Source organism: Carya illinoinensis, chromosome 15 (assembly GCF_018687715.1).
Source record: "Carya illinoinensis cultivar Pawnee chromosome 15, C.illinoinensisPawnee_v1, whole genome shotgun sequence".
Classification (NCBI taxonomy): domain Eukaryota; kingdom Viridiplantae; phylum Streptophyta; class Magnoliopsida; order Fagales; family Juglandaceae; genus Carya; species Carya illinoinensis.
The window spans coordinates 20,844,755-20,960,000 of record NC_056766.1 but is presented as its reverse complement, the minus strand read 5'-3'; the positions used below and the strand labels follow the sequence as shown (position 1 = coordinate 20,960,000).

Here is a 115,246-nt window from a genome sequence, read left to right as displayed (position 1 = left end):
ACAGGCCATACGCTGACACTGCCGCTGACATGCACGGGGCGAACACTTTTCTCGTGCTTTTGGACAATCAAAACCATCCAAATTGGTTTCCTAAATTCATTCCAATATATTTTGGATGTGTTCCAGGCATCACCTACCATTAATGGAACATTTTCAATTTTTTTTTTTATTTTTCGGTATTTTTCAACCTAAAAACTTTTTACAAAAAATCCCGACGTAAAAAAATTGTAAGGCTTGCACCTACTTCAAGATATGATTTATCAAAGAATGCCTGCAAAAAATCTCATCCAAATTCAAAGTATTTCTTTAAAAAAAGCCTTTATGTTTGCTCGAAAAATTAATGTTTCCTCCTGCCAGTTGGGATATGGCTAATGCAAGGCCCCAACATGGGCAGCCAGGAGGGCTTTCCATGATGCCCCCCTCACATGGGTATACCCCTCGTGCGCAGAGGGGGCTCATCTCCACCGCCAGCGGTGACGGTGGTTGGTGGTAGCCGCCGGAGGCCAAAAATGTCCCGACGAAATTTTTTGGGCTCGTTAACGTGGGGGTGATTCTTACATTCTCGTTTGCTTTCTAGCAATAAGCTTGTGCTCTAGCAATGGATATGGAGGCACTACCTGCCACGCATGGGCTTGTTGATGGGAGCAATCGTTGATGTTGGGGGCTTTCTCACGTTGTCGAGCCCCACCGAAAACATCAGGACAAAATTTTTTGGGCTCGTTAACGTGGGGGTGATTCTTACATTCTTATTTGTTCTCTAGCAACAAGTTTGTGCTCTAGGAAAGGATATGGTGGCAGTACGTGCCGCGCATGAGCTTGTTGATGGGGGCAATCGTTGATGTTGGGGGCTTTCTCACGTTGTCGAGCCCCACCAAACGAAAGTTTTTGCGCTCGTTCACGTGGGGGTGATTCTTACGTTCTCATTTGCTCTCTAGAAACAAGCTTGTGCTCTAGGGAAGGATATGGTGGCCCTACGTGCCACACATGGGCTTGTTGATGGGGGGCAATCGTTGATGTTGGGGGCTTTCTCACCTTGTCGAGCCCCCCAAAAGAAATTTTTTTGGCTCGTTCACATGGGGGTGATTCTTACGTTCTCGTTTGCTCTCTAGCAACAAGCTTGTGCTCTAGGGATGGATATGGTGGCACTATGTGCCACGCATGGGCTTGTTGATGGGGCAATTGTTGATGTTGGGGGCTTTCTCGCAATGTCGAGCCCCCCAAACGAAATTTTTTTGGCTCGTTAACGTGGGGGTGATTCTTACGTTCTCTTTTACTCTCTAGCAACAAGCTTGTGCTCTACGGAAGGATATGGTGGCACTATGTGCCACGCATAGGCTTGTTGATGGGGGGCAATCGTTGATGTTGGGGGCTTTCTCGCATTATCGAGCCCCCCAAACGAAATTTTTTTCGCTCGTTAAAGTGGTGGTGATTCTTACATTCTCGTTTGCTCTGTAGCAACAAGCTTCTGCTCTAGGGAATGATATGGTGGCACTATGTGCCACGCATGGACTTGTTGATGGGGGCAATCGTTGATGTTGGGGGCTTTCTCATGATGTCGAGCCCCCCAAACGAAATTTTTTTCGCTCTTTAACGTGGGGGTGATTCTTAAGTTCTCGTTTGCTCTCTAGCAATAAGCTTGTGCTCTAGGGATGGATATGGTTGCACTATGTGCCACGCATGTGCTTGCTGATGGGGGGCAATTGTTGATGTTGGGGGCTTTCTCGCAATGTCGAGCCCCTCAAGCGAAATTGTTTTGGCTCGTTAACATGAGGGTGATTCTTACGTTCTCGTTCGCTCTCTAGTGCTCTAGCGATGGATATGGTGGCACTATGTGCCATGCATAGGCTTGTTGATGGGGGGCAATCGTTGATGTTGGAGGCTTTGTCGCGTTGTCGAGCCCCCCAAATGAAATTGTTTTTGCTCGTTAACATGGGGGTGATTCTTACATTCTCGTTTGCTCTCTAGCAACAAGCTTGTGCTTTAGGGGAGGATATGGTGGCACTATGTGCCACGCATGGGCTTGTTGATGGGGGGCAATTGTTGATGTTGGGGGCTTTCTCGCAATGTCGAGCCCCTCAAACGAAATTGTTTTGGCTCGTTAACGTGAGGGTGATTCTTACGTTCTAGTTCGCTCTCTAGCAACAAGCTTGTGCTCTAGCGATGGATATGGTGGCACTATGTGCCACGCATGGGCTTGTTGATGGGGGGCAATTGTTGATGTTGGAGGCTTTCTCGCGTTGTATAGCCCTCCAAACGAAAATATTTTCGCTCGTTAACATGGGGGTGATTCTTACATTCTCGTTTGCTCTCTAGCAACAAGCTTGTGCTCTAGGGAAGGATATGGTGGCACTATGTGCCACGCATGGGCTTGTTGATGAGGGGCAATCGTTGATGTTAGAGGCTTTCTCGCATTGTCGAGCCCCCCAAATGAAATTGTTTTGGCTCGTTAACGTGAGGGTGATTCTTACGTTCTCGTTCGCTCTCTAGCAACAAGCTTGTGCTCTAGCGATGGATATGGTGGCACTATGTGCCACGCATAGGCTTGTTGATGGGGGGCAATCGTTGATGTTGGAGGCTTTCTCGCGTTGTATAGCCCTCCAAACGAAATTGTTTTGGCTCGTTAATGTGGGGGTTATTCTTACGTTCTCGTTTGCTCTCTAGCAACAAGCTTGTGCTCTAGGGATGGATATGGTGGCACTACGTGCCACGCATGGGCTTGTTGATGGTGGCAATCGTTGATGTTGGGGGCATTCTCACGTTGTAGAGCCCCACCAAATGAAATTTTTTGGGCTCGTTAACGTGGGAGTGATTCTTACGTTCTCGTTTGCTCTCTAGCAACAAGCTTGTACTCTAGGGATGGATATGGTGGCACTACGTGCCACGCATGGGCTTGTTGTTGGGGGCAATCGTTGATGTTGGGGGCTTTCTCAAGTTGTCGAGCCCCACGAAACGAAATTTTTTGGACTCGTTAACGTGGGGGTGATTCTTACATTCTCGTTTGCTCTCTAGCAACAAGCTTGTACTCTAAGGAAGGATATGGTGGCACTACGTGCCACGCATGGGCTTGTTGATGGGGTCAATCGTTGATGTTAGGGGCTTTCTGACGTTGTCGAGCCCCTCAGTGCTCTAGTTGATCCCATGGCGATTGGGTCTATTCGTTAGGGTGCTTCCTTGGCAACATGACTATGCACGGCGGATGGTGTTATGGCACCCAGTGCTATGCACTCGCTTCGTTGAGGGGGCTTCCGGACCTTGATGGCCTTGTTTCCAAGGGATTGAACCTTGCTGGTTTGGCTTCCCCCCCCCCCTAACCCCGGTTTGCTTTCTCTTCTCTTATTTTCCATGCCTAGCGGGGCAGGCTCGGCACCACGCAATTCTTCCACGTGCTCAACTGGCCTTGTGCTTGGTTGGGTTGTGGTTCAAATTGTTTGATGTTGTGGTCTGGCGTACGTACCGGCATGTGAGTGGTGACAAGGTTGTGTATGTCTTGACAGGCTCTGTGCTCGAGCATTGAACTGTTAGGCATTCACCTCCTCAGATAAATGGCCTATTGAAGGGTTCCTGTGTTGCATACCTACATGGATGGAATTAGTTCCTCTCGTTGCCCCTTTTCCAAGTCGGTGCTCGTCTTTGGGTGCCGGTTGGACTTTGAAGTTGTCCACGTGTTACCATGCATGCCTTCGAGTTTACGTTGGTTGTCATGGACCATGTGGGCATTCTCGTTCTCTTGGATGCGGAACATTGTGTTGGTGTTGGGGGTCTTCGGCCTCTTTATCCCAAACCAAGCGTTCTCGTTTGACCCGAACGATTGTCGTGCTCGCGTCTTGATCCTATCCTCCTTCGGGAGTGGTAGGTTTATGTGCGATGCCGGCATCGATAATGAATGCTACCTGGTTGATCCTGCCATTAGTCATATGCTTGTCTCAAAGATTAAGCCATGCATGTGTAAGTATGAACTAATTCAAACTGTGAAACTGCGAATGGCTCATTAAATCAGTTATAGTTTGTTTGATGGTATCTGCTTCTAGGATAACCGTAGTAATTCTAGAGCTAATACGTTCAACAAACCCCATCTTCTGGAAGGGATGCATTTATTAGATAAAAGGTCGACGCATGGTCTGACTTGTTTGTTAAAGTATTGTTCCACCTTTCACTTGCTACTCGTTGTTTGTATGGACATCATTTCCCTCATTTCTTCAAGATGGTCTAGCTCTTCTGCCAATCTCTCTTTGTTGGAGGTAGGGTCAAAGTGTTGGACACGATACATAGGCATCCCGACTTCTACTGGGATTACTACCTCGCTCCCATAAGTGAGGGCCAAAGGCATCTCTCTGGTGGGGGCCTGGACAGTCGTTCAGAACTCCCACAGTACTTATGGTAGCTTCTCAGCCCATGCCCCCTTGTGCGTTCTGAGCTTCTTCTTGAGAGCGGAGATGAGGGTTTTGTTAGTGGCCTAGGCCTGGCCATTGGCTTGGGGGTGTCCCGGCGATGAGTACTTTACCTTGATCTTGAGTTTTATGTACCATTCTTGGTAATGCGACCAGTGAAACTGTTTCCCGTTATTTGACACAAAAGCTTGAGGTATGCAAAACCTGCACACCATTCACCTTTATAGGAATTTCGTGATAGTCGGAGAGCTGAAACTAATAAGGACCTCTGCTTTGACCCATTTCATGAAGTAGTCGACCGCCACCATTACAAACTTGGCTTCTCCTCTGGCGGTCAAGATTGAACCAATTGGGTCTAGGCCCGATTGGGCGAAGAGCCATGTGGAGGTGATCGACATTAATTCTCCGGGACGGGGGGCAATATGGCACCAGCCCGTGCTCCCAACACCCCGGGCACTTCCTTGCGAAACTTTCAGCATCTATAAGGGAATAAGGCCAATAGTACCCTGCTCGAGTGACCTTCACAGCCAACACCCTCCCTCCTGTGTGGCTCTCACATATCCCTTCATGAATCTTTGCTAGCCCACACTACGCCTTATCGAGTGACAAGCACCTCAGGAGGGGTTAAGAGAAGCTTCTCTTGTATAGGATCCCATCCAGTAAGGTGTACTGGCTGCTCTATTCTTGACCTTCTGAGCTTCTTCCGCGTCGCTAGGCAGCTTGCCTTTCTTTAGGAAGTCTTGATGTTCGTTGCCCATTCGGGGGATGCCAATGAACGGGATGTCAATTGTTCTAACAACAGTCTATTTTGGGAGGGGAAGCTCCTCCTATCCTGAGGCAACTTTCACTAGCCGAACTGCCTTTTGGTTCTCCCCCGTCGGAAGCAGCTAGATGTTGAAATAACGGAATCAGTCGCATTCACTATAGACAAGTTGAATGTATTTCTTCAACCTTTCCCCCTTCGTGGCAAACTGTCCTAGAACCTGGCTAACGACCACTTGGGAGTCAGCCCTTACTTCCACTTCTTCTACTCCCAACAGTCGAGCTACTGCCATATGTAACTCTCGTCCTTGTGATGGGATCTTTAGAAAATGATTTTAAGAAAGATGACAGGAATTACCATTTGTTTAAAACTTTTTTCTTCCATGTCAAGATACAAAAGACTCCATGTTTATAAAATAAAATGTGATTCTTAATTTAAAGAGAGTTACAATGGTAAACATTAAATTTTATAATTAAAAGTCTTTTGCACAAAATATTGTGCCTAGGCTTCCATGCTCCTTCCCTTGGGCCGTGTCTATCTTGACGCGTACCGTTCTTCTTGTTCTTGGGTCTTCAATCGTGTAAGTATAAAATGAGTTGAAGACTTTTAAGCATTATTTTATACAGTTAAAATATCATAACGTAGGTTTTCAATCATGCATTCATCACTCCATACATACGTATACTTAAGACATTCGTTCAATTAAAACATTTCGAGGTGGGGTTTTTCTTTCGTAAAAATTTTTTTCATGCCTCGTGCCTTCATTTTTTAAAGAGTTTGAGCATACATGCATTCTTTCTTAACATGCATACATTCTTTCTTATCACTTTTATTGACCGTTGCACACTGTTAAGCCCCGTGGCCACAGGTTAGGAATCATTTCCATCAGGGTGGAGCACTGGGTGCACTACTAGTACTACTTACCCGGCATTGCAATATGCCCATTCATTCATTCGGTACCCATTCATTTATTCATGTGGCCGTTACGTATTTTCATACATTAAAGCATTCAGTCATTCCATTCATTTATCCTTTCTTTCAGCCATTTCAGTCCTTTTTATTTATTCTTTTTGGTCCATTTAGTTCATGAGCATCATTTAAAAGCATAGGCTTAAATCTCGACATTTAAAAGCAGTATTTGAAATCATAACATAGGCATCGTTTAAAACATCAGTCTATGGCATCTGTAAAGATCATCAGTTCATTGCATCATTTAAAACATCATCTTTCATAGGGACATTTTAAAACACTTTCTTTGTGTCCTTTAAAGCATCGCTTAAAGCATGAGGTGTCAGCCTCACATTTCATTTCATGAAAATACATCCAATACTTACTACGTATAACATCCATTTACATGCATACACTTAATACTTTGGGGTGCATAAAAAGGGACTGCCAAGGAGGGACGTTACCCACATATACTTGAAAACTTATATTTAGCATTCTTTCGTAAAACATAGTTTCTGTCATTTTGTAAAGCATCGTAAACGAAAAGCATTTCATTTTCATTTTCATATCTTTAGAAAAACTCTAGAAAAGTATGAACATAATACTTGCCTGGACTCCATGCCATACTCATTTCATGCAATCCATTCATATGCATGTCAGATGGTAACTTACATGCATACACATAATCTTAACATCATTCTCTATCTAGTACATAAGCAAATAAAGTAGAAATAGAACTACACTTCATTTGGAACACTCATTTCATCCCATGTTCTTACGTGTCATTTACTATGCTAAAACTTTTGGGATCCAATTATAGTCACTACCTCCGTCTTCTATGTCTTCCTTATCACGTTTCCTCTTTCTGGGACTCATTTGGGTCATCTTTTCCAAATTCAGCATTCTGCTTCGAGGTCTTATCCTTTATAGTAAACCTTCATGATTTACCTTAGGGTTAAGACACTAAGACCTTCGTCTTACTCTCCTATTAACTACATTTTGATGCATGACTCGGACCGACTAAGTTACGCATCCTAATCCTAGACAACATACTCATTACTACATTCATGCATCCTAACCCATACTAAATCCTTATTCCTATCCATACATGACATATGACTTTAAGCCATCTCTGAGACTTAACATCGTGTAACCATGCTTAGGACAGATTACCCAATATATATGGTAAATTCATCAGGCACATGTGTCTCACCAAATGCACATGTACCTTACCCTTTATAACCTAAGATCAACTTATAATCCATTGAACACCCGCTTGTAAAAATAAGTTCTATACTCTGATACCAACTTCTACTCAAACCTGATCAGTAGGACCTTCCTACTTCCTGACATTTTACAAGTTCATCCCAACACTTAACACGACAAGACCCAATTCACATTACACCTCAGTCTCGTCGTGTAGCTCAAGGCTGATCCCAAGCTACATCATGACATCCATCACTATGATAGGGTCACGTCACAACTATTTCAGGACACTATTCCACAGTTTCCGACACTACACAATACGCTCTATACTTCTCAACTATGCCATCCAACCTTCGTGACATACCATCTGGTGTATCACGACACTACACAGAGTGCACTCCACTTAAACTCTCTTCCATCCACACTACGCCATACACCATTACGATACATGCCACATGGTGCATTGCTACACTACATAGAGTACGCACCACGTGTATTCTATTCGCACTACGCCACATCACATCACTACTACAGCACACATTTCACAGTTGGTCCACGACACTTCACAACACACTACACAACTAAGCCCAACACTTCACCAAACAACGAACTCCACTATTAACCAACTAATATCTAATATAAACAATGAGGGATATAGGGTTATACCATCATCGGGATTAACTAGGGGTGTAAGAATAAATTGAAAAACCAGAAAACCAGCATGGACCGGTTGGTTTGGTCCGATTTTTGATCGGTTCAGTTTGGAATCCGTTAGTTTATTTTAAAAACCGGTCAAATCCGGTTTGGAATCGGTTTTATGTTTTTCAACACCGGACCAAATCGGACCGGACCGGTTTACATATTATATATATTTTATTAATTTTTAATATTATATATAATATATTTTGTGACGCCCCCAAATCCCCACGCCCAAACACGGGAAAATCGAGAGAACCGGATGGTGACAACCCGGACCACCATCCTAACGACGTGTGCCAAGTGTGTGCAAGAGCGACAAAGTGCACAAGACAAACGCAGCGGAAAGCAAGTCAATAATTAAGTACCAGAATTTTTTTTTTCTTAATGTAATACAAACTGTTTAAAACATACTTAAATAAAATATTACAAAAACACCAATACAGATAAAGTACAGCATCAGCAACCCGGCGGAGCCGCATCCTCGGGCTCAGCCTCCTCCTCCTCTTCCTCGAACTCTGCACCAAAAGCTACGGAACCAAGAAAGGTTCCGCAGGTAAGTATGACCCAAACACTACCAGATGAAAATACATATAACCCAAACAACAAGAAAGCAAGATCAAACAAACACACACCCCGCAACACATATATTTTACCACGCACGCCAAAACCCATAAGGCCCACCAACCTCCATAAAGCCAAACCTCGCCATTATCCCCGATAATGGCCCAAACCACCATTTTCCCAGAAAATGGATCATAACCGAAAAACCATACCACAACCCTCTCCGTATGCACCATGATCTCCCCTAGGGATCATCCGCACACCCTGGCTCAGTGCCACACCGTAGAGAACGGCTACGCGTGCGACACCTAAACGAGCGATGCCCAGACTCGTGCCATGCACGTACCGGGCCGGGCCATCCTCTAGCCCTCGCCAGCGAAGGGCCACGGGATCGGTGAATAGAGCGATGCCTAGACTCGTACTCCGCACGTACCGGGCTAGACCCATCCTCTAATTTCCGCTCCCGGAGTCAGTGAGTAGAGCGATGCCTAGACTCATGCTCAGCACGTACCGGGCTAGACCCATCCTCTAATACTACTCCGTCATCGCGCAGGGCCTCAGAATCGGTGAATAGAGCGATGCCTAGACTCGTGCTCCGCACGTACCGGGCTAGACCCATCCTCTAGTACCGAACATCGTCAGCGCCCAGACGACTACTCAGGGGATGTCACTCAGTATTGACCGCTCCCGAGTGACCAGAGGAGCTCCACCGTGATAATAACCCATCACGGCTTGGGCTCGTGAGACACACGCACCCAAACGCCAAAACGCCGATAAACATGATGCACATGCACGCGATATGCAACGCACACAAATAAAATGCAACGCACACCACACGGCCCAATCGAAACAACCAATAACAACCAACCAAACAAACACTCCGTCCTCAATCCATCCGACCCCCGAAACTCCTCGGACTCAGTCCGGAATCAACAACCAACAACAAACAATTAAATAAATAATTAAATAAATAAATCAATTGAATGAGCAATATATATTAAAATCTGAAAATAGGGTTTGGAAAATACTTACAGCGCTATACGGTATTTTTAGAAAGCTCACGGCGTTGCAAACGGCGGAAAAACAGCAACGTCACAGTGAAAATTCACTGTGGCGTGGGTCCGAAAAACCCACTTTTGAACGGGGACAAACTAGGACACGAGATTGATAGGGTATGGTCTAGAGGTGGTTGTGAAGCTATAGGAAGTGACAGACGGCCGTGGGTGGCAGCGGAATGGCCGGAAATGGCCGAAAATGGCAAATCGGAAAACAAGCTCGTGGGAGCTGCTCCGGTGGTCGATGGAGGCCGGAAATGGGTGGGTTAGGACGGCAAGAGGTCGGTGATGAAGTGGTGAAGAAATGGTGGCCGGAGGTGGAGCGACGGCGGCGGATCGGAGTGAAATCCGTGCGCCCTTTGGAAGCTTTTTCCGGCCAAATGGCCGGCCGGTTGGGGGTGGTTTTCGGTGGGGAGGTGCACCGGAGGGAGGGGGAGAAAATGGGACCGGTGGGAGGTCGGGAGGTGGCCGGACGGCGCTGGGCCGGAGGAGAGAGAGAGACGACGTGGGAGAGGGAGGGAAGAGAGAGAGAGCACGGGGGGGGGAGGGGGAGCCGGTCGGGGAGAGAGAAAGGGAGGGAAAAAAAAAGAAAAAAAAAAGAAAAAAAAGAAAGAAGAAGAAAAAAGAAAGAAGAAAAAAGAAAAAAAAAAGGAAAAAGAAAAAGAAAAAAGAGAGGAAAAAGGAAAAAGATGTAGGGAAAAGATGAGGTCCAAACCTCATTCCGGAAAGCAAAACTAACCCGCCAAAAAGATTAAAAAACCGCAAAACAACTAAATAAAACACAACATCAAATAAAATAAATTAAATTAAAAACCAACTTTAAAAACGCAAATAAATTAAAATAAATAGCTAATATATTAATTAAAATAAAAACAATTATTTCAGCGAAAATACACTCAAAAACGGGTCATCACATATTTTATATGATATATAATATATTTTATATATAATTATATATGAAATAATATATTATAATTTATAATATAACATTTTAATTTTAAACATGAATATTTATTTGATCATATGTTTTAAATATAAAATATATATATTAAATACATTTTTTTGTCTGATAAATTCTCAATATATTTCTTTTGATAAATACATTAGTAATACTAATATACTTAATATATTAAAACTGAAAAATCAGACCGAACCGGACCAGAACCGATAAAACTGGACTTACCGGTTTAGGGGGTAACTGGTGCATAATCGGTTTTTGAAAATACAAAACCGGTATATACCAGTTCGGTCCTAAATTTTGTCCAAAACTGGACCGGTTACACCCCTAGGATCTGAGTGGAGAAGGGTTTGATTGTGGTTTTGTGGTGGTGGCTTTTTGGTGGCGCCGAGGTGACACACTTTGGAGGCACGGTGGCGTTGGTGGTGGTAAAGGTTGTGCATGGCCTAGCTGAGAAACGGAGAGGGAGAGCTAAGGGAGCTTGACTAGGCATGGAAAAGCTTGAGGGAGGTGCGGTGGAGGTGGTCATGGTGGTTAGCAATGGCGTGGGTAGCCGCGTACGGCGGCATAAGGGAGGAAGAAATGGGTGAAACCCATTTCTGTTGGGCTACCGCAGGAGGAGAGAGAGGACTGAGTGGGACTCACTGGTGGAAGGAGGGGCTCGCCGGCGTGAGAGAAAGGTGCCGGTGGTGGCAGTGAGGTAGGGCGGCGCGTGGTGGCATCAGGTTGGAGAAGAAAAGGCCACGATGGGGGGAAAGAGCTGCTGCTCGTCGGGCTCAAGGGGAGAGGGAGAAGAGAGGGGAAATGGAAAAGTGAGGGGAAAGAGGCTAGGGGCATGTTTATTTAATCCAGACCATTTGTCTTGGAATCTTCAAAACGATTTAACGATGAGTTTTAAACATTGATTTAAAAATGCATAAATATTGATTTAACTTAAAGCGTTGAGAGGAATTAAATTAGAATATTTTAAACTAAATTTTAGTTTATAAAATATAATCTTCATCATTTATTAAATGATGAAGTGTTGCTAATTATTTTTAAGAGAATAAAAATATTTAATTAATTTAGAGTTTTCAACATAAATTTAAATCTCATAATATTTTTAAATGACTGAAATCATTTAAATTAAATAATTTTTCACAATTATAATATTTTTGGAGCTCTTCAAAAATATTATAATTGTTCTGTTTAAAATCAGGCTTGGTTCGATAACATTGAAAATATCCTATATAAATATTTCCATGACATTTAAAATATTTGAAAGTTTTAAAACACTAGCTTACTTTAAAATCAGATGATATCTTTAAAAACACGTCATCAAGGCTCAGCACACAGAACGAGGCTCCTAACCATAAAAGAAAGAAGGAGCAGGATGTTACACCATACCCGCCAAGAGCAGTCGTACTAGACCTCATTGTTGATCGCTTTGAAGGCCAGCTTGATAGCATAGTTGTGCTCCTCCTCTTGCTCCATTACTATGTGCACCCCCACGAGTCCACTAGCCCAGTAGGATGAGTCGTCTATGTAGACCTGCTAGGGCTTCCCTAGGGGTGCGGTTGGCATTTCTTCTGGGAAACTAGTGAACTCTGCGATGAAGTCTGCCAACACTTGTCCTTTGACTACAACTCGGGGCCGGTACTGGATGTCGAACTTGCTAAGCTCAATTGCCCATTTAGCAAGCCGACTTGATGTAGATTTTTATAGTAACAGAATATAACTAAAATGATAAAATAAATCAATATAGAGAACTACTAAGATTTCAAGGATCCGTCTAATAATTTAGAATGTCTTCAATCAATTTATTTCAATTAAACTAGAATAATGATTCCATTTAATTGAAAAATTTATCATTTAATGCCAAGAAAACCAATCACTAATGATTAAGTATGAACAATTGATGGTTACAATATTCACAATCCCGTTTGAATATCATAGATATTTTTTTTAAGCATCCAATGTATTCAAAAATTACAATGAATCAAGATAAATATATAGATAATCAAAATATCCAATAATAAAACCATTTAATTTATCAAACTCACAATATAAACTCAAATGTTGATCCGAAAATAGTATCTAAATCATTAGACTTCACCCCTAACCTTAGTACTAAAGTTTAGCCAACCATGTTCATCACAAGAGCCATGGAAATCAAAGAAATATTCTCTATAAAAAGAAACTAAAATAAAACACACAAATCAATACTAGAAAAACAATCTAGACCATAAACCAAAAGTGGAGAGAAGATAGAGCTCCAAAAGAACTCCCTGAAGTTCGTACGAAAACCAATAACCCAATCCAATGTCCTTCCTTTCCTGTTGAAGCCCCTACTGCGTGCCCTGCTTTTTCCAGCATCCAATGGCCTCATCTCGTTGCATCTCAATCGGTCTCTTTTCTCTCTATTCAAAGCTTTTGCCCCAAAGTCCCATACGTCTTAAGCTTTCTTCCGAGTCTCTCGTGCCTCTCCAAAAGTTGAAGCCCCTTCCATGCTTCAGAGTCCTTAGCATTTTTTTTTCTCTCAAAAAGCTCCCCAAGCTTGAGTCTGTTTTCCCTTTCATCAAAATGTAGCTACGCTGCTTTCCCACAGAAAAACTACTATTGTCTTAGACAAAAAGAGTTGTGTTATGTTTTGAGAGAGAACCAAAGAGCCACTGCTACGTTTCTTCCTGTTGTCTATGTTTTTCTCCATAAAGCCTTCGTGTTGTGTGTGACTTTGAAAGGAAGATGTAAATCCATGTGTTGTTCATTAAAATAGAAAACTAAAAAAAATTAAAAGGAAGAATCAAATATCAAAAATATGTTGTGCATATGAGGAGATATTGTCCAATTAAATCATAGGTTATAAAATTAAGTACAAATCATGATATTAATCAATTTAAATCACAACTCAGATTTATGCCTATTAACCATTTTTTCATCTAAAACCAATAAGAATGTCATGAAATAACTAAAATATATTGGTTCTAAATGTATGAAATATGCAATATTTTAGCTCAATCAGTGTCCGACTTTTGTAGGATCTTTTTTAGGGGCACGTCAATCAGTACCTTCAGCAGGTGGGCCTAGAAGTAAGGTCTTAGTCTCTTCGCTGCAACCACCAGCGCGAATACCAACATCTCTGTTTGAGGGTACTTGGCTTTCGCTTCCCAGAAAGCTCGACTTGTGTAGTAGACCAGCCTCTGTCCACCCTCTGTGTCTCGGGTTAGTATCGCTGAGGTCACATGTGGGAACATCGCCAAATACATAGTTAGGTCCTCTCTTGATTTCGTTTAGCTAAGGAGGGGAGGATGAGCCAGGTATCTCTTTAGGTTGGAGAAGGCTTCTTTGTAGGTCGCATCCCATTCCTAGGCCTTCCTTAAAACTTTGAAGAATGGGAGGCACAGTCTTTGGACCTCGTGGAGGTTGATAGGAGAGAGAATTCCTATTATCGCTTCGACCTTTTCAGGATTAGCTTCGATCCCTCTCTTGGAGACCACGAAGCCCAAGAATTTTTCCGACTTGACTCCAAATGCACACTTCGCAGGGTTGAGCTTCATCTGGTATCACTGGAGGATAGTGAAGACCTTTTAGAGTTTTGCCAAGTGTAGTTTGGCCTTCTTTCTCTTCACCAGTAGGTCATCTACATACACTTCCATGTTTCGGCCAATCTGTTGTTTGAACTTTCAATTGACCAGCCGCTGGTAGGTGGCCTCGACATTCTTAAGGCCGAACGGCATGGCCTTGTAATAGTACCGCCCTCGACCTGTAACAAAGGTTGTCCTCTCTTCATCGCCCAGGCTCATTCTGATTTGATTGTATCTAGAGTACGCATCCATAAAGCAGAGGAGGGGGTGCCCTGTCGTCGAGTCTACAATTAGGTCACTTCAAGGCAAGGGAAAGCTGTCCTTCGGGCAAGTTTTGTTTGGGTCGATGAAGTTGACACACATCCACCAGTTCCTATTTGCTTTCTTTACCAGAATTACATTGGAGAGCCATTCTGGGTAATGTACCTCCCAGATTAATCCCACTGCTAAGAGGTGATCCACTTCCTCGGCTATGGCCACATACTTTTCAGCGCTAAAGCTTTGCCCATAAAGCTTGACTTTCTAGGCCTCTGGGTCGATGTAGAGCTAGTGCTCGATGATTGAGTTATCTATCCTGGGCATCTCCTCGCGGTTCCAGGCAAAGATGACTTGGTGTTCGATGAGGAGGCATTTCAAGGCTTGCCTTAAGCCTCGTTGGGCTCTGCCTGCCATAGAGCCCCTTCATCACAGACTTTTTCATCCCACTCGGTTAGGTAAAGTGGCGAAGACTGCTCGATCTCCTTTATTGTTACTACGGCATTTGTCACTACCTTGACTTCATGCCTCAACTCACGAACATACTCCTGAGCTAGGACCTGTTGCCTCAGACTTCCTCCACTCCCATGTTAGTGGGAAACTTCATCTTGAGGTGGTAAGTGAAGGTCATGGCCCTCAGACTGTTTAGGGTGGGTCGTCCTAGGATCGCATTGTACAAGGACAAAGCCTTGACGACTAGGAAATCTGCCATGGTGGTCATGGTTCTTGGAGCCTTTCTAGCCAAGATGCACAGTGTGATGACTCCCATGGATTGTACTACATTGCCTGTGAAGCCTTTGAGCAGTATAGGGGCCGGGCTCAATCGGTTGCGGCTGATTCACATCCTAACAAACGCTTCCTAGAAAAGGATGTTCACCGAGCTCCCATTGTCGACCAAAATCTTTTGGGTGGTGAAGTTTGCTATTTGCATCATCACCACCAGCGCATCATCGTGCGAGTGGAGGATTCCTTCTTTGTCTTTCTCACTAAAGCTTATCGTAATTCCCCTAGCTGACCGCTGGGTCCTGGACGGGACTCAGCCTGCCTTGAAGACTTCCTTGTAGCACGCTCTTTGGGCATCTGCCCTCCAAGCCGACGAGGTGGTCCATCCCCCGGATTATCCTCCCGCAATCATGAGAATTTCCCCAATTGGCCCTTCTGACTTTGGAGGGCTCCTGTGGCACGGGCTTCCTTCGGACCTCTTTCCTCACCATGCATCTCCTCAAGCTAGTCCCCTGCTGGGTGCTCTGATACTGTTCTTGTTAGTCCTTGGAGCGACGACCCTGACTCTAAAAGTCTTCTTCTCCCCTTCTCCTCAAGGGATAGCAATCCTCAGTGTTGTGCCGATTAGTCATGTGGTAGTTGTAGTACTAGCATCCAATGCCTCTTAGCCTGGGTTCCTTCATGGGCTTGACTCCCTCTCCCCTTCTACCGTCAGGCTGGAGTGCGCCCCAAGCCTGCTTCGCGGTCGCTTGAAGGTTTCACACTTCTTTCTTGACTTAGTGGTCCCTTTGTTTCCTCCCTCGCGGTTACGGTTCCCCTTTTGTTCGGCTGCCCTGAGGTATGCTTGTTCCATCTTGGATTGTCATGAGATGGTCAGGGCCTCCAAAGTGTCCTCCGTGTTAATGAATCCATTTGCCCGATCCATAAACTCTCTCAAAGTGGTCAGAGTCCGTTGTGCTAGATTTAGCCCAAGAGGGCTGCATAGTGATCTTCTCGTCCTGATAGTCTGTGGACATTCGCTTCAGATTGAAGCAGGCAAGATACGACTACATGCTCTTTGTTGTCTCACTGTTTCACTGTTAGGAGGTATGCGGCTGGCAGTCTTCTCTTCCAGCTCGCCACGAACTGTGTCATGAAAAGTAGGGTAAGCTCTTCGAAGCTCCCTACGGTCCAGGGTAGTAGGGATCCGAACCAGGTTCGGGCAGCTCTCATCAGCGTTAGGGGAAAGGCTACTAGGCAGGCAATCTCCTTGGGGAAGCCTTGCAAGGTCACGTGGGCCTTGAACGTATCCAAGTGCTCCAGGAGATCTTTGGTCCCATTGTACAACTCCATTTAAGGGACTTTAAACTTTGGCGGGAGGGGTACAATCATGATTCAAGTGTTGTACAGCAGGTCTGTGCGACCAAGGAGTTGGTTGATAGTGGATGGTGCACCTACCTGTTTGGCTATTTCCGCGTACTTATCACCCTGTTCCTATAGCTTAAGGTGCATCTTGCACCTCTCTTTGTCCACCGCAGTGCTCGCCTAGTCACATCGCAAATCAACATGTTCGTTGCTGTTGGGTTCACCTCCCCCCACCAGCTCCTTATTGGCCCACCGAAAGCAGCATTCTCCTGGTGCAGCGTTCCCGTTTTCTTGGTGAGCTTCCTTATTGTCCCTTCCATCTCTGCTAGCCTTGCCTCTATCATGTTGCTCTTGCTCTCCTCTTGCGCAACTTGGGACCGTGTCATTGCCGGCATGCAAAGTACACATTTCTATGGAAAAAACAATCATACAGACAGCACTACTGTTGATGTCATGTTTCTTAGCCCGAGCAACTCCACAGAGGCCTTGATGATCGGCACTTGGAAGAAAAGCAACAAGTGGACTCTGGTTGAGTTTGTGAATTCTTTGATCCTAAAGTTAGTTGAGAGCTCTTAGGTTAACGAGAGTATAGAAGTGAAGAGAATCAGACATTTCCTCGTGGGTGAGATTGGAGTATTTATACTTGGCTTAAACTTTGCTGTCGAGGAAAATCGTGAGGTATTAGGTTGTGCCCGGGTCAAACTAATATCCGTAGATCATGGTTGCTACGGCGCAATACCATGCCGAGGTCATGTCGTCCCACTAGTACCCCATCACATGTCTGACATGCATGAAATGTGACATGTTTCTAGCTAGGTGCACCTATAATCGAGCATGTCTTACCGTCGACACTCTACCTTATCACCTGTCTGTGTACCTTTTGTCATGCCTTGGTTCCCCATTGACTCCTTAGATGATCATGGCCCATAATGAAATTCTCGGCCACCCTAGGCCCCTTTTGATGGGTAGGAATGTTACGGGTGTGCGCCGAGTCCCTCCTACCTTGGTCCTTTGTGCTTCCTGAAGGGTGGGACTCGACTTTAGGCTGGCCATGGGTCCCCCAATGTATTTTAGTTTGAGGTTATTGGATGTTTCGGCTTGGGCCCCCTTTTCCCTTTTACAGACACCTTCCTACCTTTCCGTTGCTTATTAATTTGATAATTTTTTTGGGCTTATTAATTAATCAATTGCCATCATATTCAATAGCAGATAGTTTTAGGACACTCATCGAACTACATTTTTCCTTTAATTCGCTGTGTCCGAATCGCCTAGGGAAAATAATAATACTTTCTATTTAATTCGGGCTTGGCATGTATTTAAATATTTCGGGTCTGCGTCTGAAAATATTATTTAGTGTTTATGGTAAATTGACTTTATGATGGTGTGCAAATAACAGGGGCCTAGGCATGGATTCCTAAAGGAGATATGTGCTAACAGTGTGTTTTTGTTCCAAGTTCTTCCATAATCACCCCCTCGGTTCATGTATAGAGTTTTTGTTGCAATATTTTATTGGATAACTGGGCGACTACGTAATTATACAGTTAAGTGGCACATCACTCCTACTTCTTAACGCTTATATATCTGATGTCACACTTATCGAAAATAATCTCTTTTGATGCATTTCAAAACGTTAAACTGACACCAAACTCTATACAAACACAGCGAATGAAATAACCCTCAGATTTCAGAAGCAAATATATGAAAAAAAAAAAAAAAAAAGGCAACAGCTCTACAATATTGTGGTATTTAAGACTCGCTGGTGGCCGTGCACTCTGGAGGAAAACCTTGAGGAAATCGCTTTGCGTCCGTGCAGTAGTTGTAAATCATGTAATTCTTCTGCACCCACTTGAGCTTCTCTTGGCTTGCCGAGTCCAGCTGTTTGGAGAGCCAAGCATTGGCAGCTGAGGTGGAAGGTGAACTTGAGCCGCAGGAAGATGCCCCAGACGACCAAACACAAGCATCCGCATTGAAGTTCCTATAGGAAGCAGTAAAAGGAGCTTGTGTCCAATCTGTCTTGACTAGTCCACCCCTTGTCGCCCAGTCATCAGCATTCCAGAGGCTAGAGTGTATTCTCATCGGCTGGTTTTTTGGGAATGGAACGCCAATCGACTCTTGGTTCTTGAACTCTCTAATGGGAGTGCCATCCAGAGAGAAGCTGGAAAGCAACGAATGAAAAGCGTCAGTATCATAGCTGAAAGAAAGGACTGAGAACATGATGTAAGAGCCGATTATGGGTTATGGGATTGGAGTTTTGTGCTTACATGATGCGTTGGGGGTTCCAAAGAACGGAGTAGGTGTGGAAGTCAGCCGTGGGGTCGAACCAGAGGTAGAATTGCTGCTCTTTGTTGCCTTTGCCTTGTCCAAAAACATTTGTGTGAACAATATAAGGTTCGCCACTTACGTTGCCCAAGAATTCGTAGTCTATCTCATCCCACAACGACCCTTCTGAGCGTAACTGCAATATCCTAGCCATTTGTTAGCAAATACAATCGGGAAATTATCATGTACGTAGTATTAAGATAAAGCAACAAACATATGAACAAGAACATACGTAGTAGGCCGTCACGGTGCCAGCGGAATTTCCAGGGACAAGCTTGATATGCATATCTATTTTTCCAAATAAATACTCGTTCTGGGAGTTGAAACCAGAGCCAGAGGCTTTGTCAAGGGAGAGAGTAAGAAGGTCGCCGTTGTTGAGTATCTTGGCACGGCCATCTCCCCAAGTAATGTAAAAGTCTTGATTGAAATTACCCGCAGAAGAAATCCCCACAGAGCTGACCAATGCCAGGATTAGCAAAGCAGTTGAACAAAGTGAAGAGAAAGAAAACATCAGTAATTGGTATTTGATTCTATGGCGAAAGAAATTTGACAGAGTAGGGAAGCTTTGGTTTGTTTCTTGAACAGATGAGACTGATGCACCGAAGGTCAAGTGCCACGCCATTTATAGGGGTGAAAAAGTGGACACAAAGAGACAAAAAAAGAGAAAAAAGAAGGGTTGAGAAGGTTCCTAGTGATATTGTAGGGTCTGTGTTAGGGATATAGTAGTAGTGATTAGCGAGAACAGCTGGACATCGACTCTGCTTTTTACCGCCATAGCCAGATGGGTTCTGTCATCTGTGTCGTCCTCATTGGTGATAAATATCCAGCCGGCACACGCGTTTTCACCTGCTTTTTTAGAGCCCAGTTGGTGATAAATATCCAGCCGACTCCTCAATTATGAGTACGTGAAAGTGTGAACAACTTTTCCTTCTTTGGTTCAAGTATTTAAATTTTTCTTCTTCTGAAGTGGTATGGGATCCCCTGTTATCAAAACACATGTAATGGTCGCATGAGAAATTTTCCACACATTGTTTCGTGGTTGTAATACCACGTGACTTCATAACGTTGGAGATCATTTGTTTACAGTCGAATCCTTAAAATAATATAATTTTTGAAATAAGGGTTTTGTTCTTTTCAGGTTAGGTGGTGATATTTTAGGTCTTATGTAATCTGAGAGGTCATTTTAATAAACATTATCAAATTTTAAATATTAATTAATATTTGATCCTCATCCACTTGCTCTCATCTTTTAGCGTCTGATTTAGATTACATTAATGGCCATCGCGCAGGTATCAACTAGTTATGGTGTCAAATGGAGTCACTTCAACATTTCTTCGAGACGAAGCGTTGTAAGATTAAGTCAAAATCAATTCAGTTTAATTTAATTTTAAATTAAGTCTCATATTTAAATATTAAATTTTTAAATTATTAAATTTATTTAAATTCAAAATATCTTTACATGTAAAATTTATAATATTTTTCAATTCAATATTTCTTTATACATAAACCCATAATCATTTTCAACTTTTTATAAATATCTTTAAATTTATTTTAATATTTAAATATATTTAAATTCATCTTAAGTAGATATTATAAAAGTCACTCTATCCTCTTAATTAATTACTATTTATAAAGAATTCAACTCATATCAACTTAATTCAATACCCAAAGCCTGACGTATGCTTTTTCCTTGCATTTTATTTGCTGACCAAGAGAGCGTATACTCTCCCCTAACCTATTGAAACGTGTCTGGACATTGTAAAATACTAAAATTATTCCATGGCATGAGATGGTATTAAATGTGATCGAAGGAGATTGCTTTTCTTTCTTTAATTTGTCTCCCCTTTGTTTTAAACAAAAAAGAGCTCATTTATTGGCCAAGATTCAAGATAGAAGATAGATCTATCGAAAAATATGAGCTGTATTTTGCTTCCAATCACAAACAATGGCTGTTGCATATCGAAGTTCAAACTCATTGACCGTATTCTTGTAATTATTGCCATTTCAAACAACAAAAATTGTGACTTATTGCTTATGTGGAGATAAAATTACAAGCAAATAAAGAATTTCATATTTCAAAAGAGAAAAATCAAGTCAAATAATTTACTTTTATCTAGGACCAATTGATGGCAGTGCATTCTGGAGGGAGTCCCTAGGGAAATCGGTTTGTGTCTGTTCAATAATTGTAAATCATGTAGTTTTTTTGGACCCAATTAAGCCTTTCTTGACTCCTAGAATCCAACTCCTTTGAGAGCCAAGCATTGTTACTTGATGAGCTTGAACTGCAAGATGACGCCCAAGACCATATACAAGCATTCGCTATGAAGTTTCTATAGGAGGTAGTAAAGGGAGCATGCGTTCAGTCAATCTTGACAAGCCCACGGACTAGATTGTAACCTCATCAGTTGGTTCTTTGGGTAAGGAATACCAATCGACTTCATGTTCTTGAACTCTCTAATGGGAGTGCCATCCACAAAGAATCTAAAAAATAAAAAATCTAGTTAATGAAGTTGAAGAAAGTAGAAAAATATCAAATACTTGGAAAATTAGAAGGATTAGAAGTTACATGATGCGTTGGGAATTCCAAAGGACGGTGTAGGTGTGGAAATCAGCAATGGGATTGAACCCGAGGTAAAATTGTTGCTCTCTGTTGCCTTTGCCTTGGCTGAATATGTTAGTGTGGACAATGTAAGGATCACCACTAAGGTTGCCCAAGAACTCGAAGTCTATTTCACCCCACAATGACCCTTCTGACCGCAACTGCATGTATGTGCAGATATTAGCATATGATCAACATGCATGAATTCGTGAGGCAATTCTTAGCCACAAGTGTGCATTTGTGTGTGTGTGTGTAAAGGGACTTACATAGTATGCAGTGACAATGCCAACAGAGTTTTCAGGAACGAGCTTGATTTGCATATCAATCTTCCTGAATATATATTCATTCTTGGATTGGAAACCTGAGCCAGAGGCTTTATCCAGGGAGAGAGTTAGAAGTTCACCATCGTTGGGTATCTTGGCACGGCCATCGCCCCAAGTGATGTCAAACTCTTGGTTGAAATTAGCAGCGCGCAGAAGCAACCATTAAAGAGCGTATCCAAATGGAAAACAGAACAAATGAACTGCTTGAAGTAGAAATAGAAAGCGAAGGAGAAGCCATGAGTGCAAGCCGATGGAAGAGGACTAGGTGGTGAGTAAGTGTCTTTTATGATACTACGAAGCTTGATGTTTTTGTGATTCTCCAATTAATGTGCCTTTGGTAGAGCAATATAAATAGGATGAGAGAATATAGGGAAGTAGACAGAGGAATGAAGCGGGGGTTTGGGAAAGTTCCTTGATATTTGAAATGATTGGTAAGAGTTATAATGGGTGAAAATGTGGGTTGTAAATGTTGATAGAAAAACCAGAAACACATGCTAGAGAAAAGAATCTTAATAAACAAAAGCATTAAAGATATAGAAGTCATACCTGCGGAAGCCATATGCAGAGACCAAATTGAAATCCCACTTGTTAATATTAGTGGCCAACTCTTCCCCTCCTTCTCCTCACAAAAATTAGCTATCAATGGGACAAGCTAATAAATTCAATACGTATATGGAGAGGAGAGGGGAATTAGCCATATATATAGAAGTCTTATGTGGAGTCCTCCCATTAAAAACTCCAAAACCCAATGAGTCTAGAAAAACAGAATAAGACTCTTTTAACTTCTAGGCCTACATACAATTAACCACAATTTAAATAGGATATAATCCTATTTTACTAAGGTGCAATGAACCCCAAAATGATCACTTAACTTATTGGGTTCAACCAAAGTACCATTATGAGCTATTTATATCTAACACGTTTTTATAAAGCAGCAATCAATAGCAGCCCACATTTAAAATGTTAAAGCAGCAGCCCACATTTAAAATATTAAAGCAGCAGCCCACATTTAAAATATTCTAACATTCTCCCACTTGGGCAATTTTGATTGCTGTAAAATAAAACTTGTTTTGAAAAAGACTCACGGGTTAGACAACATAAGTGGCCACATAAAATAGCTCAAATGATAGCACCTTAGAAAACACGATCCGGTCCAACAAAAATATCAACATCGAACATGGAAGTCGTTACACCACTTAAAAGATGTAAGACCACTCCACAGTTACAAATGCTAATATCCTCATCGACATGGATCCCCATCCTCTGACCAAATGTGGTAGTATGTAGTATGATCTTAGCACCAATGTGATCAAAAGTTGTGCTAATTCATATCAGTCCTCATAATGCTTCAAAATGAAGCCACATGTCTCTAAAAGAGACTCATCTTATATCTTTATCCATAGTATCTCGAGATTTCAATAATATCATAATAAAAGACATAAGCCATATGCATGCTCAAAACATAGTTTATGGATATGGGAGATATATATTATTATTGAAAGAAGCTGTACCCAAATGACGGGTTGCCTACGTACCCTGTAAAGGGATCAAGCCAAAACGTAGTTCTTTTTACATAAGTAACTCCCACTAACCAAAAACATCAAATGTTTCCACAATACTCATATTAGTAACATGTGTTTTAAAAACTTTAGGAGCAAGTCCCTTAGTCAAAGGATCTGCAAACATCGCCTCTTTATTTATATGCTCTATCTTTGTCTGTCCTTCCTTAATTCTGTCTCTGACCACCAAATACTTGATGTCAATGTGCTTGGACCCACTAGAACTCTTATTATTCTTTGAGAAGAATACTGCTGCACTGTTATCACAATAAATAGTAATAGGCTTCGAGATGGAATCAACAACATTCAGTCCAGAAATAAAATTTCTTAACCAAACAGCTTGGATAGTAGCTTCATAATATGCTACAAATTCAGCTTGCATAGTAGAAGACGCCACCAAAGTTTGCTTAACACTTTTCCAAGAAATAGCACCTCCAGCTAACATAAAAACATAACCAGATTTCAAATCATCTTGACATCCAGCAAAATCAGAATCTGAGTAGCCTACCACCTCAAGGTAATTTGAACGTTGGAAAGTGAGCATATAACATTCAGTCTTCTTCAAGTATCTCATAACTTTCTTAGCTGCTTTCCAATGCTCTTGCCCTGGATTTGATTGAAACCTACTAAGAACACTGACTGCATAGGCAATATCTGGTCTAGTGCAAACTTGAGCATACATCAAACTCCCTACAGCACTAGCATACGGAATATTCTTCATAGATTCCCTCTCGAGCTCATTTCTAGGACATTGAGTTTTGTTGAACTTATCTCCTTTTATAATGGGTACATCACCAGGTGCACAGTTTTGCATTTCAAATCTCTGTAGTACACGCCGTATATAAGCTTTTTGAGAAAGTCCCAATAAACCACGAGCTCTATCACGACAAATTTCAATTCCAAGCACAAAAGAAGCTTCTCCAAGATCTTTCATTTCAAAATTAGCAGATAACATTTTCTTTGTTTCATGAAGTAATCCTAAGTTACTGCTAGCAAGCAAAATATCATCAACATATAGAATGAGAAAAATAAAATTTCTCCCACTAGTCTTCCGATATATGCACTGGTCAACTTTATTTTCAACAAAACCGAGAGAAGTTACAATCTCATCAAATTTCAAATACCACTGTCGAGATGCTTGTTTCAGGCCATATAAGGACTTATTTAACTTACATACCAAATTTTCTTTTCCCTTCTCAATAAAACCTTCAGGATGTCTCATATAAACCTCTTCACAAAGATCTCCATTTAAAAACGCTGTCTTCACATCCATTTGATGAAGCTCCAAATCATAATGTGCTACAAGTGCCATGATAATTCTAAAAGAATCTTTTGATGAAACTGGTGAAAATGTTTCAGTATAGTCAATGCCCTCTCGCTGAGTAAATCCTTTTGCAACTAATCTTGCCTTCTTTCGTTCAACATTTCCTTTTGAGTCCAGTTTACTTTTGAAAATTCATTTGTTGTCTATAGCCTTAGCATTTGGAGGAAGTTCAACAAGTTCCCAGACTCTATTCTTCTCCATAGAATTTATTTCATCTTCCATAGCATTTAACCATTTATCTGACTCAGGACATCTTAAGGCTTGCTTAAAAGTAACAGGATCAACTATATGCCCAACATTAAAATCACTTTCTGACAAATATGCAATGTAATCAATAGGCAATACAGACCTTCTTTCCCTTTGTGATCTTCTCACTTGTGGCTCAGAAACTGATTCAATCACTGTTGGAAGTTCTTCTTGTTGCCCAGATTCTTCACTAATAATTTCAATTGGCTGAGAAACAACTCTTTCTTGTATAACAGGGATTGGAACAATAATTGGATCTGGTTCAACAAAAAATTCTTTCAATACAGAACTTCCACTATCACCAACATCATTCTCCAAAAATTTAGCAGTAATGGACTCAACTATTCTGGTACCACGATTAGGACAATAGAATTTATATCCTTTTGATCTATCAGGATACCCAACAAAATAACCAGGGGTAGATTTTGGGTCTAATTTCTTTTCAAGAGGATTATAAATTCTAACCTCAGCTGGACATCCCCAAACCTTGAGATGAGCTAAACTTGGCTTACGGCCTGTCCACAATTCAAAAGGAGTTTTTGAAACAGCTTTACTGGGAACCCTGTTTAAAATGTACATGGCAGTTTTCAAGGCTTCACCCCATAGATATTCTGGTAAATTTGTTCTACTTATCATACTCCTAACCATATCCTTCAGAGTCCGATTACGTCTTTCAGAAACACCATTTTGCTCGGGTGTTCCAGGCATAGTGTATTGAGGCACTATTCCACATCCGTGTAAAAATTTTGCAAAATCACCTATATTTTGACCAGATTCATCATACTTCCCATAATACTCACCACCACAGTCAGATCTTACAACTTTAATGCTTTTCCCACATTGTTTCTCTACTTCTATTTTGAAAATCTTAAATTTCTCAAGAGCAAGAGATTTATCATTAATCAGATAAACATATCCATATCGAGAGAAATCATCAATAAAAGTTATGAAATACTTATTTCCACATATGGTAGAAGGTAAAGGTCCACTAATATCAGTATGTATTAAGTCCAAAATACTGTTACTTCTAGTAGAACCCTTCCTTGTGGATTTAGTCAACTTTCCTCTTATACAGTCCACACAAGTGTTAAAGTCTGAAAAATCTAGAGAGGGAAGTATCTCAACTTTTATCAATCTCTCCATTCTGTCCTTTGAAATATGCCCTAATCTCTTGTGCCACAACATAGAAGATGATTCACGGATTAAAGGCCTTTTCTTCACTACATTGGTAACACAAGAGACTTCACCAAAAGAATTCAAAGACATATAAACCATCACATAAGAGACCATTTCCAACCAGACGATAATCATAAAACAATTCAACTTTTCCATTACCAAACTTAAATGAAAAACCAGAATTATCAAGTTTTGATATAGAAATCAAATTCCGTCTCATTGTGGGTACAAAAACTGTGTTCTCCAAAACAAGAGAAAAACCAGAATCTAAATATAACTTTACTACTCCTATAAACTCGACCTTCACATGAACTCCATTCCCAACACACAAGTTCACTTCATTCTCACTTGGCCTCCTTTTGCTTACGAATCCCTGCAACGAATTTGCAATATGAATACTTGCACCTGAGTCTATCCACCAAGAATTTAAAGGTACATCAACCAAAGAAGACTCAAAACAAACTAAGGCCAAGGAGATACCTGTCAAGTTCTTCTTCTTCTTTTTCTCTAGCCATGTCTTAAACTTAAAACAATCCTTTTGCCAATGACCTTTCTTTTTACAAAACTTACACTGATCACTATTCATTATAATTTCTTTAGAACCACCAGAAGTCTGACCTCCAAATCTTTTATTGTGCTCATTTCGGTGTGACTTATAACCTTTTTGAAATTTAGGCTTATGATTATGAGAAGACCCCTTGTTTTGTTGTGGCTGAAAAGCTAATTGCACAGTTTCAACAGTCTCACGACGCATCCTACACTCCTCTTGGGCACATACCACAATTAAATCATTTAAATCCCATTTATCCCGCTGAGCATTATAAGCAACCTTTAACTGATTGAACTGGCTGGGAAGGCTATTGAGAACATGATACACTAGAAAAGGTTCTGCAATGGGAATTTTAAGGGCTTCTAGTTTGGAGGATATATGTATCATCTTCATAATGTATTCCCTAACTCCACTTGAACCATCATATTTCATACTCATCAGTCTATCCATCAGGTCTCCAGTTTCAGCTTTATCAGATTCAATAAACCTTTGTCCTATGGCACCCAAAAAGTTCTTAGCATTGTCATTGTCCGGAATAGCTCCCATGATGGAATCAGATATAGAACGTTTGATGATTTTTAAACAAAGCCTGTTAGCTCTTTCCCACTTTTGATACTCAACCACATATTCAGCAGTGCTCTTATCAGTAGGTTTTGAAGGCTGCTCTTCCAAGGCAAAATCCAATCCCAAAAGACCAAGTGCAATTTCTACATCTCTTTTCCATCTCACATAATTATTTCCAGTCAAAGTTTCAATAGCAGACAATTGACTTGAAATAGAGGAGGCACTCAAAACTGTGGAAACATTAAATAATACATATTATTTAAATATCATCCAAAACTAAAGCATGCAATTAATGGATGATAACAAATCTGTCTAATTAATATAGGCTATTAATTAGACAGCTCTAAATAAGCTCGGAACCATATGAGCTTCATTACGATAAGAGCCTTGGTGTATCATTGTAAAATCACCTTTGGGCTGACTAAACAACATACTGTAAGGTACTCTTAAAACATATTAGTAAGAGCCTTGATGCATCATTGTAAAGTCACCTTTGGGCTAACTGAACAACATGCTATAAGGTACTCTTAAAACATATCATGAAACAAATTAATAAAATCACATCAGTTTTCAAAATACCATCACCTTTAGGCAGAAGGAAATTTCTAAACTAATGCAATCTCATTAACTACTTCTCACAACTTTCTAAAATATTACACACAATAACACCTTTGGGCAAGATATTATGTGCAATATTTTTTCTTTTTTTTTTAATATCAATGAGTGTACCACCTTGGCGGCTACCACCCTCAAAAAGATCAAAAGATTTCTCTTTAAAGAGAAAACAAGGATAATCATAATGCCCATGAAAATTCAATCACAAAATGATAATCATAATCATCAAAGTCAGAATACAAATGTGATTGATAGACAAAAAATAATATAAACAGATCAAGCATATAAGAAAATAGATATGTCTAAAATGAAATATGAGCTTGAAAAGTATATATTTTTAAAAGAATTTTTATAATAAGTTACAAAAATAACATGCATCCACATTCATGCTTAGAGAGAGTACACATATGCATAGATCTTATAAGGCATTGAATATTCACCAGAAAATGTATCACAATTTTCAGTATATTGTAGCTCCTCAAAAAATGCATAAATAATGCTCTAAATTATAAAACAGTGTCTTATGGTTGTACAAAAATTTTTCAAATAATATAGGAAAAATTAATAGGGCGAGTGAATGAATACTGGAAAAAGAAACGAGCAAAAATCACTCTCTATACATCCTCACGCGCCCCACGCGCCACTTGGTGCGAGTGGGCGTTGTCAAGGCTGGAGGAGAATTCATCTTCTACCTCCAGCCGGGTCATAATCGGGTCGCGGGTCTGAAATTCGGGTCAACGGGTTTTTAAATGGATTTTTCTCAATTTCTTGCAATTCTTGGATCAAAAATTAAAATTAATTGAGGGGAAACAATATTAAATACCCAAAAAACACATATACAGTGTTTTAAAATAATGGGTATCAACTTAAAAGAAAATTACAAATTAAATGTAATTGCTATAACCTTAATAAGGAAAAAACAACAATAACGACATGGGTAATAAGAAAAAGAAGAATAGTTGAGATATTAATTGATTTTTCAACCGAATATGTAAATTGAAAACCCACGGAGAAGTAAAGAAATTTACAAACAATATTGCTTTTGGAACAAACGAAACGGAAGAAAGGTAATATCTTATACCAATTTATACGAAGGATTTTAATTCTAGCATGATCGGCTCTGATACCACATGTTGATAGAAAAACCAGAAACACATGCTAGAGAAAAGAATCTTAATAAACAAAAGGATTAAAAATATTGAAGTCATACCTGCGGAAGCCATATGCAGAGACCAAATTGAAATCCCACTTGTTAATATTAGTGGCCAACTCTTCCCCTCCTTCTCCTCACAAAAATTAGCTATCAATGGGACAAGCTAATAAATTCAATACGTATATGGAGAGGAGAGGGGACTTAGCCATATATATAGAAGTCTTATGTGGAGTCCTCCCATTAAAAACTCCAAAACCCAATGAGTCTAGAAAAACAGAATAAGACTCTTTTAACTTCTAGGCCTACATACAATTAACCACAATTTAAATAGGATATAATCCTATTTTACTAAGGTGCAATGAACCCCAAAATGATCACTTAACTTATTGGGTTCAACCAAAATATCATTATGAGCTATTTATATCTAACACATTTTTATAAAGCAGCAATCAATAGCAGCCCACATTTAAAATGTTAAAGCAGCAGCCCACATTTAAAATATTCTAACAGTAAATGGACAGGGTGTGATATAAAATAAGTAGCCAGCCTTGACACCTATCGATGACTGGCCAAACTAGGTTCGGTGCCGCCCCGCTTCTCATGATTATCCAACAACGCGGTTCAATGCAGATCGATTGAACAATCATGAATCTCTGAAGTTGCTTCTTACTTGTCTATCATTGCCTTTGTGCATGGTCCATCTTTATCAAGTGGGGTTAGCCTTTTATCATACAAACCGAAATGCTTTCTCTCAAGAACTGCGCCCAATACCAACTCTGCTAAAAATGTAAAGGTGTTAAAAATAGTAAATCATAATTGAATAGACTGAGTTATAATATTGCCTAAGTTGCCAATGCAATATAATTTTTTTTTTTTTTTAATTTTGTTGGTTAGCTGGTCAAGAGTTATCTGAATCTCGTGTTCATAAAATGTGTCCATTAATTTAGCACGTTCTACTTCTTTAATTGCAGACAGCTGCATGCCAAGATATTGACCAATATATATGATATCTAAACGATATGTAAACGTTTCTCTTGTTATAAAACTAAAAAGAAGTAGCAAATGATTGAAAGATTACAAAAGAGAAGTAAGAAGATTGAGAGATTGTAATATACTTGACCATTCAAGAGTTCAATATCATTTGCTGCTCTTCTCTTTCATGTGTCGTACAAATGATCCTCAAGACATTATTTTATAGGTAACTCCATGGTAGTTTGTTGTGCATACCGTCACATACACAACAAATTATTACATGCACAACAACCAAGTCACAAGTACAACAAATTCTAACATGCACAACAACCAATTTACATGCACAATAATATTTACAACATAGTCATCTACTAAATGCATGTATTTACAACATCTCTTTAAACGCCCAAATTATTCTTAGAAAAAAAAAAGTACTTAAGTTGGAGTTTTGCTACTTGTAAACTAGTGTATAAAATACAGTATTTTATATTATTGGCATGACAAGACTTGATTTATAAAAAATTTAAATCTCAAATTTTCTTGCAAATAAAGTCATCATGTCAACAACGTGCATATGGAATGTGTGCTTTACGGAATATGTGCTTTACACACAACTTTACAAATATAATTTGTGTGATGACCCGCTTTTACGTGTATTTTCACTGAAGGGTTGTTTTTAATTTAATTAATATATTAGTTTATTTATTTTGAATTAATGTGTTTTAAATTGGTTTTTTATTTATTTGATGTGTTTATTTTATTTAGTCGTTTTACGGTTTTTAAAATCGTTTTCGGCGGATCAGTTTTGGTTTCCGGAGTGAGGACTGGACCTCATTTCTTTTCCCTCATCTTTTCTTTTTCTTTTCTCTTTTTCCTTTTTCTTTTTCCTTTTCCTTCTTTTTCTTTCTTTTTCTTTTTTTTTCTTCTTCTTTCTTCTTCCTCCTCTCCCGCGTACGCAGCAGCCCCTTTTTCTCTCCATCCCGTCGCTGCCCCTTTGACCGGCCGGTTCTCCGCCGTCCGGCCACCGTTTGATGCACCGTCACCACCATTCTCTTCCCCTTCCACCATAGATCATCCCCACCAATTTTCAGAGCCATCGGACCAGCCGTTTGCTTTCGAGAGCCGCCGGAAGTGGCTGCACCTGCTCTTTTTTGCCCCTGTCGCCGGAACTGTTTTCTGCCCAGACCGCCGCCGTCCGGCCACCGTTTGGCTCGCCGCCGGTCTCGTTTGAACCCCCTCCCTCCGGCGCACCTTCCCACCAAATATCTCCCCCATCCGGCCGGCCGTTTGGCCGGAAGAGCCATTTCTTTCCCCACGGATTTTACTCCGATCCGCCGCCGTCTCTCCACCTCCGGCCACCATTTCTTCACCACTTCATCACCGACTCCTTGCCGTCCTAACCCACCTATTTCCGGCCTCCAACGACCACCGGAACAGCTCCTACGAGCTTGCTTTCCGATTTGAGTTTTCCGGCCTATTTCCGGCGTTTTCGCCGCCACCCACGGCCAACCACCACTTCCAATAGCTTCACAATCATCCCTAAACCATTCCCTATCAATCCTAAGCCCTGGTTTGTCCCCGTTCAAAAATGGGTAATTTATTACCCACGGACACAGTGTAAATTACACTGTTACGTTGCTTTTCCTCCGCCGTTTGCAACGCCGCGAGCTTTCTAAAAATACCGTATAGCGCTGTAAGTATTTTCCAAACCCTATTTACAGATTTAAATATATATTGCTCATTCAATAAATATTTGTTGTTGGTTGTTGATTCCGGACTGAGTCCGAGGAGTTTCGGGGGTCGGATGGATGGAGGACGGAGTTGTCTGTTTATTGATTTATGTTGTTGGATTATTTTATTATGCATTGATATGGCATTTCATGGTGCATGCACATGTGTTTGTGGGATTTGTGTGAAAAGCCTGTGTATTGGCGTGAGTGGTTTTACGGGTGCGTGTGTATCACGAGCCCAAGCCGGGATGGGTTATTATCTCGGTGGAGCTCCTCTGGTCACTCGGGAGCGGAATAAACTGAGTGATGTCCCCTGAGTTGTCGAGAGAGATGACGGGAGCGGGGCTAGGGGATGCTTGGCTACGAACGCGCCGGGCGCGGAACCGGGCATCGCCCTACTCACCGACTCCGTGGCCCTTTGCTAGCGAGGGCTAGAGGATGCTTGGCTACGCACGCGCGGGGCGCGGAACTGGGCATCGCTTGTTAGGTGTCACATGCGTGGTGGTACTCTGCGGTGTGACACTGGAGCCAGGGTGTGCGGATGACCCCTAGGGGAGGTCATGGTGCATACGGTTAAAAATTGGATAATGGTTTGTGAGGCCAAATGGGACTTTTGGCGTGGGCCAGATGGACTTCTGGCGAGATATTGGGCCGGATGGACTTCCGGCGAGATATTGGGCCAAATGTGACCTTTGGCGTGTTTTTCGGAAAGGATGTGTTTTTGGGCCAAATGGGTTTTTTTTGGAGTGTGTGGAAAACTGTGTTTTATGGGTTTTGTGCATTGGGCATGATTCATGCATCTTGTTTGAGTTATATGTGTTTTTATCTGGTAGTGTTTGGATTTTACTTACCTGCGGTACCATTCGTGGTTCCGTAGCTTTTGGTGCAGAGTTAGAGGATGAAGAGGAGGAGGCTGAGCCCGAGGATGCGGCTCCGCCGGGTTGCAGATGTTATCTTTTTATTTGTTTAAAACTGTATTTGTGTTTTGTAATATTTTATCTATGTACGTTTTAAATAGCTTGTATTATGTTAAGAAAAATTCTGGTACTTAGTTATATGACTTTCGTTATCCGCTGCGTTTTTCTTGTGCACATTTGTTGCCTTTGCACACACTTGGCACCCGTCGATAGGATGGTGATCCGGGTGTCACCATCCGGACGTCTCGAATTCCCCGTGTTCGGGCGTGGGGATTTTGGGGGCGTCACAATTTGTCCTTAAATTATTAGAAGTTAGAATTAAAAGCAAATCGGCATTATGCATGATGTGCAGGAACAATATAAGATTTTTAAATTAAAAACAATAATTATAATTTTGAAAAACATTTCATTTTAATATATTTTAAATAGGTTTAAAATGTTTTTAATATCTCTACACTTGTTTGTTATACCAACTCGTTTATTTCTTTGTGCCATTTATGCATGGTGATTTATTGAACATGGTATGAAATCATAGTTCTCTAGTCTCTGAAAGAACGGTTTATATATTTCTCATATATAGAACAATTATTTTGTTGTTCGGCATTTTTAATAGATTGTACAAACTATTTATACAAGATAAACGTCTAATATCATATATTACATCACGTGGCATATATATATATATATATATATATATATATTAAATACTATACAATCCCTTATTGCCTATTGGCTAGAAACTAGATTAACTTGGAAAAAGAACCGATGTACAAAAGCTACATGTGCCAGAATAGATGCTCATTTTAGGATTTGTTGGCGATTGTGCACTCTAGAGGGAGGCCTTGTGGAAATCGTTTTGTGTCTACGCAATTGTTGCAATTGTTGTGCACCCACTTGAGCTTTTCTTGGCTAGCGGAATCCAATTCCTGAGAGTGCGAAGACCACACGCAAGCATTGGAATTGAAATTCCTATATGAAGCGGTGAATGGAGCTTGTGTCCAGTCTGTTTTGATCAAACCACCTCTTGTAGCCCAGTCATCAGCATTCCATAAACTCGAGTGTATCCTCATCGGCTCGTTCTTTGGGTATGGTACCCCGATGGACTTCAAGTTCTTGAACTCTCTTATGGGTATGCCATCCACATAGAAGCTAAGATAGAAACCAGATGACAAACAAGAAATTCGATATGTTTAGGAGATACAACAGCTAGATAAGTACTTACACAATGAGTCCTGGATCCCAAAGGATGGAGTAAGTGTAGAAATCTGCTATGGGGTCAAACGAGAGGTAGAATTGCTGCTCTCTGTCACCTTTGCCTCGAATGTAAACATTTGTGTGAACAATATAAGGATCACCACTCAAGTTGCATGCCTAAGAATTCGTAGTCTATCTCATCCCATGATGACCCTTCTGGGCACAACTACATCATAAAATTAATTGATTTCCACGTCTTAACTTAAAGGTGGCATTTTGTATAGGCGAAATGAACGGATGGTACATTTATTAGAGAGGATGGTGGTCATGGAGATAGCTGGAAAATGGATGGAATGTGGCTTTATTAGAGAGGATGGTGGGCATGGAGATAGCTGATCTTGCCCTAAATGAGCTTGCAAAATGTAAAGCGGGAGCTGATGTTTTAATTTGGACTCAATCTGAAAGTGGTTCTTTTACCACTAAATCAGCTTGGGATTGTATTCAGGTTAGAGGTTCTGCTTTGGAGGGTCATAAATGGATTTGGAATAATTTGCTTCCAAAGAAATTTTCAATTTTTATGTGGAAGGCTTGGCATGGTGCTCTGGTTGTGGATGATAGAATTAGACGTATTGGGATCCCTATTGCTTCGAAATGCAATTGTTTCCAGCATGGTCAGTATAAAGATCATAATCATATCCTTTTTTATGGGGAGGTTGCAGCTGAGGTTTGGAAGAAATGTAGCTGTCTTTTGGGTTTTCCGACTGGTAGAACATGTCGTGAAACTACTTTAAGTTGGTTTCAGAAAGCCTCCAACTCCTCACAAACAGAAGTCATTTTGGGTATTTTACCTATTATTATCTCTTGGAAACTATGGGGTCGAAGGTGTTCCGCACGAATAGAAGGTAAACTTGAATATGTTCAGGTTGTGTGGCTTTCAATCAAACACTGGCTAGGCCTAATTTCTCATGGCATCACAAAGGTTAAAGAGGTTACGCAAGTTGACCATTACATTCTTCACAGTTTAAACAATCTAATGTGTCCAATTCAACAAGAAGTTCAATTTATATCATGGTCCAAGCCTACATAGAGTAGAGTAAAGCTTAACATTGAAGGAAGTAGCTTTGGCAACCTAGTCCCTCGTGGGCAAGAGGGGTTATTCATGACACGCATAGCTCTCTGCTACTTGCATTCTCAGTTAACCTCAGATTTGGATCTAGCACTCAAGCATAATTGTTGGCCTTGTTGGAGGGTATCAAACACTACAAGCGGAGGAATTTTGTGATGCTCCCAACTCTCACGTACGGACATGTGAAAATCGAGGCGTTGGGATGATGACAACACTGATCACGCATCCCATCACCTAGTGCTAAGTGTCTGTATATGAAACACGTGTACATAAAAATAACACAACGGTAATAAAAATCTTTCAACTAAGTACCTTAATTTTTCTTAAATACAATCTCGCTTAAAACAAGTGTAATAAAATACTAAAAGTTTTAACATTGTCACAAATCCAAAATACATAACATATAGGCAAGGAAAATAATTTTCAATACTACAAGCAACTCCAAATCAGTCGTTCGGCAGAGCTGCCTATTCAGGTTCAGCCTCCTCCTCCTCATCTGCATCAAAGTCTACGGTACCAAAAACGATACCGCAGGTAAATAACACCCACAAGATAAAAAATATATTAAAACTCAACAATATGCATAATCAGAATGCAATATGCATGAGATCCGAAAATAATCATTTCCCAAAAAAATAATCATTTTCCAACGCACACCAAAAATTTCATTTTTAGCCTAAAAAAATAATTTCTTTAACACAATTCCTCGCCATTATCCTAGATAATGGCTCAAGGATAATGGCTCAAAACAACATCATTTTTCCAAAAAATAGTTCACGAAAATCCACTTATAAAAATCCCGCGATTTTTCCAGAAAATGACCCACAAATAACATTTAATCAAACTCGTCATTTTTCCAGAAAATGACCCATATCCAATATCAAAACCAGTTTCCAATTTATTGTATGCACAATGATCTCCCCTATGGATTATCCTCACACTCTGGCTACTATGCCACACCACAGGTAACGATTACGCATGTGACATCTGCACGAGCAATATCCAGCTCTGTGCCCAGTGCGTACCATGACCAGGCATCCTCTAGTCCCCGCTAGCCGAGGGATCACAGAGTCAGCATGACAGGGTTACCGTATCATCCGATCCTATTGTCGCCCAGTGACAACACATGAGATGTTACTTTTTTACTCCCGAGTGACCAAAGGAGCTCTACCATGATAATGATAGATCTCGGTTTGGGGTCGTGATATACATGCACCCAAAAATCAATATACACGCAAAAACCCAGTTTTCAATTTCCAATACATGTATATGCATGCACCATGCAATGCAAATGACATGACCTAAAATAACCAACAATCCAAATCGTGCAAACATAAAGTACTCCGTCCTCAAATCTATCTGACCCCTGACTTCTCAAACTCAATTCGACATAACTAACCAATCATAATTTATTGTTAAAGAAAAAATATATTTAAATCTTAAATAAAGTTTGAAAAATACTTATAGCGCTATAAAATATTATTCAAAGGATCAAGAAGCTGCAAAAAGTGGTAGAAAAGCAATGTAACAGTGTAAAATGCACTGTGGCCGTGGGTCATAAAATACCCACTTTTGAATGGGAACAAACCAAGACTTGGAATTGATAAGAAACAACTTAGAGGTGTTAGTGAAGCTAGTGGAAGTGGTGGTTGGCCGTGGGTGGCTACGAAAACGGCGATGGAAGTGAAAAATGACAAAAACGGAGTTGAGCTCGTGGTAGTTGCTCCGACGACAGATCAGAGCTGGAAATGGTGGCTGGTGGTTGTGCGATGGCGGCGAGGGGAGGATTTTGGGTTGGGGCTTGGTGGGGAGCTTGCGGCTTAATGGTGGCACCATAGGCGCTGAAATTTGGTGGGGAGGTATGCAGGCCGGTGAGGAGTCGAATGGCGGGGGCGATGCAGTGGCGGAACGAAAAAATGAACAGGAGGGAAGAGAGAGAGTGTGTCACACAGGGAGAGAGAAGCCGGGAGAAAAAGTGGGAAGAAAAAGAAGAAAGAAGGAAAAAAAAAGAAAGGAAAAAGAAAAAATGAAAAAGGAAAATAGAAAAAGAAAAGATAGGGAAAAGAAATGAGGTCCAATCCTCATATCTAGAGTTCAGAAACTGATCCAATGAAAACAGTTTTAAAAACAATAAATTGAATAAAATAATTCAAACACAATATCTAGATAAAATAAAATAAATAACTAGTAAAAACTAACAACAAAATGTAAAATCTAAAAATAAACTAAATTAAATTAAAGAGCAATTTAAACACAAAACAATAATTAATATTAAGAAAGCACCTCAAAATAAATTTCACAACTAAATAAATCTAATTAAAATTCGATAAATTTGAAACAAAAGGATCAATATTTTTATTAAATTAAAATACTCATTCAATAAAAATACATGTAAAAATAGGGTATCACAAATTTTCTTTCGGTGGATATTGAATTGGACTCTGGTTTTATCCTAGTTACATCGAGCTCGATGCGGAATCTGGTATGTAGCGCACTACTGGGAGGAGCTTCAAGTTCTTCTTTCGGAGATAAACTTCATTGCCTCTCATATTTACAGGTAGAGCTGTTCATCCGGGTTCCGACCCGGAAATCCGGGTATACCCAAACAGAAACCCTGGTCAGAACCCGGAACAAGTTAATCCGGGTCAGATTCGGGCCGGAACTCGGATGAATCCGGGTTTGGTAAAACCCGGATTCTAAATTCCGAATTGAACCCGGTTTTTTTTTTCCCCTAAAGCTTTAAAAGCATAATTTTTTTTTAAATAAAATCAATATTGAAAAGCATAATTCTCTTTATGTAAAAGCTTATATTTATTATAGAAATTTAAAAAAAAAATGTTGAAAATCATACTTCTTCTTTTTTTTTAAAGCCTATCTTTTGTGAAAATTTTTCTAAGAGGTAATGTTAAAAAGCATAACATTGTCCGGAATAATAAAATATATAAAAATGAAAAACTAAAATGCATGCAATCCACTACATATTACATGACATTACAAAATATAAAATTACAATATAAAATTATAAGATATGAGTTACATATCAATAACATAGTCTTCCATGTGATTTAATCACACCAAATAAAACTTCAAGTATATTCATTGTAGCCACCCAAACGGAAGACAACCGCCACATTGAATTCCTAGTATATTCTTTGCAGCCACCCAAACTAAAGAGTAAGAATGTATTTCAACATAGAAAAGCACAAACCATGGAAAGGAACACTAAATTCTCCATTTACATAACTGGGTGAATTAAAAAAAACAGAGTAAAAGATAAAACTAAGGATATGACAACTCCAACAGAATAGGTTATCAAGCCAATCAATTGGACGGCCTTGTTACACAATTGAATCTACTCGTGTCATGTATTGGAGCATATTATTGGCATTTGTGAGGCTAAACGTTTCAAAGACAACAAAACCAATTTCTTCCAAAACGATGAAACCATATGGTATGAAGATTAGATCTGTGAGCAAAAAGAAGAACCCTCTAAGACGGGTGACAGGTTGCATTGGTTCTGTAAATTTTGCTTCACAAAGAAAGTATCTCAAAACCAACAAAATAACTAGCAACATAAATGTACCAAAATCAAAACCAGAAACACAAAACAGGTTATGAAAAAGGTGTACTTAAGCGCAGCTCCCCAATGTCCATTTCCTAATAAATTCCTTGGTAAAGCTCTAAACACAGGCCATATGATATACAATCATAGGATCACGTTATACATTCCCCCCGTGAGAAATTTAAATCAAGATCAATTAAATATATATATATATATTAATTCATCATAACTATATATAGACGTCAAGAACCAGACCAGCCTAGCTAATACAGTTTTAAATAAGAAATAAATATTTCTTAGAAGTTTCTACTTTATAATTTTCTGTTGATCACCAAGTTCAATTAATAAAACCCCACTCACCAAGAGTCAATATTAGATCCAAATGTGTCAACGCATAGTTCATAAACTTGGTTGTGGTTCTTTTCTTTAATTAAAACTGTTCAAAATTCTTAATTAATGTTAATATTCTTAATTATATAATATTAATTAGGGGTGTTCAACCGGATCCGGCTTTTAAAACCCGGGCGGTTATCCGCCCGAATTGGCCCGGATTCCAATCCGGGCGGATAACCGGATCTTATCCGGATATCCGGATTATAACCGGATATCCGGTTTTTTTGCAGTTTTTACCTTCAAACCCGGATATCCGGGTCTAATCCGGGTTTTTTTTTTTTTTTTTTTTTTTTTTTTTTTTTTTTTTTTTTTTTTTTTTTTTTTTTTTTTTTTCAGACTTTAAAACTCCAAAATATATATATAGCACTTAAAAAAAAAAATCTGATATCTTATTTCAATTGCCCAATTTGTTTTAAAAAATAATTTAAACAGATTTTATAAGTTAAAAAAAAAAAGAAGTAAATTAAAGAACAAAATAAATAAAAATGCAAAAATAGATAATATTTTTGTTTACATCTCAATGCAAAACATAAATTTACAAAGAACAAAATAAATAATAATACATTACACAACTAATTAAACTAATACAATCCATTACAAAGAACAAAATAAATAATAATACATTAAAATACTGCTACTATTTAAAAAAAAAAAATTACAATGCTCTTCACATCAACAGGTAGCTGATCCAACCTGCCATCTAGGGGTGTGCATCCATTCACAACTCAGAATGCATTCACAACCTACAGCTGTTTCAGATATACATCGACACCAAATAGTTCTTGAGCACATCAACTGAGTTTAGGGGACTGGAAAGATAAAATAAAAAAGGAGTCAATATCACAATTAATATTAGTACTGATATTGTTCTTGTCACTTTGTTGATTGTAAAAACACTTTAATGTCTAATGTCTTTACGTACTTGCAAGTCTTGAATGTCATGCTAAGGACAGAAAGACCATTGGGCTTAGATGCAACTTCATCGATTATAGACCACAATGAGATTTGTATGGTCACATTGGTCCACCAGAAAGTCTGAAAGTACCATCTCTTTGTATCAGTTTGGCCTACAGTCTCAGAGAAAGGTATAAAGTTTAACTCCCAACTGATAAACATAAAAAACTGATCATAGTTCATCACAAACTCTTTCAACTGCATATATATATTTAAACCAGAAAGGAGAAGAAGAACAAGCAACAAGCCAACAGATAAGGAGAAGAAGAACAAGCAACAAGCCAACAGATATGATATATCCTACTAAATTACTAATCTTTATTGCTGTCCCTGATGCCCATCTCAATCATTGAAGTCCACCCAGAAAATTTTGATTCAGCAAAGACATAATCCATAAAGCAAACATAAGGTTGTTTACCTTCTCCACAATTATAGCAAAGCTTCTTATCCACCATCACACCACTATGCCCTTGTCTCCAACAAAGCAAACTCTGGCAGGAAATTAATGTGGTGTAATTAACACAATGTTCCCAGTAAAATTCTAGTAGGAAGTAATAGAAACTCTGTTCATTGTTCAAGATTAATTAACAAACAGTAAATCCTAAATGCAAATAAGATACATGTATTCAAGATAGCATAATATACTTACAGTTACAGAAGGTTTGTCAAATGTGCTGAACCACTAAATTAAGTTGCTGAAGTTGAAGGAAGAGGGTTACCTTTAGAAGAAAAAAATGTAGAGGTTAAGTTAAATGGATAAACTAGCAATAAAAAATCAAAATTAACAAATAAAAGCATTTACCTTCGATGGCAACGTCTTCTACATGCTCCTCCACCTCCCAAGAACTAAGTGGTTCACAACTCAACCAATTTTGTGTACAGATTAGTGCTTGGACAGTCTCCGGTGCTAATGAGCTTCGGTATGGGTCTATTACACGTCCACCGGTGCTAAATGCGGACTCGGATGCAACGGTCGAAATAGGAATGACCAATATATCACGTGCAATCTCCGCAAGGATGGGATATCTAAATGAATTCCTCTTCCACCAATCCAAAATATCAAACTCGAGTACTTTTGGTTCAATCACATCCGACAAATACCTCTCTAAGTCCGAGCTAAATACCGAATTGTTTTGCCCCTCAAGATATTGATCTAGAGATGTATCAAAATCTTCATATTCCAAGTCGTCACCAATGATACTTGAGGAACTTGAAACTTGTGCCATATTTGATCTTCCACTATCTAGCCCATAAAGCTTGTGATATTGCTCAATCAAACGATTCATGAGCAATCTTACATTGGCCTCAATTCTATCTCCACATTCATCCCCTTTACACTTTTTTAACCAATATGACAAGGCTGTGATCTTATATCGAGGGTCAAGGACAAAAGCTACATAAACAATCATGTTCATTTTATTCATATTCCCCCAATATTTATCAAACTTAAGTTTCATATTAGACGCCATCTTCCTCAACAAATCATCCTCACTCTGACCCATTTTGTTCAAATTATGCTCAATTGTAGAAATTTTGTTGAAATAACATATTAGATGTCACGTAAGATGAGCCGGAGATTTTCAAAGTGGCATCATAAAAAACTTTAAGAAACTTAATAAAAAACACGAGCCCTTTGCCAATCTTCAAATGGAGGTGCTGCAAGCTGTGACTCCCTCATTCTCATTAGCACAAAAGCTTTTTCATATTTTTCAGCAATACTAAGCATTAGGTATGTGGAGTTCCATCTAGTGGGAACATCTAGACACACCATTTTTCCACACACAATATTCAGCTCCTTTGCACATGCTCTAAACATATCAAGCCTTGCCGGTGAGGACCTCACAAATCTTACTGCTTCTCTAATATTATTTATAGCATCATATATAATTTTTAAACCATCACAAACAATGAGGTTTAAAATATGTGCAGCACATCGCACATGTATAAACTCGCCTTCCAAAATTGTAAACTCCTTCTCTCTTATGCTCCTTCTCACATGATCAATAGCGACATCATTAGATGTGGCATTATCCACAGTGATCGTACAAAGGCGGTTAATCTCCCAATCCATCAAGCAAGACTCTAACATCCAAGCAATTGTCTCACCTCTATGATTAGGAATCTTGAAAAACATTATGATTTTCTTGTGTAGTACCCAATTTTGATCAACATAATGACATGTGACACAAATATAATTCTTGTTTTGCACCGATGTCCATATATCGGTGGTCAAACAAACTCTTTGATTACTCAACAAAGCCTTCAACTTTTGCTTCTCCTCCTTATATAAACCAATACACTCTTTTTGGAAAGTGGTTCGGGATGGCAAGTTGTGTCTAGGCTCTAAATAACCCAAGAGTTTAACAAATGCCGGATGCTCTATAACCTTGAATGGCAATTCACACTGGATAAACAAATTAGAAATCATCCCCTTTAATTTTTCACGGTCATATTGTCCTAACATTTGAGGACTAGATCCTCTACCATCCATTCTAACTCCAGTGTGTGATGGTGATTTATCCTTCTCAAGATTTTTATCCCGTCTAATGGGGAGACGCCGGACAAGAATATCCTAGGTGGTGCGACATTGATGAAGTACCATTTTTATAATGGCATCCATAAATCTTGAAACAATAATTGCATTGAGCTTTTGGTGCAATGGGATCAACGGGTTCAATCTTTGTAAAATGATCCCATACATGAGATTGGTTGGTAGCCTTCTTGGCTCTTTTTGGCTTTGGGGGGAGAGATGGTGCGGGCCCGGGGTTTGGGGTATTTATGGAGGAAGGCACTAAAGGACTAGTGTCTTCCTCCATGTCTAATGAAATATGAACTAAACTAGAACCACCAATACTATCACTTAAACTACCTTCCATCTGTTTTAAGCATAAGAAAAGAAAAGGAAATATAATAAAAATCAAATCAGCAACAATACAAATATATATATGCAGGGCATGGGAATGTGCATGCATGCATGGAAATAATTACAAGCAAACATTATCTCAAGCATTTTTAACTTTTTACTGCACAATGTACTTACTTTTGGTCAAACTGTACTTTTGGTCAAAAATATTTTTTCAGTCAAAATATTCCGATTTGTATTTAGTTTGTGGCTCAAGTCGATGAGAGAAGTCAACTTTCCAAATGCAAATGCAAATCGATGGGAAAGAAAGAGATTTGAAAATAAAAATAGATTACAAAATTTTTAATTGCAAAAGCAAGAAAGAAAAGATGACAAACATAAATTTCAAAAAAGAATTTATGTGAAAATTGTAATTACTAACCCTTCTCAAGTGCTTATTCTCAGAATTTATGTGCAGTCATCACTATTTTGAAACAACAATACGGCTGAACTGTAACAAGGTAGTATGTGTGAGTGTGAGTTGTTAGTGGTTTTGTAATTGGATTAGTCTCCCATCACAATAGAGGTTTTAAATTGAGAGGGAATTAGTAACTAATATGGATGTGTTTTGATAATCATTTAGATTCAAATCTCCTCCCTCTAGCTCTTGTATCCAAATGCAACTTATTTTATGTTCTCTTCAAATATCACTATCATACACCACATTTACTTCAAATTGATCCATCTGATTGTTTTGGGGTATTGGAATCAGTTGATTACGAAATTTTTCCCAAGTTCAAATTAATCAACATAATGGTTCCCACTGATTTATGCATCAACCTTGACTTGTAACATACTTGGAATTTTATTATATATTAAGGTAGGTAGGTAGGTTTCATTCCCTTTATCATATGTCATGATGTTTATATAAGAAAACATCATGACAGATTTTTTGAATTGAAACTCTTTCAATTCTGAAAGGAAAATCCAGAAATGACCCCCCTAATTAACAAGAGTCTAATAAAATGACCTTTTTTTTGTGGGTTGTGCATGGAGAATTTCAGGCTAGCTACCAACTCTATCTACCATTATTCAAAAAAACAAATACATTACCAGAATCACAAAGACAAATGCAAAATCATTGCCTGCAAACTCACAAGTACAAATGCAAACTCACAGACCCAAATATGAAGTATTTCAAGTGAAAATGAAAGCATGAAAAATGATGAATGCATCAATGTGAAATCAATGTGAAAATGGAAGCATGAAAATTTCAAGTGCAAACTCACAGACCCAAATAATGAATGCATCAATGTGAAATCAAATTAAAACCCTAGACCAACAGAATCAAAAAGAATCAGAAAACTCACAACCAGCAAAATCAAAAATACAAATGCAAAATCGCAAACCCAAATGGCAAACCCTAAACAGATTACACAAATGTAAACCCAAATGCAAAATCACGCGAAAATCAAACGTAAACCAGAAAAAGGAATCCACCCAAATCGAGAGAGAGAGGGAGAGAGAGAGAGAGAGAGAGAGAGAGATTAACATACCTTAGCTAGATTACACAGAGAGAAGATTTGCTATGCAATCGCCACGGGCCCTAGGGTTCTTGAGAGACGAGCATGAGAGAAGACGAGTGAGAGATTCAGACGAGTGAGAGACCGGGTTACGTTTCCGGAAAATCTAAATGGTAAGGAGAAACGGTGTCGTTTCGGGGAAAAAACATAGTAACCGGGTTACGGATTACCGGGTTATAAAACCGGATCCGGATTTATAACAACCGCCCGGGTGTAATCCGGGCGGATAACCGCCCGGATTCACCCGGATCCGGATTTCCGGACCGGATCCGGAAAAAAACCGGTCCGGATGCACACCCCTAATATTAATGTTACAGAGTTGTGTATATATATATATAGTTCCCCGCCCATGTTAAGAGTGTCATCTCGGAAGAGACAAGAAGCTGATGGTATGCACTTATTCTAATATTGTGGGTCTACTATTCATTAAGCTGCCCTCTAATTAATCAGCAGCTAGCTGGGCTCGCTCGCTTCCTCACTCTAGCTAGACTAAATGCATGTGGTCGGTTGGCTTGGAATGTGTACTCCAATACCATAGATTAATAAAATAAAATAAAATAAAATTAGCTAGCTCCATGAAACAACAAAATGGTAGCCCACAGTCTTGATCAAAACCATTTTAATTTACTTCTTAAAATTGTAACAAAGGTGTGAAATTGTGCTTCTGGTTTGAATAATGAGGAGCTGGATATCCTCGTATGCTTCTAATTATTATAATTATCAATAAATAAAATCAATCATACCATACACATGCAAAAATAGAGAAGAAAGAACTAGTGTTAGAGTACTTACTGTATGATACATGATGCATGAAAATAGAGGAACTTACTAGATAATTACGTTTTTCTCCAATAAATTTCAAGCTAACTCATGATTCAAACATTAAATACATTGCTTGAGCTATAAAAAAACATCAAAGGATTCGATCCAAGGAAGAGTTGAATATCGCAATCCAGGACAATAGAGCTTCAAAACATCAGGAATCAAAGTTAATTATTTTAGGAATCCAAAAAGATCTTAGGGTACAAGAGTTGGCCTAGCAATATAATATAGGCTGAAATAAAGATTAACACAAACAAACACAGGCAGGCAGAGAACGAAAAAAATAGAGGAAAAAAAACATAGCCCCAAATAGAGTTGTGCACCCCGACAGAAAGCAAAGGGTTTCTCCCTTTGTTAGATCTCCCCAATAGCCACCGGCATCCACTAGTTTGGGACCCTCTGCAAATTTGGAAAAAGAAAATAAAACGCCAGAATGATGGTGAAGAACACCAAAATATGGCACCAAAATCTCCGAACAACCCCAAAATATCACTATCTTCGGAGATTTTTCACTGGTCAAGAGGAAGCAAAAGTACTAGAAGAAGGTGGAAAGAGATGTTTCTAGAAACAAAAAAAAAGAAAAAAGTAGAAGATAACGGAGCAAAAATCTAATCTTGGGTTGTAGAAGTCAACGACGGAGCAAAAGAGTAGAAGACGATGGCCAGAGCAAAAGAGATGTTTCGTCGTCTATAAAATAGAACTTTGCAGAGTAGAGAGAAAGAGAGAGAGAGAGAGGAGGGAAGTCTTGGGGAGAAATCTCGGACGAGGGGGGGGGGGGGGGGGAGCAGCTATTCGAAACTAGTTTTACAAACTTGCAAACCCTACTATCAGGCATCTACTAATAATATTTCATTTTTATAAACCCGGGTACCGGGTTTTCAATCTGGGTTCCGGATTTAAAATCCAGTACCCGATCCAGATTCATCCAGTTTTCTAAATCTAGGTTTCGGACCGGATTTAATTTGGGCCGAAAACCAGAACCGGAAATCCGGATTCTGGGCCGGGCTGGATTTGAACAGTCCTATTTACGGGGAGGGGAATACTGTTGCAAATTGGCTAGCAAGATTTGGAACTAGGGACGACGATGCTGAATGGTTTCATATGTGGGACGTGCCTCCTTCATTGCGTGGCCTGCTTCGTGTGGATAAGTGGGGGCTTCCGATTCTTCAACGTATGGTGTTCTATTTTTATTTCCTTCATTTCTTACTTGGCCCCTGTTTTGGGTCTCGTTTCTTGTTTTTTCGGTTTCTTATTTGGCCCCCGTTTGGGTCTCTATCTTTATGTGTTTTTTTTGGTTTGTTTTATTATTTGTGTGCACTAACTCTGTTTTGCAGGTATCCCGTTTTCTTGCAGGTTCTCTTGTAGTGCTTTATTTTCTTTTTACGTTGTTAGTTTGTCTTAAGTTTTTTTTTTAGTAGCTTTTGGATATCTGAGTTCATGTTTTATTGCATATTGTTGTAACCCCCAGAGTCCGATTTGTAACCTTGGTTTTCCTCAACCTTAGACAATCAATAAACTTGGTTTTCCTCAACCATAAGCGAGATAATCAATAAACTTAAGGTACCGTCTCTTGGATTAAAGAAGAAATATAGAAAATAATCTCTTTTGATGCATTTCAAACAGTAAAACTAACACCAAACTCTATTTTAGTGATCCATTTTTTTGTTTCATTACAACCACAACGAATGAAATAATTGTGTTAGTCAAATTTCAGAAGCAAATATATGACAAAAACAAATGGCAACAGCTCTACAATATTGTGGCATTTAAGACTCGCTGGTGGCAGTGCACTCTGGAGGAAGACCTTGAGGAAATCGCTTTGCGTCCGTGCAGTAGTTGTAAATCATGTAATTCTTCTGCACCCACTTGAGCTTCACTTGGCTTGCCGAGTCCAGCGCTTCGGAGAGCCAAGCATTGGCAGCGGAGGTGGAAGGTGAACTTGAGCCGCAGGAAGATGCCCCAGACGACCAAACACAAGCATCCGCATTGAAGTTCCTATAGGAAGCAGTAAAAGGAGCTTGTGTCCAATCTGTCTTGACTAGTCCACCCCTTGTGGCCCAGTCATCAGCATTCCAGAGGCTAGAGTGTATCCTCATCGGCTGGTTTTTGGGGAATGGAACGCCAATCGACTCATGGTTCTTGAACTCTCTAATGGGAGTGCCATCCACAGAGAAGCTGTAAAGCGAGAACGAAAGCAACGAATGCAAAGCGTCAGTATCATAGCTGAAAGAAAGGACTGAGAACATGATGTAGGAACCGATTATGGGTTATGGGATTGGATTTTTGTGCTTACATGATGCGTTGGGGGTTCCAAAGAACGGAGTAGGTGTGGAAGTCAGCCGTGGGGTCGAACCAGAGGTAGAATTGCTGCTCTCTGTTGCCTTTGCCTTGCCCAAAAACATTTGTGTGAACAATATAAGGTTCGCCACTTACGTTGCCCAAGAATTCGTAGTCTATCTCATCCCACAACGACCCTTCTGAGCGTAACTGAAATATCATAGCCATTTGTTAGCAAATACAATGGTGAAATGATCACGTACGTAGCATTAAGATGAAGCAAAAAATATATGAATAAGAACATACGTAGTAGGCTGTCACAGTGCCAGCGGAATTTCCAGGGACAAGCTTGATTTGCATATCTATCTTGCCAAATAAATACTCGTTCTGGGAGTTGAAACCAGAGCCAGAGGCTTTGTCAAGGGAGAGAGTAAGAAGGTCGCCGTTGTTGAGTATCTTGGCACGGCCATCTCCCCAAGTAATGTAAAAGTCTTGATTGAAATTACCCGCAGAAGAAATCCCAACAGAGCTGACCAATGCCAGGATTAGCAGAGCAGTTGAACAAAGTGAAGAGAAAGAAGACATCGGTAATTGGTATTTGATTCTTTGGCAAAAGAAATTTGACAGAGCAGGGAAGCTTTGGTTTGTTTCTTGAACAGATGAGACTGATGCACCGAAGGCCAAGTGCCATGCCATTTATAGGGGTGAAAAGGAGGACAGAGAAAGACAAAAGGAGAAAAACGTAGGATTGAGAAGGTTCCTATTGACTAGTGAGAACAGCTGGACATTGACTCTGCTTTTTACCGCCATAGCCAGATGGGTTCTGTCATCTGTGTCGTATCATTGGTGATAAATATCCAGCTGGCACACGCGTTTTAGAGCCGAAGTTGCTTTGCCTAATGCCTTGTGCGTGTGGGCTCACTTTTACTTCATCTACCAACTCCTGAATTATGAGTACGTGAAAGTGTGAACAGCTTTTCCTTCTTTGTTTAAAGTATTTAACTTTTTCTTCTTCTAAAGCGGTATGGGATCCCCTGTTATCAAAAGCCATGGTATGGTCGCATGTGAAATTTTCCACACATTGTTTAGTGGCTGTAATACCGCGTCACTTGATGATGTTGGCGATCATTTGTTTACCGTCGAATCCTTAAAACAATATAATTTTTGAGCCATTTCTACTGACTCTTATCTTTTAGCGTCTGAGTTAATCTATCATAATTATAATAAAACAAAATAACTTTTAGATTACGTTCAAGGCCAACGCGCAGGTGCGCAACTAGTTATGGTATCAAATGGTGTCATTTTCTTTACTCTTTCAACATTTTTTTTAGATTCGGTCCAGTTTAGTTGCAAGACTGAATCAATTTAATTTAGTCTAATTTTAAGTTAAATCTCATATTTAAATACAAAACTCTTAAATTATTAAATTTATTTCAACTCAAAATTTCTTTACATGTTGAATATACAACTATTTTCAACTTAACACCTCTTTATACATGGTATAACTTTTTTCAACTTTTCATAAATATTTTTAAATTTATCTTAACATCTAAACACATTTAAACTCATCTTAAGTTAGTTCCACAAAACTCACTTGATTCTCTCAACTCACTACTATTCATAAAAAATTCAATTTATCTCAACTCAGCTTAACATCCAAACGGAGACTTATGGGACGAGTAAGAATACTATTTCTAACTATAATTCTTGACATCGATCGATATTTGACAAAGTAGTTTCAAATATATCCACTGATTATGTAGTGCATTACATCCTTAAAAAACCAAAAGAGAAAGGTGATAATACATTTTAATCCGTCCAAGATTTTCCCCATATTAAAAAGGAAAATCTGGCCCCAAGAGAATCTTTTCACCATTAATTAGGGTGGAAAAAAAAAAACTAGTGAATCGATAAATCATCTATTGGTCAGGAAAATTGATACATTTCATTAGGGTGAAAAAAAAAACTAGTGAACCAGTAAATCAGACCGTACTGAACCAAACTGGTGGGATTGATCCGATCCCAAGTTTGGTTCTGTCCGGTATTGATTTTATTTTTTTTTTAAACCGTTCAAAATTGGTCTGATTTCGATTTCGATTTTTCTTTTTCTAAAATTGGATCGGATCGGTTCATATATATTTTTTAATTTTTTCTCTCATATATAATTTTTATATATAATATATAATTATATATAAAATAATTTTGTATTTGTGAAGACCCGCTTTTGAGTATTTTTTCGCTGAAATAGTTGTTTTTATTTTAATTAATATTTTAGTTATTTATTTTAATTTATTTGCGTTTTAAAATTTTTTTAATTTAATTGATGTTGTGTTTTATTTCTTTTAGTTGTTTACAGTTTTTAATATCTTCGCGGCGGTTTAGTGTTGTTTTTTTTTTTTTTTTTTCCCGGACTGAGGATTAGACCTCGTCTTTTCCCTACATCTCTTTTCCTTTTTCCTTTTCTTTTTTTTTTTTCTCTTTTTCCTTCTTTCTTTTTCCTTTCTTTTTCTTTTTTTTCTTTCTTTTCTTTTCCCTCTCTCTCTCTCTCCCGCGTCACCCCCCCGGTCTCTCTCTCTCTCTTCTCTCCTCTCTCCCGCCGGAAGCTTCAACTCCCCGATCTACCGCCGTTCGGCCACCGTGCGGCTCACCGCCGGTACCATTCGGTTCGTCTCCCTCCGGCGCACCTCCCCACCGAAACTCACCCCCAACCGGCCGGCCGTTTGGCCGGAAAATCCCTTTAAAGCCCGCACGGCTTTGGCTCCGATCCGCCGCCGTCGCTCCACCTCCGGCCACCATTTCTTCACTACTTCATCACCGGTCCCTTGCCGTCCTAACCCACCTATTTCCGGCCTCCAACGACCACCGGAGCAGCTCCTACGAGCTAGCTTTCCTTTTTGGGAAATCCGGCCTCTTTCCGGCGATTTCGCCGCCACCCACGGCCAACCACCACTTCCAATAGCTTCACAATCATCCCTAGACCATTCCCTATCAATCCCAAGCCCTAGTTTGTCCCCGTTCAAAAGTGGGTTTTTCACAACCCACAGCCACAGTGAATTTTCACTGTGACGTTGCTTTTTCGCCGCCGTTTGCAACGCCTCGTGTTTTCTAAAATTGCCTTATAGCGCTGTAAGTATTTTTCAAACCCTATTTTTAGATTTAAATATATATTGCTCATTCAATTTATTTTATCTGCTGTTGGTTGGTTGATTCCGGACTGAGTCCGAGGAGTTCGGGGGTCGGATGGATGGAGGACGGAGTTGCCTGTTTATTTGATTTATGTTGTTGGATTATTTTATTATGCATTTTTATGGCATTGCATGGTGCATGCACGTGTGTTTGTGAAACAGTGTGAAAAGCCTGTGTATTGGCGTAAGTGGTCTTACGGGTGCGTGTGTATCACGACCCCAAGCCGGGATGGGGTATTATCTCGGTGGAGCTCCTCTGGTCACTCGGGAGCGGAATAAACTGAGTGATGTCCCCTGGGTTGTCGCTAGACGACGGGAGCGGGGGCTAGGGGTTGCTTGGCTACGAACACGCCGGGCGCTGAACCCGACATCGCTCTACGCACCGACTCCGTGGCCCTTCACTGGTGAGGGCTAGAGGATGCTTGGCTATGAACGCGCGGGGCGCGGAACTGGGCATCGCTCGTTAGGTGTCACATGCGTGGTGGTACTCTGCGGTGTGGCACTAGAGCCAGGGTGTGCGGATGACCCCAAGGGGAGGTCATGGTGCATACGGTTAATATGGATTCTAATTTGAATCGGATAAAGGCCAAATGTGACTTTTGGCGTGTTTTTCGGAAAGGATGTGTTTTTGGGCCAAATGGGTTTTTTTGGCGTGTGTGGAAAATTATGTTTTTGGGTTTTGTGCATCGAGCATGCTTCATGCATTTTGTTTGAGTTCTATGTGTTTTTATCTGGTAGTGTTTGGGTTTTACTTACCTGCGGTACCATTTTTGGTTCCGTAGCTTTTGGTGCAGAGTTGGAGGACGAAGATGAGGAGGCTGAGCCCGAGGATGCGGCTCCGCCGGGTTGCTGATGCTATGCTTTATGTTTGGTTTAAAAATGTATTTGTGTTTTTGTAATATTTTATTTATGTATGTTTTAAACAGCTTGTATTACGTTAAGAAAAATTCTGGTACTTAGTTATGACTTTCGTTATCCGCTGCGTGTTCTTTCGTGCATATTTGTTGCTTTTGCACACACATGGCACCCGTCGATAGGGTGGTGACCCGGGTTGTCACCATCCGGACGTCTCGATTTTCCCGTGTTCGGGCGTGGGGATTTGGGGGTGTCACAGGTGGTATCAGAGCGGTTTGGCTCTGGGTAAAACCACATGTCCAGTAGGTAGTACCAGAATGTTTTTTTTTTAAGTTGTGTTTTAAAAATTATGTTAAGTACAGTTGTTTTATTTGTTTTATTTGTTTGAGCTTGTTTGCTTGTATGTATTTATTTGGTTATGTTTTTGCAAGCTGGTTTCTTTTGTTTCTTGCTGTTTTGTGTTGGTTTTGTTTTTGTTGGTTTTATGATGGTTTTATTTGTTTTCTTAAAGGAGGGTCAAGAGTGGTGTTGTGGCAGGAATATGGGGAGACCAAGGAAATCTACTCAGGAACCACGGGACAATACCTCCAAGGATGACTCCATAGCCGAAGCAATACGGCAGATGACGAAATTTATGCAGCAGAGTGCGAGGTCTCAACAGACAGGGCCTTGGCCACAACAAGGAACTTGGCCACAACAAGGGGGTCCCTGGCCACCATCAGGAAGGCCTTGTCCACCATCAGGAGGGCCTTGTCCACAACAAGGAGGGTTTTGGCCACAACCAGGAGGTCCTTGGCCATATCAGGGAGGGCCTTGGATGTATCCAGGAGGGTCCAGTAGCATGGTGCAAGCCGGATGCACCTATGAGCACTTCCTGGCGCATAGGACTCCACACTTCACTGGAAATGAGGATCCACTTCAGGCTAGAAAATGGATCAAAGATCTGGAGAAAACCTTTGAGGTGTGTGGATGCACTGAGGCACGACAAGTACTCTACGCCAGCTATCTCTTGCAAGGTACCGCTTCTGATTGGTGGGATACCAAGAGGGTGTTGTTGGAATCTGAATTGGGATCTTTCGCTGCTGTGACTTGGCAGCGTTTCAAGAAGGAGTTCAATGACCGCTTTTTTCCCGCATCAGTAAGGAAGCAAAAGGCAAGAGAGTTCTCCAATCTGGTACAAGGGGGCGCGACAGTGGAACAATATGCCCGGAGGTTCATAGAACTTGAGCGATTTGCTCCTCACCTTGTCGCCACTGAGGAGATGCGAGCAGATCGTTTTCAGGATGGGCTACGCCATGACATACACCGTATGGTGGTCAACCATCGGATATCCACTTTTCAGGAATTAGTGGATGTGGCCACCCTTGTGGAGCGGGAAAATAATCTGAGTGTAGGCTCCCCTCCAGGGCATAAGAGGCGGAGTTTTTCTGGTGAAGGAAGCAGCTCGGGTTCGCCCCAGAAGTTTGTTCAGCGGACCGGAACTCGACCTCAAACGTCCTCAGGTGTTCGTATGGGAGGATGGGTGCCTATTTGTGGAGCTTGTAATAGAGCTCATGAGGGCGAGTGCCGGATGAGTAGCGGACCCCAGTGTTACCGGTGCGGCCAAGTGGGACATATCGCTCGGGATTGCCCCGTCAGAGTTCAAGGAAGCCGTGGAGGTAGACACGGTGGAAGAACCAACCCGAGACAAGCAGTGCAAGCCCGGGTTTATGCTGTCACACCCGGAGAGGTGGATGATGAGGCGCCAGCGACCCATGATGCTGGAGTAATTATGGGTATGGTTTAATTTAATTTTAAGTTGGATTTAATTTTTGGTGTATGTGGTTTATTCTTTGCTTTTTGGATTTCATGGGTTGATGTGTTTGGTTCAGGAAGAGTCCGTTTGTATGAGTTTTATGCTTGTACTTTGTTTGATTCCGGTGCTTCACAATCGTTTGTATCTTCCACGTTTGCTCGGGTGTGTAATTTGGTCACGGAACCGTTGCCGAAGTCTATGGTAGTGGCTCTACCCGATGGTGAGATGGTGTGGTGTTCCAAGGTTGCTTTGGGATGCCCGTTAAATTTTGAGGGAAGGTTCTTGGATGCTGATTTGGTGGTGTTCAAGCTGTTGGGCTTTGATATCATCCTCAGGATGGATTGGCTGTACCGATATTCTGCGAGTATTACTTGCAGAAGTCGGATAATTAGCTTTCAGCTTCCAGATGGTGATTGTCTGGAATTTGCAAGGAGTAAATTAAAAGAAAAGCCGATAATTATATCGGCGATTCAGGCAAGAAGAGAGATTGCATGGGGAGCGGATGCATTCTTGGTGCAGATGGTGTCCACGCCGTCTGAGAAGAAGTCTTTGGCAGACATTCCAGTTGTGGAAGAATTCCCCAATGTGTTTGTGGATGACTTGCCCGGACTACCCCCTGTTCGGGAGATGGAGTTTGTAATAGACTTGGAACCTGGAGCGGCTCCTGTGCATAAAACTCCTTATCGCATGGCACCGGCTGAATTGAAAAAGTTGAAGACTCAGTTGCAAGAATTGGTAGAGAAGGGATTTATTCAGCCTAGTACGTCGCCGTGGGGTGCACCAGTTTTATTTGTTAAAAAGAAAGATGGAACCCTCTGTATGTGCGTTGATTATCGGGAATTGAACAAGGTAACCATCAAAAATAAATATCCTCTCCCGCGGATAGATGATTTATTTGATCAGCTTCAAGGAGCAGCCGTGTTCTCTAAGATTGATCTGAGGTCGGGAAACTACCAGCTGAGAATCAGAGACCAGGATGTGCCTAAAACTGCTTTCAGGTCGAGGTATGGGCATTATGAATTTAAGGTGATGCCGTTTGGGTTAGCTAATGCCCCTGCAGCTTTCATGGATTTAATGAATCGAGTATTTCGACCTTATCTGGATTCTTTTGTGGTGGTATTTATTGATGATATACTGATTTATTCCCGAGATGTTGAAGAGCATGTGTATCATCTTAGTCTGGTACTTGAGAAATTGAGAGAACACCAGCTATACGCCAAGCTCAGCAAGTGTGAATTCTGGTTGGAAGAAGTTAAATTCCTTGGGCATGTAATTTCCCGAGACGGAGTGGCGGTTGATCCTAGTAAGGTAGAAGCCATTTTGTCATGGCAGCGCCCGACTACAGTGCGCGAGGTCAGGAGTTTCTTGGGACTCGCCAGTTACTACCGAAGATTTGTAGAGGGTTTTGCTCGCCTATCCGGACCTCTCACAGCTTTGACTTGGAAGAATACAGAATTTGTTTGGTCAGAGAAATGTGAGAGAAGCTTCCAGGAATTAAAAAACAGGTTGACGACGGCACCAGTGTTAGCGCTCCCAGAACCGCATAAGCCATTTGTAGTCTTCAGTGATGCGTCTAAGTTTGGGTTGGGTTGTGTCCTTATGCAGGAAGGACGGGTTGTAGCCTATGCATCTCGTCAGCTAAAGGACCATGAGAAGAATTATCTGACGCACGATCTAGAATTGGCTGCGATTGTTTTTGCTCTCAAGATCTGGCGGCACTTCTTGTATGGGGAAGCTTGCGAGGTATTTACTGATCACAAGAGCTTGAAGCATTTGTTTTCCCAGAAAAATCTGAATATGAGGCAGAGGCGATGACTGGAGCTAATCAGTGACTATCAGTGTGAGATCAAGTACCACCCGGGGAAGGCTAATATAGTTGCTGATGCTTTGAGCCGGAAGTCACACTTGGAAGATGAAGCCGAGCCGTCAGAATTGGATTCGTTGCTTTGTGGGATGAGAAGGCTCCTTATAGAGAGTTCGCAGCAAGTGGAGATTTTGTCTTCAGTTCTTGATATTCGGGTAACTGATTTTGAAGAATTGAAAACTCTCCAAAGAAAGGATCCGAAGCTGCTGAACATCAGGAAAAGAGTCAGAAAATCTCGAGGGCCGTTGCATTATAGCATGGATAATGATGGAATACTTCGGTTCCGAGATCACAGAGTGGTCCCTAAGGACTCTGAATTCAAAGAGCGGATCATGGCGGAAGCTCATGCGGCCCCTTATTCAGTTCATCCCGGCAGTACAAAGATGTATCGGGACTTGAAGAAAAATTACTGGTGGGATGGAATGAAGAAGGACGTTGCCTTATATGTTGAGAAATGCCACACATGCCGTCAGGTAAAGGCCGAGCATCAGAGACCTGCAGGTATGCTCCAACCCCTCCCTATTCCTGAGTGGAAGTGGGATGACATCACGATGAACTTTGTAGTGGGTTTGCCGAGAACGCCTAGTGGGAAGAATTCTGTTTGGGTGATTGTGGACCGGTTAACGAAGAGTGCTCATTTTCTGCCTGTTAATAACACCGACTCTTTGGGTAAGTTGACCCGCTTGTATGTCAAAGAGATAGTGCGGCTACACGGCATACCAAAGAGTATAGTGTCAGATCGAGACCCGAGGTTCACGTCGCAATTCTGGAAGAGTTTGCAGGTAGCTTTGGGTACTAAGTTGAAGTTCAGTACTGCTTATCACCCGCAGACAGACGGCCAGTCAGAGCGCACCATTCAGACCCTGGAAGACATGTTGCGAGCATGTGTCATGGAATTCCAAGGGAGTTGGGAAAATCATTTGCCGCTCATCGAGTTTGCATACAATAACAGCTTCCATGCGACCATTCAGATGGCTCCCTGTGAAGCTCTTTATGGGAGAAAGTGCAGGTCGCCCTTGTGTTGGGATGAAGTTGGGGAGAGTAGGATAATTGGACCCGAAATAATTCAAGAGATGCAAAGCCAAGTCCGGATCATCAGAGATAAAATGGCGACAGCTCAGAGTCGCCAGAAAAGTTACGCTGATACCAGGAGGAGAGAGTTGTCTTTTGAAGTTGGTGATTGGGTTTACCTTAAAGTCTCTCCCATGAGAGGTGTTAAGCATTTTGGTAAGAAGAGGAAGCTAGATCCGAGGTACGTCGGCCCTTTTCAGATTCTGGAAAGAGTAGGGTCCGTCGCCTATAGAGTTGCTTTGCCAGATTATTTTGGGAATGTTCATGATGTCTTCCACGTATCATCCCTGAAGAAGAGCTTTGGACAGCAAGAACCACGCTTCGTCGACCCAGCGGGTATTCAGTTGCAACCGGATCTCACTTATGAAATTGTTCCGTCGCAGATTTTGGATTGGAATGAGCAACAGTTGAGGTCCAAGACGATACCTTTGGTTAAAGTGGCTTGGGGAGATCCGTTAGCTCAAGACTTCACTTGGGAGCGAGCAGCGGACATGAGGGAGCAGTACCCGTATTTGTTCGAATAAGGAAGGTATGTATCTTAATCTTGATCACAGTTAGTTTATGTGCTTTCTTGTGGCTTGCTTTAAGTTGATGGTTGATCTTGTAAATTTCGAGGAAGAAATTTGTTTTTAAGGAGGGGAGGATGTGATGACCCGCTTTTGAGTGTTTTTTCGCTGAAATAGTTGTTTTTATTTTAATTAATATTTTAGTTATTTATTTTAATTTATTTGCGTTTTAAAATTGTTTTTAATTTAATTGATGTTGTATTTTATTTCTTTTAGTTGTTTACAGTTTTTAATATCTTCGCGGCGGTTTTTTTTTTTTTTTTTCCTGGACTGAGGATTAGACCTCGTCTTTTCCCTACATCTATTTTCCTTTTTCCTTTTCTTTTTCCTTTTTCTCTTTTTCCTTCTTTCTTTTTTCCTTTCTTTTTCTGTTTTTTTTCTTTTCTTTTCCCTCTCTCTCTCCCGCGTCGACCCCCCCGGTCTCTCTCTCTCTCTCTTCTCTCCTCTCTCCCGCCGGAAGCTTCAACTCCCCGATCTACCGCCGTCCGGCCACCGTGCGGCTCACCGCCGGTACCATTCGGTTCGTCTCCTTCCAGCGCACCTCTCCACCGAAACTCACCCCCAACCGGCCAGCCGTTTGGCCGGAAAATCCCTTTAAAGCCCGCACGGCTTTGGCTCCGATCCGCTGCCGTCGCTCCACCTCCGGCCACCATTTCTTCACCACTTCATCACCGGTCCCTTGCCGCCCTAACCCACCTATTTCCGGCTTCAACGACCACCTGAGCAGCTCCAACGAGCTAGCTTTCCTTTTTGGGAAATCCGGCCTCTTTCCGGCTATTTCGCCGCCACCCACGGCCAACCATCACTTCCAATAGCTTCACAATCATCCCTAGACCATTCCCTATCAATCCCAAGCCCTAGTTTGTCCCCGTTCAAAAGTGAGTTTTTCACAACCCACGGCCACAGTGAATTTTCACTGTGACGTTGCTTTTTCGCCGCCGTTTGCAACGCCTCGTGTTTTCACTGTAAGTATTTTCCAAACCCTATTTTCAGATTTAAATATATATTGCTCATTCAATTTATTTTATCTGCTGTTGGTTGGTTGATTCCGGACTGAGTCCGAGGAGTTCGGGGGTCGGATAGATGGAGGACGGAGTTGCCTGTTTATTTGATTTATGTTGTTGGATTATTTTATTATGCATTGTTATGGCATTGCATGGTGCATGCACGTATGTTTGTGAAACAGTGTGAAAAGCCTGTGTATTGGCGTAAGTGGTCTTACGGGTGCGTGTGTATCACGACCCCAAGCCAGGATGGGGTATTATCTCGGTGAAGCTCCTCTGGTCACTCGGGAGCGGAATAAACTGAGTGATGTCCCCTGGGTTGTCGCTAGACGACGGGAGCGGGGGCTAGGGGTTGCTTGGCTACGAACGCGCCGGGCGCAGAACCGGACATCGTTCTACGCACCGACTCCATTGCCCTTCGCTGGTGAGGGCTAGAGGATGCTTGGCTACGAACGCGCGGGGCGCGGAACTGGGCATCGCTCATTAGGTGTCACATGCGTGGTGGTACTCTGCGGTGTGGCACTAGAGCCAGGGTCTGCGGATGACCCCTAGGGGAGGTCATGGTGCATACGGTTAATATGGATTCTAGTTTGAATCAGATAAAGGCCAAATGTGACTTTTGGCGTGTTTTTCGGAAAGGATGTGTTTTTGGGCCAAATGGGTTTTTTTGGCGTGTGTGGAAAATTATGTTTTTGGGTTTTGTGCATCGGGCATGCTTCATGCATTTTGTTTGAGTTCTATGTGTTTTTATCTGGTAGTGTTTGGGTTTTACTTACTTGTGGTACCATTTTTGGTTCTGTAGCTTTTGGTGCAGAGTTGGAGGACGAAGAGGAGGAGGCTGAGCCCGAGGATGCGGCTCCGCCGGGTTGCTGATGCTATGTTTTATGTTTGGTTTAAAACTGTATTTGTGTTTTTGTAATATTTTATTTATGTATGTTTTAAACAGCTTGTATTACCTTAAGAAAAATTCTGGTACTTAGTTATGACTTTCGTTATCCGCTGCGTGTTCTTTCGTGCACATTTGTTGCTTTTGCACACACATGGCACCCGTCGATAGGGTGGTGACTCGGGTTGTCACCATCCGGACGTCTCGATTTCCCCGTGTTCGAGCGTGGGGATTTGGGGGCGTCACAATATTATAGGATAAATTACTAATTAATATAATATTAGATTTTATAATCTTATAACATTTTTTTATTGTATTAATAGTTATATTAATATTATATAGTGCATATTAATATTTATATTAATACTATATCACTATATATTATAATATACTATAATATATCACTATAGTCTATAATACAATTATAATATATATATTATAATATACTACACTATATTATTACTATAGTATTATATACTATAATAAGGATGGTAAAACATCCAAGAATAAATTCATAAAGGAAGAATCTGCATGAAAAAGAAAAAGAATATGCTTCATTTTTGTCCCCAACAACTTTAGATATGATTGATTCTATTGCACCTACTTATCACAGCCAGCTCACTGTGATAAACAGAGTTTTTGAACTTGGTTTGATTTCTCTATTTAATGAATACAGCTCTGTTGAAAACCGTGATAAGAAAAAAACTCATCATGCTACTTTTTCTAGTTCTAAAAAATTACGTGTTAAAAGAAAATGGAAAGAAAAAAATATATGCGCTTCAAAAGCATATACTTTTCTTTGATTTTGTTGAAAATTATTATATTTTAAAGCCTAGTTTAAATTTTGTTAAAACTAGTTTTGTCAACGACAAAGACATGGCTGTGGTTAAATCTAGCCGCCCTCATTTGGAGGCAATTATTATTTCTCATTTTGGAGGATAAATAAACGTCTTTCCTATTAAAGTTCCTGATCCTAGTCTAGATGCTATCACTTATACAAAGACAAAGAAAATCATTCAACCAAATAATTTTATTAACCAAACTCTCCATATTATTGGTCAACAATTGGATCGAATTGAAGACAAAGTAGAAAAACCTCTTTCTACTGCATCCTCAAATATTTCAAAACCTATGGAAAAATTTTTGATTATTTTACCAGAAAATAGGCTAAATGCTGATTTCAAAACTAAGCAGGCCAAAACACTTGATAAAATTGATCAAATGCTTAAAGATATTAAAACAGAAAAACCCTTTACCAGTGCTTTAAATAGCAATGGAAAGGATAATTTCCCACTTTAAACTACGGATGAATCATCTTATAGTGATTCTTCTACTATTAAAAATCTTGTTTTGCTTGAAAAGAAGTTTCGAGATATTGACTTACAAAGTAAACTTAAAATTGCCAGATTTTCTTCAAAATGACCCAAACCTATGAGTCTGACGAAAAATTGATATTCCAAGCCAACTTCCCCTGATTTACAATTTGAAGAAAGCATTTTTCAAACCTAGTTTTCTGTTTCAGCAGAAAAATTTTACGAATTGAATATTAATAGACTATCTGAACAAGAGATCCTCAAGCCATAAGTAAAATGTCTATAGTTGCAAATACTTACACTAATAATGATCACAAACAACCTGAGATCATTAATATTTTAACTACTGGTTTTTCAGGTATGCTTCGACATTGGTGGGACAAACATCTCACTGTAGAAGCAAAGGAAATCATTCAAAATGCTATCAAGCATAATGACGAAGGGTTACCTATTTTTTATGAAACTATAGGAATGGAAATTTCTGATGGTGTCAATACTTTGATTTATACCATTATTAAACATTTTGTTGGGACCCCTTCCAACATTACTAATTGTATTAGTGGTTATTTGAATAATTTAAGATGCCATCAAATGTCTGATTATAAATGATATCAAGATGTTTTTATATCCAGAGTTATGCTTAGAGACGACAATGATAGACCATACTGGAAAGAAAAATTTATTGATAGTTTAGCTCACTTATTTGCTCACAAAGTTAAGGATGAACCTACTGATATCTTGGGACTCCTTAATTATGATAATTACACTTATGGGTGATATTATCAATACAATTAAGAAGCTTGGTATTAGTATGTGTAATGATCAAAAAATACTTTGTCAATAGATGAAGAATAGTAAGAAAGCCAAATATAAAATGGAAAATTCATGTGAACAATTTGGCCTTCCTCCTATTCCTCCATCAAGACAGAAGAATATTTCAATAAAGTATTTCAAAAATCATGGTGACAAAAGGAGAAAGAGCAATGATAATTTTTATAAAAAACCTTCAAAATATCGCAAGAAAAAACCTTTTTATAAAGAAAAAAGTTTTAAAACTCATCCAAAAGAAAAGTGTTTTAATTGTGGCAAATATAGGCATTTTGCTAATAAATGTCCTCAGAAGCCTAATAAATTCAAAAACAAGCTTAATCAGTTGAATATTAATGTCAATGATCAAGAAGATTTGATTCGCCTCCTCGAATCAAAGTCATCTGCATCATCTGACAATAATGAATTTAGTTCTAGTGATTCAGAATATCATTCAGAAATAGATTCATCTACAACTCCCAATATTAAGTTTGGTTGTAATGATTATTGTTGCAAATCTTTGGGTAAAACAATTATTGTGTTATCCAATTATGAGGAACAAAAAAATCTTTTGTTAACTTTGATTTTTCAAATTACAAACCCTAAGCTTAAAGAAGAATATCTTCACAAGTTCAAAAAGACGATGGTTCGTTAAGAACTAGAGACTTCTAAACAAAAAATTAGTTTTCAAGAAACTTTGGGGGGATTTGAAAAGAAAAAATTCAAAGAGATTTCTACCAATGATTTACAATGAGAAGTTAGTTTTATCAAAAAAGAAATTATTGAACTCAAAATAGAAATTAATAATATCAAATATGAAAATGATTCTTTTAAATAAGAATTCTCGTACAAAACGTTGTGCCTAGGCTTTAGTGCTCTTCCTCTGGGGCCATGTCCGTCCTGACACGTCATGCTCATCTTGTCCCTATGAGGGCACACATAAGAATTAAAATGAGTCAATGACTCATAAGCATTACTTCATACAATTAAAATATAATAACATAAGTTTTCAGTCATGCATTCATCACCATACGTAACATATATAGACATTCATTTCATTTTAAAACGTTGCGATGTGAGGTTTTTCTTTAAAAAGGTTTTCATTCATAAAACAGTTCCCCATGCATTCTTTCTTAACATGCATACATTCTTCCTTATCATTTTCATTGATCATTGCACACTGTTACGACCTGTGTGTGAGAGGGTTTAGCGGTCTTTTGGACCTTGATTCCACCCGTGGCTGCGAGTTAGGAATCCATTTAGTTAGGGTGCAGCACTGGGTGCACTACCAGTACTACTTACCCGGCATTGTAATCTGCCCAGTCCAGTCCTTCGATACCATCATCCGTTCATTCAGTCATGGCCATGATGTGTTTTCATACATTAAACATTCAGTCCATTTAGTCATTTCCGTTCTTTATAGTCCTTCAACTCGTTCATTCGTAAAAGTCATTTAAAAGCTCATCTTTCATGGCATCATTTAAAACATCAGTTCATTGCATTGTCTAAAGCATCATCTTTCATAGGGGCCTTTAAAACACTTTCTTCGCGTCATTTAAAGCATAAGGCCTAAGTCTCGCATTTCATTTCGTGAAAATACATATAGTACTTACCACACATACCATCCGTTCAAATGCATACACTTACATACTTTGGGTGCATAAAAAGGGACTACCAAGAAGAGCCTTTACATACTTATACTTGAAAACTTATACTTAGGGTTCTTTTCGTAAAACATGTTTTGTGTCATTTTGTAAAGCATCGTAAAGGAAAAGTATTTCATTTTCATTTTCATTTATTTAGAAAACTCTAGATGAATATGAGCATAATACTTACCTGGACTCCATGACATACTCATTCCATGCAGTCCATTCATGTGTATATCATCTAGCAACCTACATGCATGCACATAACTTTAACGTTATTCTCTATCTAGTACATAAGCAACTAAACTAGAAATAGAACTACACTTCACTAGGAACACTCTTCATCCATTCATGTGTTCTTACATGCTATTTACTATGCTAAAACCTTCGAAATCTATTTACCGTCACTAACTCTGTAGTTTACCTTAGAGTTAAGATATTAAGACCTTCGTTTTTGTGATAACCCGTTTTTACGTGTGTTTTCACTGAAGGGTTGTTTTTAATTTAATTAATATATTGGTTATTTATTTTAAATTAATGTATTTTAATTGGTTTTAATTTATTTGATGTTGTGTTTAATTTATTTTAATCATTTTACGGTTTTAAAATCGTTTTCGACGGATCTATTTTTGGTTTCCAGAGTGAGGATTGGACCTCATTTATTTTCTTTTCTCTTTTTCTTTTTCCCTTTTTCCTTTTCTTTTTCTTCTTTTCTTTCTTTTCTTTCTTTTTCTTCTTCTTCCTTTCCCGTTTCCTCTCTCCCGCGCGCTGCCCCTTCTTTTTTCCCTTACCGTCACTACCACTTCGGCTGCCCATTGCGCCTCCGTCCGGCGGCTGTGTTGTACACCACCCCCACCATTCTCTTCCCCTCCCACTAGAGATCATCCCCACCAATTTTCAGAGACATCGGACCAGCCGTTAGACACCACGAGCCCCTGGAAGTCACAGCACCTGCCTGTTTTTCTCCCCTGTCGCCAGTTGCTTTCGCAGCCCAGAACCGCCGCTCGCCGGCGGCGTGGCCTACACCAGCCACCCAGTTTTCTTCCCCTCTCACCGGTGAACATCCCCACTAAGTTTCACCTCCATCTGAGCCACCGTTAGCCACCACAAGCTCCTCCAAGCTATACGGTTTTTCACCGATTCCAGCGCCATCGCACCACCTCCGACCACCATCCTTGCAAGCACGCCAAGCAAATATTTTTATCTTATTAGGAACCTACATTTTCCAAATATGTTTCCAAACCACTCTTTGAACACTTGTAGTTGAAGATTCAGCTTCTTGGGAACCCTGCTAATCCAGAATGAATCGATACCGGAATCCATTTATCAAGCCAAATGTTATCAGAATTTCCATCCCCTATCCTACTTCTACACCCATCCACAACCCATTTTTTTGCCTCACAAATCCCTCTCCAAGTATACGATGGAGATGCCCAACACAACTACCACAACGTTTGAGCCCAAAAAACACTTAGCTTTAAGCAACCTATGAAGTAATGAGGTCTCATCTTGAAGTAACCTCCACCCTTGTTTGGCTAACATAGCCAAATTAAAAACTCTCAACTTCTTAAATCCCAAGCCTCCCCATGACTTTCTAACACACATTTTGTTCCAACTTAACCAATATATTTTTCTCTCATTTTCCTTTTGCCCCACCAAAACCGAGCCATCATGCCCTCTAAATCATCACACAAGCTAAATCATGGAATATGAAGGTATAGAAAGGGCAACAACCTTTAACAAAACTTCCTTTCCCCCTTAAGAAAGCAACTTTTCCTTCCAAGTTTGCAATTCTTGCCAAACTCTTTGTTTAATAGAATGAAATGCTTGAGCTCTAGATCTTCCTACGATGGGTGGCAGACCAAGGTACTTCTTGTACTACTGTATATCAGAATTTCCCCACAAGTTTTTTTTTATCTCCTCTCAAGTTCCACTAGGCACATTACCACTAAACACCATGGATGTTTTTTCACGATTAATATGTTGACCCGAAACTGCTTCATATTTTTCTAGAAGTGCTTGAACCCTCCTATTCTCCTCTAACTCAACCTTACAAAAAACCAAGCTGTCATCTGCAAAAAGAAAATGAGTAATATTCGGGGCTCCTCTACAAATTTTTCTCAGCCCAGCTTCCCTCAATAAAGTTGTTACCCTCAGTACACAGAAGAAATAGATAAGGAGACAATGACTCCCCTTGTATAAGTCCTCTAGATAGAATAATAGGACCCTTCGGCTCACCATTAATAAGTACAGAAAAAGACACTGAACTGACACACAACATGATCAACTTAACAAAATCTTGACTGAACCCCACCACCTCCATAATGGATTTCGAGAAACCTCACTCCACCCTATCGTACGCTTTACTCATATCCAATTTCAAGGACATAAAACCCTTCTTCATTTTTTTCTTAAACCTCAAATAATGAATTAATTTGTAGGCTATAAGTACATTATTAGTAATTAAACACCCCAACACAAATGCACTTTGACTTTCCCCAATGATACCAAATAAAACCATTTTTAGCCTATTTGCAATAACTTTAGCAATCAATTTATAGGCCACATTAAACAAACTTATCAGTTTATAATCAGTAACTCTAAGGGGGGACTTCTTTTTTGGGATCAAAGTAATAAAAGCATGGTTTAGAGAAGATGGAAAGGAACCTCAATTTAGAGCATGCAATACAGCTGCAATGACAGAACTCCCCACTGCATGCCAATATTTTTAGAAAAATATTGGAGACATGCCATATGGGCCTAGAGCTTTGGAAGGATTCATTTGCTGTAGAGCTTACCTAACCTCCTCTTCAGAATATGCTTTGCTTAAATCTTTATACATATGTGGTGTGACTTCACCCCTTAGAACATTCAGAAACTCTAGAAAGTAATAGAGAATCACCTTGTCCTTACTAGACCTCTCATGCCACTGCCCACTCTTATCCTAAATCCTCACCAGTCTATTCTTCTTATTCCTTTATGAGGCTTTCATATGAAAATATCTAGAGTTTTGATCCCTTTCTTTTAACCATAATGCCTTTGACGGATGTCGCCACATAACCTCATCCCACCCCAACCAGATCTATACCTCCTTTCTAGCCAAATTCAATGCTAAAATATCAATTCCACAATAATCATCATATACCCTTTTTCAACTGCAATTTCACTTGTTGAAGTTTCTTCTGGACATGACCAAAGCCGTTTCTATTCAATGCATGCAGTTTGGCCTTACTCTCCCAAATCATACCCACTACATCCTCTATACTCGACTAAACACTACCCCTCCTCTATTGATCTTTTATTAGCTTCACAATCCTTATTTCCCACCCACAATTCCTCAAAACAAAAAGGCTTTTTTGTTCTAGGAACCTCAATATCACCTCCCAACTCTATCCAAATGGGTAAATGATCCGAGTATGCCACAAGTTCATGATAAACTTTTGCATTTGGATAAGAGTTCCACCAAGCTGAATTGGCAAGAAACCTATCAAGTCTTTCATTAACACAGTGATAGCCTTCTCTTTTATTGGACCATGTAAATTTATACCCATTAAACTGCATATCACGTAACCCACACTCCTCAATGACATCCTGAAATGCAGCAAATTGGCTCTCAGGTCTAGGATTCCCCCCTGTTTTTCATGATGAAACATGATCTCATTCAAATCCCCCATAACTAACCAAGCCTCCCCATTCAACCTTCGCAAGCCCCTAAAAAGATCCCAGGTCCTATAAAGCAATTGTGTCTTGGGAAACCGATAAACAGTCACTAAAAACCATTTTCCACATACCACCATATCATCATTCACAACAGCATCAATATGATAAGCAGAATAATTAACAATAGATAAACAACATCCCTTTCCCAAAATAATGCAATACCCCCCTTTCTACCAATAGCACTAACAGTTAAGCAATTCAGAAACCCAAGTTTAAACTTATAGTTTTCAACCTCACGTACACTGAGTCTCATTTCTCGAAGAAACAACACATCGGGCGCTTCCCTCTTGACTAAATCACAAAGCTTACAAATGCCCTGTGGGTTCTAGGACAAGGTTTTAATGGCTGTCGGTGGTGCTGCTCAACAGCCACCACCGATAACAAGGAGATTTCCGCCCGCGTCACTTCATCGCTAAAGGATGCATCTTCTGTAACACAACTCTTTGGCTAGAGCTTCTTCCTCACATTCTGTATCACAGCCCCTTTGCCCTTCCACAGCTTTCTCTTCTTCTCACCCTCAAGAGATACATCTTCACAAGAATTGGAATCAGGTCTTGTTGTTTCAGCATGAAACAACGCTACACGGCGCCATTTATGACTACTAGAGGGATCGGGCTTCAAAAACAAGCCTTGACCCATCATTGGCTTTGTAACAGATTTCGCCTAGACCCCACAAAGCCCATCAGCCACCTTATAATGAAATCCTGAAACAATCGCCATCTCCTCATTAACTTCCCCAACATCAGTTACAAGTAACGTACTCTCTTCACTCCAATCCAGAGCATTTATGGGTAACGAAAGCCCCTGAAGATCAGCCTTCTCCCCTGCTTCAATCGCCTCCATGAATTCTAATTCTGTTACATTTGTCCCTTCGCAGATGCCACCACCACCGACAATAATTAAACAACCTCCAGCGACCATGGTGGGCTCACCCTCTGCCTTCTGAATGACTCCATCCATTGGACGGATCCGCCCTTGATTCTTCCGGTCACTAAAGCTCCCAGCCCAAAGCCATATTCCATAAGGTTGAACATCCAGATTCATCCTCCAGGAAACGCCATCCCCACAAACGCAATCTTTATCAATATGTCCCAGCCTACCACACTAGTAGTAGAAATTTGGAAGTCGCTCATAGGAGAACCAAATCCAAACAGAATCACCACCACTGAGAGATAATTTGGACACACGTAATAGAGGCTCAGTGACATTAAACTTTACACACACCCTCAAGTACTCACCTCATTCCACCTCCCCCTTCTCCAAATCCACCTCTTCAATAGACCCCAACTTTTCCCCAAGTTTCTTACCAACATGTGCATTCCTTGCCATGAGAGGTAATCATGGAGTCTAACCCAGAAAGTAGCCATTTCCAACTTGATCTGTTGCACTTGAAGCCGACCATCCGCTTCTTCTAACAAGAATAGATGTTTGTCAAAAGTCTATGGCCCCTCCATTAAAACCTTCTTTTTATCTTTGCTATCTTCGAACTCAACAAGAAACAGTACTGACAAGAGATCCTGAAAATGCACACCCATTACAATTCGCCAAACTTTCCTCATCATGCCTTTAAAAGCTTCTCTGTTAAAATATTTCTCAATGAAAAGCTTCATGAACAAACACTTTCCACCACGAGGCAAAATATCATCCAAATTTTTTGTTTCTATAGCCACATCCTCACTGTCCTTCTTCGTTAAAGACAACTTCGTATAAAGGACAAAAAGATCATCCTCCATAATTATGCTCAAAGGAAGAAAGAGACAAACTACACCAGGGTAGTAAAAAGTACCTCTACAAAGGAACCCTAGGAAGATGGAGTAAGTGTGGAAATCTGCAGTGGGGTCAAACCAGAGGTAGAATTGTTGCTCTCTATCACCTTTGCCTTGATTGTAAACATTTGTGTGAACAATATAAGGATCACCACTCTAGCTGCCTAAGAATTCTTAGTCCATCTCATCCCATGACGACCCTTCTGAATGCAACTGCATCATAAAATTAATTGATTTTCACGTATTAACATAAAGGTCCAAAGCATTAAGAATAGGCGATCGAAATGAACGAATGGTACATTTTCTGGTAAGGAACCTACATAGTAGGCAGTGAAAGTGCCAGCGAAGTTGCCAGGGACAAGCTTAATCTGCATATTGATCATTCCAAATAGATATTCTTCTTAGACTGGAAGCTTGAGCCAGAGGTCATGTCAGGAGAGAGAGTAAGGAGCTCCCCGTTTTTTAATATTTTAGCGTAGCCATCACCCTAGGTACTGTCAATGCTTTTGTAGAAGTTACCAGCAGAAGCAGCCGTAAAAAAGGAAACTATGAGATGAACCAACATCAACACTGCAGGAATTTTGTAGCACAACAAACAAGCAGCATAAGCCATTCCTTAACGATATGAGAGAGAGAGAGAGAGAGAGAGAGAGAGAGAGAGAGAGAGATCTAGCGATTTTTGTATGTAGCCAAGCCTGTAGTGTTTGATTTATATTGAACAGGAGGCTAGGCGGTGTTGGAACGCTACACTCGTCGAGTCCATTCCATATCAAGGCTAGGTTGAGATGTAAAAGGTGAGATGTAGATAGCTGGATGGCATTATATAGAGGCCATTGCCTCTTCAAGTCCGTTCCATGCTAAAGCTTGTCGAATGTTGATTTTCCATGATTGGGATTTTACAGTGCAGCAATGCTATTGGCAGATTTTGTAGAAGTCCCTCGTGGCAATGCTTCAACCGTCTATTCCCATATTTTCAGTTGAGAAATATTTTAGTCTTAAATAATTACACAAAAGTAATTTTATAAACTAACATGATTTGATATAATTCATCAGATTGTACAGTTATTTTTCTTGTAAAACAGATCTAATGGATCATATAAAACCATGTTAATTTGTGAATTAACTTTTGTAGAATCTCTTTGAATCTAGAACACTTCACTTATCAGTTCCCCAACCAATCGTTCCAGTGAAATACTGAAACCAAACAAAGCAAGACCCAATCATACTATAGAGCATATGACCCATACACAATCCAGTATTTATAAGCCATGACAGCCATTTTTATTGGGGCCGCCTCGGTTGTCAACAATGTTTTGGCGATGAATTGAGGTGTCTCGTCCGATGCATGATAAATGGACTATATCCTTTAACATAACGTTGATTTTGTGTGCTCGAATACTAAACACAAGTGTGTACAAGGACGACTCAATACAAATTGAGGCTTAAAGCAAAATTTAAGTGAGTTACTTTTAATTATAATAAAATAAAATATAAGTTATTATATTGAATATTTTTCAAAATTTTCAATAAAATGAGGCTTTATTTAAAATATTGAAATAAAAGTTTTTTGAGTTTATATGTAATTTAACAATTTAAAATGAGGCCTTTTTGTAAATTTTAGATCTCAATTTAGCAAGATCTTAGAAAAAAAAGTATTAAAAAATATAAATTATTTGTTATATTAAACATTAAATTTAGTATCATTAGCCCTTGCATACATTGAAAAATAAAAAATAAAAAATTACTTAAATTTTTATTTAAGGTTTTTAAATTTTTTTCTAAAATAATTAAAATAAAAAACAACTTCACTTTTAAGTTTTGGGGGCCTTGGATTGGGTGGTTAGGCAATGGCCTAAGTAGCCTTACCCTTAAGTCGACTCTGCGTGTGTACAAAGTTGCAGCGGAAATTAATAAAGTATTAATCGGAAACTAATAATATTAGTACCAAAGGTCTATGCCTTACTCACTCATCAACAGTAACAATATCCATAAGTCACAATCACTTCTTCAAAAAAAATAATTCAAACTAACATTTGTTTATCGCCCAACTAAAATAATATTACACCATAATTGTTCGTTTTCCGAATACAATTAAACATCCTAAATACAAGAGATTATAAATGTAATGGGGCAAGCCCCCATAACTATTCATCACACTACACTAATTCTTCTTCGTTGAACTAACCCTCGATCTACATTTGCATCAAAATTTATGATTCCGAGGGCAAAACTATAGTGGGATTATCACGTTGAGATTTCAATGAAACCTCACTATGTTAAAATCCATAACAGCACTAACAATATAAGATAATTGTGAAGAATATGAATGCATAAGGTTCATATAAATAACTATAAGAGTTGAAATTGCATATACTTATGGTATACCGAGGAACTAATCCTCAAAGTAAGACAATAGATCCATGAATCATTGTAAAATGTTACTGAGAACCCAATGCCTAAATACACAGTAAAATCACTGAGTATCCATGTAATATCTGAGTCCAGTACCAAACCCGCTTTCTAAATTTATTTTTGGGATTTGTATGGATGAAAAGTCATTTGAGTTTAACAAGTATTTCTTTTTTTCTGTTAGAATACGGGCCCAAATTTTATCTTGGTAGAGATTGAAGATATTTTAGGCCCAGACCACATACGTACAAAACCCAAGCCGTGAGAACCAATTTTAGAATCCACGCCCATGCACGTCTCCATGTCATATTGTCATACACATGTTTTCTTCCCTTTCCTCCTCTAGGTTTCAGTTTTCTAAATTTATACACACGTTTAATACACAAAGTTACAAACCCACTGACCCCATACACGAACTGTCGCAACCTTCCTCCATGTTTAGAGAATCAAAAACTGTAAGTTGCAGCAACCTTCTCATGCCAAACCTCCGCCCAGAACACCCAACGCTGTCGAGGTTCCCTCTTGCATGATCAAATCTGCCAGCCCACTGCCTAGCCAACGTGAAACCGCAGCACCACCGTAGCCTAGTTTTCATCCATTCAAAAAGAAGCGCAAGCCGCAACACCACCACCGCCAGGCCTTTTCAAACCACCAACAGCCTCTATTTTTAAACAAGAAAATAGAGTACGGTTGTGCTCTCAGCCCCGTTGCACGACGGAAGCTTAGCTACGTCGCCACACGTCTACGTTGTCTCAGAAGAGCCATCGAGTCCTGCACTTTAACCAAGACTGTCGTGTTCTCACGGTGAGTTTCCTCTCCCTTAATCGATGTGCGCTCTCTCTCTCTCTCTCTATGTTCTGTTTTGTGATGACCCGCTTTTACATGTATTTTCACTGAAGGGTTGTTTTTAATTTAATTAATATATTAGTTTATTTATTTTAAATTAATATATTTTAATTGGTTTTTATCTATTTGATGTTGCGTTTTATTTATTTTAGTCGTTTTACGGTTTTTAATATCGTTTACGGCGGATCTATTTTTGGTTTCCGGAGTGAGGATTGGACCTCATTTATTCTCTTTTCTCTTTTTCTTTTTCCCTTTTTCCTTTTTCTTTTTCTTCTTTTCTTCTTTTCTTCCTTTTTCTTCCTCTTTCCTTCCCGGTTTCTCTCTCCCCGCGCAGCTCTTCTCTCTTTTCTCCTTCCCGTCGCCGCCCCTTTGACCGCCCAGTTCTCCGCCATCCGGCCACCGTTTAGTGCACCACCACCACCATTCTCTTCCTCTTCCACCAGAGATCATCCCCACCAATTTTCAGAGCCATCGGACCAACCGTTAGCCTCCGCGAGCCGCCGGAAGTCGCTGCACCTGCTCTGTTTTTGCCCCTGTCGCCGATTGCTTTCGCAGCCCAGAACTGCCGCTCGCCGGCGGCGTGGCCTACACCACCCACCCAGTTTTCTTCTCCTCTAACCAGTGAACATCCCCACCAAGTTTCACCTCCATCCGAGCCACCGTTAGCCGCCACGAGCTCCTCCAAGCCCCGTCGCACAACCTCCGGCCACCATCTTTTCATAGCTTCTTCCCCTACCTCTTGCCAACCTAAACCACCCATTTCTAGCCTCGATCCATTGCCGGAGCAGCTCGCACGAGCTCAACTCCGTTCAGCCCCTTTTTGGCCTTCGACCGCCATTTCCACCACCACCCACGGCCAAAACTCATTTTCCTTAACTTCATAAATATCTCAAGGCCATTCCCTATCAATCCCGAGCCTTGGTTTGTCCCCATTCAAAAGTGAGTATTTTACAACCCACGGCCACAGTGTAAATTACACTGTTACGTTGCTTTTCCTCCGCCGTTTGCAACGCCGCGTGTTTTCTAAAAATACCATATAGCGCTGTAAGTATTTTACAAACCCTAATTTTAGATTTAAATATATTTTGCTCTTTCAATAATTAATTGTTGTTGGTTGGCTGATTCCGGACTGAGTCCGAGGAGTTCGGGGGTCGGATGGATTGAGGACGGAGTGCTTGGTTTTGCTTGTTTGTGTTTACTTGATTATTTGTGCTATGAGGCGTGAGTTGCATATTGTGTTTATGTGCATATTGTTTTAATCGGGAAAATCCCGTTTTATTGGCGTAAATGGTTTTTGGGTGCATGTGTCTCACGAGCCCAAGCCGGGATGAGTTATTATCTCGGTGGAGCTCCTCTGGTTACTCGGGAGTGGATAAAACTGAGTGACATCCCCTGGGTTGTCGCAGGGCGACGACCGGATCGCACGATATGGTAATGCTGTCATGTCGACTCCGTGGTCCCTAGAGTGGAGGGAACTAGAGGATGGCCTGGCCAGGTACGCGCGAGGCGCGAGTCTGGGCATCGCTCATTTAGGTGTCACATGCGTAGTCGTTACCTGCGGTATGGCACAGAGCCAGGATATGCGGGTGATCCCTAGGGGAGATCATGGTGCATGCATAACCGGATTGTTTTTATGATTTTTGGATGTGGGCCATTGTCTGGGAAAATGGCGATGTTTGGTTTCCGAGGTTTTTGATCTATTTTCTGGGAAAATGGTGGTTTGGGCTATTATCTGGGATAATGGCGAGGCTTGGTTTTAAATATTGTTTTTGTGGGCCAAATGGGCTTTTGGCGTGCGTGTAAAAGTTATCTTTTATGGCGCATGTGCATTGGTTTTTATTTCATGTATATTGTTTAAGTTTTATATGTTTTTATCTAGTGGTGTTTGGAGTTTACTTACCTGCGGCACCATTTTTGATACCGTAGATTTTGGTGTAGAGATCGATAATGAGGAGGAGGAGGCTGAGCCCGAGGATGCGGCTCCACCAGGGTGCTGATGTTATGTTTTGTATTTAGTTTAAAATTATATTTGTGTCTTGTAATATTTATTTACATATGTTTTGAATAGTTTTATATTAAACAAGAAAAATTCTGGTACTTAGTTATTGACTTGCTTTTCGCTGCGTTTTTCTCGTACACATTCGTCGCTTTTTCACACACTTGGCACACGTCGATAGGATGATGACCCGTGATGTCATTATCCGGACGTCTCGATTTTTCCGTGTTCGTGCATGGGGATTTGGGGGCACATGTTTTCTCTCCCATCACTTTCTCTCTCTGTATCTCAGCCACACCACTCTTTTGCACCGCCAACGTCCACGCCGACCCAACTCCAGCCATCATCGGGCAACCCAACTCTGTCACACCTCACTCTCGGTGTTGCTGTCTCTGGCCTTTGTCTTTGGGTAAGCTGCTACCACCCTCTAGTTGTAGGATGATTTCGGTTACCTTAAGTATGATTTTAGGTTTTACATGTAAGTGATAGTAAATAACGGGCATGCCTTTTGCAACTCATGGCAAATATCATGTTTGGGATGGGCCTAAATTTTATGATGGTTTTGATCTTTATATTGGGCTTGAGCTGAGTTGGACTTGTTTTTGAGTTGGGTTTGTTTTGTGGGAGATTTTGTTGAAATAAATTTTTACGAGGAACTTGATTTCCTAGACGGCTTTGAGATTAACGAATTCTTGAAATTATTATGTTATTTTGTTTGGAGAATTTATGTGTAAATCAAAGTAATTGGAAAATAATGATACTTTAGGGTTAAGAAAATTTTTAAGTTTTTGACGTATTAGAATGGGCAATTTAAGTATTTTAGGTGTAAATACGATATAAATATTCAGTTAGAGATTTACTCAAGCTACATGATTTTTGTTATTAGGTGACGATTGATATTCCCTTACAACTGCTGTGAGGAAATTTCAAAAAACTAAGAAGTCCAGGTAAGCATAGTTTCTATGCTAGACTTTGCATTAAAAGAAAATAAAATGAAGTTGAATTTGAAAAATTTGCATGTTGGTTTTTGAAAAGAAATGTGAAAGCAACCTTAGTTATTTGTTTAGCATTACTCATGAACTCTAATGAAAGATAAAGCATTTTTTGTCATGGCTGGTGTAGATATGAACTTATTTTTTTGGTATTCTATTTCCGAACTATGCAAAAAAAGCGAATATAAAAATTTTTGCATGATTATGTGAAAATGCTCTGGATCTGTTTTGATTCTGAAGATGATATGATTCTATTCAATATTCTGTTTTGATAAAATGTGATTTTGAAAAACCTTTGGCATAACTTTCTGATTCTAAATTTGATTCTGTTTCTGTTAGGTTTAGTTACGGCCCTGCCATAGGTAATAATAATGGCATATAGCCCAACCACGAATAATAATAGTGGAAACGACCCAACCATGAGTAATAATAGTGAATACGGCCTAACCACGGGCTACCATGGGTTATAATAGTGGACAGGTCTCAATCACAGGTAATAATAGTGGATACGGCCCCACCACGGGTTATAGTAGTGGTGACAGAGTGTTATATGTTCTGCTTGACTATCCGCAAATGCACAACCCTACCACGGGGGTTATACATGGTCTCTGTTCTAATATGATGATGATGTAAGGTCTCCGATTTTTGTTATGCCAAAGGATTATTTTTTTAATAAGATTGTTTCTTAATTTTTAAGGATTATGATTATTATTATTTTAATTTTTACATATTTTATAATAAACAACTCAACTTTTTTAAATTCTAAATCAATAATAATATTAAAAAAATTATATTTTATTTAACTTTCATTTAAAATTATCTCTAAAATCAAACCAGTCTTAAATATCCCATTCTCTTGTCACATTTTTATTGCTGACCGACGTCTTAAATGAACTCAATCACTTACAATTTAAGATAAAAAGGCTATTAAGACAAAAACTTAGAATAGAAATGTAAAGCACCAATTTCCCAAACATCTCATTTTCCTCTTAAAAGGGGACAGCCTCGCTACTTTGCTGACCTTATTTTTTGTGAGTATGTGATCTCTAACCTTGGGTAACGAAGCCCAGGAAACAACGTATAGGACAAACAATCTTGGGTTTAGATCTGTACCATCTGTAGATTCATTCTGAAAGGCTATGTTTCCCCTGCCCCTGGTCTCCATCACTCCATTGGAGTTCAATGCTCTGCACTCTCTGGGACAAGAGAAGCATCTTCTCCAATCATCAAGTTCTGTGCTTGAATGGTGTAAGCTTGATCGGCTTTTTTGGGTCGCCCATCATATTCAAACACCTCCACCAGCTAGGCAAGAATTTCAATCAAGGTGCCAAAATCATTGCTACCTTAGTTTGCAGTATCGGAAACTTGACTACTAGTTACACCATCAAATAAAGGGCAGGGTGAAATGGTTGAGAAAATGTAAGGTCAACCCAATTTAAAAATATGGCATACCATAGCCTCGTGAAGCCACACGACTGGAACCCCCAAGTTTTCAATAAACTGGCGTTGCAACTCATCTGAACTCCAACATTCACAATACTGGAACAAGATTTCTCGAATGAGACTTGCATGTAGATATGGAAAATCTTCACGGTAAGACATATGAAGGATCACATAGATGGCCCAATGACATTTCCCAATACATAATAGCTGTGATACAAGTACCATGTCAAGAACATGAAGATCATTAGAAGTGATAGCACCAATTGCCTCCAACACTACACGCTGATGCCAAATCATATGGCAATCAAGTGGATCGTTTCTTGAGGATAATGCAGTGAACATTGCCTTCAAAAGGTCAAACTCTCGCTCTCCACTCGCATGAAGAAGCATAAGATAATACGAGAAGTCAAAACGTTCATCTGTACTCCATTTAACAGCCTCTTCTACTGGTCGTTCATCAATGTATACTGGAACAGGATATGGAGCTTTTCCATCATCAACAAGATGTTGATAAGTGTGGAAAACAATGGGCAAGGAAGTGTCAGGTGTTAGTTGATACCACATCAATAAGCCTAGAAATCGCTTCCAATCAACTTTCATACCATGCAAAGAACCGTGAATATTTCCAGCAAGCAATTCATAAAGCCTTAAACCGGTCCTCCTCAATGAAACTGAAATCCAGCCTATTGATTCTCCATAGATCAAGTTGCACAGCACGATTCACCATCGACCCACCAGCCTGGCTTAATAAGCAAGCCAGTCTCACATTCCCTGTAGAAGCAGCGAGCTCCACAGCTGCATCAAGCTGTCGCCCCGTCAAGAGTAAGAATACATGTTCCAGATAACTTGATTCATTCAAGGAGCTTATTGTATCTTGTGTTGCAGATGGAGACAAAGAAGTAAACGGTGCCATGCACCGTTTACTATTTTGGCATATAAGGCACCGTTCGGTGCTTTTGTTAGGCACCTCCCCACCTCCCTAAAATCATGCAGCAAATTGCTGCATAGTATTGATTTGCTCTCCTATAAATAGGAGAGCTTAAGCATCAGAGAGTGTGCAGCGAAAGTGCAGCGTGCAGACAGAGAGTGGGAGAGACAGAAGAGAGAAACAGAGAGTCGGTGAGAGAGAGTTTCTGTAAAAATATTTTCATAGTGAAATTACAGCTTCTGTGGACGTAGGCAGTTGCCGAACCACGTTAAATTTCGTCCCTCCTTTATTTAGATTCGTTTCTGGGCCAAAACAGCTCCCAACAACTGGTATCAGAGCACCGGTTCAATCTGTCCGAAAATTCAAGTTGTTCAAAATCAATTTTTGACAACTCCACGGTGTTCCTCGCGTCGAGACGAATCCGTTGCCGCAAACGGAATCGAAAACGGAGGTCGGACGAGGCTCCACGCGCCCCTAGAAGATCGGCGCGTGCATCTGCTGCAACTCCACGCGCCCCACGCGCTCCAGAGGTTGAAGACGCGTGCAAAACACGCGCTCACGCGCCCCCACGCACGCCAGAGGTTGAAGACACATGACGGACACGCGCTTCACGCGCCCCCACGCGCCCTACAGAGGTTCGGCGCGTGTTGCACACGCGCCTCTCTCTCCCCACGCGCACAGCACTGTAGCGCGTGTATATCACGCGCCACGCGCACTGTACAGCGCGTGCATCACACGCGCCACGTGCTTGACCACGCGCACTGTACAGCGCGTGCATCTCACGCGCCAGACAGATCAAGGCCGTCCGTTTTTCAGATCTGTTTTTGGCTAGATCTAAGCCATTCGGAGTCCAATTTCGACGATCAAATAGTGTTTTCCAACTATTTGGATCATTCCGGACTCATCCGTACGGTCTAAATTTTGATATTCGGCGTCAATATATTGGATCTGAACCATCCACGTGTTGCAGATCATTTTGGGCTAGATCACGCCAGTTGGAGTTCCATCGCGACGATCAAATAGTGCTGACAAACTATTTGGATCATTCCGAACTCGTTTCCAGCTAATTCGAGTATTTCAGACGTAACGGTGATCTTTGTTTAAATTTGAACTCATGGCTGGAGAAGAAGCTAAAGGTGCTGGTATCGAGAAATTTGACGGTACAGACTTTGGCTACTGGAGAATGCAGATAGAAGATTATCTCTATGGGAAGAAACTACATCTTCCACTCCTAGGAAGAAAGCCAGATGACATGAGCAATGAAGATTGGAGTCTCCTTGATAGACAAGTGTTGGGAGTCATTAGACTAACACTGTCAAGATCAGTTGCACACAATGTGGGAAAGGAGAAGACCACGGCGGATTTGATGAAAGCTCTATCGGATATGTACGAGCAGCCATCAGCCAATAACAAAGTGCATCTGATGTACAAGCTATTCTACTTGAGAATGGCAGAAGGAACTCCAGTTATTCAACATCTGAATGAGTTCAACACCATCATCAATCAATTAGCTTCAGTGGGGATTGAATTTGATGATGAAGTACGTGCACTAATTGCTCTGGCTCAATTGCCAAAAAGCTGGGAGGCCATGAGAACAGCTATTAGCAATTCTTATGGCAAAACAAAGATGAAGTATCAAGAAATCCGGGACCATATTCTTAGCGAGGAAGTTCGCAGAAGAGATACAGGAGAAGCATCAACTTCCAGTTCTGCCTTAAACCTCGAGACGAGAGGTAGAGGAGCTAGTAGAAGTTCAAATCGGGGCAGATCGAAATCCCGAAGAGGCAGAAGTAAATCAAGGTCTGGAAAACAAGTACAGTGCTGGAATTGTAGCAAGATTGGCCACTTCAAAAATAATTGCAAAGAAGCAAAGAAGAAGAATGAGCATGATTCTGTTAATGCCACAACAGAAGATCTCCAAGATGCCTTACTTCTTTCAGTCGACAATCAAATTGAATCTTGGGTGTTAGATTCAGGAGCTTCGTTCCACACTACAGCACACAGAGAAATCATGCAGAATTATGTCACTGGTGATTTCGGGAAGGTGTACTTAGCAGATGGAGAAGCGTTGGAAATCGAAGGCATGGGAGATGTACCAATCAATCTGCCCAATGGAAGTGCATGGTTGCTACAGAAGGTGCGACATGTTCCTAAGCTCATGAGGAACCTGATTTCTGTAGGACAACTTGATGCTGATGGGCATTCGGTACTATTTACCGGTGGCACGTGGAAGATAACAAAAGGAGCTATGGTAGTAGCTCGAGGCACAAAAACAGGTACTCTATACATGACTTCAAGTATTAGAGATACTATTGCAATTGCTGATGCAAATGCCAACCTATGGCATCAAAGGCTTGGTCACATGAGTGAAAAAGGAATGAAAATACTATTATCCAAGGGGAAGTTACCAAAGTTGGAATCAACTGATTTCGACATGTGTGAAGGTTGCATTTTTGGGAAACAGAAAAAGGTTAGTTTCCTAAAAAATGGTAGAACTCCAAAATCTACAAAGTTGGAGTTGGTGCACACAGATTTATGGGGGCCATCTCCAGTCGCTTCTCTTGGAGGATCCCGATACTATGTTTCCTTTATTGATGATTCAAGCAGGAAAGTATGGGTTTATTTTTTGAAAAATAAATCTGACACATTTGATACTTTCAAGAAGTGGAAAGCCATGGTTGAAAATGAAACAGGCTTGAAGTTAAAATGTGATGACCCGCTTTTACGTGTATTTTCACTGAAGGGTTGTTTTTAATTTAATTAATATATTAGTTTATTTATTTTAAATTAATGTGTTTTAAATTGGTTTTTAATTTATTTGATGTTGTGTTTATTTTATTTAGTCGTTTTACGGTTTTTAAAATCGTTTTCGGCGGATCAGTTTTGGTTTCCGGAGTGAGGACTGGACCTCATTTCTTTTCCCTCATCTTTTCTTTTTCTTTTCTCTTTTTCCTTTTTCTTTTTCCTTTTCCTTCTTTTTCTTTCTTTTTCTTTTTTTTTTTCTTCTTCTTTCTTCTTCCTCCTCTCCCGCGTACGCAGCAGCCCCTTTTTCTCTCCATCCCGTCGCTGCCCCTTTGACCGGCCGGTTCTCCGCCGTCCGGCCACCGTTTGATGCACCGTCACCACCATTCTCTTCCCCTTCCACCATAGATCATCCCCACCAATTTTCAGAGCCATCGGACCAGCCGTTTACTTTCGAGAGCCGCCGGAAGTCGCTGCACCTGCTCTGTTTTTGCCCCTGTCGCCGGAACTGTTTTCTGCCCAGACCGCCGCCGTCCGGCCACCGTTTGGCTCGCCGCCAGTCTCGTTCGAACCCCCTCCCTCCGGCGCACCTTCCCACCAAATATCTCCCCCATCCGGCCGGCCGTTTGGCCGGAAGAGCCATTTCTTTCCCCACGGATTTTACTCCGATCCGCCGCCGTCGCTCCACCTCCGGCCACCATTTCTTCACCACTTCATCACCGACTCCTTGCCGTCCTAACCCACCTATTTCCGGCCTCCAACGACCACCGGAACAGCTCCTACGAGCTTGCTTTCCGATTTGAGTTTTCCGGCCTATTTCCGGCGTTTTTGCCGCCACCCACGGCCAACCACCACTTCCAATAGCTTCACAATCATCCCTAAACCATTCCCTATCAATCCTAAGCCCTGGGTTGTCCCCGTTCAAAAATGGGTAATTTATTACCCACGGACACAGTGTAAATTACACTGTTACGTTGCTTTTCCTCCGCCGTTTGCAACGCCGCGAGCTTTCTAAAAATACCGTATAGCGCTGTAAGTATTTTCCAAACCCTATTTTCAGATTTTAATATATATTGCTCATTCAATTGATTTATTTATTTAATTATTTATTTAATTGTTTGTTGTTGGTTGTTGATTCCGGACTGAGTCCGAGGAGTTTCGGGGGTCGGATGGATTGAGGACGGAGTGTTTGTTTGGTTGGTTGTTATTGGTTGTTTCGATTGGGCCGTGTGGTGTGCGTTGCATTTTATTTGTGTGCGTTGCATTTTATTTGTGTGCGTTGCATTTTATTTGTGTGCGTTGCATATCGCGTGCATGTGCATCATGTTTATCGGCGTTTTGGCGTTTGGGTGCGTGTGTCTCACGAGCCCAAGCCGTGATGGGTTATTATCACGGTGGAGCTCCTCTGGTCACTCGGGAGCGGTCAATACTGAGTGACATCCCCTGAGTAGTCGTCTGGGCGCTGACGAGTTCGGTACTAGAGGATGGGTCTGGCCCGGTACGTGCTGAGCACGAGTCCAGGCATCGCTCTATTCACCGATTCTGAGGCCCTGCGCGATGACGGAGTAGTATTAGAGGATGGGTCTGGCCCGGTACGTGCTGAGCACGAGTCCAGGCATCGCTCTACTCACTGACTCCGGGAGCGGAAATTAGAGGATGGGTCTGGCCCGGTACGTGCTGAGCACGAGTCCAGGCATCGCTCTATTCACCGATCCCGTGGCCCTTCGCTGGCGAGGGCTAGAGGATGGCCCGGCCCGGTACGTGCATGGCACGAGTCTGGGCATCGCTCGTTTAGGTGTCGCACGCGTAGCCGTTCTCTACGGTGTGGCACTGAGCCAGGGTGTGTGGATGATCCCTAGGGGAGATCATGGTGCATACGGAGCGGGTTGTGGTATGGTTTTTCGGTTATGATCCATTTTCTGGGAAAATGGTGGTTTGGGCCATTATCGGGGATAATGGCGAGGTTTGGCTTTATGGAGGTTGGTGGGCCTTATGAGTTTTTGGCGTGCGTGGTAATATATGTGTAGCGGGGCGTGTGTTTGTTTGATCTTGTTTTCTTGTTGTTTGGGTTATATGTATTTTCATCTGGTAGTGTTTGGGTCATACTTACCTGCGGAACCTTTCTGGGTTCCGTAGCTTTTGGTGCAGAGTTCGAGGACGAGGAAGAAGAGGCTGAGCCCGAGGATGCGGCTCCGCCGGGTTGCTGATGCTATGTTTATATTTGTTTTATATCTGTATTGAGGTTTTGTAATATTTTATTTAAGTATGTTTTAAACAGCTTGTATTACGTTAAGAAAAAATTCTGGTACTTATTTATTGACTTACTTCTCGCTGCGTTTGTCTTGTGCACTTTGTCGCTCTTGCACACACTTGGCACCCGTCGTTAGGATGGTGGTCCGGGTTGTCACCATCCGGACGTCTCGATTTTCCCGTGTTCGGGCGTGGGGATTTGGGGGCGTCACAGGTGGTATCAGAGCGGTTTGGCTCTGGGTAAAACCACATGTCCCGTAGTTAGTACCAGAATGTTTTTATAGGTTGTGTTTCAAAAAATTATGTTAAGTAAAGTTGTTATTTGATTTGTTTTATTTGTTTGAACTTGTTTGCTTGTTTTTATTTATTTGGTTATGTTTTTGCATGCTGGTTTCCTTTGTTTCTTGCTGTGTGATGTTGGTTTTGGTTTTTGGTTTTATGATGGTTTTATTTGTTTTTCTTTAACTTGATTTTATTTTATTTGAATTGCAAGTATGTTGTTTATTTGTTTTGTTTTTTTTGTTTTAAGTTGTTTTGTTTTGTTTTGTCCGGAGTTAAAGTGGGATTGAGGATTGTGCTATGGCAGGAGGACGGTACTATTGAGAATGTCGTTGAAAAAAAAAAAAAAAAAAAGTTACTTAGTGAAGTAGGGTTGAATTTTATAAAGGTGGGTTACTTTCATAATATTGTGGGTAGAAGGGGACGACATGGATTAGGCAATTTCTTGGGAGTAGGAATGTAAGTTGCAACTAAGGAGGGGAGTTAGCTTTAAGTCGCTTAAGATGGTTGAGGTCTTAGGTTTTGTAGAATTTATGTAATGAAGCTATAGAATAGGAGAGTGTAGGTTCAACGGACTTTAAGGATTGGTTTAAGATAATTTTATCTAAGGTTTGAGGCCTTATAGATTTTAGGAAATAAGATTTTGGTAATTAAGGTTTTAGGTTCGACAAGCTTTGGGGGAAATAATTAAATTTCAAGTTTTAAATTTCGCTTATTCGGATGAACAATTTGGTGGCAATTGGGGTTTTAAAATTTACAAGTTTTAAGGTGAATGTTTTGGATTAAAGCTATCAATCTCGAGGATTTCAGAAAATGACTTATTATCCGTTAATGTATTAGATTTTAAAAGTTTTGGGAGCCGATTGTTCTATTATGGGGTGTAAGCTCATTGATCTTAGAAATTTTAGAAATTATTCTTATTTGATTTAAGGTTTTAGAATTGCAGAGTTGAAGGACCAATTTATAATAAGAGTTGAGTTCTTAATTTTACAGACTTGGGGTGCTAGCTTGATCCACTCTGGAGAGTGATTAGTTTGCAACCATTAAAATGGGGTTGATCAGAGTTTAGTTAATAATATGAAATTTTTCTGGGGTACATTTCTTTGAGAATGGAAGGTAATGATTTAGCTCATATACTTCTTTGAGGATTGTAGATATTGACTTAGTTCAGAAAATGACTATTGTTAACTCGAGGTTGTAGTAATCGATTTTAGGAAATGATTTTTGTCGGTTCGGAAGAAATAGATCCATTGAGGTTTTGGAAGCAATAGTTTAATTGTGGGTATTGAATTCGATTGAAGTTGAGACCTTATGTTCTAGAGACTTTTGGGAACGGATTATTAGCAGGTTTAAGGTCATTTTCAGTACAAAGCTTTAAGCGATAACTATTTACTGATATTAAGGGTATAAGTTAAGCAGATATAGGAATGAGTCATGTTGATTTGCGGATATAAGTCGAGATGTTGGAAATAGTGGTAATAGACTATTTGTGTGTTGGAATGACTATTGGTTTCGGCTAAGGACGTATAAGATTGACACGTGATAGTGGTAAATCGTTTGGAGCGTTCAGTCGAAGCGTGTTACTCAATGGAATGTGGGTTGGCAATAATTGTTATAGCTCGAGGTTATAGTGACAAGTTTTAGGATTGATTCATACCGAGTTGAGGATAATAGATGATGCAGTTTTGGGAAATGAAATTTTGTTTATTTTGAGGATAAGGTACGGATGTTGGAAATGGAAGTGATGGATCACTTATACGTTAGAATGATTATTGATCTTAGCTAAGGATACATGAGATCCATTTATAGTGGTGGTGAGGGTGTATGGATTTCGGAGAGTACAAATCCTAGTCTCTTTTTGGGCTTGAGAGAAATGGCTTTGGTGAGTACTGAAAATGGATTAGATGTGATAGTATTAAATTCAATAGATTTTAACTTCGAGTTCTTAGTGAGTTGATCGGAGTGTACAGTTGAAGTGGGTTACCAATTGGAGTGATAGTTGGCATTTATTGTGGAGACTATCTTAGAGAATTAATTGTGACTTGAGGTCACACAGGAATTTAAATTTTGAGACTATACTTTCTTTTGGAGTTTTGAGTGTCCAATTGGGAGAATTATATACATTTTATTTAACTAGAAGAGAGATTGTTGAGTCGCCATGTGTAGTGGATAATAAAATCTTGAAAGTGGAAGTTTGGGAATCAGCGGTGATTAACCTAAACAGGTACGTAAGGTAATAAGCAGTAGAAGTCAGGAGAGTAGTGCCATAGTTTTGATGGATTGGAGGTTTGAATAGCATGGCCTATCTTGAGATTTAATTTTGTATGCAATTGAAGGAAATAGTCGTGCTAATATTAGGGTTATGAGAATAGAAGTAGGTAAGTGAGTTTATAAGAAGGGTTTATTAAGGTTATGGTGAATTCAATCGTGGTTCGTAGTGTGTTTAGTCATCTCTAAATTTAGACGATATTCAGAATTTAGGGGATGATTTTGATTGGATTAAGGTAGCTAGAGATAATTGAGGGATAGGAGTGATGATTCACGATTTTGGGAGATTTTATTTTCTATCAAAGTGTGGTAAAGGATTTTCTTGCTTCCAGGTGTTAGAGTTAGCTTGTACTCAAGGGTGTTATTTTATGAGGATATAGTCTTTTTACATTTTGGCGAGTTATCAGAGTGCGCACGGAAGCGTGATATTTTGGAGATAATTAGGTATTTAAATTTTGTGCTGAATTTGGGTAATTAGTGACGACTCGAAATTTCAAGCAGGTACTTGTAATTGGAGAGTAATATTTTAGTTGTGCATATGATGATTATTGATGGTTTATTTTGGAAGTGACTATTAGATTACCAAGATATGGTATACAATGAAAGTTTCGATAATATAGCATAAGAGTTGATTGAGGTTAATACAATTCATTCTAATAAGAAGTACTAATTGTTGAAATTTGCTTGGGTGCGGTTTTGAAGTTCTTGTGGATATGGTGATTTCGGTTTACGTGGCCGCTTTAAGAGTTCTAGACGTGATGCATTTCTGGGAGATTAGTGTGAATATGATGGAGTTGCTTATAGGAGTATTTTTGGGAAGCGCGTTCTTCATACTTGTGTGGAAATGGTTGATGGTATGATTTTCTCAAGTATAATCGGAGTTGTTTATGGTATCCTGCTTGGCGCTGAGGTTTGATCTCGCAAATTTCGAGGACGAAATTTGTTTTAAGGGGGGGAGGATGTGATGACCCGCTTTTACGTGTATTTTCACTGAAGGGTTGTTTTTAATTTAATTAATATATTAGTTTATTTATTTTAAATTAATGTGTTTTAAATTGGTTTTTAATTTATTTGATGTTGTGTTTATTTTATTTAGTCGTTTTACGGTTTTTAAAATCGTTTTCGGCGGATCAGTTTTGGTTTCCGGAGTGAGGACTGGACCTCATTTCTTTTCCCTCATCTTTTCTTTTTCTTTTCTCTTTTTCCTTTTTCTTTTTCCTTTTCCTTCTTTTTCTTTCTTTTTCTTTTTTTTTTTTCTTCTTCTTTCTTCTTCCTCCTCTCCCGCGTACGCAGCAGCCCCTTTTTCTCTCCATCCCGTCGCTGCCCCTTTGACCGGCCGGTTCTCCGCCGTCCGGCCACCGTTTGATGCACCGTCACCACCATTCTCTTCCCCTTCCACCATAGATCATCCCCACCAATTTTCAGAGCCATCGGACCAGCCGTTTGCTTTCGAGAGCCGCCGGAAGTCGCTGCACCTGCTCTGTTTTTGCCCCTGTCGCCGGAACTGTTTTCTGCCCAGACCGCCGCCGTCCGGCCACCGTTTGGCTCGCCGCCGGTCTCGTTCGAACCCCCTCCCTCCGGCGCACCTTCCCACCAAATATCTCCCCCATCCGGCTGGCCGTTTGGCCGGAAGAGCCATTTCTTTCCCCACGGATTTTACTCCGATCCGCCGCCGTCGCTCCACCTCCGGCCACCATTTCTTCACCACTTCATCACCGACTCCTTGCCGTCCTAACCCACCTATTTCCGGCCTCCAACGACCACCGGAACAGCTCCTACGAGCTTGCTTTCCGATTTGAGTTTTCCGGCCTATTTCCGGCGTTTTTGCCGCCACCCACGGCCAACCACCACTTCCAATAGCTTCACAATCATCCCTAAACCATTCCCTATCAATCCTAAGCCCTGGGTTGTCCCCGTTCAAAAATGGGTAATTTATTACCCACGGACACAGTGTAAATTACACTGTTACGTTGCTTTTCCTCCGCCGTTTGCAACGCCGCGAGCTTTCTAAAAATACCGTATAGCGCTGTAAGTATTTTCCAAACCCTATTTTCAGATTTTAATATATATTGCTCATTCAATTGATTTATTTATTTAATTATTTATTTAATTGTTTGTTGTTGGTTGTTGATTCCGGACTGAGTCCGAGGAGTTTCGGGGGTCGGATGGATTGAGGACGGAGTGTTTGTTTGGTTGGTTGTTATTGGTTGTTTCGATTGGGCCGTGTGGTGTGCGTTGCATTTTATTTGTGTGCGTTGCATTTTATTTGTGTGCGTTGCATTTTATTTGTGTGCGTTGCATATCGCGTGCATGTGCATCATGTTTATCGGCGTTTTGGCGTTTGGGTGCGTGTGTCTCACGAGCCCAAGCCGTGATGGGTTATTATCACGGTGGAGCTCCTCTGGTCACTCGGGAGCGGTCAATACTGAGTGACATCCCCTGAGTAGTCGTCTGGGCGCTGACGAGTTCGGTACTAGAGGATGGGTCTGGCCCGGTACGTGCTGAGCACGAGTCCAGGCATCGCTCTATTCACCGATTCTGAGGCCCTGCGCGATGACGGAGTAGTATTAGAGGATGGGTCTGGCCCGGTACGTGCTGAGCACGAGTCCAGGCATCGCTCTACTCACTGACTCCGGGAGCGGAAATTAGAGGATGGGTCTGGCCCGGTACGTGCTGAGCACGAGTCCAGGCATCGCTCTATTCACCGATCCCGTGGCCCTTCGCTGGCGAGGGCTAGAGGATGGCCCGGCCCGGTACGTGCATGGCACGAGTCTGGGCATCGCTCGTTTAGGTGTCGCACGCGTAGCCGTTCTCTACGGTGTGGCACTGAGCCAGGGTGTGTGGATGATCCCTAGGGGAGATCATGGTGCATACGGAGCGGGTTGTGGTATGGTTTTTCGGTTATGATCCATTTTCTGGGAAAATGGTGGTTTGGGCCATTATCGGGGATAATGGCGAGGTTTGGCTTTATGGAGGTTGGTGGGCCTTATGAGTTTTTGGCGTGCGTGGTAATATATGTGTAGCGGGGCGTGTGTTTGTTTGATCTTGTTTTCTTGTTGTTTGGGTTATATGTATTTTCATCTGGTAGTGTTTGGGTCATACTTACCTGCGGAACCTTTCTGGGTTCCGTAGCTTTTGGTGCAGAGTTCGAGGACGAGGAAGAAGAGGCTGAGCCCGAGGATGCGGCTCCGCCGGGTTGCTGATGCTATGTTTATATTTGTTTTATATCTGTATTGAGGTTTTGTAATATTTTATTTAAGTATGTTTTAAACAGCTTGTATTACGTTAAGAAAAAATTCTGGTACTTATTTATTGACTTACTTCTCGCTGCGTTTGTCTTGTGCACTTTGTCGCTCTTGCACACACTTGGCACCCGTCGTTAGGATGGTGGTCCGGGTTGTCACCATCCGGACGTCTCGATTTCCCCGTGTTCGGGCGTGGGGATTTGGGGGCGTCACATAAAATGTCTGAGGTCAGACAATGGAGGAGAGTACATCGACGGAGGGTTCAAAGAATTCTGTGCTGCAAATGGGATTAGATTTCAAAAGACTATTCCCGGGACACTGCAGCAGAATGGCGTAGCTGAACGCATGAACAGAACTCTCAACGAACGTGCCAGAAGCATGAGGCTGAATTCAGGATTGCCTGAATGTTTTTGGGCTGATGCAGTTAACACTGCAGCCTATTTGATTAATCGGGGACCTTCAGTTCCCTTAAAGTTTGATCTACCAGAGGAAGTCTGGAGCGGAAAGAAGGTAAATCTTTCCCATTTGAAAGTTTTTGGCTGTTTATCATATGTTCACATAGATTCTTCTGATCGTAACAAGTTAGAAGCCAAATCTAGAAAATGTTTTTTCATCGGTTATGGTGATGAAGAATTTGGCTATCGATTTTGGGATGATAAAAATCGCAAAATCATCAGAAGTAGAAATGTGATTTTCAATGAGCAGATTCTGTACAAAGCTAGGTCACAGGTTGAACCTGAGAAGCAGCCAAAGAAACCTGAGGTTGTTGACTTTGATGTTACTCGAGTCAACACTGATCAGAACGAGGATCAAGAGAATGATGATCCACAGATCGAACAACGTACACCACTCACTGTTATTCGAAGATCTTCAAGGACAATCAGGCCACCACAACGGTTCTCACCATCTCTATACTACATCTTGCTAACAGATAGTGGTGAACCGGAAAGTTATGATGAAGCTCTACGAATTGAAGATTCGATCAAGTGGGAGAAAGCCATGCAAGATGAGATGGAGTCACTGATGTCAAATCAGACATGGGAGCTAACTAAGCTTCCAAAAGGCAAGAAGGCTTTGCACAATAAATGGGTGTACAGAATTAAGGAAGAGCACAATGGTAGCAAGCGCTATAAAGCCAGAATGGTCGTGAAGGGGTTTCAACAAAAAGAAGGTGTCGACTACACAGACATTTTCTCCCCAGTTGTAAAATTAACAACGATCAGGCTAGTGTTGGCAATTGTGGCTGCAGAGAATCTACATCTTGAGCAATTAGATGTGAAGACTGCATTCCTTCATGGTGATTTGGAGGAAGACATTTATATGCACCAGCCACAAGGATTCTCAGTGAAGGGAAAAGAGAATCTAGTTTGCAAACTGAAGAAGAGCTTGTATGGCCTAAAACAAGCTCCACGACAATGGTACCGAAAGTTTGACAACTTCATGTGCAGTAATGGATTTACAAGACTGCAGGCTGACCATTGTTGCTATATGAAGAACTTTGACAACTCTTATATTATCCTACTGTTGTATGTGGATGATATGCTCGTTGCAGGGTCAAGCATTGAGGAGATCAATAAACTGAAGAAGCAGTTGTCAAAGCAATTTGAGATGAAGGATTTGGGTGCTGCAAAACAAATCCTTGGTATGAGAATTATTAGAGACAGGTCTAATGATACTCTCAAGCTCTCGCAGGAGGAGTATGTGAAGAAGGTGCTCAAAAGGTTTAACATGGACAAGGCGAAACCAGTGAGCACACCCTTAGCTAGTCACTTTCGACTAACTAAGGATCAGTCGCCAAAGACGGAGGAAGAGCAAGAATGCATGAACAGAATACCCTATGCATCTGCTATTGGTAGTCTTATGTACGCCATGGTTTGTACAAGGCCAGATATTGCACAAGCAGTGGGAGCTGTGAGCAGGTACATGAGTAATCCAGGAAAGCAGCATTGGGAAGCAGTTAAGTGGATTTTGAGATATCTACAAGGCTCTTCAGATACGTCACTATGCTTTACAAAAGCAGGTTTAAAACTACAGGGATATGTAGATGCTGATTTAGCATGTGACGTTGACAGCAGAAAAAGTACTACTGGATTTGTGTATACGCTGGGTGGTACAGCTGTATCGTGGGCTTCTAAGTTACAGAAGATTGTTGCTCTCTCAACTACAGAAGCTGAATACGTTGCTATAACTGAAGCAGGGAAGGAAATGGTTTGGTTGCAGTCATTCTTGGAGGAATTGGGAAAGAAGAATGAAAAAGGCATTCTGCACAGTGATAGTCAGAGTGCTATTTTTCTTGCAAAGAATCCAGCCTTTCATTCCAGAACAAAACACATACAGTTGCGATACCATTTTATCCGATCTCTTCTCGATAGTGGACAGCTGATACTTGAAAAGATTCGAGGAGCAGAAAACCCAGCAGACATGTTTACAAAAGTAGTTACTGTTGACAAACTGAAGCTGTGTATAGCTTCAGTTGGCCTCCGTACTTAAAGGCATGATTTGAAGTTGCTGTGATAATTGCTATGAAGATATGTAGACTCATTTGTCTCCAAGTGGGAGATTGTTGCAGATGGAGACAAAGAAGTAAACGGTGCCATGCACCGTTTACTATTTTGGCATATAAGGCACCGTTCGGTGCTTTTGTTAGGCACCTCCCCACCTCCTTAAAATCATGCAGCAAATTGCTGCATAGTATTGATTTGCTCTCCTATAAATAGGAGAGCTTAAGCATCAGAGAGTGTGCAGCGAAAGTGCAGCGTGCAGACAGAGAGTGGGAGAGACAGAAGAGAGAAACAGAGAGTCGGTGAGAGAGAGTTTCTGTAAAAATATTTTCATAGTGAAATTACAGCTTCTGTGGACGTAGGCAGTTGCCGAACCACGTTAAATTTCGTCCCTCCTTTATTTAGATTCGTTTCTGGGCCAAAACAGCTCCCAACATCTTGTACCCGAGGACAGACACTCTCTTGCAACCATAAGCTGAATTCTGCCCTTCGAATAAGAGGAAGCAGTGCTTCTATGTCTACATCTGAAGAAGCTTCCTTCATATCCTGCATCATGTCTTCCTCATTGTCAGCAACCAAGGACTTCAACTGTGAACTATTTTCCCTATCAGAAAAAAGAACTTTTATCAATTCCCACACCATTACTTGATGAGACAAAACCACACGACTAGAGGAAGATGGAACTTCCAACCTCCTCTCAATAATGTAACACCCGAGTCCACTACCAAGTTGTTTCTAAAATTTTTTTATTTATATGTGCAAAAAGGCCATTTAAGTTTTCAAATATTTTTTTTCTTAGATACAGACTACAAGCCTAAAATCTCTGTTTTGGTAGTTTATGATTTTTACCTTGAGTTTGATATTTATTTATTTATTTTTTTTAAATCTTTTATGGGCCTAGATATTTGTTTTTAAACAAGTTGAATTATTTTTTTAGTTTGAGTCGAGGTCTAAAAATTAAATAAAAAAAACTCTTTTATTAATTTCCTTCACTATCCAAACCGTGGGCCCAAATATTTTGAAACGAACCTTACCCAATCACCCAAAAGCCCAAGCTCGTGAGATCAAGCAGACTCCTCGTCGTGCAGGTTCCCTTGCATGCACGGCTTCATGGTGTCCATGTCCTTCGCATGCACGTTTGTATCTCTAGAGTGTATGTTTCCTTTTAATACGCATGTTTTCCTTCCATGCACATATCTTTTTCCTCTATATTCGGCAAACAGTTAGTATTTTCGATATACATTTAGTTTTTCTTCCATCAATATCTCTAGGGTTGCCTTCCCCATCCACCACCCATACATGTCTCTTTCCTTAGGGTTTTTTTTTTGGTTCCCTATTTATACTATGGTTAGATTGTCCTGCATAAAGAAACATCAAGCCACAACCTCCCTCTACGTACGGAACAACCCTTCCTCCAAATAGCACCCTGTTCTTCTACACCGATTCAAGGCATTGTACACTACCCATGAAAACAACCCAGCCACCGTGTTAGCTCCACATGCACGGCCAATAGCCAAGCTGCACCACGATGGGCCACTGCAAACACTGTTTAGATCTCCTTCGTATGATGGAAGCCACTAGCCACTGCCTAGCCATTATGTGACCCAGCCGAACCACCCAACTTAGCCCGGGTGTCCCCTGTTTTTCCATACCTGAAACAAAGCATCCACCTCTCCTTTTTGCCAAGCACTGCAACCTCAACATCGAGAGCCCCACCACGTCGAGACCCTATAGAAACTACCACCTGGAACTTTTCGGCCCCTAGTCTATCGTATCTCAGGTGAGCTTCATTTCTTTCCCTCACATTTCTCTCTCTCTTTCTCTCGGTTTATCTCTCTGTCTCCATTTACCTCTCTCATCACTTCTCATCTCTCTCTCTCTCTCTCTCTCTCTCTCTCTCTCTCTCTCTCTCTCTCTCTCTCTCTCTCTCACTTAGTGTATTGCAGCTTTCCACTCCCACTACTGCTAATACTCCAAAGGACCTGCATAAAGATGCAGCAGACTGATTTCCCCACTCCTTTTTTTTTGTCTTATTTGTTTGTGTTGTACATATACCATTGTATTCTGTCATTTTCTAGTTAGTAGTGGAATAGGTGCTGTCTGCAGACAGCAGACGATGAGCTTGTATATATACACTACAACCGGGTATGCTTTTTGCCGCGCCATAAAACCGTCGCAATAGATGAACAAACTGTCGAAAATACCCTTCAGCCACGTTTTGTCCATCGCAGACAGACCCCCGCGATTTTACCCTGACATATGCTCTGGTTTTCACCGATAAGGGAACCGCCGCATGTTGCCTTCAATCTCCGGCGATTTAGACACCGAGAAATCCATAAAATCGGCTGCCGTTATTACTTTCCATCAACCTAGCCTTGTCGCCGCAAAGAGAGAACAACTCCTGCGATCTACACGTCGTCGGTTTGGAGAACCAAAATCTCAGCACTTAACAAAGCTGTCAAGAAATCTTTCCTGCGGTGTAATCGACTGCCGAAGAAATGTTGGGAAGCATGCAAACCAAATTTATGGCATAACCCAAACGCCGATTCTAATTTCATGCAGTGAGGTATCTACGGTTTTTTGGCACAATTGGGTTTTTATTGGGATTTTACCAGGTAAGACTCTTACGTCCCATAACTATTAATTGCTTGCATGAATTCCACAAATTTGGGTTTAAAATTTCACAAAATCTCATAAATTTTGACCAATTTCCCCAAATTTCGTGATGACAAAATGTGGAAAAAAATGGTACCAAAAATCTCATTCTTGCGTTCTGCACATGCGTATGACATTCAAGGTATTGGTGTTTGAGCATTATTTGCGCTAGCTGGATGGATAAGTTTTTTTTTTTCTTGGCACCTTATACATTCAAGGTACGCTTGAGCATGTTGTTCTTTCATGAGTTTATCTCCAATTAATATTGGATCTGAGATGATATGGTAATTACTTGAACATTCATGATGATCATGACACAGACATATATGACCATGGTACTGCATCACTATATATATTCTATTCTCAGATTTTCAATGCTTGTCACTATATAATACATCATAGATGATCAATTTTACCCTATTCGAAGAACCAGATGCAATGATATATTGATGCAATGATTTCCAATGGCTGCATCTGATTGTAAAACATGCCAAATTAACCCTAATCATCATCAATATGTCCAACTAGCACATTTATAATACCAGCATGCTATAAAAGAAATTGGCCACTAGACATGAGTATGCTATATATATATTAAAGAAACTGGAGGGCAGTTTCTACCTGATGAGATGATCATCTTATCAGCTAGAAAATACTCTTTAAAAGATTCACATATCATAACTTAGTTTAGCAGTACTAAAACAGAGCATCCATAGTTGCTATGTCAACAAGCCAGCAATCCTACTAACTCTACATCTACATGTACATACTCCACATGAATTTTTACACTTAGAAGTTCTTTGGGGTATTGGCTAGCACATCCCAAAAAAGCTTTGCCCTTGGAAGGTGAATTAATGACCTGTTACAAAAACCATCAATAAAATGGAATCAGACCATCTAATCCTGCAGGCATTAAAAAAACAATTAAGCAAACCACTAGTTTCCTCCATGCATCCAATTCCATATAACCACCAACCTAGAATAAGTTATGGTATACCATGCATCATGAAGTACTTGCAATGGCCAAACATCTAAAGACATGTAATTTATATTCCTTCAGCCCAACACAGTCTAAACAAAATTTAGCTCATTGAATAGATGGAATTGGTCGATAGCTGGGATTTATTTGTGGTTCAGTTATATAGGGTATAAGGAAATGAAGGGTCTACATGTCATTTATATACAAGCACAAAATTCATAGCCTTTTCCTAATCCATATTTGCAATGATGAGATAATTTGAACGTCATGAGTTTATATTTACCTGATGTTGGCAGGGCCACGACCAACCTCTTTTCTATACAAGAAACCTGTATATAATAACAATAATTTCAGTTAATGTGTGGTTTAATTTACACAATTCGCTCATGCTAACTATATCAAACCATTTTATTAGAGCACACACATAAGGGCATTATTGTGAGGAACTTGTCTAGACAATATTGCATTAAAGCATAGCTGTAAAGTTTTCTATACATTAAATACTTAAACTAAATATCTGCATGCAATAGGGTATAATTTCATAGCTGGCCAATTTACCAACCTACTAGTGTAATTTAATAGCATGCAGTCAATATTAGAGGGCTACTTCTCTAATCTAGTCTGATACTACAGCATGTTATCCTCACAATGCTTATTCTATGAAATAATTGGAAACTTAAAGCAGCATATATGCTCACTTTGATTATATTGAGATATATATCATCAGTGAATAAGGTATACATGAGCTGTCAAACCATTACTAAAATAGAGATATCCCTATTCTTACTATTCCTACTTCATTCATTTAATGAAATACCCTTGTTTCCCTCCCTTTTACTAACAACATTTAAAATACGTAATACTTTTGGGATGAACTACTCACAAAGCCAAGTAACCAGGAAAACATTTTCAGAAAAAAAAAAATTTAACTGTGCAAGTTCCCACATTACCTCCATGAACTTCCTTCATCCTCTCCAACAACATTCCCTATGAATAATGGTAGACAAAAGTAATGCTACTATACCAATATCTCCCCCACCACAACTTCATCAAAATAGGTTAGTAAAAGTGTGACAAAAAAAAAAAAAAAATTTACGGTACTGCTAGCTTGCAGCAGATGCTTAAAGAATTGCAGCATGAGTCTCTCTTTGAGACTCTAATTCTGTCTCCATATCTGTCATTCTCATGTTTACACGTGTTTCATATTCTCGCATATTCTCCTGCATAGCCATTAGACCAGTTTCAATCTCTTTCAGGCGATTTTGGTAATACTCTAAATTTTTTCTATTTTGTTCATTTTCCTCGACAAGTCGTTCATACTCCTCATTGGGTACTCCAGGTACTTTAGGAGATTCTGGCATCACAGAATGGCCCAGCCCTCTGGAATATCCTGGTCTATGTCCCAAAACCTCCCTAAATATGGTTGCTGCAGCGTCATCTGTGCGAGCATCTGGTTCTTTCGCATTCATCTTTTCAACCATCTGATTCTGTTGCATGAATCAGATCCACCATTACCATCATTTCACTAACAACTTAACTTATAAGCTTACACAAGTACTTATGTGCAAATATATTCTGTCCAGTGTAGTTGGTGTGATAATACTAGTGCAGGTAGTTGCTTAAATTAGAAATATGCTCACATAATTGTCTTTTGTGGTTGGTGTGATAAATCTGCCGTTTTTACTTGACCAATGCACATCTTTGTAGAAATCAATCAAATTCTTGTCTTTCTACTTGAACATAAAAACACCATGGAATTAATATAGTATTCAAAATATTGACCCACATCTTTGAGCCACAACATATAGGATATTAAAATTATTGCAATACCTTCCTCTCCATTAGTACAACAAATGATGTCCTTCCGCTTGTATGGTTGACCTTTTGTTTACTCCTATTTTCTTTGTTTTGACTGGACATTTTCTGCAACAAAACATAAATTTCCAATTTGCTTGAGTTGTTATGAATGCATGCCAATAGGATAGTTATGTTGTTTCGGGATATTATAAAGTAATTTATAACATTTCTAGAAACATAATAGATCACATGCCAAACATGAACAATAGGATCTGAAGTACTATGCACAGCTTGCATACAACTCACTAGTCTATGTTAGCTTCCATCTTTCCCATAAGAAACCAACGGAGAGGCCTGTCCATAGGAGTTCAATACAGTTCTTATTTCTTGCTTAGCATGAAGGAATCATTTTTGTACTATTTATGAAGTTATCTTGCACATGAAATTTGATTACACTTTCATATCCTTGAGCCAAAATCAGATAAACAAACATGTAGCAGTGATATATTTACCATTATCCATGTCCCTACAAAAGGGAAATAAAAAATAACATATATATACATCATTTTCATTATCATAGCTTGGATATTTTGTCTTACAATTAAACATGATTTGTAAGTACATGCCACAAAGTTCTTTAGTGTAGCTTTTCATTTAATGCTAATTCCTACTCGAACAAGTTATTTTTGCAAGTCAGCCACATATTTAGTTAATGACATGAATTTCTTGATGAATATATAGTGTCTTACCTTGAATGAATCACTCCCCCACCGATTGCATAACCACTCCCAGACTGGCTGCCCTACCAACCCACCTCCATTAGCTAGTGCCTCTGCATGTGTTGCATAACTCAAGTATTTTCTGTGTAGCTTGTAATGAAATGCATTGTATGCACGGGATAGCTGACTTGTGACAGTCCGCTGATGATTTTTTTTTGTCCAATCGAGGACAAAATCAGCCTATCAATTTCATTGAGTTAATAACCGATCAATATTGCTTTTTAGGAGACTATTTGCACAAATGTCTGAATAACTCATAAACCAGCAGACCAATATTTTTCTCTAAGTATCTTCCAAAAACTGAAATAACCCATTAACTTTTTTAACTCATACAACAAGCTTCATTATTTTACCTATCCTAAAAAGCAAGCTTCATTTATTTTCAATTCACATTTTCAAGTTCAGATTGTAGATATATAAGTTATAATAAGCAGGAAAACTCTGTTCATATTACAGATTCACCCAGACATTCAACATTCTTGTATTGTGCCTCTCTACCATTTCTTTGGAAAATTCTAATTATCTAAAGTTATTACTAAAAACAGAGCATATGACAGTAAAAAGTATATCAGAGCCATACTCGAACACGTTCAGACAGCTCCTCTTTCTCCTTTGCATCGACAATACTCCAGCTAATATGCCTCATTTCTGCGTAGTGCTTAATGATCCATGTCACTCGAGTTGTGTATACTGTCCTATTGTTACATGATGGACCTATCTTCCCATCTTTGATTTCAAGTGGTATCTTGCCATACTTTCGCATCCTCTCAAACTCTATATCTTTGGCTACACCTCTTACACGTTTACTAGTGTTTGGTACTATACCAGCAACACAAACAGTCAGCAGTTAAATAAATAAACCATGTATATTATACCTCTTTGTTGTGTATTATTTATTAATCCCTTAATAAATATATGTCCAATATACTTACCATTGCCTGTTGTATTCACTCCTGTATTCACCTTTGCAGGAGTAGTAGATGGATGCAAAAATGATGGATTCAACTCATCTGGGGGTTGAGTGGAATCATCAGAGTCCACTTCAGTTTCGTCTCTCAAAGTCCAACCTGCTGGTTCTGGATGTGGGTTTCGTCCAATGGGCTACAACACTCCTCTCCCTCTCTGTGTGTGACTCATTGCGAAGGCACTATGGTACTCATGAGAAGTCAAGAAAAGAGAAGCAAGTAAATATATAATGAGTAAACTGTATACTACTTCAGCTAACAGTTTTGTAGTTGACACTAAAAAGACCCAAAGGATGGAAGCAATTGCAACTCGAAATGCACAAAATTCAAATGTTCAACTAGAGCCCGATAAAGCATGAAGCAACTTAAATAGAACAACTCCTAAGATGAAAAGCAAGAGAGCCTGGATAATGAAGCACGGCGGCTGGACAGAATGGTGATGTACCTCCTCTCTCTCTACAAGTAGAATTAATGGAGGGTACAAGCTTGCAGAATTTTGCAACCCAACTTTATGCTCCACCAAGCCGAAATGCTCCACCCAGCAGAAACTTGAGGAAATATACCCAATATGCTCTGGTTTGATAGCTATACTGATCCTCGTATAGGTAATGAAAATTTGCTTTCCCGCTTGCTATTGTGCTCATCTCCCGCGCTTTGCCCTGGCTCTAGTTATAAGTAGATTCAGTACTAGTAGTAGGTGAGATAAATCGACATCCATCAGTCGCAGTTAGCCATAATTTGCTGGCCAGCAGCTTCTGTACTAAGTAGCAGTGATGTTGAGCAACCGTATTTACAAGTTATGTGGGGAAGACACGTCTGAACCTTAACATGCACAATATGAGATGTATGTAAAATATATCAGATAGTATGAATATAAGAAAATTTATTATTCAGTATCTCCATATAATTAATGTACATACTTTATATTCAAATAATATTTTGGATAATCTATATCATCACACGTGTATTTGCTAACAAGTTTTTAACAATAGAGCTTTGGAAATATATTGGCTGGACAATCATGATAATCATTAGTATTATATAATAATATAATAATTTTTAAGCGTACGTAATACATATATCTCCGTCAGGCTTCTCATGTATAATTTATTATGGATATTTATCATTCTATAAATTTATGCATACTATATAGTATAGATGTTGTATTACTATATAATGAATAAATTTTCAAATCCAATATGAGGATTTGAATGATATAACCAAAATGAAATTCATCGTATATTATTTTACTATTAAATATTTTGTGGTTGATAGATATTCTAATATAGAGATTTATGTGAATGAAATAGTCAACATTTATCTTACATTTATCAAATGTGTCTTTTAGCTTAGGCTAATCCATTGAATGATGCTCTAAAGAACTATCAATATCTGCACATTTCTAAATATATCATTATTCTATATACTAGCGGCAACTAAAAGTGATACGTACAATTATATATATGATACAATTAAATTAAATCATATATTGGCTGGACAATTATATATATGATACTAATTATTCTACATTTCTAAATATATCAATATTCTATATCTATATCATTATATATATGATACAATTAAATTACAAATGCAGATAAATCATTAGTATTAATATAAACTTCTAGTAGAATATATAGGGCATTTAAAAATGGTAGTTGATCAAGAAAGGCGTGTTGGATGGTGTGGATTATAGGTCACTTGTTGTACACCTAAAAGAATGATTATACCCATGAAAATAATAGATAAACACTTTCAATATTTCCTCAAATATGCCATGGTGATATATATGACTATTCTCTTCTTCAAAACACCACTTAATTGATTATTTAAATGCCTCTATTTATAGACATAATCTGGACATCAATTACATATGCAATATCACTGCAACTAATTAACATATATAGTCAATTTCTTCAACTACTCATGTATGTTACATTTTTTTTTCAAAGACTATCCCACTTAATACTATCTCACATAGTAGTTGAAGGAATACTATATCATCTGAGCTCAAATCACGCATAGCAGATCACTATATATATAGTATCGTCGGATGATCACCAGTAGTAATTATCATGCCAAAAATCGTTGCATTTTTCTGTACGGGTACTGTATGGCTGTTTGGGTACATGCATTTATCGGCCTTTAAATTACGGACCTAGATGGAGGGTACATGATCAACCTCTGCCACCATCTCACTTTAAAAATAAAAACATAACATGACTTGCATATCCACATTAAAATGAGATAAATCCTGCAATTTAATAATACATCCCTGCATAATCCATATTTTCAATTCATGAACCATAAGCAAGTTCAAAATCTTGGGGAGTACTCGAATCAGACCATTGCCTACATGAATACATATTTAAATAATTTGAAGCATTCAACATGAAAGGGTTTCCCTTTTTTCATCGTACAAGCAGTTTACAACACTAGGAAATACAATAAAGCCTCCCCAGTACAACAATAGTTCCTTGAGCTCTCACGCCATTACTGTGAAGCCAACTACAAGAAGTGAAAATTCCCCAGTACAAATTTGTGGTTGACCTTGCTGGAAGCGATGATCAGCAAACGATTCATACATTTTCCCACTTAGGCCACATGAAGGATAACACCTGTAAAAACAGCATGATGTTACCCACCCAATATTTTACATAAATGGCAAAGCACATACATTTTCAGGTTCTAGAGTATAAAGAATCACATTAATATATATCATCTTTACAGAGTCTGAAAACTGTAAAACCAATAAAACAACAACATATCAAAGTGAGTACTCGACCCCGGGCCCACAAGTATTTATCAAAGAAAAGCAACACCCCCAGCCCATAAGTGTTTTCCAGTGATCAATAAAATCATGAGATTCATTAGCACTATCGAAAGACATTGTCTGACTCATGGACACTCCAACTATCACACTCCCCATGGAATATCCAATGTGTATAAGTAGGATCAATACCTATCGTGAATAGATGATGATCAACTTCATTGAATGGTAGGAATAGGTTATTTCGGCATCTCCGACATGGACACCTTATGGTAGTTTGTCCAGGTGCATGGGTCTTTGCCATGGTGAGGAGAGTGTTAATCCCTTCACCATATTCACGTGAGGTAAACCTATTTGGCACGTGCATCTAATTCTTGTCCATTTTTCTGTGTCAATCGATTAAGGGGTATGAATGAAACCTTAAGTAAATCAATGAAATAATTAATCTAGGTAGGTAAAAGTGATTAATTAAACAATATAAGAACAAATAAATTAATGGTTTCAAACACCCATCATTTAAGTCTATTTACACGTCACTAATTCCAATTTTGCCTCGAATCAAACATGCCAAAAACATATTTTTAGCAGATAATTCGGGCATAAGTTATATGTACATCACATAAAACATGCCACAACAAAGGATTGTATGACTGGACAGATCTGTCAATTGAACATTCCAATAGAGAAGTCCTTCTACAAGATATATATGTCACGTGTTAAAATCATGACCAATGCTTTCTCTAACATGTTACGCTACGCGGGTATAGTCTTCTATAATATACCATGAGCAAAAGAAATGACCAATATGAAATGCCATAATATTTGGGACAATATTAAAGTCTGTCATCAACACACAAATATGAGATAGTGATCCTGCTTCTCTATATGATTGTAATTCTTTTAATCACATACTTCACACTCATATTCACCGGTGCATTCACATAACTCAAGTCTTTACATGCCTCATTTTTATGACAATTCATATAGGATTGGTACACAGCATTTATATAATCAGACCATTCAAAGAATATAGAGCTATGAGACAACAAAAAGCCTCAACAAAAGATAGTATAAACATTGCCTAAATTATCTGTCAATATTGAGTCAATAGCTGGAAATAAAAATTGCTGAAAGAAGATTGTCCTAGTCGAAATTGAATCATGCAAGAAGAAATTGAACAGCAAGCTAGCTAGCGTGCTAGTTAGTCTATGTATCAGTAAGCTTTTGCTTGTTAGTCAAGTTAGCTAGCAAGCTTGCTAGGTTGCTGTCCAATATTTATGTCCAAAATATTGGACAGCAACAAAAAAGTACTGATAATTTAGGCACCACAACCGGGCATTAGATTTTGCTGTCCAATATTTTGCTGGTTATGTCCAAAGCTAGCTAGCTTGCTGGTTATGTCCAAGCTAGCTAGTAATCTTACATTATACAAATAGTATTTACATTGAACTAGACAAGATCGTACAGTATTACTCTCTATTAAGTTGTTTGGGGCATTTGTTAGGGTCATAGATAACATGTTTCCTTCTTTGCAATCTATCACGTTTTGATTAGTACTTTTTCATTTTCTAGTGCTAAATTTGTCTCTTTTTTATTATAACTATATATGATAATTTAGATTGTTCTTGAAATTTTCAAAAAGGTTTGGGAATTTCCTCTAAGCCTAAAGCATTAGGTATTTCTACAACGAAACAGTGATCGATATCTTAAAATGAATACACTTTGATCATTCAGAAATATATCAATTTAATTCACAAACTAAGATATTTGAACGTCCTAATTGATCTACAGATCTGAAAGAAAAAGTTAGATATGACCACTTGCATCAAAAACCCACTCAAGAGATCTTCTATAATTCCTATATTACCTTGTAATTTAAGCAAGCTTCAAATGGTAATTACAAGAAAGGGTAATTGACAAACCAGTTAAAATTTAAAATAAAAAACAGGGCAATTAAGCTTTTAGACTAGAGCAGTAATTCAACCGGGTTGTTGTTTGTTTCTTTGTGCATTTTAATTTCCTCTTTCTAAATTAGACTTTGAATGAGTCAAGCAAGAAAGTTGCACCAATCTATTGAAGCTATCATTCACATTCCACGATTTTAAATTAACTAATTTAACTAATTAACCATCTCTCTAGGCCTAGAGGTAATTACCAGAGTTGCGTTGGCTGAAAATAGGATGGCCGGCTGCTATGGCAACACGGTGGGGAGCATGCCGAATCAAGGTACTGGGGCAGCCTAGGGAGAGAGAGGGTTGAACAAGAGAGAGAGAGAGAGAGACGACGAACAGCTGGACGGAAGAAATTAAGGTTTAGAATATATGATTACCAGGTATTGGAGACGACTCCGGCAGCAAAGGCGACGGCCTGACGACCGGCGGTGCAGCTACTCGTCGAGATGGAATCGTCGGCGTAGCAGGGGAGAAATTTGGGGAAAATCTACTGCAGCTAGGGTGACCATCGCATCATCTCAATTAAATACCCATGTTTGTTGCGGCGCTAGATATTTCGCCGTAATAGCTCTCCCAGATGCTTATTGCAGCGCTAAGTGCAGACGCCCCTGGCCCAACTTTATTGCAGCGAACCGGTATCGCGGCAATAGCTCCATGTTGAATAAATTTACGGCGACAGTTTAATTCTCCAGTAGTAAACCCATTCTCAAATGCCAAAAAGTCACTTAAACGTTCTCTCACTTCGGCGATTAGATTTGCTGCACATAGAAAATGCCAAAAATAATATTTCTTTCCAGCGGTAGATATAGTCGTAGTTAACTCTTTATATGATAATAAAGTGAATGAAATTTTGCCACGAAAAATAGCCGCAGGAAAGAAAAACGCAGTAAAAGACTGGTTATGTTGTAGTGATATTAGGTTCCTTTTGTACAAATAGACTTAACAATTTGAATTCAATTGAATACAGAAAGTTTTCTCTTTTCTTTTCTGTCAAGCACTGTTTCCTTTTTCATGCAACTCTTTCCCTTTCATTTTTGTCAAGCATTGCTTCCATTTACATTTCTGTCATGGTATCAGAGCATTAGGTTCTTTTCATGCTCTTAATTTCTTTCCTCCTTTTCTGCAATGGGAGACCAACAAAACCCCACACCACCTTCTCCTTTTCTCAATTTCAGTGACCCAAACAACCCATACCGGGTTGATAGTGGAGATAATATCACCATCACACTTGTCACTGATCTACTCACATCAGACAACTATGTGATTTGGTCCAGAGCTATGCGACGAGCTCTTAGAGCAAGAAACAAACTAGGTTTCATTAATGGGACCCTTAATAGACCTACCTCATCAGAGGATCCCCTGTTCAATGCATGGGATCGGTGCAATGATATGGTGGTTACTTGGATTCAAAACTCCATCAGCACTGCTGTGAAGTCTAGTGTAGCCTTTGTGGAAAATGCACGAGATATTTGGGATGAACTTAGAGATCGCTTCACCCAGCAAAATGGACCCAGAATTTTTCAACTAAAGAGGAGCTTGGCAAGCCTTCAACAAGAGCAAGATCCTGTGAGCATATATTATGGTAAACTCAAAACCCTATGGGATGAACTTGCTGTGTATGACCCAATGCCTGCATGCACCTGTGGACAACTGACTATTCTGAATGACAGATATCAAAGAGATAGTGTCATTCAATTTCTGATGGGACTAAATGATAAATACTCCAATATTAGGGACCAAATCATGTTGTTGGATCCCATTCCTGCTGTTAGTAAGGTCTTCTCCCTTATACAGCAGCAAGAACAACAACATCAGATCATATCTGCTTTCCCAAATTCTGAATCCATGGCCTTAGTCACCAACACATCCTATACACCTTTCAAAACCAATGCCAAGTTCCCTGCTGCCACAAAGAAAGAAAGACCATATTGTACCCACTGTCGTGTGCAAGGTCATACTTTTGAAACTTGTTTTAAAATAGGAAATGCCCAAGTTCCTAGCTGTGCTCATTGCAAACAAACTGGTCATGTGGCTGAAAGATGCTATAAGTTGCATGGTTACCCTCCTGGCCATAAATTTCATAAGGGTAAGAACTTTGGGTCTTCTATCAATCAAGTCAGCCTGTCTTTGGACTCTAACCAAGGAGAAAATGATGAAAATCGAGTTAGTTTTACCAAAGCACAATATCAGCAGCTTATGACTTTGCTTCAAGACAAGGATAACTCGACTGCTTTTTCCTCTGTGAACCATGCTCAGGTTGTTTACCAACCTGTCACAGCTGAGCCAAAACCTTCAAAAATCTCTGGTATTCATCTTGCTCTATCTTCCTTTACACATAAATCCATTCATCATGCTAATATACCTTGGATTATAGACTCGGGTGCAACAGATCACATGATCTGCAGTACCACTTTTTTTACATCTGTTATTTCTGAAGTTTCATATTCTGTCAAACTTCCAAATGGAACTTCCATGCCTGTTAGCCATTTAGGAAATGTTCAAGTCACTAATAACATCCTGTTGAAAGATGTTTTATGTGTCCCTTCCTTTTATTTTAATTTAATTTCAGTTAAAAAGCTAACAGAAGCCCTCACTTGTTGTTTGCTTTTTCTCTCTAATCACTGTTTCATTCAGGACCTTTCCACCTGGACCACGATTGGGATTGCTGAAGTCAAAGGCAGCCTGTATCACCTCTTGCCAGTGGATGTTTCCCCAAATGCATTCACCGAGGCCTTATCCACCTTGTCTCTTAGTTCTAATTTTTTCAGTGCTCCTGTCATGACTGGTGGCAGTAGTTCAGACCTCTGGCATTGTCGCCTTGGTCACATTTCAAATTCTAGAATGTCTTTAATTGATGATCCTGATGTAAGAGACAATTTCAATATTAGTAAAATTTCCCCTTGTTCAGTTTGTCCTATTGCTAAACAACACAGAAATCCTTTTCCCATTAGTCATCACAAGTCAGTTTCTATTTTTGATTTGGTGCATGTTGATATTTGGGGGCCATGTTCCACACCTGCTTATGATGGAACCAAGTATTTTCTGACCCTTGTTGATGATTTCTCACGAACTACTTGGGTTTATTTATTACATGCAAAATCAGAAGCTAGAGCTTGCATTGCATCCTTTTATAACATGATAGAAACTCAATTTGACACCAAAATCAAGACCATTAGAAGTGATAATGGGACTGAGTTTCAAATGACTGAGTTTTTTAATCAAAAGGGCATTATACATCAACGTTCTTGTGTTGAAACCCCTCAACAAAATGGTATTGTTGAGAGAAAACATCAACACATTCTTAATATTGCCAGGGCACTTCGTTTTCAATCAGGTATCCCATTACATTTCTGGAATGATTGTATTCTAACAGCTGTTTATCTTATAAACAGAACACCTACCCCTCTTCTTGGCAATAAAACTCCATATGAGATGTTGTTTTCAACCAAGCCTACATACCATCATCTTAAAGTGTTTGGATGCTTGTGTTTTGCAACTACCTTATCTCATGGTCGTAAGAAATTTGATCCAAGGGGCAGAAAATGCATTTTCCTAGGATATCCTTTCGGGGTTAAGGGATATAAGCTACTTGATCTTGAGTCACACACCACCTTTGTTTCTAGAGATGTTATTTTTTATGAAGAATCCTTTCCCCTTCTCCATGCTTCTCACTCTGATGAACCTTCCCCTACTATCCAACCTTCACCTGTTATTTCTGCTTCACCTATTCCCATCTTAGAACCTGTCCAACACTCACCTCCTTCTTCTATCAATGATTCCCCTGCTCCTTTCATCAACTTACCTGCTGAATCCCCTATCAGCAACACTTCTCCTCTCTCATTCAGCCCCTCTTCTATACCACAAGCTCCTGATTTTGACATAGCTTCCCCCTCTACATCACCTCACCTTCGTAGGTCAACAAGAAGCAGGACTGCACCTGCTTATTTAAGGGACTTTCATTGCCAACAGGTTGTTTTGACTTCAGCACAACAATCAAAGGCTCAGGTAACCTCTCCTCCTTCCACTTGTTCTTTTCCCTTACACAACTATCTCACTTATAAGCATTTCTCCCCTTCCTACCAAGCTTTTTCTTCATCTCTTTCTGTTATGAGTGAACCAACCTCCTATTCCCAAGCAATCAAAGATCCAAATTGGTGCATAGCCATGGATGCTGAGTTGGATGCTTTGGAACAAAATAACACTTGGATTCTTTCAGACCTTCCTTCTGGTAAACAACCCATAGACTGCAGATATGTGTACAAAATTAAGCTCAACTCAGATGGGAGTGTGGAAAGGTTGAAGGCTCGATTGGTAGCAAAAGGCTACACTCAACAAGAGGGAATTGACTATACTGAGACTTTTTCACCAGTTGCTAAAATGGTGACTATCAGCTGCCTTCTATCCATAGCTGCAATTCGAGGATGGCATTTACATCAATTTGATGTAAATAATGCCTTTCTCCATGGGGATTTAGAGGAGGAGATTTTCATGAATAAACCACCAGAGTACACTAAGGGAGGTCCTAACCAGGTTTGCAAACTTCAGAAAAGTATTTATGGTTTAAAACAAGCTTCTAGGCAGTGGTATGCAAAACTCACTGCCTGTTTGTTAGATTTTGGCTTTTCCCAATCAAGAGCAGATTATAGCTTGTTCATTAAAGTTGCTGACAACTCTTTTACAGCCCTTTTAGTGTATGTTGATGACATTTTGGTGGCCACTGATTCACTTGATTCCATAGCTACTCTCAAAACCTTCCTCAATGATAAATTCAGAATTAAAGATCTTGGACCCCTCAAGTTTTTCCTTGGCATTGAGGTGGCAAGATCTTCAAAGGGGATTCACATTTCACAACGAAAATATGCATTGGAAATTCTTGCAGACTCTGGTACTTTAGGATCCAAACCAACCAAGATTCCAATGGATCAAAATCTCAAGCTTAGAAAGGATTCGGGTATTGAGCTGCAAGACCCTTCTACATATCGCAGATTGGTTGGAAGGCTCTTATACTTGACAATCACTCGCCCTGATCTCAGTTTTGTTGTTCACACACTCAGTCAGTTCATGTCAAAACCAACTACTGCTCATATGTCAGCTGCTCACAAAGTCCTGAGGTACCTCAAAGCTGCTCCTGGACAAGGGCTCCTTCTTGCTGCTCATTCTTCACTTCAATTAATAGCATACTGTGATTCAGACTGGGCTTCATGCCCTGACACGCGCAGATCAATCACAGGTTACTGCGTTCTCCTTGGCAACTCACTGATCTCTTGGAAATCCAAAAAGCAAGCAGTAGTATCAAGGTCCTCAGCAGAAGCCGAGTATAGGTCAATGGCTGCCACTTGTGCAGAAATTACTTGGCTCAAGTATATCCTAACTGATCTTCAAGTTCCTCATCCACAAGCTGTTCACCTCTTCTGTGATAATCAAGCAGCCATCCACATTGCTGCAAATCCAGTTTTTCATGAACGTACCAAGCATATCGAATTGGATTGTCATCTAATTCGAGATAAAATCATTGATGGCACTGTCTCCACCTCCCATGTTCCTACTCATCTCCAACTTGCAGACCTCCTCACCAAGGCCCTTCCTTCTACCCTTCTCCACTCTCACTTACTCAAGATGGGAATAGCAAATCTGTATTCTCCATCTTGTGGGGGAGTATTGCAGCTTTCCACTCCCACTACTGCTAATACTCCAAAGGACCTGCATAAAGATGCAGCAGACTGATTTCTCCACTCCTTTTTTTTTTTGTCTTATTTGTTTGTGTTGTACATATACCATTGTATTCTGTCATTTTCTGGTTAGTAGTGGAATAGGTGCTGTCTGCAGACAGCAGACGATGAGCTTGTATATATATTAGGTTCCTTTTGTACAAATAGACTTAACAATTTGAATTCAATTGAATACAGAAAGTTTTCTCTTTTCTTTTCTGTCAAGCACTGTTTCCTTTTTCATGCAACTCTTTCCCTTTCATTTTTGTCAAGCATTGCTTCCATTTACATTTCTGTCATAGTGCCCTAGCTCTGTTGAGCCTTCATCGTGTTCTCTTCCCTCTCGGTAAGCCTCTACTGCTGCCTCTGCCCTCTACTTTTAAACTCAAGGTTGTTTGTTAGTTTTTCCTAATGGTTCTACGTAAGTTTGGTAAAATCTTTGTTAGTAAATTACAATTTTACCCTCAATTTTTTTAAAATACAGTGTTTTAAGGATTTATTTCAGTGGGTTTGTTTTTATTTAGTTCTGTTTTATATATTTTTAGTGTGTTATGTTAAGTGATTTTGAAGTAAAATGCTTTCATGTTGAGTTCGGGTCCTAAATTATTTTTGGGTTGAGTAATATTTTTATTTTAACAACTTTTAATTTTTTTTTTAAATGGGTTGGTTTTAATTTTTAAATAAACCTTGTGAATGAGTGGAAATTAGGTTAAGTAAATATTAAGTGGAAATCAATGAATTTTGGGAAGTGACAATATTTTAGGATTAAGAGAATTTTTAGGTTTTTGAGGAATTAAAATAGTTATTGTAGGTGTAAATGCGATGTAACTATTCATTTGGAGATTTATTCAGGTTACATGAATTTTTCTATAGGTGACGATTTATTTTCATTCAGTACTGTTGTAGAGAATTTTTGAAAAGCTAAAAAGTTCAAGTTAGCAAGGTTCCTATACTAGACTTTGCATAAAAGGAAAATGAAATGAGCTTGACTTTTAAAATATACATCTTTTGGTTTTTGGAAAGAAATATGAAAAACAACCTCAATTATTTGTTTTAGCATTACTCATGAACTCTGTATAAAAGGAAAAGTATTTTTGTCATGACTGGTGTAGACATGAGCTTATTTTCTTGCATTTTGTTTCTAAATTGTGCAAAAGAGAGTGAATATGAAATTTTGTGCATAAATTATATTTTTGTGATTTGATTCTGTTTTATTCTGAAGATGTTCTGAACTTTGATATGATATAATGTGATTTCTAAAAACTTTTGACATGACATTCTGAATTTTGGATGTGGTTTGTGGATGGTGATCTGTTTGACCTACCACGAGTGCTAATAGTGGCTTCTGTTTGGGTTGGTACCAACCGTTCTATTTTTGGTGCACCCACTTTGGAAACAAAGTAGTTTTTTAGTGGTCTTTCTTGTGTACACACTCGGGGATCTGAGAATAATAAGGAGAAGATTCACATTTTGTTTCTGCTCGATTAGCTATCGGGGTTTGCACAACCCTATCATAGAGATTAAACATGGTCTCTGATGTGATATGATGTTCTGGTATGATGGTGGTCGGTTATGTTATGCTAAGAGAATTTTGAATAAGAGTATTTTTGAACTTTCGCTTTGACATTTTTTAATAACATGTTTATGCTTTTGCACTCTTGGAATGAAAAGTAAAAATATTTTGTTTTGCATTCTGAACTCTGTAAATACTCATATTTGCACACTAGTATATGCTCTCTACTTACTGAGTTGTTGATAACTCACTCCTTATCTCATCAATATTTTTTAGATGATTTTAGATATTTTAGCTAAAAATCAGATTATGAAACATTGGGTGAGATGATTTAAGAATGGTAGTTTAAGTTTACAGAGTTTCTATATGTGTATTGGCGAAGTTTATTAAGAAATTTTATTATGTTCTGAAAACTTAGCATTTTCGAAATTTTATTATATTGAAGAAATTAGTTTGAATCACAATTTCTTTATGATATTAGGAATTTAGAGTCTATAATTATATTGTTGAAATGTGGGTTTAAGTGATATGAAGTAACTCTCCGACCCCAGTGGGACCGGGGCATTACAAATAATATCTCCATAACTCCTACAAATCTCTGAAAGCATTAAGGAATCTAAGACAAGTTTCCGAAGTCTCGGCTTGAAGGAACCAATTTCAACTTCTTTTGTTTCATGATCTATCTCCTTGTGGAGATTTAATGGAGAATCAAATGCAAGGTCAACAAGTTCTTCTCTAACCATGTTATTTTCATCTCTAACCACTTCATCTGTAGCAACCTTTGCTAAAGTGACGATAGATGATAACACCCTATGATAATCGTTACTGCCTACTGGTGACCCAGTGTGAACAAGAATCCCATTTAGGACCCACCCAACCCAGAATGACCTACCCATGAACAAGCTTGCATCCACAATGTTGCAAGAATGGCTTCCAGTTACTAGTGTTTCTTTCTTGAGGTGCAGCTTAAAACCTGAACCTTCAGGTTTTAAAGGCCTCAGAGACAGACCCTTATTTTGTTTGGCCATCAGAATGGCTCCATGAGAGTTTGAGTCAAAACTACAATGGTCGTATTCCAGCAATGGTAATGGGGCTCTTCAAGCAATGGGTGGACTAAATCTATGGCTTATCATTTGAGCAGAGTTGTGGAAGGGAGATCTTACGCTGTCTTTACCAAAGGATGGCTTCTTGTATGTGGTATTTCACTGGTATCCTCTGCCTCCTCTTCCTCATCAGGAAACATTAACATTTTCATCTCTCTCATTCTTACAGGGTCAAGCCCAAGATGGGCAAGAAGAGAGTGAGAGAGCACAACACTAGTGGCTCCCATGTGTGTTTCTTCATCAATATCAGGAGCCTCACCACCATTCATACCCATGGGATTCTGAACTATAGTTGCATCATCCATTACAATATCTTCCTCATCATCTTCATTCAAACCAAACCTGCTGAAATGTTGAACCAGGAATTTCCATTCACCATTTGCTGGGTCAAACGAAATGAAGCAAGCCCCCTGTCTTTTTTGCAATGATTCTTAATTTTTCCACAATCATCTCTAGTTTTCCCTCTTCAAAACCCAGAGATCTCACTTGTAGCACTAAAGTCACCTCAACAGCCTTGTTAAGTCCCTGTCCAACTCCAGGTGTAGCATTTTCATCCTCATAAACAACTATCTCATGCCTATGGAACTTCAAAATGTCATCTAGATCCAACCATCTAATGTCAATCTTCCCAAGAAACTTGATTGATCTATAACCCACCCTCCCAATTGTGAAGTTCAAAACTCTGCTACAATAACCAAGGTCCTCAAGTTCCCATGTAGCCAATTCCTTCAAACAGGGTCTCATGTAATACTCAGCTAACCTTAAAGTAAGTAAGATAGCTTCAACCTCACTCAAAATCCCGCACAAAGAAAATTCATTGTTTTGAGATGTCCTTCTTTTCTTGTAATGAGATACAACTTTTGAACTAGTTCCCACATCAAAGTCCACTTCGCAAGAACTACTAAATGACACGTTTCTTCTACTCTGAAGTTCACTGGAAATCCCTAGTAGCATAAAAATACTGAATTAGTTCGCTGAAAACACACTACACTAATTTTCAAACGTGGAGTAACATAATCGTAATTTCCAAGCAACTAAACTAGAACAAACAAAATTTCTCCAATTGAAACCATTACGACAGAACACACATTTTTACTTGCATTTAGAAAAAAAAAAAAAGGAAAAAATTTGGTCTTGAATCATTCAAAAGCAACCTTCATTTGCATTGATTAATTACCTAAATTCCACATTTTATAAACATCAGGCAACAAACACTAAAAATTAACCCCTAAAAGAAGCTAGATCTCCTCATATCTAACCCAAAAGTGACAGCCTTCAACCTTTCGACACCCAGAAAGTTGTGCTTTCACATTGCTCTCCTAGTTGTCGCATCTTAAAACTACAGAATATCGCTGGCTGATTAGCTAGTAATTTTATTGTTCACAGGTCCCAAATAATGAAAAAGGCTGAAAATTAAATGTTATGATCCTGAAGGTTAAAGATTTAACTAAATTAGTATCTAACAGTCTTAGTGCTTTTGGATCAATGGTCGAGTATTTAACAATTTGTATTAAAGCCAAGTTCCATGTCACAGGTTCAAGTCATGAAGGGGGCGACCTATAAGCTTAATTAAAATGCATTTGGTCTCACAAATGCACCTTCAACATTTCAAGGTCTTATGAATGATGTTTTTAGGCCTTTTTTGAGAAAATTTGTAATTGTTTTCGTTGATGATATCCTTGTATATAGTAAGGATATAGAATCTCATTGTGTACATTTAGCTACTGTGTTAGCAACTTTAGAACATAAAAGGCTCTATGCAAAAAGATCCAAATGTCACTTTGCTTGTGAAGAAATAAAGTACCTTAGTCATCTCATTTCAAGAGCTAGAGTCAAAGCAGACCCAAAGAAACATGAAGCCATGATCAGTTGGCCCATAACAAAGAATGTGAAGGGTTTGAGGGGTTTTCTTGGACTAACTGGCTATTACAGAAAATTTATTAAAACCTATGGTCTTATAGCAGCACCATTGACTGCATTATTGAAGAAAGATTCATTCCTATGGACTTCAGAAACTAAAAAAGCATTTGAGGAATTGAAAGCAGCTGTCACAAGTTCACTTGTGTTGGCATTACCATATTTCACAAAGGCTTTCATCATTGAGTGTGATGCCTGTGTAAATGGAGTTGGAGCTGTACTAATATAGGATCAAAGACCTTTGGCTTTCTTGAACCAAGCATTGAAAGGGAAAATTTTGTTGTTGTCCATATACGAGAAGGAGTTTTTAGCTTTAGTGCTAGGAGTTAAAAAGTGGAGGCCTTACATTCTTGGTGGTGCTTTTGTAGTGAGAACAGATCATCATAGTTTGAAGTATTTACTAGAATAGAAGGGAGTGGATAATAAAGTAGCTATGCTTTGTCAAAAAGGGATGAGGTTGATGATTCTGTTTCCTTGAATGCAATTACAGTTCCTAATCCTACATGGTTAGAAGATATTCGAAGAGCTTATGCCAAAGATCCTGTGGTGAAGCAGAAGATAGCAGAACTGTAGCAGGATCAATCCTCTTCAAATTTGGTTTTGAGGCAAGGCATCATTTTTAAGAAAGGAAGAATTTATATCCCTAATTGTTCAGATTTAATGTCAAAAATTTTATACTATGTTCATGTTAGCCCAATAATTGAACATTTAGGATTTCATAAATTCTTGCATAGGGCCAAAACTGATTTTTATTGGCCTGATCTTAAGCTTGAGGTGAAGAAGTTTGTTAAAGAATGTGAAGTGTGTCAAAGGAATAAAGGGGAGAACATATTGCCACCTAGTTTATTGCAGCCTTTACCCATTCCTCAACAAATATGGACTGATGTGTTTATGGATTTTGTTGAGGGACTGCCTCTATCAAAAGGGTTTTCTGTAGTCATGGTAGTGGTTGATAGGCTATCGAAGTATATACATTTCTTAACCTTGAAGCATCCATTTACAGCAGCCACAGTTGCTGTATTATTTGTGAACAATATCTTTAAACTATATGGGATGCCCAACAACATTGTGTTTGATCAAGGGGCCATTTTACAAGTTCTTTTTGGAAGGAATTTTTCAAGTTACAAGGAGTAAATTTGTCTTACACCTCAGCTTACCATCCTCAAATTGATGGTCAAACTGAGGCAGTAAACAAATGCTTGGAACACTTTCGGAGATCCTTCTCAGGTGACAAACCATGGGGTTGGTTTGATTGGTTGCCACTTGCTGAATGGTGGTACAACACCACCTGTCATACCTCCACTAGAATGACACCATATGAAGCAGTGTATGGTGTCCCTCCTGTGAAGTTGCAGCAGCACATTCCTGGTTTTTCTCAAAATTAGGTTATGGATGAGTCACTTAGAACAAAAGAAGAGATGTTAGCAATATTAAAGCATAATTTGATGTTGGCTCAAGATAGAATGAAACTGTTTTTTGACGAAAGGCATACTGAAAGTTCATGGTAGGTGACTGGGTCTAATTTAAGGCCTCAGCCTTATAGACAAACTTCTTTAGCACTTCGAAGGAATATGAAGTTGGCACCAAAGTTTTTTGGTCCATTCCAAGTTGTAAGCAGAATTAGACAGGTTGCATACAAATTGGGTTTACCACCCCAATCTCGTTTGCATCCTGTTTTTCATGTGTCCTCTTTAAAGAAGAAATTGGGCTCACATATATCTCCTTTGTTTACCCTGCCACCAGTTGACGCACAAGGGGAACTTGAGCCTGAACCACAACAAATTTTGGAGCGCAAGAGTAGAAAGGTTAATAACAAAGCTGTTGTGGAAGTGTTGATTCAATGGTTGGGTGCTTCACCAGAAGAAGCGACTTGAGAATCATACTGTAAGCTCAGGGAAAAGTTTCCTCACCTTATAGGCAATGTGCTTTGAAAGGGAAGAGTGTGTAAGACGCTGTTGTGGAAGTGTGAAGGCCTCTGGAAGTTGGTTGTGAAAGTGTTAAGAAACTTTGGTGCAGTGCTGTATTGCCTAAGGCCAAACGACAAGGAGTTTAATAAGCATGTTGTAATACGAGTTGAGAATCATACTGGAAGCTCAGGGAAAAGTTTCCTCACCTTATAGGCAATGTGCTTTGAAGGGGAAGAGTGTGTAAGACGCTGTTGTGGAAGTGTGAAGGCCTCTGGAAGTTGGTTGTGAAAGTGTTAAGAAACTTTGGTGCTATTGCCTAAGGCCAAACGACAAGGAGTTTAATAAGCATGTTGTAATACGAGTTGTAGTTTAGTGTGGATTTAAATAGCACGCCGCCGTTTTGCATTGGGAAGAAATGTTTTAAATGAGACGATGTCGTGTAAGTATAAAATATTAGAAGTGAAACGCTGCCGTTTGTAGTGCTTTTCAACTATAAAAACGAACTGAAATGAAGAGGAAGGCATCAAAAGTTCATGCAATTTTCTCTCTTCATCTCTCTGTTTTTCATCTCTTTCTCTCTTCTTTTCTTCTATTTCTTGGAGATTGACTCTCTCAAACGAGTCTATAAAAGGGTCCATTACATTAAGTAGTAATTTTCTTTTCTTTTCTTATCCTAAATTTTTAGAGCAAACAAACAAAATCAAAGAGAACTTGATAGTGGCAACCAGAGACTTGACTACTTACCAGAAACTGGGAGTAGAGACGGGGATGCCATGGTCGCAGCAAGAGGAGCAACGAAAGTTCAAGTGACTGGGGTTTTTAGGGTTTTGCTAAAATAGGTCCACTGGTTCTTCTGGTTGGCTAGATATTACATTACCTTATTGCACTTTAAAAATAGTAAGGGAAAAAAAAGCATCCACATTGAATTAGCCACATTGGTTTCTTTCTTATTATGCATTTGGATGTTGAGTTGAGTTAAATTGAATTGAGATGAAAATAAAAAATTGAATAAAGTATTATTAGAATATTATTTTTTAATATTATTATTATTTTCAAATTTGAAAAGTTGAATTGTTTATTATATTTTGTGTTGAAATTTTAAAACATTATAATAATTAAATAAAATGAGTTGAGATGAGTTAGAAATCCAAGTCTAAATTATTTTTCATTTTCAAATTTAACTCATTTTATGAATAATTGGTCCACGATGAATTAACCAAATCCATTTCATCCCAAATACGAGGTACGTAATTTTATCATTTTCTTCAAAAATGAAAAGTTCAACAAGTTTAAATACATTGTTTATTAATTTCGGCTCTCCCGCGGCTTTTTCTCTCTCTTCTTCCCTCTCTCTCTCCCGCGTCTCTTCCTTCTTTCTATTTTTCTAGTTTTTTTTTTCTCCTCTCTTCTTCTTCTTCTCTCTCTCACGCGGCTCTTCTTCTTCCCTTTTCACTTCCTTCTCTCCAGCACGGCACCGCGACAGCTTCTCTCCAGCACTGAGTTTTAATAACACGGTAAAATCCAAAACCCTCTCCTTGATTTTACTCTTGATTTTGTTGTT

General features: G+C 39.8%; 2 protein-coding genes, 2 long non-coding RNA genes and 3 pseudogenes across 5 annotated transcripts; all 7 read right to left on the bottom strand.

Annotated features, from left to right (window-relative positions):
* Positions 1-18,056: 18,056 nt before the first annotated feature.
* On the bottom strand, positions 18,057-19,419 carry LOC122295558 (xyloglucan endotransglucosylase/hydrolase protein 22-like). Its single transcript, XM_043104634.1, has 3 exons — positions 19,015-19,419; positions 18,725-18,918; positions 18,057-18,618 (listed from the first exon to the last, which is right to left on the bottom strand). Exons 1-3 carry the CDS (start codon positions 19,402-19,404, stop codon positions 18,210-18,212), a joined length of 993 nt encoding a protein of 330 aa, XP_042960568.1. The 5' UTR covers positions 19,405-19,419; the 3' UTR covers positions 18,057-18,209.
* Positions 19,420-20,785: 1,366 nt separating this feature from the next.
* Positions 20,786-23,227, bottom strand: LOC122295693 (annotated as a pseudogene).
* Positions 23,228-33,300: 10,073 nt separating this feature from the next.
* Positions 33,301-33,936, bottom strand: LOC122297683 (annotated as a pseudogene).
* Positions 33,937-40,106: 6,170 nt separating this feature from the next.
* On the bottom strand, positions 40,107-40,594 carry LOC122297684. The gene is made up of 2 exons (XR_006238854.1): positions 40,389-40,594; positions 40,107-40,230 (listed from the first exon to the last, which is right to left on the bottom strand). It is a non-coding gene; the product is annotated as an uncharacterized LOC122297684 (long non-coding RNA).
* A 5,981-nt stretch (positions 40,595-46,575) lies between these two features.
* LOC122297682 (probable xyloglucan endotransglucosylase/hydrolase protein 23) lies at positions 46,576-47,941 on the bottom strand. Its single transcript, XM_043107826.1, has 3 exons — positions 47,570-47,941; positions 47,280-47,473; positions 46,576-47,161 (listed from the first exon to the last, which is right to left on the bottom strand). Exons 1-3 carry the CDS (start codon positions 47,846-47,848, stop codon positions 46,753-46,755), a joined length of 882 nt encoding a protein of 293 aa, XP_042963760.1. The 5' UTR covers positions 47,849-47,941; the 3' UTR covers positions 46,576-46,752.
* Positions 47,942-75,163: 27,222 nt separating this feature from the next.
* On the bottom strand, positions 75,164-114,460 carry LOC122296744 (annotated as a pseudogene).
* Positions 99,071-102,290, bottom strand: LOC122295836. 2 transcript variants are annotated; one of them, XR_006238290.1, is made up of 3 exons: positions 101,741-102,287; positions 99,778-99,971; positions 99,071-99,433 (listed from the first exon to the last, which is right to left on the bottom strand). It is a non-coding gene; the product is annotated as an uncharacterized LOC122295836 (long non-coding RNA). The 2 variants fall into 2 exon arrangements; XR_006238289.1 differs by lacking the exon at positions 99,778-99,971 and having other exon boundaries at positions 101,741-102,290.
* Positions 114,461-115,246: the final 786 nt, after the last annotated feature.

Bases quoted from the DNA above. Each gene is read 5' to 3' on its own strand.
- LOC122297682 (XM_043107826.1), bottom strand. From the start codon at position 47,848: ATGTCTTCTTTCTCTTCACTTTGTTCAACTGCTCTGCTAATCCTGGCA. The intron at 47,474-47,569 runs GTATGTTCTTAT...ATGATATTTCAG, and splicing joins GCACTGTGACAGCCTACTAC to TTACGCTCAGAAGGGTCGTT. The intron at 47,162-47,279 runs GTAAGCACAAAA...CTCGCTTTACAG, and splicing joins TGGAACCCCCAACGCATCAT to CTTCTCTGTGGATGGCACTC.
- LOC122295558 (XM_043104634.1), bottom strand. From the start codon at position 19,404: ATGGCGTGGCACTTGACCTTCGGTGCATCAGTCTCATCTGTTCAAGAA. The intron at 18,919-19,014 runs GTATGTTCTTGT...AGGATATTGCAG, and splicing joins GCACCGTGACGGCCTACTAC to TTACGCTCAGAAGGGTCGTT. The intron at 18,619-18,724 runs GTAAGCACAAAA...GTTGCTTTCCAG, and splicing joins TGGAACCCCCAACGCATCAT to CTTCTCTCTGGATGGCACTC.